Genomic DNA, 143,674 nt, shown 5'->3' with positions numbered 1-143,674 from the left:
CTCTTCGACCCCATTGCCTATGCTCTCATTAGCCCATCTATCCTCCAATAGCTGTTTATATCTTACCCTAACTTCCTCCTCTTTTAGTTTATAAACCTTCACCTCTCTCTTCCCTGATGCTTCTATTCTCCTTGTATCCCATCTACCTTTTACTCTCAGTGTAGCTACAACTAGAAAGTGATCTGATATATCTGTGGCCCCTCTATAAACATGTACATCCTGAAGTCTACTCAACAGTCTTTTATCTACCAATACATAATCCAACAAACTACTGTCATTTCGCCCTACATCATATCTTGTATACTTATTTATCCTCTTTTTCTTAAAATATGTATTACCTATAACTAAACCCCTTTCTATACAAAGTTCAATCAAAGGGCTCCCATTATCATTTACACCTGGCACCCCAAACTTACCTACCACACCCTCTCTAAAAGTTTCTCCTACTTTAGCATTCAGGTCCCCTACCACAATTACTCTCTCACTTGGTTCAAAGGCTCCTATACATTCACTTAACATCTCCCAAAATCTCTCTCTCTCCTCTGCATTCCTCTCTTCTCCAGGTGCATACACACTTATTATGACCCACTTCTCGCATGCAACCTTTACTTTAATCCACATAATTCTTGAATTTACACATTCATATTCTCTTTTCTCCTTCCATAACTGATCATTTAACATTACTGCTACCCCTTCCTTTGCTCTAACTCTCTCAGATACTCCAGATTTAATCCCATTTATTTCCCCCCACTGAAACTCTCCTACCCCCTTCAGCTTTGTTTCGCTTAGGGCCAGGACATCCAACTTCTTTTCATTCATAACATCAGCAATCATCTGTTTCTTGTCATCCGCACTACATCCACGCACATTTAAGCATCCCAGTTTTATAAAGTTTTTCTTCTTCTCTTTTTTAGTAAATGTATACAGGAGAAGGGGTTACTAGCCCATTGCTCCCGGCATTTTAGTCGCCTCATACGACACGCAAGGCTTACGGAGGAAAGATTCTTTTCCACTTCCCCATGGACAATAGAAGAAATAAAAAAGAACAAGAGCTATTTAGAAAAAGGAGAAAAACCTAGATGTATGTATATATATATATGCATGTGCATGTCTGTGAAGTGTGACCAAAGTGTAAGTAGGAGTAGCAAGATATCCCTGTTATCTAGCGTGTTTATGAGACAGAAAAAGAAACCATATAAGAATATATATATATATATTATATATATATATATATAGTATATATATATATATATATATATATATATATATATATATATATATTATACGGTATATATACAGCACACATTGACAATAAATCAAATAGTCTGTCTGTACATTCTGATCTGTAACTGAGGTAGTGGTGGTGGTGGTTTATTGGTCAGGAAACAGCACAGTGTATTCTGACACAGGTCTTAATCAGGTGGTGATGACCTGTTACCTGGTCAGGCATTCTATGCTGCACTCCAGCTACGTTTAACACTCCTGGAGTATACCTGGATAGTTTCGGAGATCAACGCCCCCGCGGCCCGGCCTGTGACCAGGCTTCACGGTGGATCAGGGCCTGATCAACCAGGCTGTTACTGTTGGCGGCACGCAACCCGATGTACGAACCACAGCCCGGCTGGTCAGGTACTGACTTTAGGTGCCTGTCCAGTGCGTGCTTGAAGACAGCCAAGAGCCTACTGGTAATCCCCCCTATGTATACTGGGAGGCGGATGAACAGTCTTGGGCCCCTCACACTTAGTGTTGTCTCTTATCGTGCTAGTGACACTCTTGGTTTTAACTGGGGAAATATTGCATCGTCTGCCGAGTCTTTTGCTTTCATAGAGTAATTTTCGTGAGCAAGTTTGGTACTAATCCCTCTTGAATTTTCCAAGTGTATATAATCATGTATCTCCATGAAAAGAAGGATCACTACATGATACTGAATCCTAAGATGACGATGATACCTTTACTAGCTAGTATCCCTCAATCCAACTGAGGAAGAAATATACAACAGAGTATACAAATTATATATATATATATATATATATATATATATATATATATATATATATATATATAAATATATATATATATATATATATATATATATATATATAATATATATATATATATATATATATATATATATATAATATATATATATATAATATATATATATATATATACATACATACATACATACATACACACACACACAAAACAACCACTGTGAAAGAACAGAAATTCCAAGCGCTTTCGTGACTACTCACATTATCAAGGAACAATAAAAGTAACGAGAGTAGTCACGAAAGCGCTTGGAATGTCTCTATTTTTTCACAGTGGTTTTTTGCATATTCTGAAATCACCTGTTTACTGTGATCTTATTGCATATATATATATATATATATATATATATATATATATATATATATATATATATATATATATATATATATATATATATATATATATATATATATATATTGCAGAACAAGTCACATGGGATGTAATTCTTTAGCACTCTCGTGCGTCGTCAGGAACTATGCAATGTTGTAAGACAACAGGAGAAATTCTGAGGCAAGGCAGAAGGTGTACACACACGACAAACTGGTGGTCCCGCATGTAATCGGCCATGAGTTACATAGGAAAATAAATCAATCAATAAGCTTGATGATGATACTGCGGGTGTGTGAAGTGAGGCAGGCGGGGAGTGCCAGATGATACCTCATTACCAGGGACCTCATGACGAGAAGAGGAAGTCTAATAATGAGTACAATGATAGCAAAGTGAAGCGTGGGTGTCTCATATAGGGATGAGGGGGGCATCATGTGTGGTGGGGCGGGCGCAGCAGGTGGTGGGGCGGGCGCAGCAGGTGGGTGGGTGGGTGGGTGGGTGGGGATATGCAGAAAAGTGTGAAAGGGTGGAGGTAGCAACGTATAGGAAGGAGAGGGGACAAGGGATTGTGCGAGGAAGGAGGTAGTAATTTGTAGGAAGGAAGAGGTAACAAGTTGTGAGCGGGAAGAGATGGAGAGGTGCGAGAGGGAGGAGGTGGAGAGGTGCGAGAGGGAGGAGGTGGAGAGGTGCGAGAGGGAGGAGGTGGAGAGGTGCGAGAGGGAGGAGGTGGTGAGGTGAGAGAGGGAGGAGGTGGAGAGGTGAGAGAGGGAGGAGGTGGAGAGGTGTGAGAGGGGAGGAGGTGGAGAGGTGTGAGAGGGGAGGAGGTGGAGAGGTGTGAGAGGGGAGGAGGTGGAGAGGTGTGAGAGGGGAGGAGGTGGAGAGGTGTGAGAGGGGAGGAGGTGAAGAGGTGTGAGAGGGGAGGAGGTGGAGAGGTGTGAGAGGGGAGGAGGTGAAGAGGTGTGAGAGGGGAGGAGGTGGAGAGTTGTGAGAGGGGAGGAGGTGTTGAGGTGTGAGAGGGGAGGAGGTGTGAGAGGGGAGGAGGTGAAGAGGTGTGAGAGGGGAGGAGGTGAAGAGGTGTGAGAGGGAAGGAGGTGGAGAGGTGTGAGAGGGAAGGAGGTGGAGAGGTGTGAGAGGGAAGGAGGTGGAGAGGTGTGAGAGGGAAGGAGGTGGAGAGGTGTGAGAGGGAAGGAGGTGGAGAGGTGTGAGAGGGAAGGAGGTGGAGAGGTGTGAGAGGGAAGGAGGTGGAGAGGTGTGAGAGGGAAGGAGGTGGAGAGGTGTGAGAGGGAGGAAGTGGAGAGGCGTGAGAGGGAGGAGGTGGAGAGGCGTGAGAGGGAGGAGGTGGAGAGGCGTGAGAGGGAGGTGGAGAGGTGTGAGAGGGAGGAGGTGGAGAGGGAAGAGGTGTGGGAGGGAAGAGGTGGAGAGGGAAGAGGTGTGGGAGGGAAGAGGTGGAGAGGGAAGAGGTGTGGGAGGGAAGAGGTGGAGAGGTGTGAGAGGGAGGAGGTGGTGAGGTGCGAGAGGAGGGAGGTGGTGAGGTGCGAGAGGGAGGAGGTGGTGAGGTGCGAGAGGGAGGAGGTGGTGAGGTGCAAGAGGGAGGTGGTGAGGTGCGAGAGGGAGGAGGTGGTGAGGTGCGAGAGGGAGGAGGTGGTGAGGTGCGAGAGGGAGGAGGTGGTGAGGTGCGAGAGGGAGGAGGTGGTGAGGTGCGAGAGGGAGGAGGTGGTGAGGTGTGAGAGGGAGGAGGTGGTGAGGTGTGAGAGGGAGGAGGTGGTGAGGTGTGAGAGGGAGGAGGTGGTGAGGTGTGAGAGGGAGGAGGTGGTGAGGTGTGAGAGGGAGGTGGTGGTGAGGTGTGAGAAGGAGGTGGTGGTGAGGTGTGAGAGGGAGGTGGTGGTGAGGTGTGAGGAGGTGGTGGTGAGGTGTGAGGGGGAGGTGGTGGTGAGGTGTGAGAGGGAGGTGGTGGAGAGGTGTGAGAGGGAGGTGGTGGTGAGGTGTGAGAGGGAGGTGGTGGTGAGGTGTGAGAGGGAGGTGGTGGTGAGGTGTGAGAGGGAGGTGGTGGTGAGGTGTGAGAGGGAGGTGGTGGTGAGGTGTGAGAGGGAGGTGGTGGTGAGGTGTGAGAGGGAGGTGGTGGTGAGGTGTGAGAGGGAGGTGGTGGTGAGGTGTGAGAGGGAGGTGGTGGTGAGGTGTGAGAAGGAGGTGGTGGTGAGGTGTGAGAGGGAGGTGGTGGTGAGGTGTGAGAGGGAGGTGGTGGTGAGGTGTGAGAGGGAGGTGGTGGTGAGGTGTGAGAGGGAGGTGGTGGTGAGGTGTGAGAGGGAGGTGGTGGTGAGGTGTGAGAGGGAGGTGGTGGTGAGGTGTGAGAGGGAGGTGGTGGTGAGGTGTGAGAGGGAGGTGGTGGTGAGGTGTGAGAGGAAGGTGGTGGTGAGGTGTGAGAGGGAGGTGGTGGTGAGGTGTGAGAGGGAGGTACCAGCAAGGAAGTGTGTGAGGGGTAAACAGTACACCATTCACTCTCACCTCAACCCTAGGGAGTTAAGGAACAATGAAGGGAAGAGTTGGGGAGAGACGAAGGTATTGTGTTAAGTTTCAAGCCTATCGACTGGTCGAGGTTCAATAAGGTTGCAAGTCACCTTCATACTAACATCAAGAATACTTAAATACTAGAAACAATTGCGACAGTAAAACTCTCATTGTATATATATACAGTGAAACTGTTGTTTATGCCTCAGAGTATTCAACGCATGTCACTGAGAGGTGTTTATGTCGTTGCTTTTTACGAAGACTCTGTGATCCTGGCTTATAAAGCAACGATAGTTTTGCCAGAAACAGCAAGAGTGTAAATTTATTGTTGCAATAACTCATGTAATCAGTCGAAACACTAATTCGACACATCCACCACCTGCCTATTATAACAAAGAAGCGCTAAACCTACAAGGGTCATACAGCACAGCAGGGCAGGGAAGGGTGCAGGGGTATTGGGTAGCCAGAGGGAGAGGGATGATTATTAGGTCATGGAGTGCAGCGGGGCAGTGGATAGTGCAGGGGTAGAGGGTAGAAAGAGATTGAGGTATAAAGGGCTGTGAGGAGTGCTAGCGGCATCATTATCAGAGTTTGTGCAGTAAATCAGTTGCTGTCAAAAAGTCAACGAGAGTCTGGATTATAGGAGGGTCCATCAGCAAAAAGGGAAGGTAAAGTAAGGGCAGTAGAGCAGTGACGACGTTGGAGGTAAATTCTGCGTGCTCGTTGATAGAGTGGACACTCCAACAGAATATGGCTAACAGAAACTGGAACCTGACAATTCTCACAGAGTAGAACAGGGCACCTCTCCATGAGATACCCGTGAGTAAGACGAGTGTGACCGATACGAAGATGGGAGAGAGCAGTGTCCCAACTTCGACACTGATGACAAGAAGACGGCCAGAAACCTATACTACTTGGTTTAAAGAATGCAATTTGTTATGTAGTAGATCAGACCAAAGTTGTTGGCCAACGGGTGCGAAGGTGGATAGCAATTACAGCAAAACAGTCTGTGAATGGAACACCTCTATATGAAACTGGGAGGTCATGTACTGCTGACCGCTTGTTCATTTCTCTGTATGTCAACATGACCGGGAACCCAACAAAAAACTATCTGTGTTTGCCAGAGATACGGCGTAACCAAAGTTGGATACGAAGAACCAGGAGATGAGGTTTATCAGTTTTTTTTTATAGCCTGTAAAGCACTAAAGGAGTCTGAATCGACCACAAATGGTGACACAGGCATAGATGCAATACAGATAAGTGCTACGAGAATGGCATACAATTCAGCCACAAAAATGCTAGCCGAGGATAATAAATGCCCTTGCACGACGCTGTCCGGAAACACTGCTGCTAATCTGACGCCGTCAGAAGACTTGGGTCCATCGGTGTACACTGCAATGGCATGAGAATGAGATCGGATGTGATTAAGAAAAAGAGAGCGAGAAGCCACCATAGGCAGTTGGGCTCTCGCGCAAGGCAGTGGGAAAGAACAGACACGAACCGTCGGAACTTCACAAGGGGGTAAGGAAAAGTGAGATGCTACATGAACATAGAAAGATGGTAACCGATGAGAAGACAAGAGCGAATGTAGGCAAAGAGAAAAGGGACGGAGTAAACAGGGGAGACGAACAAATAAAGAACGTCTACTAACATCAATGACTATCCTATATATGGCAGGATTGCGGAGGTCATGAGAGCGAACATAATAGCGAAGGCAATGACCATCACGACGATCGGTCAAGGATGGAATATTCGCCTCTGCAGAGGCTCTCAACCGGTGAAGAGCAAAAAGCACCGAAGCATAAACGCAATCCCTGGTGATGGATGGAATTAAGACTAGAAAGAGTTGCAGGAGAGGCCGCTGAATTTATCTGGTCGCCATAACCGAGTTTCGATAAAATTAGGGTTGAATGTAGTCGAAGGAGAGTTCTACGATCAGCCCCCCATGAAAAATGAGCGCGAGTTTTAAGGAGGTTCAACCGGCTATGACAAGTTGCCTTCTGAGAGGTAATGTGATGTTCTCAGGATAACCGACCATCAAACAGAAGGCCGTATCACGTTCTGGGATACGTGAGCCATATATATATATAGGTACAATGGATGATCAGAGACGACAGAACGTCTAGTGAAAGTAATTTGGCGAGTTTTAGAACTAAAAAAACTAAACCATGAATAGTGGCCCAATTGGAAACACGGTTGACCACATGCTGCCTGGAGTCTAGTCCGGGGATCAACTCCCCCACGGCCCGGTCCATGACCAGGCCTCCCGGTGGATCAGGGCCTGATCAACCAGGCTGTTACTGCTGGCCACATGCAATCCAACGTATGAACCACAGCCCGACTGATCCGGCACCGTCTTTAAGTATCTGTCCGCTCCCTCTTGAAGACAACCAGGGGTCTACTGGTAATGCCCCTTATTGCTGGTGGGAGGCTGGTGAAGTCTTGGGCTCCGGACATTTACTGCGTTTTCTCTTAGTGTACCAGTGACTCCCCTACTTTTCACTGGGGGTATGTTGCATCGCCTGCCAAGTCTTTTGCTTTCGTATGGGGTAATTTCTGTGTGCATATTAGGGACCAGTCCCTCCAGAATCATCCAGGTGAAGATTATGATATCTCTCTCTCGCCTGCGCTCCAGTGAGTACAAGTGCTTCCAGGCGTTCCCAGTAGTTAAGGTGTTTGATGGAACTTATACGTGCAGTAAAGGTTCTCTGTACATTCTCTAGATCTGCAGTTTCACCTGCCCTGAATGGAGATGTTAATGTACAGCAATATTCCAGCCTAGAGAGAACAAGTGATTTAAAAAGGATCATCACTGAGTTAGCATCTCTTGCCTTGAATGTTCTCATTATCCATCATATCAGTTTCCTCGCAGATGTGATAGTGGCATTGTTGTGGTCCTTGAAGGTGAGGTCTTCGGACATTACCACACCCAGGTCCTTCACATTACTTTTCCGCTTTACTGTGTGATTAAAGTTAGTAGTATACTCAGTCCTAGTTATTATTTCCTCCAGTTTTCCATAACGGAGTAGTTGGAATTTGTCTTCATTGAATATCATATTGTTCTCTGTTGCTGGAGAGAAACGGCAACGTGGTGGCAGTTAGCGTCTGCACAAGCTATAGCAAAGTCATCAACATAGTGATGACCAAATATTGGATGGAAAAATAGATGCCAAATCATTTATAGCAAGGAGAAAAAAAGTGTTGTGCTCAGAACACATTCCTGGGGAACACCTTCAGCTTGGAAAAAGTCCGGGACCACCTGGATATCTATAAGGTGGAGACATATCAACAAGTGGTGTTATCTCCACAATGAAAATATGCAAGTGTTGCTGCACACGTGTCTTATTCATCTACTTAATAGTTCTGTATACATCAGAAAATAAATTTATCTGGACCCATGATAAACAAAAACATATCAATGCGTACGAGAAAAAAATCGTCGAAATAATTACTTAGCGCTCCAGATAGACTCCAGGGCAGCCGGGCTTGTTTCACGGACTCTGGGTAAAGAGGTGGTGGTGTGCCCTGTGGAGGCAGAGATTTCACTCGTAGAGTGGAGAGGGCAAGGTGGCACTCAACATTCCAGCACTAGCAGTCATCAAGAGGCAACCCTCAACCCACTATCACCAACGAAATCATTCACCACCACTGCCTCTACTGGCGGAGTACATCATGATTTTATTTGATCGGACAATTAACGGGAAAGTGTGACCACAGCCCTGGTGAGAGGAATGTCACATAAAACCATCCAGTCCTCCGTCTACTGTTTACCCAACACAAGCAACATCAGCAGTATAATCAGGAGCAAGCGCTATACCTGCAAGAGTTATACACCGCCTGAGGGATGGGAGATAATCAGGGAAGGCAGTTATAAAGCTTTGAATCAAGAGCCCTTAAAAAGCTTGCTGGCTTCCGTTTCTCCCCCTACCCTCTCTCTCTCTCTGGCCTAGGAACTATTAAAAAACATGAGGAAAGGTAACAGTAAAGTGTATAACCGATTCGCAATAGAAGCTTTTAGGATTTACTTATCTTTCATTATTAGTTAAAAAAAAAAACAGTAACCCTGCCAGAGTGCAAAACGTTTAACAGGCTTTCATTACACACTCACTCGTATGACAGGAGGGTAGTTACTCCTTGAATGATAGCCGTCTACCAGCCTACTATCTGTATGCATCACACTCATGCAACAGAAAGGTAGTCTCTCTCTCTATGGCTGCAGTCTACAAACCTACAAAACACCACGATAACAAACCGTGTAATACATCAAGCAAGGTGTGTATCAACACTATATATAAAAAACCGACATGATACAAATAACATTACCTGCCATGGAGTCCTGGTATGAGGTCTGGGGACGAACTCTTGCAAATATTATGAATACTTTCACTCTTGCAGTACTCAATGTCTCAGAGCAGTGTCAACACAAACACTTTCAATACTATGTATGACAAGTCCCTGGAGGCCGCACATCAGTTAAGTCGCTCGACAAGTATTAAGAATATATAATTAGATGAGCACAGTAGCGGGTGAGCATACTACCAGGTGAATACACTGCTAGGCGAGTACACTACTAGGCGAGTACACACAAGTGAGATGCAATAGCCACATGAGCAGCAGCAAAGCGTCCGTCACCCACCCACCCACTACACAACACAGACCAGCCCTACATTACCACTACCACAAGACCTTCCCTCCCCCATCCTCCACCAACTCGTCCTCCCTCTCACCACCACCACTGCTGGCATTTTTCTGTAGTATCTACTATGGGATAACGGATCTTTAATTACTATAATAACCCTTTAATTAGACTTTGATCATAATTATCCATTTAAGTAATGTATTAATTAAGGTCCCCGCGAGATCCGAGAAAGGCATTCCATGTTGCATAAGCCCAGCCTTCTCTGCCTCATCGTCACCGATGGAAATAATTCACGGCAACTATAACATTTTAACACAAAAATATATAAACTTGACAATGTGAGAAATCACAAAAGCGCTTGGAAGTCACTATTATTTTCACAGTGGTTGTTCTCTGTGTGTGTGTGTGTGTGTGTGTGTGTGTGTGTGTGTGTGTGTGTGTGTGTGTGTGTGTGTGTGTGTGTGTATATATAAGTACATATGTATATGTGTGTGCATATATAAGTGCATGTGTATGCACTCATGTGTATGTAGGTAGGTATGTACACTTGTACTCATTTGCGGTTGCAGGGGTCGAGTCACAGCTGCTGCATATGTGTGTAAGTTTGTGCATATGCATAGTATATGTGCTTATGTATACATGTACATATGTATACGTGTGCACAAGTATACATGTGAATCTACAAAACTGTAGCAAGGCAGTCACTTAGCGAGCACTTCACTTGAGTGTCAGTTGTGACGGACACTCAACATTAATATTGATAAAAATTAATATGCATGTTCATTTTCCAGGATACTTGATACCTGAAGGATGTTTTCGAAGGTCAACGCCCCTGTGGCTCAATCTCAGACCCGGCCTCCTGGTATATTAAGGTCTGATCAACCGGGTTGTAACTGCTGGCCACATGAGGTCCAACAAATGAAGCACAACCCAGCTTATCAGGAACTGATCTGAGGAACTTACAAAGTTCTCTCTTGAAAACAACTAAGAGATCTTTTAGTAATCCCCATTATATATAATGTAAGGCTGTTGAAAGTCTTGGGCCCCCTTACACTTACTGTATTATGTTGTAGTGCACTCGTAGAACCCATGCTTTTAATTAGGCATGTTTTGTATCGTCTGCCATAGGAAGTGATTTGTGTGAACAAATTTGGGGCTAGTCCCTCAAGGATTTCCCAGGTGTAAATTATTTCAATATTTTTCCATGAAAAGGTACATAATAAACGACAGCAATGTAAAAAAAAAATATTATAAATTCTGCCAGATATATATGTTGTAGGTTTTAGATAAAATGTTAAGGTTTCCTGAAAGGCTAGAGGAAACTGAATATAAATTTAAATGGTGTAGGTTTGAAATACCAGGAGTATATGTGGAGGGGGTTTTGAAGATCAATGCCCCAGTGCCCCTGTCTGTGACCAAGCCTCCTGGTGGATCAGGGTTTGATCAACCAGGCTGTTACTGCTGGCCACATGCAGACCGACATACAAACCACAACCCAGCTGATAGTTACTGACTTTAGGTGCCTGTCCAGCACCTTCTTGAAGACATCCACGGGTCCACTGGTAATCCCTCTTATATATGTTGGGAGGCAGATGAAGTCTTTGGCTCATGACACTGTTTTGTCTTTTAGCGTACTTGTGGCACCCCCAATTTTCACTGGAAGGGGTGGGGGATGCTGCATCTCCTGCAAAGTCTTTTGCTTTCATAGGGAGTGATTTTCGTGTGCAAATTTGGGACTAGTCCCTCTAGGATTTTCCAAGTGTATATTATCATGTATCTTTCTCGCCTGCATTCCAGGGAATACAAATCAAGGGCCTTCAACCGTTCCCAGTAGTTTAGGTGCTTTATGTGTGCCGTGAAAGTTCTCTGTACAGTGGGCCCTCAGATATCGGCCGTTCCTGTTATCGGCCAACTCGGACATCAGCCGGTTTTTCGGCTCCCGGAGATCAGCCGTTATTTCGGTGATCAGCCGTTTCGGATGCGCCCGTCCGCCGGCTGGGGCCGCTTGCGCATCAGTCTGGCTGCGTCTCTTAGTGTGTGAGGAAGCTTCTGCTCATACAGCCAAACATTTCACTTGTTTTCCATTTTTTTTTTATTTTTTTTTTACAGTGCAACTACGAAATAAGTAATCATGGCTCCAGAGAAAGTTTGTAGTAAAGTTCCTGTGGTAAAGAAAGTGAGAAATACCATGGAATTTAAGCATGAAGTGGTTGATAAGTATGAGAGTGGTATGCAGGTGCTGGAACTTGCTAGGATGTACGGGAAAAACAAATCTACCATTACATCCATCCTGGCAAAGAAAGAACAGATCAAGGACGCTAATGTTGCGAAAGGAGTAACTTTTATAACGAAACAAAGGTCACCAATAATGGAAGATATGGAAAAGTTGTTGTTATTGTGGATTAAGGAAAAAGAATTAGTGGGAGACAGTGTTGTGGAATCTGTTATTTGTGAGAAGGCAAGGCTGTTACATGAGGATCTTCTACAAAAAACTCCTGGAACAAGTGCCACTGGTAGTAAATTTAGGGCCAACAAAGGGTGGTTTGAGAGATTTAAGAAGCATATTGGCATACACAGTGTTGTAAGGCATGGAGAGGCTGCAAATTCTGACAAAAAAGCGGCTGAAAAGAACATACAGGAGTTCAAAAACTATGTAAAGGCTGAAGGATTCGAACCCCAACAAGTGTTCAATTGTGACGAAACAGGCCTGTTTTGGAAGAAAATGTCAAACAGGACCTACATCACGCAAGAGGAAAAGGCACTGCCAGGACACAAGCCTATGAAAGACAGGCTTACTCTTTTGTTGTGTGCTAATGCTAGTGGGGATTTTAAAGTGAAGCCTTTACTGGTGTATCACTCAGAAAATCCCAGTGTGTTCAAGAAAAGCAATGTCGTCAAGAATAGATTGTGTGTGATGTGGAAAGCTAATCAAATGGCATGGGTCACAAGGCAAATTTTCAGAGTGGGTTAATGATGTGTTTGGCCCAAGTGTGAAAAAATACCTCCTGGAAAAAAAATTGCCACTCAAGTGCCTCCTGGGACTGGACAATGCTCCTGCACATTCTTCAGACTTGGAAGACGAAGTGTTTAGGGACTTCAATTTCATCACAGTGAAGTTCTTGCCCCCTAACACCACTCCTCTTCTCTAACCCATGGACCACCAGGTCATTTCTAACTTCAAAAAACTCTACACGAAAGCAGTGTTTGAAAAGTGCTTTGAAGTGACCTCTGACACTCAGTTGACCCTAAGAGAGTTCTGGAAAGATCACTTCACTATCCTCAATTGCATAAGCTTTATAGGTAAGGCTTGGGAGAGAGTGACTTCCAGGACTTTGAACTCTGCTTGGAGAAAATTGTGGCCAGGTTGTGTCCAAGAGAGGGATTTTGAAGGGTTTGAGGCTGACCCTGACTCTGCCGACCCTGTGGATTCTTTTGTGGCACTGGGCAAGTCCCTGGGGTTGGAGGTGAGTGGCGAGGATGTGGAAGAGTTGGTGGAGGACCACAGGGAAGTGCTAACCACTGAAGAGCTGCAAGAGCTTCAACTCGAACAGCAACAGACTGCGGCTGAGGAACTTGTTTCAGAGGAGGAAGAGAGTGAAGGAGAAGCCTTCTTCAGAGATTAAAGAGGTGTGTGCAATGTGTACTAGGGTGCAAGCTTTTGTAGAGAAACACCACCCTGACCAAGCTGAAACAAACCATATCTGCAACATGTTCAATGACTAAAACCCTGTCCCACTTCAGGGAAATCTTTAAAAGATGTCAGAAACAGACCTCTATGGACATATTTGGTGTGTGACAGGGATCCAGTGACTAAAGCTGGTCCTAGTGGTTTTAAAAGACAAAGAAGGAAGTAACCCCAGAGAAGGCTTTGCTACCAAGTCTTTATGGAGGGGGATTCCCCTATCCAACAACAACAAACTCCTACCCTCTTTCCTCCTCCCTATTTTCCAGAAGCCAGCATTAGCCTTCAATAAAGGTATGTAATACTTAAATAATTGTTAAAAAAATTATTTTTTGTGAATATGTATTTTTGTCTGGAGCGGATTAACTGCATTTCCATTAATTAATTCTTATGGGAAATATTATTTCAGTTTTTGGTCATTTCGGTCTTAGGCCGAGCTTCTGAAACAGATTACGGCCAATAACTGAGGGTCCACTGTACATTCTCCAGGTCTGCAGATTCGCCTGCCTTGAAAAGGGCCAGTAATGTACAGCTGTATTCCAGCCTAGAGAGAATACAATTTGAAGATAATCATCATGGGTTTGACATCCCTAGTTTTCAAGGTTCTTATTATCCATCCTATCATTTTCTTGGCAGATGTGATAAAAACATTCTTGTGATCTTTGAAAGTGAGATTCTCTGACATTATCACTCCCAGGTCTTTCATATTAGTTTCTCACTCTATTGCGTGGTTGGAGTTTATTTTATACTCCGATATTATTTTAATTTCTTTGAGTTTTCCACATCGGAGTAACTGAAATTTCTCTTCATTGAATTTCATGTTGTTTTAAAGGTCTGTTAATTTTTCAACTCTATAGTCAAATTTCTTTTTGATCCAAAAGAGCATTACACAAAAAAAACTTAATAAAACTACTATAGCAAATATATAATTCTCCCTCTAAGTATGACATACTACTGCTCTAAGTTTGAAGGAAACCAGAAGAAGCATTCTCCAAGCATTTTACAAGCTTTTTAGTTTCTGAATATTTATATGTATTAGGGATGTGTCAAAACGTCAGTATCGACGGGTATTGGTGAAAAAACAGCAGATACTTTTTAAAATGCTAATATTACACTGATGCTTAAAATTAACATTAACACTACCTCACAATTGTGAGGTAGCGTGTTACACTACTGAGTACACTCAACCATGTGCACATGCGCACACACACAGCCACAAACACACACACACAAACAAGGCAAGGAGCTGTGACTTCACTGCAACCACAACTAAGTGAGTACACAAACTAGTGACAAGTGTCATTGACAACCAGTAACTAACACTATTAACCTTCTTGTGATATTTAATACCGAATGTGCAATAACCATTCCCATCTACAGTGAACATAGTCCTTATAATTTTAAAAATAAAAAATATATGAAAAGTACCAGTATCAGCCAAAAATTGGGTATTGGTAAGGCAAAATGTTTGGTATTATCCCATTCCTAATACATATACATATGGGATAATTTGCCCCTACACAATTTAAAGCTATTCAGCAGCATCTTTCTTATCACATAAATAAGCTTTAAAGGTTTGAAGCCAATCAGAAGAGGCAGTCTCCAGCTACTGCACGATTCCAATAAGCCCAAGTTTCTTCAAGTTGTATAATAGTATGCAGTAGGACTGTATCTGCAGATTCGAGTATCCGCAGCTTACCGTGGCTGGAAAATAACCCTTAATTTTGCTTCATAATCGCCTCGAGGTGCAAGAATAATGATGGTTTCTGTTCTTCAAAGATGTGAAGTGCTTCCTATCAATGAAAGTGTTAATTCTCCACTAATTGTGCATAATTTATCAATTAAACTTAATCATAGGTATGTATGTAATCGAAAAACAACATATATGGGGGTTCACTACTATCCACTGTTTTGGTATCCATGGCAGGTCCTTGGAACATGTCCCCCATGAATACAGGGGTCCTACTGTATTGGCAATTTTGCCTCTAAACAAACTGAACTTATCGGGCACTATCCTGTTTGTCCCACTGGGGATCTTCATTGACTTACGTAAAGCTTTTGATACAGTTGACCATGACTTGCTCCACGTAAAATTGTCACACTATGGTATTAGAGAGCACTCCCTCAACTACCTCAAGTCATACCTCAGCAACAGAAGCCAATATGTGTACGCAAATGGGGCAAGCTCTTCCGCTCAACCAATTACAGTTGGTGTCCCACAGGGAAGTGTCCTTGGCCCTCTTCTCTTTCTCCTATACATAAATGACCTGCCAAATGCTTCGCAATTACTCAAACCCACACTTCTTGCAGATGACACTACATATGTCTTCTCTCACCCGAGCCCAGTCACGCTAGCCAATACTGTAAACCACCGAATTACAGAAAATATCTACCTGGATGAGGACTAACAAACTTACACTAAATATTGACAAAACCTACTTCATTCAGTTTGGAAACAGAGCTACAGATGTACCTCTTAACATAACGATAAACAGATCACCTATCACAAAGCTAACAGAGGGAAAATTCTTAGGAATCCACCTAGATAATACTCAAATTTCATACACATATACAACAAATTTCTAAGAAAATCTCCAAGACTGTAGGCATACTATCGAAGATACGGTGCTATGTTCCACAGTCAGCCCTCCTGGCCCTTTATCACTCTCTTATTTACCCCTATCTCACCTATGGAATTTGTGTATGGGGCTCAACAACAATTAACCATCTCAGACCACTAATTACCCAACAAAAGGCTGCAGTTAGAATGATAACAAATTCTCACTACAGGCAGCACACTCCACCAATATTCAAAACACTCAACCTACTCACCATACAAAACATCCATACTTATTACTGCACCTATTACATACATAGAACACTTAACTCTGATATTAACCCTCCCCTCAAACATCTCCTTGCCAACCTCAACAGAACACATGACCATAACACAAGGCACAGATCACTCTTTGATGTTCCTCGTGTCCATCTCACGCTATGCAAAAATTCAATGCACATAAAAGGCCCTAAAATCTGGAATTCATTACCTGTAAATATAAAAGAAACACTACCTGTTTATAAATTCAAGTCTCTTCTCAAAGATCACTTACTCACTCAAAACCAAATAAATATTGAATAACTGAACCTTATAAATTGTATATCCTAAATGTTACTCGCAATTATATCACACAAATGTTAAACCCAGGACCCAATCTAACTTTGTTATTTTTTTAAATACACTACCTAACAGAATACTCCATTCGACTGAATGTACAGCAAAGCATGCAACCATATGACCTGTCTTTGTAATACTCATTTGTGCTTTATAGTTATCTGTTTACAATAATGTTTTATCACTGATTTCATCATTGCTTAGTTAATCTTAAGTTAATTTTAAGCCAGCCCGTAATGCTATGCATATAAGTGGCTTTGGCATGCTGCTCTTACCTGTATTTTTTTGTACCTCTGTATGTATGCTAAAATTACTAAATAAATAAATAAATAAGATCCATCAGCCATTAACCCTTTCAGGGTCCGTCCCGTAGATCTACGGCTTTACGGTGAGTGTCCAAACCGTAGATCTACGCCATGAGCTCAGCTCACTCTGATAAACTGTGAGTGGTACATTTGGGCCTAGATATGAGAGAATACATCTATGTGGTATGTGTGCACCACATAAAACAGATCCTGCAGCACACTGTGTATAATGAGAGAAAAAAAATGAAATCATGATTTTTCGATTAAAACAGCAACTTTGCAGTGTTTTTTCGTATGTTTTTTATAGTTGTATTTGCGATTTCTTGGTCTCATTTGATAGAATGGAAGACATATTACAGAAATAGAGATGATTTTGATTGGTTTTAGCACTGGAAATGGCTTGAAACTGAGCTCAAAGTAGCAGAAATGTTAAATTTTTGCCGATATTCAAGAGTAAACAAACGACCTCACACGTCTAATACACGTCAGCTGGTGGGTCTAATATACATTCACAAATATGGTGATGATATTTATACAATTATTACAGTATTGCATAACAGTAAATCTTCTATTTTTTGGTGTGAATAAAAATTCATTATGTGAATAAAAAATAAAAATGGAATTTATTTGTAAAGCCTCAAAACATAACTAATGAACAGAGGAAATGTTAGTTTAGTGCCAGGAATGCCTACATTGTTTATTCTGGACCCTATTTTGAAATTGGAATATTTTGAACTTTGTGTTAAATTGGCCAAATTAACAATTTCCGATCACTTTATTTTGTAGTTGAAACAGTTGACTTGGCGATTTCTTGTGCTCAATCGATAGAATAGAAGTAATACTAGTGAAATAGCTAAGAATTTGGTTGATTGGAATAATGTAATTGGCCTAAAATGGGAGTCAAAGTCGGCAAAATCGCCGATTCGTAAATATCGCTGACACATCAAAATTCGCGAGAGCATAATTTCGTCAATTTTCCACCAAATTTCGTACTTTTTGTTTTATTACCTTCACAAAAAGATTCTCTACGATTTCATAAGAAAAAATAACAAATTTTTTTTTTTTAAATTCTTGGACACTGGTGCGTGACTCCAGATTTGGGCCTTGGACCCTGAAAGGGTTAAAGAATGAAGCTCTTCAAAACAGGTGTACTCATGTATCTACGTTCACATGCATAGTGCTCCAAAAGTAGATCTATGTTTTTTTTTACATATTTTCAAATAAAAAAAAAAAAAAAAAAAAAAAAAAATGTAGATCAAAGTTTTTTTACACTTTTTCAAATGTTAAAATAAAGATCTACTTTTTTTACATACTTTCAAATGTTGGAAAAATGTAGATCTACGTTTGGACAGTTTAACCCTTTGACTGTTTCAGGCCCCTTTCTGAAACTGTCATTCTATGTCGCTCAATTTTTGAAAAAAAAAAAAATTATTTTTTATGAAATGATAGAGAATCTTTTCCCGATGGTAATGACACCAAAAGTTCGAAATTTGGTAGAAAACTCATGGAATTATGCTCCCGCAAAGTTAGCGGTCTCGGCGACACATGCGTATCGGCGATTTCGCCGACTTCGAGCCCTGTTTTCAGCCAATTCCATTGTTCCAGTTGACTAAACTCATAGCTATTTCTTTAGAACTCCATTTTATCTATCAGCCGAGTACAAGAAACCTCCCATTTACTAATTTGGACTACCCAATATGGTGGTCAGAAATTGGCAATTTGGCCAATTTCACACAAACTAAAAAAGATGCCAATTTCAAAATAGGGTCCAGAATAAACAAGGTAGACATTCGCGGCACTAAAATAACATATGCTCTGTTCATTAGTCACATCTCTAGGGCCCCTCTTATATTATTATTGCTTTCTATTTTGATTTTTTATTCATACAAAAAAATACAAAATTTACTGTTATGCAGACTACTGCATTATTGTAAAAATTGTATAAATAATATCAGTGCACTAGTGAAAGAATATTAGACTCCCCAGTTGACGTGTATTGGACGTGTGGTGTGATTTATTTACTCCTGAACATTGGTAAAAATCGAACATTTCATCTCTATTTCTGTAATATGTTTTCCATTTTATCACCTAAGACCATGAAAATGCGAATACAACGATAAATACTATAAGAAAATACACCTCAAAGTCGGCGTTTTATTCCAAAAAAACTATCAGTTTTTTTTTTCTCATTACGCAATGTGTGCTGCAGGATTTTTTTTATGTGGTGCACACTGACCACACAGACCCATTCTCTCACATGTGGGCCTACCAGCTTTCTCCCACTTGATTTGAAGCCGCTAGAATTATTGAGTATATATACGTCAGAAACATTGGCTCGTAAGACGTATTTATACGCCGAAAACAGTCAAAGGGTTAAGGGTTAAGTGAGCAATAGAGCTAGGACTAAAAAAAATCATATCCAGTACACACATTATTTACCTTAAAATATTTTTGTCCTCAGCTTATAGTGAGTGGTGAATAACATTTATTGTAAAAAATCTGAATAAATGAAGAATGGGTATAAATGAAAACTGCTGCATTAGCGAAATGCTGTACAGCAAAGCACTGTAAAGCAGGGCTCACCTGTATATTTAATATGATGTAACAGGAAAAAATTCCTTATTTTACACAAAAATTAGCAAACAGGTACCTACACACTTCAATAACCCTCTCTGCCTTCTTCTGGGTAGGATAAAAGTGTTAAATATTTGAAGTGAATCGGAAAAGGCTTCTCTTCAAGTTGTGAAACTCATGCCAAGAATCTTGGAGTATGCAGCATAATATTAATTAGAGGGCACCTATGATCAATATTATATATACCAACAGTTGCATAAACCTTGCCCTTGTTACAGTACACTAGCGCTGAAGATTAAAAGCTGATCAGAGGAGATATTCTAAATTTATCAGTTAAAAAAATGAAACTTCGGTGGGAAAAAATTCGGGCAGACGCTTCAGGACTTCAGGGCACCCATCACGGATATCTAATATATGATGATAATGACTCATTTAATAAGACAATTATAATTACTCATTTGATATTAAATGAGTCATTACTGTCATATCAGATTAGTCATTATAACTGTCTTATTAAATGGGTAAGTATCATCTCATAAGACAACTATAATGACTCATTTGATAAGAAGATAATGGCATTTAATAAGACAATCATAATGACTCATTTGAGAAGACAGATAATGACCCATTTCATAAGTTTCACGATAATGACACCTTCAATAAAGAAAGGCATTAAAAGAATCAACAAATCTTAATTATGAAGCAAATCAATTATCAATTAATATGCAATGACTTACCTTAGCTGGATACAAATACAATACTATTTATATATACACACAAAAATAATTTGTTAATAAATATATTCTTACATTGCTTATTATTATGATAAAAATACTTTAATAAAATTTGTATTACCTGTAAATCTTATGCAAATTTACATACCTACAAGAACAGTTTGCAACATATTTCATACTTGCATTTGAATTTCAGTTTGATCAGCAAGATAAAACTGAACAAAAATTTGTATAATTTCCCCTTTCAAGCTGAGGCAGCTTTCTCTTGGAGAGCCGAGTTCCATGCTAATATTTTCCAGTGATTAAAAACATCATTAATCACCAGCTGGATGCAAACCTTATTATATTTGGGCATGATGCATACTGCCATTTGTGAAATGCATAAATATAAAACTGCAAATCAAACATAGCTAACTTACCAGCTCTGGCACTTGCATATGTCCCTGTAAAAAATGGGATATAGCAATGAGTTTAAGCAAGACATGCAGACACACTACAAGGCCAGCCAGCCTTCATATACACACACCTCGTGCAGGTTAATACTGCTCACTACAAAGCATCAATGTACTGCTTATACAAATCAAAAGTTTAGCTAAAAATAAGTGCATATAACCATAATGAAAATGCTTCCATCAGATTTTATTTATAATTGTTTTCATGAAGATACATTCAAAAATTTATTACCATTATTTACTGTATTATATATACTATAGTACTGTATATTCAATCATTACTCCAAATTAGTAAATATTCAATGAATAAAGAAGTGTGTTTTAACCCATAAACTGTGCACAATGAGAAACACTCCTAATGAGAGGTATCAACCAATTACTGTTAAGTTATTTTGTCATTGTTAGTTAACACTGAATTTCATGCAGAGAGCATAAGTGCACTTGTATGTTGTATGACCTGTAGAAGGAACTCAGTATGTTTTTGAACATTCTCAATGGCTGCTATTATTGTCTTTGTAAGACAATAATAATTTTAACCAAAAGCATCACTCACTACTGTTTGATATAATTTTATATAATCACACCATTTTTTATACCCTTAAATCATTGTTTCTGCCAGGATGTACTTCCCAGGGGTTTCCAGACATACTTCTGCTAATTTTATTTGTTTTATTTACACACAAATTGTTGTACTCACAACATGTTTTACAAATGATCCCTGGCATCACTATTACTGCTCTCTGGAATTCTAGTAAACAATGTTGCCAAGACTCATGTAGTGTAACTGTAGAGTAGCAATGCATCTGGCAAGACTCAAGGAGTGTAACTGTATAGTAGCAATGCCTCTGACAAAACTCGTGGAGTGTAACTGAAGAGTAACCATGCTTCTGGCAAAACTCGTGGAGTGTAACTGTCTCTTCCCAAAAAGTATCATCCTCTGACCATGATACTCACTTAGTTACCAAGTTTCCACCCACTTATTTATTAACCAACCTTCCTGTTTGGGACATAAATTATAGAGATATTTTATTAGTTATAAATTTAGTCGCATAAGGAAAATTTGGAGTCTTCACCCAGAAAATATATCATGCTCAATTTGAACCCACTAAAATTTATTAGTAATGTACATTACATGTCATGCTCAGTCCCCCATGCAGAAACGTGTAGCACAGTTTAAGGGATAAGAAATGTTGTGTTTTTCGACACTTCAGACCTGTACACGACCTTTAGAAGAACTGAGAGAGATCAGAAATAGGGTATAATACATCTCAAACTATAATGATTATAAACCATACACAGGATAAACCGAATCGCATCTTAACTTTCCAAAGAAGAAAACTGCAAACTAATTATGATTTGACTGATCAATAAAAATTTACAAAAAATTTATGTATCAGAAAATACTACACCTATATACATATTAATCCCTTCCAATAAAATTTGCTTAGCAATATAAATTATAATTCAAATATAAATAGTAACTTAATTAGCCACTGTCAAAGTTACTACAAAGATTAACATTATCATCTAGCTAGGTCATCTGATGATCATAAATAAATTTTACAGCTTAACAAAAACATTTAAGATATTTTACTGACCACAAAGCTATAACAAAGTTGCAATTACACGTATATACAACTTTTCCATTTGCAGCTCCCTAAACTCAATAAGCAAATTATGATGTCCAATGAAGCAGGATAAATCAGTAATCACGAGCACTAAACACATACTTCACTAAGTATTTGCATTAAAATATGTGTATTCTACATGTGAGCCCCATTCAACATGCATGCTATCAGCCTCATACAATGTTCCTCTGACTGTAAGCAGCATTGTGGCACAAATGGTATATACATAATTTTACTTATTCCTGCCAAGAGTATCTTTTGTAAGCAATGTACAGTATGTTGTAATTATTAATTTTCAACAAACAAATTTTTTAATACAGTGGACCCTCGGTATTCGTGATTAATCAGTTCCAGAGTCTGACGAAACTCGAAAATGGCAAAAACCAAAATAACATTTCCCATGAGAAATAATGTAAATTCAATCAATCCATTCCAGACACCCAAAAGTATTAACAAAAAATAAATTTTTTAGAGATTAAATGTAGATTTACAAACAGAAAAAATGACAAATAAATATAAAGCACTAATAAAATGGATAAATGAACATTTAACATCACACTTACCTTTACTGAAGACTCTTGGTGTATGGAAGATGGGGAGGAGGGAAGAGGGAGAAGTTACTATTGTTAGGAAGGGGAATCACCCGCCATAAGGACTTCAGGTACCAAGTCCTTATCGAGGGTTACTTCCCTTCTTTGTTTTTTACTGGTACTAGGACCAGCTTGAGTTACTGGACCCCTGTCGCACAAAAAATTTTTCCAGAGAGCTCTGTTTCTGGCTTCTCTTTAAGATTTGCCTAAAATGAGACAAGGCATTGTCATTGAACATGATGCAGACATGGCCTGCAACAGCTTTGTTAGGGTGATATTTCTCCACAAAAATTTGCAACTCACTCCACTTTGCACACATGTCCTTAATCACTGAAAAAGGCACCTTCCCTCTCTCTTCCTCCTTATCTGAAGCAATTTCCTCAGCTGTGGTCTGTTGCTGTTCCAGATGAAGGTCTTGCAGCTCTTCAGTGGATACCTCTTCACTGTGGTCATCCACCAACTCTTCCACATCCTGGCCACTCACATCCAACCCCATGGACTTCCCCAAAGCCACAATAGATTCCTTAACAGGCATAGGGTTGTCAGGTGCGTGTGTGCGTGTGGGGGGGGGGGGGGGTGAAGTACCCAGGCTGGTGCATGGGGAAGTACCCTGGCTGGTTTGAGGGGAAGTACCCTGGCTGGTTTGTGGAGAAGTACCCTGGCTGGTGTGTGGGGAAGTACCCTGTCTCGTGTGTTGAAAGTACCCTGGCTGGTGTGTGTGGGGGAAGTACCCTGGCTGGTGTGTGTGTGGGGGAAGTACCCTGGCTGGTGTGTGTGTGGGGGAAGTACCCTGGCTGGTGTGTGTGTGGGGGAAGTACCCTGGCTGGTGTGTGTGAGGGAAATACCCTGGCTGGTGTGTGTGAGGGAAGTACCCTGGCTGGTGTGTGTGGGGCAAGTACCCTGGCTGGTGTGTTCTTTCTTGAATTCTATCGTGTGTCTTGCCTTCTTTATCAAAGGGCTGGCACTAGGAGCTTTCTTTGGGCCCATGGTGGCTTATTTAGCAGTCACATACAATAAACAAGTGCAAAAAAACAATGGATTATTACGAACTGTTTCATATGACCTCGCAGGGTAATCTTCATTCGCCGAGAAACAATGCCACACTGACTCAGAATGCGTGTGTGGGAGGCTTTGTGTGCACGCAGCACTCGAACATGTTCAGTACGACTGACAAAACCCAATGGGATTAACGAAAACAGAGACGATAGTTTGACGGAAAAAGTCGGCAATAACTGAATATGATGAAATCAGAGGGTAACGAAAATGGAGGGTCTACTGTACAATGTAGGTTACGAGAATGAAATACTAATTGTCAGACAATGTTCAATAAAATGTAAATGTAGTTCCTTTTATGATTACAGTATTGTACAGTACTAAGCCTGCTAGTGTGCATTGTGGGAAGACCATCACCTCATATGTATATTGTGATTCCATGCTCTTACAGATGTGTGTGTGTGTAATGTGCATAGTGTAAGGGACCATCTGCTAATTGATATGTATATTATGAACCAACCCAGCTGCCAACTTAAACAGCAATCGTAGATATACCAATGCTCTGAGGTTTAATACTACAATATTTCTTGTGCTGCCAGGCATAAGCCGTTTGTTCTTTTATTTCATTGCTGCCAGTTAATTATGTGTAACTATAGGGTGCAGGTAATAAATACTGACTTACTCTAACCTAACAAGGTACAGTACTATATAGATAAATTTTTCATAATACAGTAGGCTAGATCTGGCAGAAATGAATGAGTGGCAATTCACCAGAAACTGAGTGCTCTAATTGGAGGACAGGTTGAGTGAAGTCATACTCTCATAGGCCCTTTGTGTGTGTTTATGGTATAAGGGACTGTCAACCAAGAGTTGTGCATAGCTCTCATAAGTCAAAGTCTGTGTGTATGGCATACTATTTACTTATTTGTAACTGCCTGCAACTTTGGTATTTAATCAGTCAAATAATTTGTTCTAAATTTCTGAACTCAATTAGAATATGTAAAGAAATCCAAATACTGCACTGTCTTATCAGACCACAGTCTTCAGATATCTTTACTTTTTAATGTCCACATAAATAATTAAATTAATCAGTGAACACTCACATCTCAAGATTTTGTGGAAGCAAGCTGTGAAAATCTCATCCAGACCATCCCATATACTGCACTAATGCTAAGCAAACATGCATTTTGTAAATTAGCCACTTTATTCTGTTTCACTGATTTTCATGAGTTCTCAATGGCAGTCACTCAAGCATGGTTTTAGCTACTACCCAACGTATACAGAGATTTTTTATATACAGTATGAAAGTAAACTGTCTCCCAGCAATGTTTCTACAATGTGGTTAGGATTTTTTTTTACATGAAAGTACAATTCTGTACTAAATCTAACAACTCACCTACTGGCATCGAAAGCATTAAGAGTATATAAAACAGCTAAAATAAAATCATGTCTACAAAGTTGTTAGCAACCAATGTCCAAACTACCTTCAAATTTTAAAACGGTTTGGCATCAATATCAACAGATTACATAGAGATGTGAATATAACTTTGTAATACCCACTCCATGCAGCTAGGTTTCAAAAATATTTTTAGTCCATCAGTGGTAGCAAGTGTACAGTAGGCTCCCCATACAACAGACCAAGTCTGCTATATTGAGATTTTGTCTGTTAACAGTAGCATGTATGTCTGTTACGTTCTCCAAACAATGACCACGTTCATTGAATCAAGTATTTTGATAAAATTTTTTTATTAAATTGACATGTCTAAATGAGATTAGGGACCCTGATAGCTTTAAATCCTTTTAAGCAATGCACTGGAGGCTAGTGGCTTTTTTTTTGTGCTTAACAATATTTTATTACATGTAAACTACATTTTATATACTGCACACAGAAATAAAATTTGTTTTAATTGAAGACACATCCATCAACAAGTCATCATAATATGACACTTTTGTATACAGTAACCTATGATATATAAACATTTTAAATTTTTTAATACAAATTACTTGTATGGTATATACGTACAGTGGTAACTCGAATTACGAACTTAATTCGTCCAGAAGGCTGTTCGAGTGCTGTTCCCTAATGAATTTGTTCCCATAAGGAATAATGTAAATTAGATTAGTCCGTTTCAGACCCCCAAAAATACACTTACAAAAGCACATACAAAAATACACTTACAAAAGCACTTACAAAAAATACTTACATAATTATTCGAGTTGGGAGCTGTTTGAAACTCGACGTACCACTGTACAATATTACTTTACAGTACTGGGTCATTATGTACTTTTTTCCCATGGACAAAAAGCCATTAATTATAAAAACCATGCTATTTATTCTATGAAAAAAATAGTTATTTGTTGTGCAAATTATTTATTTAGGTAATAATAGGCAAAATAAGGATATCATTTACATATTATGTAACTTTTTTATTAGTGGGTTGTGCATTGGTGACAAGTTACATTTTGGACAAATAAGAAAGCAGCTTTATTATGATAAGTAAATTTAATATCATAATCCAACTAAACCTAACCTAACCTAAATCAGCCATAAAATTCTCACTTAGGTTAGGCTGGGTAACATCTGGTTACATTATATATATATAAAATGTCTTTTCTCATAGAAACCAAGTATAAAAAGCTTCACTGCACAACATACTTAATACTAGAGAAGTTACATAATAAAAACACACCAAGGTGCAAAGTGCATATTGACTCAGCACAGTAATACCTTTGTACATGGTGTACCTTTACTAAATGAGCTAAACTAGAAACTTCTTTATGACACCACAAATACAAATTCAATGGTGCTATATATAAAACAATAAAAAAAAGTCACATATGACTGTACAACATCTCCTTCAAAGACTATCAATGGTAGGATTGCTGGTGTCTTTTTTCTGTATCATAAACACATGGGATAACAGGTACATCTTGCTACTTCTACTTACACCTATATCACACTACACATGCATGTACACACATATTTACACACCCATCTAGGTTTTCTTCTATTTTTTAATAGGTCTTGTTCATCTTTATCTCCTCTTATCTCCTGAAGTTTACCTGGAGAGAGTTCCGGGGGTCAACGCCCCCGCGGCCCGGTCTGTGACCAGGCCTCCTGTGGATCAGAGCCTGATCAACCAGGCTGTTACTGCTCGCTGCACGCAACCCAACGTACGAGCCACAGGTGTTTGTCCAGTGCCTGCTTGAAGACAGCCAGGGGTCTATTGGTAATCCCCCTTATGTATGCTAGGAGGCAGTTGAACAGTCTCGGGCCCCTGACACTTACTGTATCATCTCTTAATGTGCTAGTGACACCCCTGCTTTTCATTGGGGGGATGTTGCATCATCTGCAGAGTCTTTTGCTTTCGTTGTGAGTGATTTTCGTGTGCAAGTTCGGTACTAGTCCCTCTAGGATTTTCCAGGTGTATATAATCATGTATCTCTCCCACCTGCATTCCAGGGAGTACAGGTTCAGGAAATCCAAGCGTTCCCAGTAACTGAGGTGTTTTATCTCCGTTATGCGCACCGTGAAGGCTCTCTGTACATTAGGTCAGCAATTTCACCTGCCTTGAAAGGTGCTGTTAGTGTGCAGCAATATTCCAGCCTAGATAGAACAAGCGACCTGAAGAGTGTCATCATGGGCTTAGCATCCCTAGTTTTGAAGGTTCTCATTATCCATCCTGTCATTTTTCTAGCAGATGTGATTGATACAATGTTATGGTCCTTGAAGGCGAGATCCTCCGACATGATCACTCCACGGGGAAGTGGAAAATGTGGAAAAGAATTCTTCGTACGTCAGTCATTCGTGTTGTAAGAGGTGACTAAAATGCTGGAAGCAAGGGACTAGTAACCCCATCTCTTGTATAAATTACTAAATTTAAACAAAAACTCTCCTTTTTCTTTTTAAGGTCACCCTGCCTCGGTGGGTTACAGCCGGGTCGTTGGAAAAAAAAAAAAAGTCGTGGAAAGCACTAAATGTGCATGGGTTATAAAGCACCTAGAAAATGGGTAGTAATTTGGATAAAAAAAAAAAGGAAGGGTAATTCCAATCCCTTTCAAAAGCCTGAAAGGCCAAAGTTAAGTAAGTTTATTTAGGTACAGGTACACATAAGTACAATTATCATACATTGTTTAACATGTGTAAATTACCTAGGATAACCCAGAAAAGTCAGACAAAGTTAAGCCCAAGCCCATGTGGGTCATTCAGCAGTTTGTTAAACAAGTTTATTCAGGTACAGGTACACATAAATACAGTTACATAAATTATCATACATAGCAGCATGTGTGTAGATTACCTAGGAAAACCCTAAAAAGTCAAAGTGACTTATTTCCATTGTAATTAACAATACCTGGAGTATACCTGGAGAGTGTTTCGGGGGTCAACACCCCCACGGCCTGGTCTGTAACTAGGCCTTGTGGTGAATCAGGGCCTGATCAACCAGGCTGTTACTGCTGGCCGCACGTAACCCAACGTACAAACCACAGCCTGGCTGGTCAGGTACTGACTTTAGGTGCTTGTCCAGCAATGTGGGCAATAATCTAGTGAATAATCAAGTAAGTGTAATCGACTGAGAAGATTATCTGGATTGTTAATCCAAAAAAGTTAATAATCCAGTAAGTTTATTTAGAAACAGGTACACTGTACAATTATATGGTGTAAATTACCTAGGATGACCCCCAAAAAAGTCAGTGACTTATTTCCATTGGGGACCTTGAAGTATAACCTAGGAAACTTAATAGTATGGATTATTGCCACTGGGGTAATTTTATGTATGCTCTTTCCCCAGGATGTGACCCACAAGTCCACTAATTCTTAAGAGAGTATCTATGTACTGTCAGGTAACCTGGGCAGCAAATGTGAGTAATTTGCCCAATGTGGTGTACATAATGAGGTTTGCATTAATATTCAAGTTTCTTTTATAAAATCATACCCAGTGCACTATGTTTACTACAAATAAATTTCTTGTATAATGTAAAAAAAAAAAAAATCTTAAATCAACACCGTGAGTGAAGGTGTTCACGGCCTCTTAACACACCTGCACTTAACACCAAATCATACCCCAATTACAGACTAGAATTACATTCCCCTATTGCAATGCAACATTTAAGTTGTCAAGAAGTTCCCGCTGGAAAGATAAGATAAGGTTTGCAAGGTATATAGGAGTTGTGAGGCCTGGGCAGTAGATTAAAGATAAGCTCTCACAACAGCAACCTGCCAATTGGTGCTCACCTTCCTGTCACAACCCGGCCACACACACACACACAATCACTCTCTCAGCTGCGATATTCCTCTCTGGGAGGCATCAGTAGGTAGGGGGTGACACGTTACACGCCAGCACATACCTGGTTTGCTCATATTGGGCCAAATTTTTGGGTTTCGCCGCCAACGATCGAAACCACTTGTTTTGTTGGGAGGACGAGTGAGCCGGGCCTTGCGCACGCCGCCCTCCACCCACTACTGTGTAGTAAATCATTCACACTTAACACACAACACTGGGCTTTATAAGTGTTATAACATATTAATTATACTTACTTGGTTATACTCTGTTTTGCTCATCTAACTGTACTCGCCTAGATATGGCTGTGGGGGGTCGAGTCTCGTTTTCTGGCCATCTTTCTTACTCTCCAGCGGTTACTATTCCTTGGCCTCATGGGCTTCATTATACCTACTCTTTAAGCTGTGTGATAGATATGTACCCCGAGAGGAGTGACCTCGCAGTGTATATACATCACAAACAAGGCATTATATAATAACAAATGTATAAATGAGACTTGTTCTGTGTTGGGTACTTTATTAAGGAATTCGTCCACCACAGGCTTCATCATATTAATACAGATATACAAAGTGGGTAATATATAGTACCATGGAGGTCAGTTGGGTGCACATTATGACTAATGACATCACCTGATGGCTTTGTCCTAATGACCTATAACACTGGTCTGCATTTGGAATGTTTTTATTTTTTATTTTTATTCATGGTTGCGATCTTACATATTCTTGGTCTGCTGATTGTAAATATCTAAACCATTTTGCTCTATCACGTAAGGATTTTGAATAAAATACAAATTAATGATAATAAATGTGAATTTTTAATAAATTGTTAATTTATTAAAATTACACAAGTAATCATGGAAAAGCATATTCTGTTAGTTTTAAGACCATATGAATTCCAAATCAACATGAATCAAATGATTTTATTAAAAAAAAATTGCTCCTAATGGTTAGTCTATATCCTGAATCAAAAGAAGCAGGACCGCTTTGATTTTCACTTGTGCTGTGCATTGACACCATTACGTTTCAGTGACAGCAGTAATCCGCCATCATGTTGACATTCCATTTGCCCTGGTATCGAGTTTCCATGATGCAAATATCCTGATGGAACCGCTCTTCTTATTCCTCACTCTAGTCCCTGCAAATGTTGGGAAAATAGTCAAGATGTGGGTGCAAAAAGTGCATCTTCACACTCATTCTAGAGCCAAGTTGTTGGAAACTTGAAATCAGGTCTTGGATCATTTTTTCTTACTGGGGAGCACCTGTTTCCCAGGAAGTTGTGGACAATCTACTTGAATGAAAACCAGACATACACCTCGACACCTGCTAATGCTTCATCAAACTGCTTGTCCTTCATCAATTCCCGAATCTAATGTCCAGCAAAGATTCCTGCCTTTAGCTTGTCGTCATTTATACGAGGAAACTTTGACTCCAGGTACTTGAAAGCAGTTCCATTCTTGTTCAAGGCCTTCACAAAATTTTTCATAAGCCCTAATTTGATGTGGAGTGGTGGCAGAAGAATTTTATTGGGGTCAACTAGTGGCACAGTTTTCACGTTGTGATTTCCAGGTAAGAAGCTGGTTTTGGTGGCCAGTCTTTTTGTTCATATTGCTGGCTGTCTGCCCTGCTATAGCAAAGACACAGAAAACAGGGATACTTGGTGTATCCGCACTGAAGACAGAGTAGGAGAGCAATAACTTTTAAATCACCACAAATGAGAAAAGTGTGATTCTGATACTTGATTGCAGATATTAGAGTCTTCATATTTGCGCAAGTTTCTGACATTTGGACACTATGGTCAACTGGCACAGATGTAGCTGTGTTGCCATTGTAGAAAAGTAAAGCCTTTAAACTTCTTTTAGAAGAATCAGTGAAGAGTCTCCATTCATCTGCTTAGTATGACATCCCTATGTGTTCAATTTGGCCAGAAATATTTATATAGAAAACTAAAGATTCCTCTTTGTCAAAGAACTGAGCGAATTCCGCTTCACGATAACGGTACCAAGCGAATGTTGTTCCAGGAGCTAGAAGCTTGTGTTCCTTTAATCTAGAGCAAGTAACTGCGCACTTTCTTTTGGAAGGTCTCTCACCAAGTCATTGAGCTCAACTTGGTTGAAGGGTTTGGGATCGTCATTTGTTGGTGGTTCATAGTGTACTTCCATCTCCTTAGAATCACTGGTATCAGACTCTGATGAAATTTGCCATGTCTCAGGTGGCACAGGTACAGGAATATCTTCAGAGTGTGGAACAGGCCTTATTGCTGAAGGAATATTTGGGTATATTATGCGATCTTTAGCCTTTTAGTTGAATCCAGCTACTTTAGTCAAACAAAAGTAGCAGTCATCTGCTCCAGCCATACCATTGGTACTCCAAAGGGCATACATTTAAGTTTTCCAACCGACCACATTTGGAGCTTACTGATGCAACTCTTGCAGGCGTTGTGTGGTGCAAATGGTTTGTCCTGGTCTTCAAGTTTTCAGCCATAATAAGCAAAGTAGCAGTGCTTCTATAAAGGAGTAATGTTGCTCTAGGAATCTGAAGGGGTGAATTGCCCGCAAACATAGCAAAATATGTCTGTTGAATTTATGCAGCCTCTAGACATATTAATAATCTGAAAATAATAAAAAAATATATTAGATTTAACATTTAAATTAATATAGGGTAAGCATTTTAATTGGCAATATACCACTTTCTCATTTACTTATGTTATACGAAAAAAGAAAAGTAACGTTTCCGTATAACTTGACAATCTGATATGATAGAGATGAATAAAACACAATGAATCACTATTTTCCATATATATACCGAAAAAGATACCATAGAGTTAGTTTAATATGTTTATTACGCACCCCATACCCATCCTGTGGGCGGTAGTCAAAAGATTACAGAGGTACATAATTGGTCCAGGGACTGGACTCCAAAGTTTTGATAGCTGAGCAAGTTACAGAGGTAATGAACTCACAATTTACAAAGGTAATGAACTCCAGGTAGGTCTGGTCACAATCATGAAGTTACAAAGGTATTTACAGATTACAGAGGTACGTAATGGGTCCAGGGACTGGGCCCCCAAAGTTTTGATAGCTGAACTAGGTACAAAGGTAATGAACTCACAAGTTACAAAAGTAATGAATCCTGTAAGAATGGTTACTTACGTTTATACATGGCTACAATCATGAACAAATTATAGTACGTAATGAGCAATTCACACTTCCACACCCGGTCACAACTGTAATGAGTTATTGGTGCAAATACTGACTGTTGAGTCACACACACACACACACACACACACACACACACACACACACACACACACACACACACACACACACACACACACACTCACACACACACACACACACAGGAAGCAGAGAGGGAGAGGACCTAGAAGCGATCAGTGAAGAGGCGGGGCCAGGAGCTGAGTCTCGACCCCTGCAACCACAATTAGGTCAGTACACACACACACACACACACACACACACACACACACACACACACATACACAAACTCATACACACACACACACACAAACAAACACACACTCATACACACTCATACACACACACAAACACACACACTCATACACAAACTGACACACACACACACACACACACACACACACACACACACACACACACACACACACACACACACACACACACACAAACACACACACACACACACACACACACACACACACACAGTGTGCTAGGGGATGGAAGAAATATAGAAGGCAAAGGACCCAGGAGAATAAGGAGACCAGTCGTAGAGCCAGAAACGAATATGCACAGATAAGAAGGGAGGCCCAAAGACAATATGAAAATAACAGCAGCGAAAACCAAATCTGACCCAAAACTGTTGTACAGCCACATCAGGAGGAAAACAACAGTCAAGGACCAGGTAATCAGGCTAAGGAAGGAAGGAGGAGAGTCAACAAGAAATGGCCGTGAAGTATGTGAAGAACTCAACAAGAGATTCAAAGAAGTGTTCACAGAGGAGACAGAACGGACTCCAGAAAGACGGAGAGGTGGGGCACACCACCAAGTGCTGGACACAGTGCACACCACCGAGGAAGAAGTGAAGAGGCTTCTGAGTGAGCTAGATACCTCAAAGGCAATGGGGCCAGATAACATCTCCCCATGGGTATTGAGAGAGGGAGCAGAGGTGCTATGTGTACCCCTAACAACAATATTCAATACATCTATCGAAACAGGGAGATTGCCTGAGGCATGGAAGACAGCAAATGTAGTCCCAATCTTTAAAAAAGGAGACAGACATGAAGCATTAAACTACAGACCAGTGTCACTGACATGTATAGTATGCAAAATCATGGAGAAGATTATCAGGAGAAGAGTGGTGGAACACCTAGAAAGGAACGATCTCATCAACAGCAGCCAACATGGTTTCAGGGACGGGAAATCCTGTGTCACAAACCTACTGGAGTTCTATGACATGGTGACAGCAGTAAGACAAGAGAGAGAGGGGTGGGTGGATTGCATTTTCTTGGACTGTAAGAAGGCGTTTGACACAGTTCCACACAAGAGATTGGTGCAAAAACTGGAGGACCAAGCAGGGATAACAGGGAAGGCACTACAATGGATCAGGGAATACTTGTCAGGAAGACAGCAGCGAGTCATGGTACGTGGCGAGGTGTCAGAGTGGGCACCTGTGACCAGCGGGGTCCCGCAGGGGTCAGTCCTAGGACCAGTGCTGTTTCTGGTATTTGTGAACGACATGACAGAAGGAATAGACTCTGAGGTGTCCCTGTTTGCAGATGACGTGAAGTTGATGAGAAGAATTCACTCGATCGAAGACCAGGCAGAACTACAAAGGGATCTGGACAGGCTGCAGACCTGGTCCAGCAATTGGCTCCTGGAGTTCAATCCCACCAAGTGCAAAGTCATGAAGATTGGGGAAGGGCAAAGAAGACCGCAGACAAAGTACAGTCTAGGGGGCCAGAGACTACAAACCTCACTCAAGGAAAAAGATCTTGGGGTGAGTATAACACCAGGCACATCTCCTGAAGCGCACATCAACCAAATAACTGCTGCAGCATATGGGCGCCTGGCAAACCTCAGAACAGCATTCCGACATCTTAATAAGGAATCATTCAGGACCCTGTACACCGTGTACGTTAGGCCCATATTGGAGTATGCGGCACCAGTTTGGAACCCACACCTAGCCAAGCACGTGAAGAAACTAGAGAAAGTGCAAAGGTTTGCAACAAGACTAGTCCCAGAGCTAAGAGGTATGTCCTACGAGGAGAGGTTAAGGGAAATCAACCTGACGACACTGGAGGACAGGAGAGATAGGGGGACATGATAACGACATACAAAATACTGAGAGGAATTGACAAGGTGGACAAAGACAGGATGTTCCAGAGATTGGACACAGTAACAAGGGGACACAGTTGGAAGCTGAAGACACAGATGAATCACAGGGATGTTAGGAAGTATTTCTTCAGCCACAGAGTAGTCAGTAAGTGGAATAGTTTGGGAAGCGATGTAGTGGAGGCAGGATCCATACATAGCTTTAAGCAGAGGTATGATAAAGCTCACGGCTCAGGGAGAGTGACCTAGTAGCGATCAGTGAAGAGGCGGGGCCAGGAGCTCGGACTCGACCCCCGCAACCTCAACTAGGTGAGTACAACTAGGTGAGTACACACACACACACACACACACACACACATGGCTACAACATCGTTCAGGACCCTGTACACCGTGTATGTTAGGCCTATATTGGAGTATACGGCACCAGTTTGGAACCCACACCTAGCCAAGCACGTAAAGAAACTAGAGAAAGTGCAAAGGTTTGCACAAGACTAGTCCCAGAGCTAAGAGGTATGTCCTATGAGGAGAGGTTAAGGGAAATCAACCTGACGACACTGGAGGACAGGAGAGATAGGGGGGACATGATAACGACATACAAAATACTGAGAGGAATTGACAAGGTGGACAAAGACAAGATGTTCCAGAGATGGGACACAGCAACAAGGGGACACAGTTGGAAGTTGAAGACACAGATGAATCACAGGGATGTTAGGAAGTATTTCTTCAGCCACAGAGTAGTCAGGAAGTGGAATAGTTTGGGAAGCAATGTAGTGGAGGCAGGATCCATACATAGCTTTAAGCTCATGGTTCAGGGAGAGTGACCTAGTAGCGACCAGTGAAGAGGCAGGGCCAGGAGCTTGGAATCGACCCCTGCAACCTCAACTAGGTGAGTACACACACACAGGAAGACTGGGGAAGAAGGCTAGATGAGCTTGCAAGGAAGATGGAGGAGAGGTTAGTAGCAGAGTGCAGACGGTGGGAGCAACATGCCACAGTAGCAGAAGTCAAGATACAGAGATTAGAAGAGGAGCTGAGAAATCTGAAACAGCCTAGAGATAAAGATAATACAGAAGTAGCATCAGCAATGTTTACATCAGACACAGACAAAGGGTTTGAAGGGAGCATGGAAGCTAAACTGTATGCAGAGGTCCTGTCAAACCCACACAGGGCCAAAACAAAGACAGGGAGCACACTAGGACAGCATGAGAGGTTGGAAGACATTGAAGGAACTAGGACATGTGCAGGGACCTTACCAGACACTTGTGGGGGCCAGGAACAGGTGAGCAGGAAGAACAAACCAATGAGCATAGGGGCCACAGCTAGGGAAGGGATTGAAGGACGGAACACTCCACAGGAAGGATCTAAAACACCTCAGAGGATGCAATGGGAGTCACAGTGGGAGGAGGAAAGGGAGAGATCAGGTTTTGTCTATGGGCTAGACGAAGCTGAAGGGGAAACTTATGATGAAAGAAAACAGGAGGAGAAAAAAGTGATTGAAGGTATCATGAAGGTGATAGGCGAGGGAGACATGACCCAGGTGGCAAATTTTCGGAGAATCAAGTGGTTCACAAAGAGAAGGAAACAGCCTCTCAAAGTAATTTTCAAGGCAGAATCAACTCGAACCATGATCCTGCAGGAGAAAGCACGGCTGAGAGGCAAACAGGAGTTCAAGAGTGTGTACCTCGATCGAGACAGAACACAGGAGGAAAGGACGATACTGAAAGAGAGTGCAAAAACGAAAGGAGGAATGGGAGGAAATGACAAAGAAGAGCAGAATAACCCAGGCACAGGTGGAAGGGCAAGCACACTCCCCAGACACACCTGCAGAAGGACTCCAACCACGACACTCCCAAGGCAACTGAACAATCTAAACCAACCATCACACACCGATCCCTCTGTTCCCACTCCCCGCACCACGAACCCTACCCCTACAGCAACCCCATATGGGAGCTCTTCCTCCACCTCCACTGCAACCCCCCACAGGCCCCCACCAGGGTTCCTGCTCTCCCAACCCCAGTATTCCCCCAGGACCACAGTTACAGTATTAGAACAGAAGTTGAAGGTTTGGTACACAAATGCGGATGGATTAGCGAATAAATATGAGGAGCGGCCAGAAAGAATCAATGAGAAGTCCCCAGACATCATAGCAGTTACAGAAACAAAACTCATGGAGACAATAACAGATGCAATCTTCCCACCAGGATACCAGATCATGACCATAGAGTCAATAAAAAAAATTATGCAGACCAATCAGTTAAGCCAAATCTTTGGATATATTGAAGCATCCGTGTTCTGCACAACTATATTGTCAAAACAGATAATGGCTAATTCTAGACAGCTGGAGTTATATAAATCTTCTTCCTTCATAATATGTCTAGCATCATTCCCCTTCATCAAACAGTTGTGGCTCATCTTTTGAATGTCACAAGTCTTATCAAAACTGTCAGCACAACATGTGTATATAACACAGGTGTATATGTCTCTACGTGTCTCTTCCAAATGTATTTCCGAGCATCCACCACATGGTATTATATAACTTCAGCTTTTTTTAAGCTAGATATGTATGTTTCTTGCTAGTTAAGTCTAATAGCTGTTGGTAGTAGTGGCTACTCTAAGACTAATAATATATTTAGTACCCAGAAAGGTACTAAATATATTATTAGCTACCTTATTGTTAAATTACAAATATTTCAATAATAATAACAATAATAATAATAATAATAATAATAATAATAATAATAATAATAATGTAATTTTTAGCACTTAGCCTATATGTGTCATACAGCGTTGTGGGTAGGGATGTGGGAGGGCAAGAATGAAGATTAGGGGTTAATAGAGGTGTGGATTACTGTGAATATACAACTGAAATCATGGTTGGTGTATGAGATTAGGTTCCAATAATACATTAAAGACATAGTCTGTGTCAAAAGTGGGACCTTCAGTGAGATCAGTTAGAGCAATTGTGTACGGACGGATGTAGACTTCCTGAGTGAATTCTTCCAGATATTTGTTAAGCTTGAGGGTACTGATGATCTTCAGAGCACAACGTCTACAGTCATTAATTAAATGAGAGGAAGAAGTGTAGTTTAGAGAAGGCCAAATGAGTGTAGTCATATTCCTCCTGAAGGTGTTCAGGGCTACATATTCTGTAGGCCCTCAGATAGAATCTGATGACAACTCCGTATTTTGCCTTGTTATGGTCCATGTGGAATTGCATTAAACCATCCTCATTAGCTAGTTTCTGTTATACTTTGAAAGACAGTTAAATATACATAGGAGCACAAAGAGTAAGGAAAATTTGTCTTCACATTACTCTTCAAGAATGAATTTAATGGAAGGCTCGACCGAGTTGGGTCTTGGGTATAGGTCAGTTATTTAAGCATCCTGGGTGCTATGAGAATATCATATATATGCCTCAGCAAGGTATGGTCATGGACCGGGCCACGGGGGAGTTGACCCCCGGAACACCCTCCAGGTATACTCCTCCATGTATGTTACATTGTTGAGAATGAAAGGTATGAATTAAGCTGCTCCCAGATACTCCGTGTACAGGTTAGCTAGTACTGCACTAATGGGGGACCCCTTTTCCATGCCAAAACTTTGCCTGTACAGAGTTATCATAAGAAAAACTATTAAAATTAAATAAAAAATCCCTGATGAAGAGATGAAGATCAAAGTCATCATTGATTTCCCTATGAAAAAATTCAGTGGCCTGGTATTTGGGTACATTTGTAAAATAAAAAGCAACATCAAATTTGCTAATTTCTTGTTTCTTGCATTGATATGTTTAACACGGTTGAAATAAGTTTTAAATATGCGTTGCTGATCGTCCAGTTTCTATAAATGTTTGGCTGGAGATGTACTCTTCTAGTTGTACTCACCTAGTTGTGGCTGCAGGGGTCGATTCATAGCTCCTGGCCCCGCCTCTTCACTGGCCGCTACTGGGTCACTCTCCCTGAACCATGAGCTTTATCATACCTCTGCTTAAAGCTATGTATGGATCCTGCCTCCACTACATCGCTTCCCAAACTATTCCACTTCCTGACTACTCTGTGACTGAAGAAATACTTCCTAACATCCTTGTGATTCATCTGTGTCTTCAACTTCCAACTGTCCCCTTGTTGCTGTGTCCCATCTCTGGAACATTCTCTGTCCACCTTGTCAATTCCTCTCACTATTTTATATGTCGTTATCATGTCCCCCCTATCTCTCCTGTCTTCCAGTGTCGTCAGGTCGATTTCCCTTAACCTCTCCTCGTAGGACATACCTCTTAGCTCTGGGACTAGTCTTGTTGCAAACCTTTGCACTTTCTCTGGTTTCTTTACGTACTTGGCTAGATGTGGGTTCCAAACTGGTGCCGAATACTCCAATATGGGCCTAACGTACACGGTGTACAGGGTCCTGAACGATTCCTTATTAAGATGGCGGATTGTAGTTCTTAGGTTTGCTAGGCGCCCGTATGCTGCAGCAGTTAATTGGTTGATGTGCGCTTCAGTTGTGCCTGGTGTTATACTCACCCCAAGATCTTTTTCCTTGAGTGAGATTTGTAGTCTCTAGCCCTCTAGACTGTACTCCGTTCTCCGTTCTCCGTTCTCCGTTCTCTGTTCTCCGTTCTCCGTCTCCTGTTCTCCGTCACCGCTGACTGTACTCCGTCTGCTAATGCCATATGTGATGGGCTTAAATGGGGTGTTGATTCTGTGGGTCTTGGGAAGATCATACATACATGTTGGTCTTGGGTTACTGAGAGTAAGACAGAGGAGCTTATTAACCTTGAAAACACCTCATCCGGTCTGCTTCAGAGGTGAGAACTACCCACACGATGTAAGGTAAATGGACACATACAACTAATGTGACATTTTATTGTGGCAACGTTTCGCTCTCCAGAAGCTTTGTCACAATAAAATATTGTATTAGTTGCATCCGTGACCTTTTACCAAACATTTTGTCGGGAGTTCTACATTATTGTTACTTACACGATGGGTGTGTGATAATTATCACCCATACGATGGGTGTGGGGTGACACCACCCAAAGGATGGATATAAGTGGCGGTAGCAGCATGTGTGATATTGGTGGTGGTCGATGGCAGATGGTGATGATGGTAGTGGTGGTAGATGGTGGTGGTAATGAGATTTGTTGTGATGGTGGTAGTGAGGTTGGTTGTGAAGGTGGTGGTGGTAGAAATGGTGGTACTGTTGTTACAGAGAGTGGTGACTGTGTCTGACCAAAAAAACACAGGTGTGAGACATCATCATCATGGGGATGCCTGGTAGCAACACAGGGAGGCGACACAGCGAGGTGTGACAGGGAGGTGACACAGCGAGGTGGGACAGGGAGGTGACACAGGGAGATGACAAAGAAAGGGAGGTGGGAGATGACAGAGACGCAGGGAGAATGACATACGGACACAAGGTGGAGACATAGTGAGGCAAGGAGGCACTGTACTATCAATAGGACAGAGGGAGGCCGGTGGGAAGGCTGTGGATGGAGACCTTAGATGGTAAGATAGAGGGAGGTGGCTCATGATAGGATGAAGGTGGGCCATGGTAGGATGGAGGTGGGCCATGGTAGGATGGAGATGGGTCATAATAGGATGGAGATGTGCCATGGTTGGATGAAGGTGGGCCATGGTTGGGTGGAAAGGGGCCATGGTTGGATGGAGGTGTGCCGTGGTAGGATTGAAGGGGGAAGGGGGGATAGCACAGCCACCTACGCATGCGCACTCAGATCGGTGAACATTGGAGCTACGAGTGTTCATCTTAACTATAACACCTGTGTACTGATGATGAATTGTGGCAGTGTGGCTCAAATGGTAGTGTCAAACAGTGTGTGTCGCCTAGTGCTCACCTAAACTGGTAGACACAACCACGAGTCTGACTGGCACCAGAGCCAATCTGATACTAGTGTCGAAGCTGCATGGAGCTGAGTGTGACACCAGTGCCAAAATCAAAAGACCGAGCTTCACAGCACCAAAAGTACATGACTGAGTGGGGCTCCACGTCCTTGGTGACACCAATGCCAGTATATACTAAGTAGGAACATTGTAAAGTTAAACTGGTCAAGACTGCAGTACCTATAATTAATTGGTGTAGCTGCTTCATAATTAGTTTGTTGATCCTTTTAATATTTCCTCTTGGAGTCAAGTAAGGAGTTCGCTCCAGATCCTTCCATATCTCTGGCTTATTTGGGTGTTCGGCCTGCGTCTGTAACCATTTGTCAAACCGCCTATGACAAGCTGCCTTGCCCCTATCTATTTTGTCAATGCTCCTGTGTTTTTTTTATGTAGTGATTGTATATGCGTTGTTTCTTTTCTCTTCCATAAGAATAGTGCATTGCAGGAGGCCTACTAGCTCATGCTATCCAGGTCCATGGCGAGGTGAGGTTCCTAGAGGTTTTCCTCGTGGTTTATTCTAGTTGCAAACCTCTCGACTGTCTCTAGTTTTCTTATATGAGTAGTTATGTGTGGGTTTCACACTGGTGCTGCATTCTCCGTGATTGACCTGACGTACATAGTGTACAGTTTTGGGCAGCTCATTCCAGCATATGCCAGTGATATGCAAAAGCTGCATACTTTAATTTGACAGGATTTTTTATGTTTTAATTCTCCTTCACTCATGAGGTATTTCTTGTTCGTTTCATATATTAGCTTTCTTTACATTTAACACTTTGACGCCGGTGTTCTTCGCTCGTATTGTTTTTATCAAATTTACTTCATCAGTAAACAGTGGCATTAAGTGTAATTCTTCTGGCCGGTGGAGTACTTGATTAAATCAAGAGGATTATGAGTCCTAGTACTAATCCTTGCGAACTCGACATTTTATGACCAAATTGGTACGTCTGTTATTATTATTGTTGAGTAGTTTACGCAACCTTTGTTAAATTAATTATAACTCCAGCATCAGGACAGTGGTAAACTGCGTGTAAAACAAGTTTTAATAAGTTGTTAGACTTAGTACGGTGTCGGTCTCAAACTGAGTGGCAATTGTTTCAAAATTCGAATTTAGACCTAGTCCTAAACTAGTATACACTCAGTACTGTAGTGGTATTGCACTAGTCCTAGAATTAGTGCGACATCATCCCTAGAAAGTAGGTAGCATTAGTATTAGAACGAGTGTGGTATTACCTATATACTGATCGGGGCCCGACAATGTAGAGTCAATTGTGTAACGAGGATAATGCGTACGTGGCAGCAATACCATATGAATTAAGTATTATACCGACACCATTTCTAAACTTATTTTGGCGTCAGTCTTATACAAAGCGTGGTACCATTTCTAAATTAATTATAGCACTAGTGTCATACAAAATGTGGCAAGAATTCTGGAACGAGAATGGCACCATTCTCCGGCTAGACTGTATGTCATCTATAGTAGACTGAGAATGGCACCAGTCCTAAATCTGAGTGTGGCATACACACGAACACATAAAATGAGCTTCAAAATCATATACACAAATGATGATAGATAAAAAAAAATCAGGAAAGTAAATGAAATATTAGAGAAAGGATCGCCAGATATAACCAGAATCACGACCCAAGTTGACCAGTAGGGTAATGGATGGCATTTTCCTAAGAGAGTGCTACACTTTGAGTCAAATAGGGAAAATTAGAAGGGAAGAGACATGGCAATAGTTAGCAGGAGACACTGCAGTTGGTAAAAGACATGTGCAACAGTTAGGTACCTTTATTTAGAAACTTTGCACTTGATGTGTAGGCGAAACGTTTCGAATAAAGGTACCTAACTGTTGCCCATGTCTCTTACTTACCAACCTGTCGGTATTATATGCCACTTTAATATTTACATTGCAGTTATAAAGAATTAGAAATCTTCTACTGGGAAGAATTTATAAACCGCACATGTAAACTATAATATATGGATGTTCATAATGAAAACATAACAGTAACAACAGTACTAAAGTACTTAATGAGATAACCACACTAGGGACTACCACTTACCTGTCACCACCACACCACCACACTAGGGACTACCACTTACCTGTCACCACCACACCACCACACTAGGGACTACCACTTACCTGTCACCACCACACCACCACACTAGGGACTACCACTTACCTGTCACCACCACACCACCACACTAGGGACTACCACTTACCTGTCACCACCACACCACCACACTAGGGACTACCACTTACCTGTCACCACCACACCACCACACTAGGGACTACCACTTACCTGTCACCACCACACCACCACACTAGGGACTACCACTTACCTGTCACCACCACACCACCACACTAGGGACTACCACTTACCTGTCACCACCACACCACCACACTAGGGACTACCACTTACCTGTCACCACCACACCACCACACTAGGGACTACCACTTACCTGTCACCACCACACCACCACACTAGGGACTACCACTTACCTGTCACCACCACACCACCACACTAGGGACTACCACTTACCTGTCACCACCACACCACCACACTAGGGACTACCACTTACCTGTCACCACCACACCACCACACTAGGGACTACCACTTACCTGTCACCATCACACCACCACACCAGTACACCACCACCACCACACTAGGGACTACCACTTACCTGTCACCATCACACCATCACATCATCACACTAGGGACTACCACTTACCTGTCACCACCACACCACCACACCACCACACCACCACACTAGGGACTACCACTTACCTGTCACCACCACACCACCACACCACCACACTAGGGACTACCACTTACCTGTCACCACCACACCACCACACTAGGGACTACCACTTACCTGTCACCACCACACCACCACACCAGTACACCACCACACCAGTACACCACCACACCACCACACCACCACACCACCACACTAGGGACTACCACTTACCTGTCACCACCACACCACCACACCACCACACCACCACACCAGTACACCACCACACCACCACACCACCACACCATCACACCACCACACCACAACACCACCACACCATCACACCACCACACCACCACACCACCACACCATCACACCACCACACCACCACATCACTACACCACCACACCACCACACCACCACACCACCACACCATCACACCACCACACCACCACACCACCACACCATCACACCACCACACCACCACACCATCACACCACCACACCACCACTCTACCACAGCACCACACCACCACACCACTCCACCACCACTCCACCACACCATCACTCCATCATTCCACCGCTCCACTACTCCACCACACCACCACACTATCACTCCACCACACCACCACACCACCACACCACCACACCACCACACCATCACACAATCACACCACCACACCACCACACCACCACACCACCACACCACCACACCATCACACCACCACACCACCACACCACCAAACCATCACACCACCACACCATCACACCACCACACCACCACACCATCACACCACCACACCACCACACCACCACACCACCACACCATCACACCATCACACCACCACACCACCACACCACCACACCACCACACCATCACACCATCACACAATCACACCACCACACCACCACACCACCACACCATCACACCATCACACCACCACACCACCACACCATCACACCACCACACCACCACACCATCACACCACCACACCATCACACCACCACACCATCACACCACCACACCACCACACCATCACACCACACCATCAAACCACCACACCACCACACCATCACACCACCACACCACCACACCACCACACCATCACACCACCACACCACCACACCACCACACCATCACACCACCACACCACCACACCATCACACCACCACACCACCACACCACCACACCATCACACCACCACACAACCACACCACCACACCATCACACCACCACACCACCACACCATCACACCACCACACCATCACACCACCACACCACCACACCACCACACCACCACACCAACACACCATCACACCACCACACCACCACACCAGCACACCATCACACCATCCCACCACCACACCATCACACCATCACACCATCACACCACCACACCATCACACCACCACACCATCACACCACCACACCACCACACCACCACACCATCACACCACCACACCACCACACCACCACACCACCACACCACCACACCATCACACCACCACACCACCACACCATCACACCACCACACCACCACACCATCACACCATCACACCACCACACCACCACACCATCACACCATCACACCACCACACCACCACACCACCACACCATCACACCACCACACCACCACACCACCACACCATCACACCACCACACCACCACACCACCACACCATCGCACCACCACACCATCACACCACCACACCACCACACCATCACACCATCACACCACCACACCATCACACCACCACACCACCACACCACCACACCATCACACCACCACACCACCACACCACCACACCACCACACCACCACACCATCACACCACCACACCACCACACCATCACACCACCACACCACCACACCATCACACCATCACACCACCACACCACCACACCATCACACCATCACACCACCACACCACCACACCACCACACCATCACACCACCACACCACCACACCACCACACCATCACACCACCACACCACCACACCACCACACCATCGCACCACCACACCATCACACCACCACACCACCACACCACCACACCATCACACCACCACACAACCACACCACCACACCATCACACCACCACACCACCACACCATCACACCACCACACCATCACACCACCACACCACCACACCACCACACCACCACACCAACACACCATCACACCACCACACCACCACACCAGCACACCATCACACCATCCCACCACCACACCATCACACCATCACACCATCACACCACCACACCATCACACCACCACACCATCACACCACCACACCACCACACCACCACACCATCACACCACCACACCACCACACCACCACACCACCACACCACCACACCACCACACCATCACACCACCACACCACCACACCATCACACCACCACACCACCACACCATCACACCATCACACCACCACACCACCACACCATCACACCATCACACCACCACACCACCACACCACCACACCATCACACCACCACACCACCACACCACCACACCATCACACCACCACACCACCACACCACCACACCATCGCACCACCACACCATCACACCACCACACCACCACACCATCACACCATCACACCATCACACCACCACACCACCACACCATCACACCATCACACCACCACACCATCACACCACCACACCATCACACCATCACACCACCACACCACCACACCATCACACCATCACACCATCACACCATCACACCACCACACCATCACACCATCACACCACCACACCACACACCATCACACCATCACACCATCACACCACCACACCATCACACCATCACACCATCACACCACCACACCATCACACCATCACACCACCACACCACCACACCATCACACCATCACACCACCACACCATCACACCATCACACCATCACACCACCACACCATCACACCACCACACCACCACACCACCACACCATCACACCACCACAAAATCACACCACCACACCATCACACCATCACACCATCACACCACCACACCACCACACCACCACACCAAAACACCATCACACCATCACACCATCACACCATCACACCACCACACCACCACACCATCACACCACCACACCACCACACCACCACACCATCACACCACCACACCATCACACCACCACACCACCACACCATCACACCATCACACCATCACACCACCACACCATCACACCATCACACCATCACACAATCACACCACCACACCACCACACCATCACACCATCACACCACCACACCATCACACCATCACACCACCACACCATCACACCATCACACCACCACACCACCACACCACCACACCATCACACCACCACACCATCACACCATCACACCATCACACCACCACACCATCACACCATCACACCACCACACCATCACACAACCACACCATCACACCATCACACCACCACACCACCACACCACCACACCATCACACCATCACACCACCACACCATCACACCATCACACCATCACACCACCACACCACCACACCAACACACCACCACACCATCACACCATCACACCACCACACCACCACACCATCACACCACCACACCACCACACCATCACACCATCACACCACCACACCACCACACCATCACACCATCACACCACCACACCACCACACCATCACACCATCACACCACCACACCATCACACCACCACACCATCACACCACCACACCATCACACCATCACACCATCACACCACCACACCATCACACCATCACACCACCACACCACCACACCATCACACCATCACACCACCACACCATCACACCACCACACCACCACACCATCACAAAACCACACCATCACACCACCACACCATCACACCATCACACCACCACACCATCACACCATCACACCACCACACCATCACACCACCACACCCTCACACTATCACACCATCACACCATCACACCATCACACCACCACACCACCACACCATCACACCACCACACCATCACACCATCACACCACCACACCACCACACCATCACACCATCACTCCACCACACCATCACACCATCACACCATCACACCACCACACCATCACACCACCACACCACCACACCATCACACCATCACACCATCACACCATCACACCACCACACCATCACACCATCACACCACCACACCATCACACCACCACACCATCACACCATCACACCATCACACCATCACACCACCACACCATCACACCATCACACCATCACACCATCACACCACCACACCATCACACCATCACACCATCACACCACCACACCACCACACCATCACACCACCACACCATCACACCACCACACCACCACACCATCACACCACCACACCAACACACCATCACACCATCACACCACCACACCATCACACCACACCATCACACCACCACACCATCACACCATCACACCACCACACCATCACACCACCACACCATCACACCATCACACCATCACACCATCACACCACCACACCATCACACCATCACACCATCACACCATCACACCACCACACCATCACACCACCACACCATCACACCATCACACCATCACACCACCACACCACCACACCATCACACCATCACACCATCACACCATCACACCACCACACCATCACACCATCACACCACCACACCATCACACCACACCACCACACCACCACACCACCACACCATCACACCACCACACCATCACACCACCACACCATCACACAATCACACCATCACACCACCACGTCATCACACCATCACACCACCACACCATCACACCATCACACCATCACACCATCACACCATCACACCACCACACCATCACACCATCACACCACCACACCATCACACCATCACACCACCACACCACACCACCACACCATCACTCCATCACACCACCACACCATCACACCATCACACAACCACACCATCACACCATCACACCACCACACCATCACACCATCACACCATCACACCACCACACCATCACACCACCACACCATCACACCATCACACCATCACACCACCACACCACCACACCATCACACCACCACACCATCACACCACCACACCATCACACCACCACACCATCACACCACCACACCACCACACCATCACACCATCACACCATCACACCACCACACCACCACACCATCACACCATCACACCACCACACCATCACACCATCACACCACCACACCATCACACCACCACACCACCACACCATCACACCACCACACCACCACACCATCACACCATCACACCATCACACCATCACACCATCACACCACCACACCATCACACCACCACACCATCACACCATCACACCACCACACCATCACACCACCACACCATCACACCATCACACCACCACACCATCACACCATCACACCACCACACCATCACACCACCACACCATCTCACCATCACACCACCACACCATCACACCATCACACCACCACACCATCACACCACCACACCACCACACCACCACACCAACACACCATCACACCACCACACCATCACACCACCACACCATCACACCACCACACCATCACACCACCACACCATAACACCATCACACCATCACACCAACACACCATCACACCATCACACCACCACACCATCGCACCATCGCACCATCACACCACCACACCATCACACCATCACACCACCACACCACCACCATCACACCATCACACCATCACACCACCACACCACCACACCATCGCACCATCACACCATCACACCACCACACCACCACACCACCACACCATCACACCACCACACCATCACACCATCACACCACCACACAACCACACCACCACACCATCACACCATCACACCACCACACCACCACACCATCACACCACACCATCACACCATCACACCACCACACCATCACACCATCACACCATCACACCACCACACCATCACACCACCACACAATCACACCATCGCACCATCACACCACCACACCACCACACCATCACACCACCACACCATCACACCATCACACCATCACACCACCACACCATCACACAACCACACCATCACACCATCACACCACCACACCATCACACCATCACACCACCACACCATCACACCACCACACCATCACACCATCACACCATCACACCATCACACCACCACACCATCACACCATCACACCATCACACCATCACACCATCACACCACCACACCATCACACCACCACACCACCACACCATCACACCACCACACCACCACACCATCACACCATCACACCACCACACCATCACACCATCACACCATCACACCACCACATCATCACACCATCACACCACCACACCATCACACCATCACACCATCACACAACCACACCATCACACCACCACACCATCACGCCATCACACCACCACACCATCACACCACCACACCATCACACCATCACACTACCACACCATCACACCATCACACCACCACACCATCACACCATCACACCACCACACCACCACACCATCACACCACCACACCATCACACCACCACACCATCACACCACCACACCATCACACCACCACACCATCACACCACCACACCATCACACCACCACACCATCACACCACCACACCATCACACCATCACACCACCACACCATCACACCACCACACCACCACACCATCACACCATCACACCACCACACCATCACACCATCACACCATCACACCATCACACCACCACACCACCACACCACCACACCATCACACCATCACACCACCACACCATCACACCACCACACCATCACACCATCACACCATCACACCACCACACCACCACACCATCACACCACCACACCATCACACCATCACACCACCACACCATCACACCATCACACCACCACACCATCACACCATCACACCAACACACCACCACACCACCACACCATCACACCACCACACCACCACACCATCACACCATCACACCACCACACCATCACACCACCACACCATCACACCATCACATCACCACACCATCACACCATCACACCACCACACCACCACACCATCACACCATCACACCACCACACCATCACACCACCACACCATCACACCACCACAACATCACACCATCACACCACTACACCATCACACCATCACACCACCACACCATCACACCATCACACCACCACACCATCACACCACCACTCCATCACACCACCACACCATCACACCATCACACCACCACACCATCACACCATCACACCACCACACCATCACACCACCACACCATCACACCACCACACCATCACACCATCACACCACCACACCATCACACCACCACACCACCACACCATCACACCATCACACCACCACACCATCACACCATCACACTACCACACCATCACACCATCACACCACCACACCATCACACCATCACACCATCACACCACAACACCATCACACCATCACACCATCACACCACCACACCATCACACAACCACACCATCACACCATCACACCACCACACCATCACACCATCACACCATCACACCACCACACCATCACACCATCACACCATCACACCACCACACCATCACACCATCACACCACCACACCACCACACCACCACACCATCACACCACCACACCATCACACCACCACACCATCACACCACACCATCACACCATCACACCACCACACCACCACACCACCACACCATCACACCACCACACCATCACACCATCACACCATCACACCATCACACCGCCACACCACCACATCACACCACCACACCACCACACCATCACACCACCACACCATCACACCACCACACCATCACACCACCACACCTTCACACCACCACACCATCACACCACCACACCACCACACCATCACACCACCACACCACCACACCATCACACCACCACACCATCACACCACCACAATATCACACCACCACACCATCACACCACCACACCACACCATCACACCATCACACCACCACACCACCACACCATCACACCATCACACCGTCACACCGTCACACCACCACTCCACCACTCCACCACACCACCACTCCACCACTCCACCACACCACCACACCACCACTCCACCACTCCACCACACCACCACTCCATCACTCCACCACACCACCACACCATCACTTTACCACACCACCACACCACCACTCCATCACTCCACCACACCATCACACCACCACACCACCACACCACCACACCATCACACCACCACACCACCACACCATCACACCACCACACCATCACACCACCACACCACCACACCACCACACCATCACACCCCACACCATCACACCACCACACCACCACACCATCACACCATCACACCATCACACCACCACACCATCAGACCACCACACCATCACACCACCACACCACCACACCACCACACCATCACACCAGCACACCATCACACCACCACACCATCACACCACCACACCACCACACCATCACACCACCATACCACCACACCACACCACACCATCACACCATCACACCACCACACCATCACACCACCACATCATCACACCATCACACCACCACACCACCACACCATCACACCACCACACCATCACACCACCACACCTTCACACCATCACACCATCACACCACCACACCACCACACCACCACACCATCACACCACCACACCAACACACCATCACACCACCACACCACCACACCATCACACCACCACACCATCACACCACCACATCATCACACCACCACACCACCACACCATCACACCACCACACCACACCATCACACCATCACACCACCACACCATCACACCACCACACCACCACACCACCACACCATCACACTACCACACCATCACACCACCACACCATCACACCACCACAGCACCACACCACCACACCATCACACTACCACACCATCACACCACCACACCATCACACCATCACACCACCACACCATCATACCACCACACCATCACACCACCACACCTTCACACCATCACACCATCACACCACCACACCATCATACCACCACACCATCACACCACCACACCTTCACACCTTCACACCATCACACCATCACACTACCACACCATCACACCACCACACCATCACACCACCACCCCACCACACCACCACACCATCACACTACCACACCATCACACCACCACACCATCACACCACCACACCACCACACCATCACACCATCACACCACCACACCACCACACCATCACAGCACCACACCATCACACCACTACACCATCACACCACACCACCACACCACCACACCATCACCACCACACCATCACACCACCAAACCACCACACCATCACACCACCACACCATCACACCACCACACCATCACACCACACCACCACACCACCACACCATCACACCATCACACCATCACACCACCACACCACCACACCACCACACCATCACACCACCACACCACCACACCATCACACCATCACACCATCACACCACCACACCATCACACCACCACACCATCACACCATCACACCATCACACCACCACACCATCACACCATCACACCACCACACCATCATACCACCACACCACCACACCTTCACACCACCACACCATCACACCATCACACCACCACACCACCACACCACCACACCATCACACCATCACACCACCACACCACCACACCACCACACCATCACACTACCACACCATCACACCACCACACCATCACACCACACCACCACACCACCACACCATCACACCATCACACCATCACACCACCACACCATCACACCACCACACCATCACACCATCACACCACCACACCATCACACCACCACACCATCACACCACCACAGCACCACAGCACCACACCATCACACTACCACACCATCACACCACCACACCATCACACCATCACACCACCACACCATCATACCACCACACCATCACACCACCACACCTTCACACCATCACACCACCACACAATCTTACCACCACACCATCACACCACCACACCTTCACACTTTCACACCATCACACCATCACACTAGCACACCATCACACCACCACACCATCACACCACCACACCACCACACCACCACACCATCACACTACCACACCATCACACCACCACACCATCACACCACCACACCACCACACCATCACACCATCACACCACCACACCACCACACCATCACAGCACCACACCATCACACCACTACACCATCACACCACACCACCACACCACCACACCATCACACCACACCATCACCACCACACCATCACACCACCAAACCACCACACCATCACACCACCACACCATCACACCACCACACCATCACACCACACCACCACACCACCACACCATCACACCATCACACCATCACACCATCACACCACCACACCACCACACCACCACACCATCACACCACCACACCATCACACCATCACACCATCACACCACCACACCATCACACCACCACACCATCACACCATCACACCATCACACCACCACACCATCACACCATCACACCACCACACCATCATACCACCACACCACCACACCTTCACACCACCACACCATCACACCACCACACCACCACACCACCACACCATCACACCATCACACCACCACACCACCACACCACCACACCATCACACTACCACACCATCACACCACCACACCATCACACCACACCACCACACCACCACACCATCACACCATCACACCACCACACCATCACACCACCACACCATCACACCATCACACCACCACACCATCACACCACCACACCACCACACCACCACACCACCACACCTTCACACCATCACACCATCACACCATCACACTACCACACCACCACACCATCACACCATCACACCACCACACCACCACACCACCACACCTTCACACCATCACACCACCACACCATCACACCACCACACCTTCACACCATCACACCATCACACTACCACACCACCACACCATCACACCATCACACCATCACACCATCACACCATCACACCACCACACCACCACACCTTCACACCATCACACCACCACACTACCACACCACCACACCATCACACCACCACACCACCACACCACCACACCTTCACACCATCACACCATCACACCATCACACTACCACACCACCACACCATCACACCATCACACCATCACACCATCACACCACCACACCACCACACCACCACACCTTCACACCATCACACCACCACACTACCAGACCACCACACCATCACTCCACCACACCACCACACCTTCACACCATCACACCATCACACCATCACACTACCACACCACCACACCATCACACCATCACACCACCACACTACCACACCACCACACCATCACACCACCACACCACCACACCACCACACCTTCACACCATCACACCATCACACCATCACACTACCACACCACCACACCATCACACCATCACACCACCACACCATCACACCATCACACCACCACACCATCATACCACCACACCATCACACCACCACACCATCACACCACCACACCATCACACCACCACACCATCATACCACCACACCATCATACCACCACACCACCACACCATCACACCATCACACCACCACACCACCCCACCATCACACCATCACACCATCACACCATCACACCATCACCCTCATATATTACAAGCGACGATCATCATCCCTACCACCTGCTACCACAGCCACATACTACCTCAACAGCCACAACTATAACTTACACACTTATCCCCATCACTACAACTATCAAAATTATCACCACTATCATGACCATCACCACCCAATGACTATCACTGCCACAACCACCCCAACAACCATCACCACCACAACCATCACCACCACAACCATCACTACCACAACCAACACTACCACAACCATCACTACCACAACCATCACTACCACAACCAACACTACCACAACCATCACTACCACAACCAACACTACCACAACCATCACTACCACAACCATCACTACCACAACCAACACTACCACAACCATCACTACCACAACCATCACTACCACAACCATCACTACCACAACCATCACCACCACAGCCATCACCACCACAACCATCACCACCACAACCACCACAACAACCATCACCACAACCAACAACACAACCATCAACACCACCACAACAACACCACAAATAACCACCAACACTACCGTCACCACCAAACACCACAACCATCACCGCCACCACCAAACACTACAGTCATCACCATCACCAAACAGCACAATCATCACCATCACCGCCACCACCAAACACTACAGTCATCACCATCACCAAACAGCACAATCATCACCATCACCGCCACCACCAAACACTACAGTCATCACCATCACCAAACAGCAGAATCATCACCATCACCGCCACCACCAAACACTACAGTCATCACTATCACCAAACAGCACAATCATCACCATCACCGCCACCACCAAACACTATAATCATCACCATCATCGCCACCACCAAACACTATAATCATCACCATCATCGCCACCACCAAACAGCACAATCATCACCATCACCGCCACCACCAAACACTATAATCATCACCATCATCGCCACCACCAAACAGCACAATCACCACCATCACCGCCACCACCAAACACTACAATCATCACCATCACCACCACCACCAAACACTACAATCATCACCATCACCGCCACCACCAAACACCACAATCATCACCATCACCGCCACCACCAAACACCACAATCATCACCATCATCGCCACCACCAAACACTACAGTCATCGCCACCACCAAACACTACAATCATCACCATCACCGCCACCACCAAACACTACAATCATCACCATCATCGCCACCACCAAACAGCACAATCATCACCATCACCGCCACCACCAAACACTACAATCATCACCATCATCGCCACCACCAAACACTACAATCATCACCATCATCGCCACCACCAAACACTACAATCATCACCATCACCGCCACCACCAAACACTACAATCATCACCATCACCGCCACCACCAAACACTACAATCATCACCATCACCGCCACCACCAAACACTACAATCATCACAATCATCGCCACCACCAAACACTACAATCATCGCCACCACCAAACACCACAATCATCACCATCATCGCCACCACCAAACACTACAATCATCACCATCACCGCCACCACCAAACACTACAATCATCACCATCACCGCCACCACCAAACACTACAATCATCACCATCACCGCCACCACCAAACACCACAATCATCACCATCACCGCCACCACCAAACACCACAATCATCACCATCATCGCCACCACCAAACACTACAGTCATCGCCACCACCAAACACTACAATCATCACCATCACCGCCACCACCAAACACTACAATCATCACCATCATCGCCACCACCAAACAGCACAATCATCACCATCACCGCCACCACCAAACACTACAATCATCACCATCATCGCCACCACCAAACACTACAATCATCACCATCATCGCCACCACCAAACACTACAATCATCACCATCACCGCCACCACCAAACACTACAATCATCACCATCACGGCCACCACCAAACACTACAATCATCATCATCACCGCCACCACCAAACACTACAATCATCACAATCATCGCCACCACCAAACACTACAATCATCGCCACCACCAAACACCACAATCATCACCATCATCGCCACCACCAAACACTACAATCATCACCATCACCGCCACCACCAAACACTACAATCATCACCATCAACTCCACCACCAAACACTACAATCATCACCATCACCGCCACCACCAAACACCACAATCATCACCATCACCGCCACCACCAAACACTACAATCATCACCATCATCGCCACCACCAAACACTACAATCATCACCATCACCAAACAGCACAATCATCACCATCACCGCCACCACCAAACACTACAGTCATCACCATCACCAAACAGCAGAATCATCACCATCACCGCCACCACCAAACACTACAGTCATCACCATCACCAAACAGCACAATCATCACCATCACCGCCACCACCAAACACTATAATCATCACCATCATCGCCACCACCAAACACTATAATCATCACCATCATCGCCACCACCAAACAGCACAATCATCACCATCACCGCCACCACCAAACACTACAATCATCACAATCATCGCCACCACCAAACACTACAATCATCGCCACCACCAAACACCACAATCATCACCATCATCGCCACCACCAAACACTACAATCATCACCATCACCGCCACCACCAAACACTACAATCATCACCATCACCGCCACCACCAAACACTACAATCATCACCATCACCGCCACCACCAAACACCACAATCATCACCATCACCGCCACCACCAAACACTACAATCATCACCATCATCGCCACCACCAAACACTACAATCATCACCATCATCGCCACCACCAAACACTACAATCATCACCATCATCACCACCACCAAACACTACAATCATCGCCACCACCAAACACTACAATCATCGCCATCACCGCCACCACCAAACACCACAATCATCACCATCACCGCCACCACCAAACACTACAATCATCGCCATCACCGCCACCACCAAACACTACAATCATCGCCATCACCGCCACCACCAAACACCACAATCATCACCATCACCGCCACCACCAAACACCACAATCATCACCATCACCGCCACCACCAAACACCACAATCATCACCATCATCGCCACCACCAAACACTACAATCATCGCCATCACCGCCACCACCAAACACCACAATCATCACCATCATCGCCACCACCAAACACTACAATCATCACCATCATCGCCACCACCAAACACTACAATCATCACCATCATCGCCACCACCAAACACTACAATCATCACCATCACCGCCACCACCAAACACTACAATCATCGCCATCATCGCCACCACCAAACACTACAATCATCACCATCATCGCCACCACCAAACACTACAATCATCACCATCATCGCCACCACCAAACACTACAATCATCACCATCACCGCCACCACCAAACACTACAATCATCACCATCACCGCCACCACCAAACACTACAGTCATCGCCACCACCAAACACTACAATCATCGCCACCACCAAACACTACAATCATCGCCACCACCAAACACTACAATCATCGCCACCACCAAACACTACAATCATCGCCACCACCAAACACTACAATCATTGCCACCACCAAACACTACAATCATCGCCATCATCGCCACCACCAAACACTACAATCATCGCCACCACCAAACACTACAATCATCGCCACCACCAAACACTACAATCATTGCCACCACCAAACACTACAATCATCGCCATCACCGCCACCACCAAACACTACAATCATCGCCATCACCGCCACCACCAAACACTACAATCATTGCCACCACCAAACACTACAATCATCGCCATCACCGCCACCACCAAACACTACAATCATCACCATCACCGCCACCACCAAACACTACAGTCATCGCCACCACCAAACACCACAATCATCACCATCATCGGCACCACCAAACACTACAATCATCGCCACCACCAAACACTACAATCATCGCCATCACCGCCACCACCAAACACTACAATCATTGCCACCACCAAACACTACAATCATCGCCATCACCGCCACCACCAAACACTACAATCATCGCCATCACCGCCACCACCAAACACTACAATCATCACCGTCACAGCCACCACCAACACCTGTCTCTAATCGTTGATCTCTCAGGTGTTTCCTCAGATGTTTTTATCAAACTCGATGATATCAGAAAACTCAAGATAAAAGCTAATAGTCACATAAATATATTTTTAGAACCTTCGCGCGTCTTTTCATCCAGTCTCCATAATATTTACATTTTCAAATAAGCTTTTTAACACATTTTTAGACTCCCTCATGATTCAAAGTTCTCCCACTGACCCTCTCATAGTTTAGTTTAATATATTTATTATCCACCTCATGTCCATCCTGTGAGCGCTAGTCAAAACATTACAGAGGTACATAATGGGTCCAGGGACTGGACCGCAAAGTTTTGGTAGCTGAACAAGTTACAGTGGTAATGAATTATTTGCATATTTATATCTGGTCACAATCGTAACGAGATATATATGCAGACATTAATTTGGTCACACATATGCCATTCTCCCCAGACCATAGTTTTAGAAAAGAAGTTGAAGGTTTGGTATACGAACGTGATGAAATAACGAATAAATGTGGGGAATGGTACGAAAGAATCAAGGAAACATCCGCAGACATCATAGCAGCTACAGAAACAAAACTCACTGGGACGATAACAGATGCAATCTTCCCACCCGGATATCAGATCCTGAGGAAAGATAGAAGGAGCAGAGGGGGAGGAGGGGTTGCACTGCTCATTAAAAGCCGATGGGTATTTGAGGAAATGGAAGGAATGAACGAGATTGGAGAAAGAGATTACATAGTAAGTACAGTTCATTCTGGGGGATGTAAGGTAGTCATTGCAGTGATGTATAACCCACCACAAAACTGCAGGAGACCTATAGAGGATTATGAAGAGAGCAACAGAGCAATGCTGGACAAACTAGTTGAGGTGGCCAGAAGAGCTCACTCGAGAAGAGCAAAGTTACTGATTATGGGCAATTTCAACCACAGGGAGATTGGGAAAACCAGGAACCACAAGGGGAGGAGGGGGTCCCGAAACATGGAGAGCCAAGATGATGGATGTAGTACTGGGAAACCTCATGCATCAACATGTTAAGGACACTACCAGAGAGAGAGGGGAGGATAAACCAGCAAGACTGGACCTCGTGTTCACCTCGAGTAGCTCAGACAGTAAGGACATCACATATGAAAGGCCCCTTGGAACTAGTGATCATGTGGTGAAAGCATAAGTACATAATTGGTGACCTGTACATGGCTTGAGTGGTGACCTGTACATAGCTCAGTGGTGACCTGTACATAGCTCAGTGGTGACCTGTACATAGCTCAGTGGTGACCTGTACATAGCTCAGTGAGGATGTGTCTAGTGCACTCCTTGTGCACTGAACTGAGGGTAACAAAGCTTGAGATATGGTGATTGACAGAGGTAAACAAGAGGATTCGTAGTAGTCCTCCTGTTGTGAGTTCTCAGGTCAAGAAGGGAACCTGGGCAGTGGCAGGACAGCATGGAATGAAGCTGAAGATCAAGCAGACAAATGGAGAGGTAGTAACAAAGAAGAAAGATACTGCTGTGGATACTATTGTGGAAACATGGAACACATTCTCCATGATACCCGATGAATGTAAGTTAACTACTTAGAACATCATGATGAAAGATGCCAAGGAAGAGGAAGGTGAGTCGACTTCCTTTGAAACCCCCAACAAAGACCATCAAGATCATTACAAACTCCGCCAGCGAAGGTAAGAACATTGTTTTAGTTGGGGACAGTCAGGTGAAATTTATGGATAGGGCTCTTTGTGTTAAGGACGGGAAGAGGAGGCAGAGGGTATGCTTTCCTGGGGCTGGGATGGGGGATATTGTTAGTCATCTGGACGATATCATGAAGGGTAATGGGAGCAATCCTATTATCTGTCTCAGTGCGGAAGGCAAGGATGTTGGCAGACGTAGAAGTGAAGACCTGATTAGCAGGTATAGGACAGCAATAGAGATAATTAAGAAGAAGGGTGGGAATCCTGTGATATGTGGCATTTTGCCCAGGGGAGGAGTTGGAAATGAATGTCTGTCCAGGGCAATTGGCATCAATTGCTGGCTGGACAAATACTGTAAGGAAAATGCAGTAACATTCATAGAAACCTGGGACCTCTTCGGTGGCAAAAATGACATGTATGCCAGGGATGGGGCTCACTTATCTAGGTTTGGGGTGGGAGCACTGGCCAACACAGTGGAGGGAGTTGTTAGGTTTTTAAACTAGAAATAGTGATATGAGTTTTGTGGAAAATCATTGTATTCTGAGTGTAGTGATAGTGTGAGTTTTAAGGAAACCAGTTATAGGCAGAATAAGGTAGAGTTATTGGTGAATATACTAAAGCCAGTGGCATTAGGTGACAAGGAGAGTAACAGGCATAGTGGAGGAACAGAAATCAGCAGGAAGAGAAAATAGAAGGGAGGGTTTCTGAAAATATATTATAGCAATAGTCTTAGTGAAAGAAATAAGATGGACGAATTGAGATTAGTTGCAAGTGCGGGTAACACTGATGTTTTTGCCATAATTGAGATGTGGTTTAATATGAAAAATAGAGACATGCCTGCTGAATGTCACATTCAGAGTTTTAAATTGTTCCAAGTAGACAGAAGTATTGGGAAAGGGGGTGGGGTGGCACTCTATGTCTGTGATCATTTAAATTGTTGCATAAAAACGGGTATAAAATCTGAAACACATACTGAGTGTGTTTGGGTAGAATTCTCAGAGGGGCACGAAAAATTTATTTTAGGCATGATATACTGTCCCACAAACTTGAATAGAGACCAAGGAAGACTACTGTGGGAGGAAATTGTTAGGGCCACAAGGTACGATAATGTTGTAATTCCAGGGGACTTTAACTTTAGTCAGATTGAAATTTTTTGACTGGGAATTTAGAATCTAACGACTTTTTAGAAGTAGTTAAAGATTGTTTTTTGAAGCAGTCTGTGACAGAACCTACAAAGGGAAATAACCTGCTTGACTTGGTTCTGGCAAATAAGGAATCCCTTGTTAATAATTTAGAAATTTCAGAGAAACTTGGCACAAGCGACCACAAATCAATTACCTTTAGCATTGAATGGAAGTATGATAGTAGGGATAACTCAGTAACAGTCCCAGATTTTCGCTTAGCAGATTACAATGGGCTTAGAGCACACTTACCATCTGTTGACTGGTGTAACGAAGAGAGCTATCAATATGAGTTTTCTAAACGCTATACATGCTGCCCAAAGAACGTTTATCCCATATAAAGAAATTAGATCGAATAGAAATGACTCAAAATGGATGAAAAATAGGCTCAAATATCTTTTAGGGGAGAAGAAAAGAATTTATAGGTGCATAAAAAGAGGTGAGGGTCATCTTATGAATCAATATGTTGACATTAAGAGTTGCTAGGGATTCAAAAAACTAATCCAAAAGGTTTTTTTCAGGTTTATAGTTTAAAGCCCTAACAGCTCCCTCCACTGCATTTGTCAGTGCTCCCACCCCAGACCTAGATAAGTGAACCCCATCCCTGGCATACATGTCATTTCTGCCATAGAGGAGGTCCCAGTTGTTAATGAATGTTACAGCATTTTCCTTACAGTATTTGTCCAGCCAGCAATTGGCACCAATTGCCCTGGACAATCATTCATTTCAAACTCTTCTCCTTGGCAAAATACCACATATGACAGGGTTCCCACCTTTCTTCCTAATTATGTCTATTGCTGATGTATACCTGCTAATCAGGTCCTCACTCCTACATCTGCCAACATCGTTGCCTTCAGCACTGAGACAGATACTAGGATTGCTCCCATTACCTCTCATGATGTCGTCCAGATGGCTAACACTATCCTTCATCCCAGCCCCAGGAAAACACACCCTCTGCCTCCTATTTCTATCCCTAAGACAAAAAGCCCTATCCATAATCTTAATCTGACTGTCCCCAACTAAAACAATGTTCTTACCTCGACTGGCGGTGTGAATGACGTTCTCGTTGGTCTTAGTAGAGATGGTCTTTGCTTGGATGTCTTCACTGGCTGGCTTCACTGTGTCGTTAACAATTGTCTTTGTTGGAAGATCATGGGTGGTCAACTCATATTCGTCTGGTAGAACAGAAAAGGAGTTTGAAGTTACCACAGCAGTCTCTTCTTCATCGTTTCTACCTCTCCATCCCTCTTCTTGATCTTCAATTTCGTTCCATGCTGTCTGGCCACTGCCCAGGTTCCCTTCTTGACCTGAGGATTCACAACAGGAGGACTACTACGAATCCTCTTGTTTTCCTCTGTCAATCGCCGTATCTCAGGCTTCATTACCCTCAATTCCTCTTTAAGCTGCTGGTAAAATTGCTCAATGGAGGGCATCTTGGCTTAGTCCACAGGAAAACACGAGACAGGTCCTCACTGAGCTAAGTACAGATCACCACTTGGCTAAGTACAGGTCACCATTGAGCTAAGTACAGGTCACCACTGGGCTAAGTACAGGTCACCACTGGGCTAAGTACAGAAGGCACAGGACCCAGGAAAATATAGAGATTAGTTGAAGAGCCAGAAACAAGTATGCACAGATAAGGAGGGAGGCCCAGCAATAGTACGAAAACAGCATAGCATCGAAAATCAAGTCTGATCCGAAGCTGTTGTATAGCCACATCAGGAGGAAGACAACAGTCAATGACCAGGTAGTCAGGCTGAGGAAGGAAGGTGGGGGAGCTCACAAGAAACGACCAAGAAGTATGTGAGGAGCTCAACACGAGATTTAGGAGACAGACAGTACAGAGGGGGTACACCAACAAGTGTTGGATGAAATATACACAACCGAGAATAAGGTGAAGAAGCTGCCAAGTGACCTTCATGCCTCAAAGGCGGTGGGACCGGACATCTCTCCGTGGGTTGTTAGAGAGGGAGCAAAGACACTGTGTGTGCCACTAACCACAATTTTCAACACATCTCTTGAAATTGAGCAACTACCTAAGGTATGGAAGATGGCAAATGTAGTCCCCATTTTTAAGAAAGGAGACTGAAACGTGACACTAAACAATAGACCAGTGTCACTGACTTGTATGGTATGCCAAGTCATGGAGATGATTATCAGGAGGAGAATGGTGGAGCACCTGGAACGAAACAAGATTATAAATGACAACCAGCACGGATTCAGGGAAGGCAAATCCTGTGTCACAAACCTACTGGAGTTTTATGACAAGGTAACAGAAGTAAGACACGAAAGAGAGGGGTGGTTTGATTGCATTTTCTTGGACTGCAAGAAGGCCTTCAACACAGTTCCTCACAAGAGATAAGTGCAGAAGATAGCAGATCAGGAACGTATAACAGGAAGGATACTGCAATGGATCAGAGAATACCTGACAGGGAGACAACGAGTCATAGTACGGGATGAGGTATCACAGTGGGTGCCTGTGATGAGCAGGGTCCCACAGGCGTCAGTCCTAGGACCAGTGCTATTTTTGGTATATGTGAATGACATGATGGAAGGGATAAACTCAGAAGTATCCCTGTTCGTAGACGATGTGAAGTTAATGAGGAGAATTAAATCAGAGGAGGATCAGGCAGGACTACAAAGAGACCTGGACAGGCTGGACCCGTGGTCCAGCAACTGGCTCCTTGAATTTAACCCTGCCAAATGCAAAGTCATGAAGATTGCGCAAGGGCAAAGAAGACCACAGACAGAGTATAGGCTAGGTGGCCAAAGACTGCAAACCTCACTCAAGGAGAAAGATCTCGGGGTGAATATAATACCGAGCACGTTTCCGGAAGCACGCATCAACCAGATAACTGCTACAGCATATGGGGGCCTGGCAAACCTCAGAATAGCGTTCCGATACCTCAGTAAGGAATCATTCAAAACTCTGTACAGCATGTACGTCAGGCCCATACTGGAGTATGCAGTACCAGTTTGGAACTCACACCTGGTCAAGCATACCAAGAAATTAGAGAAAGTGCAAAGGTTCGCAAGAAGGCTTGCTCCAGAGCTAAGGGGAATGTCCTACGAAGAAAGGTTAAGGAAAATCGGCCTGACGACACTGGAGAATAGGAGGGTTAGGGGAGACATGATAACGACATACGAAATACTACGAGGAATAGATAAGGTGGAGAGAGACAGGATGTTCAAGAGATGGGACACAGAAACAAGGGGGTCACAACTGGAAGTTGAAGACTCAGATGAGCCAAAGGAATGATAGGAAGTATTTCTTCAGTCATAGAGTTGTCAGAAAGTTGAAAAGTCTGGCAAGTGATGTAGTGGAGGCAGGAACCATGCATAGTTTTAAGACGAGGTATGATAAAGCTCATGGAGCAGGGAGAGACAGGACCTAGTAGCGGTCAGTAAAGAGGGGGGGTCAGGAGCTGAGTCAATGCCCCTGCAACCACAAATAGGTGAGTGCACACACCCTTATGTACACAGGTGTAGATATGGCGTGTACACCCTGATGTAATGCGATAACCACTTAGGAACGAGCAAAAAGACAGTAGAAAATAAATTAATATATTTCCTTCATCAAAGAATAAGGTGTATTCACATATATAGCCTCTGTACAGTATTCACAGCTATGTACAATGAGGTAAATGCAAGCATAATACACGGTCAAACTGTAGCATACACGGTCAAACTGTAGCGACCAGCAGGGAGTGTAACATACGCAGAATAAAATAAAATGTAACACTCTTAGGATGGCACACACAAAGTGGTAATACTTTATTTACAGTGAACAAAGACAGGATATTTTTCCACAATCTTTTATCCACTGTGGATAAAACACTTCTACATTTCTTGAACATTTCTGAATGAGTTTATATATATATATATATATATATATATATATATATATATATATATATATATATATATATATATATATATATATATATATATATATATATAGAGAGAGAGAGAGAGAGAGAGAGAGAGAGAGAGAGAAAGATAAAAAAAACTAATGTAAAAGACCTGGGAGTGATCATGTCGGAAGAACTCACCTTCAAGGACCATAACATTGTATCAATCCCAGCTGCTAGAAAAATGACATGATGGATAATGAGAACCTTCAAAACGAGGGATGCCAAGCCCATGATGACACTCTTCAGGTCACTTGTTCTATCTAGGCTGGAATATTGCGACACACTAACAGCACCTTTCAAGGCAGGTGAAATTGCTGACCTAGAAAATGTACAGAGAACCTTCACGGCGCGCATAACGGAGATAAAACACCTCAATTACTGGGAGCACTTGAGGTTCCTGAACCTGTATTCCCTGGAACGCAGGCAGGAGAGATACATGATTATATACACCTGGAAAATCCTAGAGGGACTAGTACCGAACTTACACACGAAAATTACTCCCCATGAACGCAAAAGACTCGGTAGACGATGCAACATCCTCGCAATGAAAAGCAGGGGTGTCACTAGCACGATAAGAGACAATACAATAAGTGTGATGGGCCCAAAATTGTTCAACTACTGCTGCATAATGTTCAGTTTCATGAATACTTTCTTACTTGAGTAATTCGGTTACCTTTCAACTGTGTTAAGCAAGAGTCAGCCTGTTAACATCTATGTTCCTTGCCATCGCATCTAGTGGGTCTAGCGCCTAGTTAAAATTGTAATAGTAACAATTTGCAATCATTATACTTCTAGTTATACATTGTGTAAATTGTTTTAGACTATTTGATCAACTGGATTGTAGTGTTTAACTTCTGATACACCAATTTAATGACTGCAGACACGCACTGACACATAATAAACACATTAAAACGCTGGTAACTCCAGAAGCTGGGCCTAGTGTGTGACCTTGAGAAGTTGAGTGTGTTTATTATGACCAGCGGTGTACCACTCTCACCTATATTTACATCAACAAAAGTGTATTCTAAGTGATAAAGTGTACACTTGGTGTACTTGGTAACACTCTTGTCATACATAGTAACGCGTGTGTAAGCGAGATTGTTTAGGTACTGGTTCATCTATCTACAGCTGCACACTTATGCTTGCATACATGTATAACATAGTAATGTGTGAGTTACCCAGGATGGACCAAGAAAGTCAACCAGAGTGATTTATCTCATTGTCATTGTAACATTACCTTCTTTTTTTTTTTTTTTTTTTTTTTTTTTTTTATTTTTTTTTAGTAATTCTGTTTACAATCTATGGTTGGGGTAAGAGGTTGTCTTCAGCGTTCATTGTGATGTCTGCTATATTATTATTTCAGTAAGGTACATTAGGTGGCAGTAGCCTGAACTATCTCAAGTGGAATTTATCATTTGAACCTCATGTTTAATGTGATGTATGTCAGAATTCTAATTTTATGCTCAATATTACCTACTTTCTCTCTCTCTCTCTCTGTTCATCTTTGTAATTTGTGATATGGTGTAAGACCTCGCCTGTACCATCCATTATATCATTATATGTACCATATTATTAACACACATACAAGAGGTCTCTGAGTGTTTTTGGTGGGGTGTGTGTCGTATTGAGTGGTGGTGGTCTGGGTTGAGTATGGTTGGAGGTGTTCATTGAACTTGAGCACTTGTGTCTTGTGATCTATTTTGGACTTCTGACTTTGTAGTGAATATTTGCTCTTGCATAAGCTATAAGGGAAAGATAAGCGAGGAATTCTTGTTGTGAGTCTTACACCAGATATCATCACTGGCAAACATGGCAACTGTCATAGAGGAACCTATTTCTGCAGGTGATGGAAATGATGATAGCTTCCAGACCTTTAAAAGTAAACAAAAGAGAAAAAGTGAGAAAGGGCTAGAGCGTCGACGTAGTCAGACTCACTTGACTCGTACACAATGTGATACTAAACGTCCTTGGTGCACAGAGGCTGCAAGAAGTCTTTCTTCAAAGGAAGAATGTGTTAAGCTGAACTTCCCTGACAACACCCTGCTGCCTGCTAAGTGTGCATGGCTAATGGAAGCTGTAAACAAGCATCCTAACTCAAGGATCCAATTTAGGAAAAACACACACAACTTTGTGTTTGTAGAACAGAATAAAGAGCTGATCAATGATCTACTTAGTACACCTTATGGGGATATTAAGCTGCTCCGACCTCAATCAGACACTCATCACTTTAAAAAATGGGTCAGTATCATAATCTTTGGATACCCTCTCTGCATGGACCCATCCCATCTGACTCTAAGTGAGCATATCATCAAGCCTAAAAGACTTAAAGGAAAATCCCAAATTATTGCCAGTTGGGTGGGTCCTGTGCCCCTCCCCCGGAATATCTGGGTGCATGGTTTACGTTTCCTAAACATCGAAGTGTACCTACCCCCTAAACGTAGGTGTTACAAATGCCAGCACTATGGCCATGTTGCAGTAGACTGTGGAATACTACATTCTTGGTGTGGTAAGTGTGCTGGGAAACATTCCACTAGAGAATGCACAGTAGGCCCTGACAGCCAAAAATTTAAGTGTATTAACTGTAAAGAAGTTGGGGTTACAGTTTCCCACAAGGACTGCAGTCAGAACCCAAACAACCTTCGAGGTAAACCTGATAACAGTCCTTTAATGGTAACTGAGGATGGGGCCATCCAGTCTACCACAGCCAGATCTGAGACTGAACCTCTGCAAAGTGTGCAAGAACCCCACCTCACTGCAAACAATTCTGGTGATACCAGAATGCCATCACACACACCAGCTGTGGAGGAGCTAGCCATCCCTGCTAGCACATATGGAACTACTGGTCTGCCACTACAGATACCTATGGCTACACCTGAATATGGGGATGAGTTTGTCATTTCTCCCAATACACACAACTACAACAGTCAGACGGACACCACACAGGTAACCTCCCTGGAAATTGGAGATGAGTCAGATGCACAGGACCTACCTGCAATGAATGATGAAACAGAGAACACTAATGTAACCATGGTACCTGTTAAGGTGATAGGTGTTAAAGAAAGCACTAACCCAGAAGTGCCATCCTCCGGAGAGGCATTGGATTCGCCTGACCTTCCTCATATTATAAGAAATTTCCAGAAAAAAAATTGAGCATCTTGAACAGATCCTGACAAGTTTAATAAATATATGTAATCAGGATGATGCTCTTGAGCATGGTGATGATGTCAAAAGTGCAGCAATCTCCGTTCAGCTTCCAGCAATTTGTGAGAAAGAAGCCCATAACTCTTGCCTTCAAAAATTGCCTTATAACTGGCTGCCAAAATGCCGAAAAATGCTTAAAAATAAAGGTCCTGAAGATAAAGACGTACAAACTATGCTATTTGCTCTTAAGTATCTGCACACTGCAGTCAAAGTATAATAGTTTTACCATCTTATGAGCAAGAGATTGCAATAACTCACTACAATGGATACATTACAAATCTTTTCATGGAACATTGCTTCCATCAGGAAGCGGTTGCCTGACTTACATCATATTAGTGCAACCAAGAATATTGATGTCATCTGTTTGCAGGAATGTAGATTGAAAGATGGAGCACCTCCACCAAACTTGCCTGGATATGCAGCTTATAACCTAAGGTCAACCAACTGTTGTGTGATGTATGTCAGAAAGAACTTGCCACATTCACTCCTTTCCTTGCAGAGTCGAGTTAACATGCAGTATCATGGTGTCAAAGTATATGCAGGCGATTTTTCCATAAACATTTTTAATCTCTATGCCCCAGCGAACCAGCTTCGACCTGATGCTTTACCAGATCGCATCAATAGTGAACCTACCATCATTCTTGGAGATTTTAATGCCAGACATAAGAATATTGGTGGGTCTATTACAAACACCAATGGAACTAAACTAGTGAGATTGCTGAATGAGCATGATAATGTTCGAATTGTGGGCACTACTGAGCCTACTCACATATATGGTGGCATACTAGATCTGTCTTGGATTTAATACATCATATACGATGCATGACTCTGTCATAGTTGATGATCTTCTATCTGATCACTTCCCAAGACTAACAACTGTCAATCTTGATCACATCTCCAGCAATCAAGGAGCTAAATACAGAAGGAGGAAACTTATTCTCAAACCAGAACACAGAGACAACTTTATTAACCACTTGGATCAATGGTATAAGAATTACGAGCCCAGTGGCACACAAAAATTTAATGATGATTTAATTACCACTATTGAGAGTGTTCTCACAGATCAAGTGGGCAGGGATAGGAAACAAAGACCCTCCACTATAAATAACAATAAAAACCAATGTAAATACTATAATGATCCACAGCTGCGCAATCTAACACATGCAGCTAGGAGGATTGGTAAAGCATACCGTGAATGTAGAACCCCAGACCTGCTCAGAACGTTCCAAGCTGCACTAACAAATGCAAGGAATAGAAAGGAAGAACTTAGGCAACAGGAATGGGAACAGTTTGTTAGTGGATTAAATAGGTCCACCCCTTTGAGTTTGGCTTGGAAAGGTATAAATAAAATAACCAGGAAAAAGACTGGCAATGTTGCTCATCCCTTTCCTCTTGAAAAAGCAAATGACCTCATAAATGACTGGTCCAAAACATCCAGGCATGAAAGCCTTCCATCTCATATTAGAAAAAATTTAGAGAGTACTTCTGAAGAAATGTTGAAACTGATTAATTTTATGAGCCAAAATATTGATGAGAGTGATTGCATCTTTACCGAGTATGAATTAGATAATGCATTAACCAAAGGTCGATCAACTGCTCCTGGAGAGGATGGTATAACCTATGATATTCTCAGAACTCTAAGGCACGTGCCTGATAACCCTTTGTTGGCACTGTATAATCTCAGTTACATTGAGGGCGTTCTTCCTACTTCCTGGACCAATAGTCTCATTGTGCCTATCCCTAAGCCCCAACAGCCTGATACATTTAGGCCGATCTCCTTAACTAGTTGTCTTTGCGAAACTTTTGAAAGAATGATGCTTAACAGATTGTACTACAGAATCAGACATCAACTTTCCCCCTACCTCTATGGGTTCATGAAAGGTAAAAGTGTGCAGAACTGTATTTCCACCTTTCTCACTGCACACACCTCTACTAGTTTTACCACTTTTCTTGATCTAAAATCTGCATTTGATATTGCAAACAGAACCGTTATACTACATGAACTAGCCAAAATGAATATTGGTGGTAGCTTACTCTGCTGGATAATAGGATACCTGTCAAATAGAGTATCCTCTGTCCTTTACCAAGGCTTCAGAAGTGATTCTAAAGAAATGTCTTTAGGTACACCGCAGGGAGGAGTTCTTAGTCCCATGCTATTTAATATTCTGATTAATGCTCTCCTAAATGCTCTACCTGCCTCACCTAAACATACAGCTATAAGCTATGCTGATGATATCATGATCCATACAACAGGGCATAAGAAGATGAATACCATTCTTAATGAAGTTCAAGCAATTTGTAATCGACTAGGCCTCATAATATCTTCCTCTAAAACAAAGATATTAACAAGCAAACGACATCCCCCACCCATCTATTTGCAGGGTGAAATCATTAGCTACGTTAAAACTTACAGATATCTTGGTGTAGATGTACCCTTTAACAAATTCACTATACCACAACTAAACAAGAAATGTAAAGCTAGGCTAAATGCTCTCAAAGCTGTTGCTGGCTACAATCCCAACTATGGTGCTAATGTGAGAATCGTGAGAATGATGTACATAGCCTATGTTAGGTCCTTAATTGATTATGCTGCTCCCATGCTGATATTAGCTAGAGAAAGTTCCCTCCGACCCTTGGAGTTAATGCAAAATGAAGCTCTCAGGACTATTCTTGGCTGTCCCAGATCTACAAAAGTTCTTAACATGAGGAAGGAGCTTGGTATTTCTAGTATCAGTGATAGGATTGTTGAAATTAACACTGTACTCGGTATTAGAATGTTGAGAAACGAACCAGACACTGTCACAGTGAATCTTACCAAGTGTCTAGAGGTAAATACACACATATCTAAATGGATTGTGAAAACGTGCAATTGCATTAAGTTTTATAACCTGCATGAACTGTATCACTGTAGGCAACAAGAGCATTTCACCCCTCCATGGAAGATGTGTTCATTTAATATCACATACCTACAAGTCCCTCCCAAGAAGCTCATTGCTAGTAATCCCTTCCTTAAATCTCTTGTTAGAGCAACTGCTCAAGAAGAAATTTTTCGCCTAGCTGGTAGTAATAAGTTATCACAAGTTATATACACTGATGGATCTAAACAGGAGTCTTCTGGCAGGGCTGCATCTGCTCTTGTTGCCACCTCCCTAGTTAAGAACGATAATAAATTTGTTGAGTTAGGCATAAGAATTAACAACTGGGCGTCTACACTGCAAACTGAATTGTTTGCAATCCTAATGGCGCTAAAGCTAACCTATGACACTGAGCTTGACTCTATCATCATTACTGATTCTATGTCATCAATGAAGGCTCTTGGCTCATATAATGACTCCAACAACATGCTCATTGGGGAAGCCAGGTATAGATACTCAAAAATTAGGGACAAAGGAATTAATGTACAATTGCTATGGATCCCATCACACATTGGATTACTTCTTCATGATAAAGTTGATATGTTAGCCAAGAAGAGTATCCAGAAGGAGAACGTAGAATATAACTTTGGTATAACTGTGTCTAGCATTAGGAATAATATTAGGAGAGAAGTAAATAATGAAGATGATTGTTATAGGAATGCAGTTAGAAGCCTGAGTAGATCTATAACCCACTATGATAACATGAACGTAGATAAGTATGTTTATGGAGCAACTTGCAATGTGAACAGACTGACTGATGTTGTAGTGGCCAGGCTTAGGCTTGGTTACAAGTACTTCTGGCAGTTTGGGAGACACACAGATGATGATCAAACTAAATGTAAATTATGTGATCAGGCATATGGTCACTCTCTTGAACACTATGTGCTTAATTGTCCACTTATTGAGGAATACAGAGACAGACAGTATAATAACCTATGTGACATGTCAAGATATCTTATTAATGAAAATAAGATACCAGATATACTAAGCAAATTTCCTAAATTTGCTTGTAACAGATAAGTGAACTATAGATATGTAGATATAAATCCATATGTATTCCTGTTAACCCTTTGGGGCCTAGTTCCTAGGCCTTTTGTGTATCCACATGCTCTCGCGCTACCGTCCACAGGATGGATATGGGGTGCACAATAAACTAGCCACTTCGGTGGCAAAATCTAAAATCTACACATTGCTGCTGCTATGTATGATAATTCTATGTAACTGTATTTGTGTATACCTGAATAAACTTACTTACTTACTTACTAAAGTTTACACTGCATTAAAAATAAGCGCCAAACCCGTAATGGTCATCCAGTACTTAAGATAACAGACAAATTTTGTTGCCTAAAGCTATAATTCTCTCTAACACAAATTGATTTTTCATAGAAAACTTTAAAGGGTCGACTAAACAGGAATGTAATACTTTTTTCTTACTCCTGGTTGATTCATTAATTCGGTTTAAAGCTTATTGATATATGCGGATCATTAAAATTGCTTGTTACCTGTTCACTACCAATCAATAGTATTTTACTTCAAATAAGGGCATATTTTTTCATTAAAGTTCGCTCTATGTGCGTGTACTCGCCTAGTTGTGGTTGCAAGAGGTCGATTCACAGCTCCTGACCCCGCTTCTTCACTGGTCGCTACTAGGTCACTCTGCTCCATGAGCTTTATCATACCTCTTAAACCTATGTATGGATCCTGCCTCCACTACATCACTTCCCAGACTATTTGTATGTAAGTTCATTCAGGTATACACAAATACATACATTATCATACATCCAGCATATGTGTAGGGAACCTAGGATAACCCCAAAAAATCAGACAGTGACTTATTTCCATTGGGTTCCTTCCTGACAATTCTGTGACTGAAGAAATACTTCTTAGCATCCCTGTGATTCATCTGAATCTCCAAATTCCAATTGTGACCCTTGTTGCTGTGTCCCATCTCTGGAACATTCTGTCTCTGTCCACCTTGTCAATTTCTTTCAGTATTTTATATGTCGTTATCATATCCCCCCTATCTCTCCTGTCCTCCAGCGTCGTCAGGTCTATTTCCCTTAACCTCTCCTCGTAGGACATACCCCGTAGCTCCGGGACTTGCCTTGTTGCAAACCTTTGCACTTTCTCTAATTTCCTTACACGCTTGGCTAGGTGTGGGTTCTAAACTGGTGCTGCATACTCCAATATAAGCCTGATGTACACGGTGTACAGGGTCCTGAACGACTCCTTATTAAGATGTCATAATGCTATTCTTAGGTTTGCTAGGCGCTCATATGCTGCAGCAGTTATTTGGTTGATGTGCGCCTCAGGAGATATGCCTGGTATTATACTCACCTCAAGATCCTTTTCCTTGAGTGAGGTTTGTAGTCTCTGGCCCCCTAGACTGTACTCCGTCTGCGGTTTACCTGGAGTTTACCTGGAGAGAGTTCCGGGGGTCAACGCCCCCGCGGCCCGGTCTGTGACCAGGCCTCCTGGTGGATCAGAGCCTGATCAACCAGGCTGTTGCTGCTGGCTGCACGCAAACCAACGTACGAGCCACAGCCCGGCTGATCCGGAACTGACTTTAGGTGCTTGTCCAGTGCCAGCTTGAAGACTGCCAGGGGTCTGTTGGTAATCCCCCTTATGTGTGCTGGGAGGCAGCGGTCTTCTTTGCCCTTTCCCCAATCTTCATGACTCTGCACTTGGTGGGGTTGAACTCCAGGAGCCAGTTTCTGGATCAGGCCTGCAATCTGTCCAGATCCCTTTGTAGTTCTGCCTGGTCCTCCTCCGACTGAATTCTTCTCATCAACTTCACATCATCTGCAAACAGGGACACTTCTGAGTCTATTCCGTCATGTCGTTCACATATACCAGAAACAGCACCGGTCCTAGGACTGACCCCTATGTGTGTGTGTGTGTGTGTGTATACGCACTCTTAACAGAGTACTGCATAAGTTGATAATGCAACTGAATATAAGCGTTGAGGATATGAAGGGAATCAGAAGAGGCATATCAGAAGTATCATAAGCAAACTAATATGCAAATTTCTTCCCTAAAAAATGACAATTAGGCCATTCACAGCCTGTGAAAATTATTATTATGATTATGATTATTATTATTATTATTATTATTATTATTATTATTATTATTATTATTATTATTATTATTATTATATGAGCATATCACCTGCAGGAGACTTACAGGGTATTACCTGAATTATTACCTGCAAGTAATTTGGGTGAGGTATGTAGGACCTAGTCACAGTAGGTTGCAGAACCGTAACTCTCTTGAATACCCACTTCCTCACCACTCACAAAAAGCTAGACCTGACATTAAATTAATAATTATAATATTAACACCAGCTACTCTGGTAATTAAAGTTATGTGGACTATATAGGATTTTGGTTTACTTGCCAAGTACACAAAATATTCATATTAACACTTACCATTTAATTACTGTAGATGGATCACACCACAACACCTGCCTAACAAGGACAACAAACTGGCCAGCTAGTGATCTAAATGCAAGGACAAATGGTGTACTTCACTGTGAGTGATGTCCGCATCCCTCATCTTGCGCCATCCACTCGTAATTCTTGAGGTTCCGCAAATTTTCTGTTCCAATTCTTCAGAAGGGAACATTAACACGGGTTCCTATTACAAATCCAGGCCGAAACAACTCAATTTTGCCTTCGAGAACGCCTGATTGCATTGCACAATTAAAAGACCAGTGTTCACATTAAACTCAATATGGCGTCTCCTCCCCAGTTGTTCTACACCCCCTCACGCCAAATTTCTCGAAAGGGTCAAATCAGCATCATATTTTATTACACAATTATTGTATTCAAATTTACCCGTGCTGAATTTAGGAAAATTCAAAATTTTCCACACAGCCTAAATCTAATTGGAACTTTTCAGATAAGAAAGAGAACAGTCCCCTAATATACACAATCATATTAGGCCTGAAACAGCTTAGAAACTGCATTATTAATTTATCAGCATGGAAGAGTTGAAGTTAATGCATCATCAATAATATAATGAAGACAATAAGAAGCACCACTCGGTGATTGCAGACTCCAGAGCTCGGGGACTGGATCTAGCGAGCTCAATACACAAATAACCTGGCACCTAAATTACCTGACCAGCAGGGCTTTGGTTCGTACGTTGGGTTGCGTGCGGGCAACAGTAACAGCTTGGTTGATCAGGCCCTGATCCACCACGAGACCTGGTCACAAACCGGGCAGCGGGGGCGTTGGTCCCCGAAAGCTTCCCCAGGTATACACAGAAGAGGGGAGCTTACGACGACGTTTCGGTCTGACCTGGACCATTTGTGTAAAGACCCCCATGGAAATAAGTCACTGTGTGACTTTTTTGGGTTATCCCAGGTTCTCTACACATATGCTGCTATGTATGGTAGTCTATGTAACTGTATTTGTGTATAACTAAATAAACTTACTTATTGTTCTAGTCGCAGTACTGTGCGTTTTTGTTGTTGAGTTTGATCAAGCTAGCATGACCGCGGTAAGTGGCATGGAAACAGATAAGTACACGTGTATGAATACACACTTGTGAACCAACATGTAATAATAGATTTTAACTTTGCAGAAGTGATTCGGGTGAGAGTCGAGACATGAGTGTGAGGAAAATTACAACTACAGCCTACAACACTACAAACCTCACCACCATAATCTCCAATGCCGCTGTCTCCAACGCCACTTCTTCCAACACTACAGTCTCCAACACTACAGTCTCCAACACTACAGTCTCCAACACTACAGTCTCCAACACTTCCCAACACCACGATGTATACAGGAAAGGTACACAGGATCTCAAAGACATAGTTTTATCCAGTAAAAGTAGAGACGCAAATAATAGAAAAAACTATTTGCATAATGATGACAACAAAGATTTACAATGTGAAGACCACACAGGAAGTATTAAAACAGTTCCTGTACAGAGTGAAGATGAAAAAGCAGAGACAGATAAAAGTATTTCCTGTAGCATGGACGAGCTGGATCAGGTGAGCTTCAGTTTTTGTATTTATTGGATTTCAGTTATAATCCCTTTATGAAGAATTAGACACATGTGCAACATCTGGGTAACTTTATTTGTAGAAGTTTCACGAGGCGAAACGTCTACAAATAAAGACTCCCAGATGCTGCACATGTGTCAAATTCGTCATCTTGTCGGTATTATATATTATTCATGTACATAATCTCTTTATGTATTTTTGTAATCATTTTACTAACTTTCAATATATGGGTATAGGGTGCATAATAAGACTACTAAATCTTACCTACTATACGTCAACTGTTGTCAGTTGTTGTGGCTGGTACAGTTAATTTATCATAACAATTTTTCCAGCATTTTATTCAAGCAAGCCTTCACAACTAACACCTTCCACATCTTTATACGCTTTTCAAGTGATATTTGATTACATTTTTTTATTATATGTTCCTATACAAATATTTTCATCTCGGTGGCTGCTATGTATGATATTATTCTACTTTGTGTTCTATTTACCTCAGTTTCATTCACTGTCATTTTAGCCTAATCCTTGAGAGCTAAAAGTACCTGTCACACGTGCAGCAATAATAATAATTCTGTTTATGTGAAAACTGTTATGGTGATACTGACAAGATGTGGAAAAAGACATTTTTGTACAGTTCAGGACATTTATTAGAGGAATCTTTTCCTCTATTAAATGTCCTGATTTATGCTTCTGCGTTTTGTGAGTAACACTTGTGTTCGGACATGTCCCTGGTGTCAGTACTGGGAGAGAGTCTTGCCTGCGTCTGCCACCCCACAAGAGACAGTCAACTGGCTCACAGCAAACGGCTTCCGGCAACACGTCGACACCTTCAAGAGCTTCACAGGTACAGACATGCTCAATTTCTCTTCCTCGGATTTTGTGGATATCTGCGGCCAGACTGACGGTGCCGAGATCTTCAACACTCTCAACCCTCGGTAAGTCTGAGCTAGACAGCCTCTACCTTGTATGAGTATTATTACTGTTAAGTATAGGACGATACCATAATTTTTGCCGATAGCAATACATTTGCACATTCCTGATTATAATTATAGGAAGTAATAATAATAATAATGTAAAGCTAAGCGCTAAACCTAACATTCAACGCAATAACTGTTGGATTCTCGAATGATAAGACAGACACTATACTCTTACAGCCAATTTGCCAGTAAAGGCAGGTGTGCGTGTGCGTGTGTGTGTGTGTTAGTTACGAGTTTGTCCTAGTCACATGTCGATTAGACACTAGGCCTGTTGTATATGCGTGCTTGTATATGTGTGTGTGTACTCACCTAGTTGAGGTTGCAGGGGTCGAGTCCAAGCTCCTGGCCCCGCCTCTTCACTGATCGCTACTAGGTCACTCTCCCTCTCTGCTTCCTGAGCTTTGTCATACCTCTTCTTAAAACTATGTATGGTTCCTGCCTCCACTACTTCACTTGCTAGGCTATTCCACTTCCTGACGACTCTATGGCTGAAGAAATACTTCTTAACGCCCCTGTGACACGTCTGAGTCTTCAGCTTCCAGTTGTGGCCCCTTGTTTCTGTGTCCCCTCTCTGGAACATCCTATCTCTGTCCACCTTGTCTATTCCCCGCAGTATCTTGTATGTCATTATCATGTCTCCCCTGACCCTTCTGTCCTCCCGTGTCGTCAGTCCGATATCCCTCAACCTTTCCTCGTACGACATTTCCCTGAGCTCTGGGACTAGCCTTGTTGCGAACCTTTGTACTTTCTCTAACTTCTTGACGTGCTTGACCAGGTGTGGGTTCCAGACTGGTGCTGCATACTCCGGTATGGGCCTAACATACACAGTGTACAGTGTCTTGAACGATTCCTTGTTAAAGTATCGGAACGTTATTCTCAGGTTTGCCAGGCGCCCGTATGCTGCAGCAGTTATTTGGTTGATGTGCGCCTCGGGTGACGTGCTCGGTGTTATGGTCACCCCAAGGTCTTTCTCCCCGAGTGAGGGCTGTAGTCTTTGTCCACCTAGCCTATACTCTGTCTGCAGTCTTCTTTGCCCCTCTCCAATCTTCATGACTTTGCATTTGGCAGGACTGAATTCGAGAAGCCAGTTTCTGGACCACATGTCCAGCCTGTCCAGGTCTCTTTGCAGTCCTGCCTCATCCTCATCCGATTTAATTCTTCTCATCAACTTCACATCATCTGCGAATAGGGACACTTCAGAGTCTATTCCTTCCATCATGTCATTCGCATATTTCAAAAATAGCACTGGTCCTAGAACTGACCCCTGTGGGACCCCGCTCGTCACAGGCGCCCAGTGTGATACCTCTTCACGTACCATGACTCGTTGCTGCCTCCCTGTCAGGTATTCCCTGATCCATTGCAGTGCCCTCCATGTTATATGCGCCTGATCCTCCAGCTTCTGCACTAGTCTCTTGTGGGGAACTGTGTCGAAGGCCTTCCTGCAGTCTAGGAAAACGCAATCAACCCACCCCTCTCTCTCGTGTCTTCTGTTAACTTGTCATAAAACTCCAGGAGGTTTGTGACACAGGATTTGCCTTCCATGAACCCATGCTGGTTTTCATTTACAATCTTGTTCCGTTCCAGGTGTTCCACCACTCTCCTCCTGATAATCTTCTCCATGACTTTGCACACAATACATGTCAGAGACACAGGTCTGTAGTTTAGTGCCTCATTTCTGTTTCCTTTCTTAAATATGGGGACTACATTTGCTGTCTTCCATTTCTCAGGTAGTTGCCCAGTTTCAAGGGATGTGTTGAAGATTGTGGTTAGGGGCACGCACAGCATCTCTGCTCCTTCTCCAAGGACCCATGGGGAGATGTCACTTAGCAGCTTCTGCACCTTCTCCTCGGTTGTTCGTATGCCATCCAACACTTGTTGGTATATTCCCTCTTGATGTTCCCTTCTGTGGTCTTCCCACAGCCCTTCCTGTCTCTACTGTAAAAACTTCCTTAAATCTCCTGTTTAGCTCCTCACATACCTCTTGATCATTTCTTGTGAGTTCTCCACCTTCTGTCCTCAATCTGATCACCTGGTCTTTGACTGTTGTCTTCCTCCTGATGTGGCTATACAACAGTTTCGGGTCAGTCTTGATTTTCGATGCTATGTCATTTTCATACTGTCGCTGGGCCTCCCTCCTTACCTGTGCATACTCGTTCCTGGCTCTGCAGCTGATCTCCCTATTTTCGTGTGTACTCTGCCTTCTCTACTTTTTCCATTCTCTATTGCACTTTGTTTTTGCCTCCTTACACCGCCGGGTAAACCAGGGGCTCGTTCTGGTCTTCCCATTGTTTCTGTTGCCCTTAGGAATAAACCTTTCCACTGCCTCCTTGCATTTTGTTGTTACATATTCCATCATTTCGTTTACTGGCTTTCCTGCCAGTTCTCTGTCCCACGGAACCTCCTGCAGGAAGTTCCTCAACCCTATGTAGTCCCCTCTTTTATAGTCTGGCTTTTCCCATTCAACTCTTGTTACTCTCTCCACTTGCAACTCTACTATGTATTCAAAGCACAGAACCACGTGGTCGCTAGCTAGTGTGTGTGTGTGTGTGTTAGTTACCATTCTGTCCTAGGCACATATCGATTCGACACTAGGACTGCTGTATATGCGCGCGTGCGTGCGTGCGTGCGTGCGTGCGTGCGTGCGTGCGTGTGTGTGTGTGTGCGTGTGCATGTGTGTACTCACCTATTTGTGGTTGCAGGGGTCGAGTCTTAGCTCCTGGCCCCGCCTCTTCACCGGTTGCTACTGGGCCCTCTCTCTCCCAACTCCATGAGCTTTATCAAACCTCGTCTTAAAACTGTGTATGGTTCCTGCCTCCACTACGTCATTTTCTAGGCTATTCCACTGCCTGACAACTCTATGACTGAAGAAATACTTCCTAATATCTCTCTGACTCATTTGTGTCTTCAACTTCCAATTGTGGCCTCTTGTTTCTGTGTCCCCTCCCTGGAACATCCTGTCTATTTCCACCTTGTCTATTCCACGCAGAATTTTATATGTCGTTATCATGTCTCCCCTGACCCTCCTGTCCTCCAGTGTCGTCAGGCCGATTTCCCTTAATCTTTCTTCATAGGACATTCCCCTTAGCTCTGGAACTAACCTTGTCGCAAACCTTTGTACTTTCTCTAGTTTCTTGACGTGCTTTATCAAGTGCGGGTTCCAAACAGGTGCTGCATACTCCAGTATGGGCCTGACATACACGGTGTACAGTGTCTTGAACGATTCCTTACTAAGGTATCGGAATGCTGTTCTCAGGTTTGCCAGGCGCCCATATGCTGCAGCAGTTATCTGATTTATGTGTGCTTCCGGAGACATGCTCGGTGTTATACTCACCCCAAGATCTTTCTCCTTGAGCGAGGTTTGCAGTCTTTGGCCACCTAGCCTATACTCTGTGGTCTTCTGTGCCCTTCCCGTATCTTCATGACTTTGCATTTGGCAGGATTAAATTCGAGAAGCCATTTGCTGGACCAGGTGTCCAGTCTGTCCAGGTTTCTTTGAAGTCCTGCCTGGTCCTCATCTGATTTAATTCTCCTCATTAACTTCACATCATCTGCAAACAGGGACACTTCTGAGTCTAACCCTTCCATCATGTTCACATATACCAAAAATAGCACTGGTCCTAGGACCGACCCCTGTGGGACCCCGCTCGTCACAGGTGCCCACTGTGATACATCATTACGTACCATGACTCGTTGTTGCCTCCCTGTCAGGTATTCTCTGATCCATTGCAGTGCCCTTCCTGTTATATGCGCCTGATGCTCTAGCTTCTGCACTAATCTCTTGTGAGGAACTGTGTCAAAGGCCTTCTTGCAGTCCAAGGAGATGCAATCAACCCACCCCTCTCTCTCGAGTCTTACTTCTGTTATTTTATCATAAAACTCCAGAAGGTTTGTGACACAGGATTTGCCTTCCATGAATCCGTGCTGGTTGGCATTTATACTCTTGTTCCGTTCCAGGTGCTCCACCACTCTCCTCCTGATAATCTTCTCCATAACTTTGCATACTATACACGTCAATGACACAGGTCTATAGTTTAGTGCCTCTTTTCTGTCTCCTTTTTTAAAAATGGGAACTACATTTGCCGTCTTCCATACCTCAGGTAGTTGCCCAGTTTCCAGGGACGTGTTGAAGATTGTGGTAAGTGTCATGCACAACATATCTGCTCCCTCTCTAAGGATCCACGGGGAGATGTTGTCCAGTCCCATTGCCTTTGAGGTATCGATGTCCCTTAGCAGTTTCTTCACCTCCTCCTCATTTGTATGTATGTTGTCCAACACTTGTTGGTGTATTCCTTGCTGGTGTCCCCATCTGGTCTGTCCCCCCAGAGTCCTTCCTGTCTCTACTGTAAATACTTCCTTAAATCTCGTGTTGAGCTCCTCACATACCTCTTGATCGTTTCTTGTGAATTCTCCACCTTCTTTCCTCAGCCTTATCACCTGGTCCTTGACTGTTGTCTTCCTTCTAATGTGGCTATACAGCAGTTTCGGGTCAGATTTGAGTTTCGATGCTATGTCGTGGATTTCTGCCCGAAATGCCTAGCCATGCTAGGCATTCTAGTAGTACACTCTGTAATCATTATTTAACTACATGTAAACCACACAACAACCAAATTCTGTAAATTCAACATTGTAATCTTTATGGAGAATAAACTTTGAATTTGAATTTGAATTTGAATTTATCTGTGCATACTCGTTTCTGGCTCTTCTACTAATCTCCTTGTTTTCCTGGGTCCTATGCCTCCTGTACCTTTTCCATTCTCTATTGCACTTAGTTTTTGCCTCCCTACACCTTCGGGTGTCTTCCTATTATTTCTGTTTCCCTTGGGAACAAACCTTTCCTCTGCCTCCTTGCACTTTGTTGCCACATATTCCATCATCTCGTTTACTGATTTTCCTACCATTTCTCTGTCCCACTGAACCTCCTGCAGGAAGTTTCTCATACCTGTGTAGTCCCCCCTTTTATAGTTTGGCCTGTCCCCTTCAGTTCCTGTTACCTTCTCCACTTGTAACTCTACTATATAATCAAAACTCAGAACCACGTGATCGCTAGCTCCAAGGGGCCTCTCGTAAGTGATGTCCTCAATGTCTGAACTGCTCAGGGTGAACACAAGATATAGTCTTTCTGGCTCATCCTCCCCTCTCTCTCTGGTTGTGTCCCTGACATGTTGATGCATGAGGTTTTCAAGTACCACATCCATCATCTTGGCTCTCCATGTTTTGGGACCCCCATGTGGCTCCAGGTTTTCCCAGTCGATCTCCCTTTTGGTGGGAGATTCTGTGGGGTGTGTTTGCCCTTCCTCCTGTGTCTGGGTCCTGCTCATTTTCGTCATTGCCTCTCGTTCCTCCTTGCGTCTCTGTACCCTCTCTTTCAGTGTAGTCCTTTCTTCTTGTGTTCTGTCGCGGTCGAGGTATACTCTCTGGTACCCCTGTTTGTCCCTCAGTCTTGCTTTCTCTTGCAGAATCCTGGTTCGAACTGATTCTTCCTTGAAAATTACTTTGACAGGCCGTATCCTTCCACTTGCAAACCACCCAATTCTCTGAAAATTTGTCACCTGGGTCATATCGCCCTCACCTATTGTTTTCATGATGCCTTCAATCATTTTTTTCTCCTCCTGTTTTATTTCTTCGAAGTTGTCCCCCCTTGGCTTCTTGGAGCCCGTACACAAAAACTGACCTCGCCCTTTCCTCCTCCCACTGAGTCTCCTTCTGCTTCCTCTGAGGCATTTTATTTCCTTCCATTGACATGTTCTTGCTTTCAGTCCCTGTCATATCTGAAACTTCTATTCTCAGTGAACTGTCTTTCATGACCAGCTGTCCCTTGCTACTGCAGTTGGCTGTTAGAATCTCTGCATATAGCATACCTTCATTGTCTTCGGACCTGTCATTTGATCTTAGTGTGCTCCTCGTCTTTTCCCTGGCCCCACATGGGTCTGATAGGGCCTTCGCGTACGGCATGTCTCCTTTGTTGCTTACCGTCCCCTTGTCTGCGCCTGACATTGAATTTCCTGATGTCACATCTGAATTGTCATTTGTCTCTCTAATCTGTTTCAGGCTTTGCAGTTTCTCTTCTAAGCACTGTATCCTAGCTTCTGCTGCTAAGACCTGTACTTCCCACTTCCTGCACTCTTCAGCTATCCTCTCCTCCATTTTCTTACCAAGCTCTACTATCTTCCTTCCTCACTCTTCCTCCCTTTTTTGGAGCTCTAACTCCCAGTCTTTCCTCCCTGGTTCGTCCACCAGATCTCTGGTTTTCCGTGTGTGTGTGTGTGTGTGTGTTAGTTACCATTTTGTCCTGGGCACATGTCGATTAGACACTAGGCCTGTTGTATATGCGTGCTTGTATATATATGTGTGTGTGTGTGTGTGTGTACTCACCTAGTTGAGGTTGCAGGGGTCGAGTCCAAGCTCCTGGCCCCGCCTCTTCACTGGTCGCTACTAAGTCACTCCCCCTGAACCGTGAGCTTTATCATACCTCTGCTTAAAGCTATGTATGGATCCTGCCTCCATTACATCGCTTCCCAAACTATTCCACTTCCTGACTACTATGTGGCTGAAGAAATACTTCCTAACATCCCTGTGATTCATCTGTGTCTTCAACTTCCAACTGTGTCCCCTTGTTGCTGTGTCCCATCTCTGAAACATCCTGTCTTTGTTCATCTTGTCAATTCCTCTCAGTATTTTGTGTGTGTGTGTGTGTGTGTGTGTGTGTACTTACCTATTTGTGGTTGCAAGGGTCGAGTCACAACTCCTGGTCCCGCCTCTTCGCTGGTCGCTACCAGTGAGCTTTATCGTATCTCTTCTTGTGTGTGTACTCACTTATTTGTGATTACAGGGGTCGATTTACAGCTCCCGGCCCCGCCTTTTTGCTGGTCGCTACTAGTGTGTGTAGCTGTATTTGTTGCGACAACCCTCAAGGGTTGTTGCTGGAGAGGGGCTCTTGATCTAAAGAATTGTATCTGTTCTCCAGTTTCTTGACCCGAGCCTGAATGCCTTCCATTGCCCCTTCCTCACAGAAGCTGTATAATCCCAACCGACTTAACGCTCCCCCCATTATGATAAGAATTTGTTGCGGCAATTTTTTTTTTATATTTGCTGTTTGTAGATTGCAGTTATGGACCACTAATATTAACACAGTGTTCTCTAGTTGTGCCTATGATGCCTTTGCTTTCCGCTAAGTATATTGTGCCTCCTCCTCCTATATTTCTCACTCCATGAAGTTGTGATGACAATGTGCTTATTGGGAATATATCCATCAAGTTTCTTCCATGTATATATCAAATACAGTATCTCTCTTCTTCAGTCTAGAGAGAGTACATTCCATGAGCTTTAAAGTGTCCCTGGTAGTGTTTATTTTCAATGGATTTTCATTTATATTATGGCAATAAACTATCTCTGTACATTTTCTAGCACTGACATCTTTCTTGCCTTTAAAGGTATTTCGTCTTTCAACAAACCGGCCGTATCCCACCGAGGCAGGGTGGCCCACCGAGGCAGGGTGGCCCACCGAGGCAGGGTGGCCCACCGAGGCAGGGTGGCCCTCCGAGGTAGGGTGGCCCAAACGACAAAAACCAAAGTTTCTCCTTTTAAATTTAGTAATATATACAGGAGAAGGGGGTTACTAGCCCCTTGCTCCTGGCATTTTAGTCGCCTCTTACGACACGCATGGCTTACGGAGGAAGAATTCTGTTATTATAATAATCATAACTAAGCGCTAAACCCATAAGGGTCATATTAAAGGTGCTATGAGCACATTACTAAACCTACACGAATCATAGTGCCTGGGAATAGGAGATAATCAGATTCGATCTAAAGAATAGGAGAATAAGTCCAGTTCCTTGGATCATGAGCTCACTGTCTGACGCTTGTAATATTTTATCACAATCTATATTCGGATCTATATTTTACTCTTAGGTTAGGTTAGGTAAGGTTTGTCAGGGAACAGGACAAATGTTTCCTGACGCGAGTCTTTGTCCATGATGACCCACAGCTGGAGCTTTGGGTCATCTAACCGAGGTCTTCCGCTGGCTTATCCCCTTTAAAAATTATGGTTATGATTACATCACAACCATATGACAAATCAGAGTCGAGAACAACAACTTAGACGAGATGGGTCCCACACAGATGACAGCAAGGAAATGAGTAAGCTACTCAAGTCCCAATATGTCTCGGTCTTTAGCGAGCCGCTAACCAGACTGAGAGTAGAAGACCTAAATGAATTTGTTTATGGGCGAGACACAGAATTTGATAGACTCAAACCTATCTGATATTACCCTGACTGCAAATGACTTCGAAAAGGCGATAAATGACATGCCCATGCACTCTGCCCCAGGCCCAGACTCATGGAACTCCGTGTTCATCAAGAACTACAAGAAGCCCCTATCATGTGCTTTCAACATCCTATGGAGAGGGAGCAGTGACACAGGTCGTCCCACAGCTGCTAAAAACAACAGACATAGCCCCACTCCACAAAGGGAGAAGTAAAGCAATAGCAAAGAACTACAGACTGATAGCGCTAACATCCCACATCATAAAAATCTTTAAAAGGGTTCTAAGAAGCAAGATCACCACCCATCTAGGGACCCATCAGTTACACAACCCAGGGCAACATGGGTTTAGAGCAGGTCGTTCCTGCCTGTCCTAATTACTGGACCACTATGACAAAGTCCTGGATGCACTAGAGGACAAACAAAATGCAGATGTAGTATACACAGACTTTGCAAAAGCCTTTGACAAGTGTAACCATAGTGTAATAGCGTGATAAAGGAATAACAGGAAAAGTTGGTAGATGGATTTATAATTTCCTAACAAAGAGAACACAAAGAGTAGTAGTAAACAGGTAAAGTCTGAGGCGGCTACAGTGAAAAGCTCTGTTCCACAAGGCACAGTACTCACTCCCATCCTGTTCATCATCATCATATCTGACATAGACAGGGATGTAAGCCACAGCACCGTGTCTTCCTTAGCAGATGACACCCGAATCTGCATGACAGCGTCCTCTATTGAAGACACTGCAAGACTCCAGGCGGGCATCAACCAAATCTTTAAATGGGCTGTAGAAAACAATATGAAGTTCATTGATGAGAAATTTCAATTACTTACTCTGATATGGAAAACGTGAGGAAGTTAAAACTGTATTGAAGTATAAAACAAATTCCAACTACACAAAAATAGAGCAAAAAAATAATGTAAAAGACCTGGAAGTGATAATGTCAGAGGATCTTACCTTCAAAGATCACAACATTGTATCAATCACATCTGCTAGAAAAATGACAGGATGGATAATGAAAACCTTCAAAACTAGGGATGCCAAGCCCATGATGACACTCTTCAGGTCGCTTGTTCTATCTAGGCTGGAATATTGCTGCACTCTAACAGCACCTTTCAAGGCAGGTGAAATTGCTGATCTAGAAAATGTAGAAAACCTTCACGGCGCGCATAACTGCAATAAGACAACACAATTACTGGGAACGCTTAAGTTCCTCAATCTATACTCCCTAGAATGCAGGCAGGAGAGATACATGATTATATACACTTGGAAAATCCTAGAGGGATTAGTACCAAACTTGCGCACGAAAATCACTCCCTATGAAAGCAAAAGACTCAGCAGATGATGCAACATCCCCCAATGAAAAGCAGGGGTGCCACTAACACGATAAGAGACAACAATAAGTGTCAGGGGCCCGAGACTATTCAACTGCCTCTCAGCTTACATAAGGGGGATTACCAATAGGCCCCTGGCTGTCTTCAAGAAGGCACTGGGCAGGCACCTAAAGTCAATACCTGACCAGCCGGGCTGTGGTTCATACGTCGAGTTGTGCTTGGCCAACAGTAACAGCCTGGCTGATCAGGCCCTGATCCACCATGATGCCTGGTTACAGACTGGGCCGTGGGGGCGTTGACCCCAGAAGCTCTCTCCAGGTATTACATAATAAATTCCATCTACCATACAATTTGCTCAATTTATCCAAGTTTTTCTGTAGGGGTTTACATTAATTTTCACAATGTATTTTGCATCGCTAAAAATCATTCAAATTGTGAATTATTATGTGAGCAAATTGTCTGCAGGAGATTTACAGGGTACTATCTGAATTATTACCTGCACGTAATACCTACATGTAATACCTACCTCCTAATACCTACATGTAATACCTACCTCCTAATACCTACATGTAATACCTACCTCCTAATACCTACATGTAATACCTACCTCCTAATACCTACATGTAATACCTACCTCCTAATACCTACGTGTAATACCTACCTCCTAATACCTACATGTAATACCTACCTCCTAATACCAACATGTAATACCTACCTCCTAATACCTACATGTAATACCTACCTCCTAATACCTACATGTAATACCTACCTCCTATTACCAACATGTAATACCTACCTCCTAATACCTACATGTAATACCTACCTCCTAATACCTACATGTAATACCTACCTCCTAATACCTACATGTAATACCTACCTCCTAATACTTACATGTAATACCTACCTCCTAATACCTACATGTAATACCTACCTCCTAATACCTACATGTAATACCTACCTCCTATTACCAACATGTAATACCTACCTCCTAATACCTACATGTAATACCTACCTCCTAATACCTACATGTAATACCTACCTCCTAATACCTACATGTAATACCTACCTCCTAATACTTACATGTAATACCTACCTCCTAATACCTACATGTAATACCTACCTCCTAATACCTACATGTAATACCTACCTCCTAATACCTACGTGTAATACCTACCTCCTAATACCTACATGTAATACCTACCTCCTAATACCTACATGTAATACCTACCTCCTAATACCTACATGTAATACCTACCTCCTAATACCTACGTGTAATACCTACCTCCTAATACCTACATGTAATACCTACCTCCTATTACCAACATGTAATACCTACCTCCTAATACCTACATGTAATACCTACCTCCTAATACCTACATGTAATACCCACCTCCTATTACCAACATGTAATACCTACCTCCTAATACCTACATGTAATACCTACCTCCTAATACCTACATGTAATACCTACCTCCTAATACCTACATGTAATACCTACCTCCTAATACCTACATGTAATACCTACCTCCTAATACCTACATGTAATACCTACCTCCTAATACCTACATGTAATACCTACCTCCTAATACCTACATGTAATACCTACCTCCTAATACCTACATGTAATACCTACCTCCTAATACCTACATGTAATACCTACCTCCTAATACCTACATGTAATACCTACCTCCTAATACCTACATGTAATACCTACCTCCTAATACCTACATGTAATACCTACCTCCTAATACCTACATGTAATACCTACCTCCTAATACCTACATGTAATACCTACCTCCTAATACCTACATGTAATACCTACCTCCTAATACCTACATGTAATACCTACCTCCTAATACCTACATGTAATACCTACCTCCTAATACCTACATATAATACCTACCTCCTAATACCTACATGTAATACCCACCTCCTATTACCAACATGTAATACCTACCTCCTAATACCTACATGTAATACCTACCTCCTAATACCTACATGTAATACCTACCTCCTAATACCTACATGTAATACCTACCTCCTAATACCTACATGTAATACCTACCTCCTAATACCTACATGTAATACCTACCTCCTAATACCTACATGTAATACCTACCTCCTAATACCTACATGTAATACCTACCTCCTAATACCTACATGTAATACCTACCTCCTAATACCTACATGTAATATCTACCTCCTAATACCTACATGTAATACCCACCTCCTATTACCAACATGTAATACCTACCTCCTAATACCTACATGTAATACCTACCTCCTAATACCTACATGTAATACCTACCTCCTAATACCTACATGTAATACCTACCTCCTAATACCTACATGTAATACCTACCTCCTAATACCTACATGTAATACCTACCTCCTAATACCTACATGTAATACCTACCTCCTAATACCTACCTCCCCCAGCTTACCAAACCTCTGGTTAAAGAACTTTGGACTTCTCACCCCGTGGGTGGTGTTCACTTTGTCATGACATTTTTTGGGTTACCCTAGGTAATTTACGCTGTGTATAATAACTGTATTTATGTGTACCTGTGGCTAAATAAACTTATTTACCTGTTCCGAACAGGCTGAGCATGCAGGTGAAGATCTATGTACGTCTAAGCTCCCAGCACACCCACTACTACGCTGTTTACCTCCGTCAACGAACTGCTGAAGAGTTGGCCAAGAAAGTCTTACGTCTGATGGGTATCCCTTCAGGTCTTAATTACCGTCTCTACCTTCACCACCACCCTAGCACACCTGCACTTCTTACAAACCAGGTTAGTGTTGCTAATTTAGTAGTCGCTGAAAGTCATCTAACGAATGGAAATAAGTCACTTTTTGGGTTATCCTAGGTAATTTACACATATGTTACTGTGTATGATAATTTGTGTAACTGTATTCATGTGTACCTGTGCCTGAATAAACTTGCTTATGTCGTGCCGATAAGCCGAACCGGAGAGTTTGGCCAATTCGACACGGGTGTTCTCTGCCTAATTAGCAGAATGAAAATTTTGTCTGCTGTAAGTCAGCGGAAACCAATCTGAACATAACGAAAAAAAAATGTCATTGGTGTTAAGTAATATTAAATAAATTTAAACTGACTTATGCTATACATAGCAGAATTTAACTAAAAGAAAATTGCGTTAGTTTTAAGTTAGGTTAGACGAGGTTTTTAAGTTAGGTTTGGTAGAAAAATAAAATATTTTATATCATTGCCAATGAAAAACATATCTATCACTATATTTTTTCTGGAAAAGTCTATTCATTAGGGTTTATATATATATATATATATATATATATATATATATATATATATATATATATATATATATATATATATATATATATATATATATATAGAATTGGAGCTGCTTTCCCCTCCTTGAATAATGTCTAAGTATGTGCAATAAAGCTAATAGATTACTAGGATTTATTTCAAGAAGTGTAAGCACCTCCCACTTCCCAGGTGTAGTATGACCTATACGCGGTTATCTCTTACTTGTGAATATAAAATTAATATATAATACCTGGAGGGTGCTTTGGGGGTCAACGCCCCCGCGGCCCGGTGTGTGACCAGGCCTCGTGGTGGATCAGGGTCTAATTAACCAGGCCGTTACTGCTGGCCGCACGTAAACCAACGTACGAATCACAGCCTGGTTGGTCAGGTACTGACCAGCCAGGCTATCCAACTCCCTCATAAAGACAGCCAGGGAGTCTCTGTTGGTAATCCCCCTTATATATGCTGGGAGACAGATGAACAGTCTTGGGCCCCTGACACTGCGTTGTCTCTTAGCGTATTCATGGCGCCTCTGCTTTTAACTGGGGGGGGGGGGGGGGATGTTGCACCGCCTGCAGTCTTCTGCTATCCAAATTGTTCTCGCATTAAATTATTCAGTTTTTCTAACAATCTAACATAGGAAATTTACAGCATTTTGGATCAACACAAATTCTGTGTTAGTGCTGAGTAAAGGCGTCAGGTGTCAATATTTAAATAAAATATATCATAGCATCAGTAAACACTAGGCTATAATTTTATTACTAAACTTGTTTTGATCAGTGAAAATAGTTGAAATTTAGTCCTGGGAAAACCTTGACAGCTGGTTATCATTTAGTCATTTGATGCAACTGTCTATCGACAATACGAGGGTCATTGACTGGATTTATAAGTCTTGTGGAAAATACTGTATATATTTTCCAGAAATTCAGTATTTATATGTAAATAGATGGCCATACTGTATTTAATAATATTTATGTCATAGAAAACGGAAAGCCTGCGGCTGGGCAGGGGACTCGCCATCTTGGTTTTGAATTTGTATTAGAAACGGTGAGTGGGGAAGAATTTTTCGTGCTCTAGAGGTTAAAATTGTGCTGACACCTCTCAAATAGGAGGCGAAATTGGTGGATATGCATTCCTGCATAACTTGAGATATCAGGCGACTGGACAAGACAGCTCCAGGAACCTCAGATAAGCTCTCTAGATTTGTGTGTAATTCTGGCCAGCATTATTTTCATAGATTTAGTTAAGAGTGAGGTTTTCTGAGTATGATACACATTAATCTCCAGTCAAATTGGTGAGTAATATTAAGATATATTTTCCTTCTGTTATGTAATTGTGTATATATAACCGTTTATTTTTAATATAGTCCACAAATTTATATATTTACCAACATTCCTGGTGTATGTATATTTCATTTAATTAATAGGTCCAGAGCAACTTGTGGATATGACAGTGGTAGGTATCGAAGGGGGACATTTTTTGCGACCTAGGTGTCCCAAATTCCTACTTGTCTAACTGATAAATAATAATTCTTTGTTCATTTACTGTTATGTATATAATGATACATTCAGCTAAATGCAATTTTCCACAAGTCTATCGACTACAATAGGGTCACTGATTGGATTTATAGGTCTATTGACTACACTAGGGTCATTGATTGGTTGATAGGATTTATAAGTCTATCAACTACACTTATGGTCATTTATTAATATCTGCACGTGAACTTTTCCCCACCAGACAAGCATACTTTAATCCTTAAAATAGGGATCTGAATAATGGGTGCATATACATAAATATAGGGATCTAATTATTATAATCGAAGGAAGCGCTAAACCCGTAGGATTATACAGCGCCTGTGGGAGGGGGGATGTGAAAGGTATTCAGGCTTAATTCAGGGAACTGGAGCACAGATCCAATTCCCTAGATCAAGAGCCCCTCACCAATGTCAAGGAACCTCCCTTGAGGGGCATAGAGATCTAAGTAAACTCTGTAAGCATATAAACAGTCAGGGCCAGATTAAGAAGTCTCCGGGCCCTAGGCTATTCAGATTGGCGGGGCCCCTTTGAGTTACGGGTAAGCGAAGCGACCCCTTCCAGCTTGGGGGTGGGGGGGGGGTCGGTGTGAGCCTGTTTAAGGCCCAATTAAATACATTCTGGCTATTTAGATTAAATTTAATAGGGAAAGTACATCAAGACAACCAAAACCATTTACCAACAGCCATTATAACTATCTTGTTAAATCATGCATTTTAAAGAGAATAAACTCAAGACAGCATAGTATTACTAGATTAGGCTATTAAAGTAGTGACATCATGTACCTATTATATTCAGCATAATCACTACAGCACTATTATTCCCTTAATAAATCACTGACCATTATTGTTATCATTGCATCATGCATAAGACTATCAAATCATATAAACTCAAGAAAGTAAAGAATTGTTTATATTCACAGGCACTTCTTAAATAAACTTTTTTCTGGATTTCATATTGGCAAAATCATCAATTATATTCTGAAAATCAATATTTCTTGTATATAACAATGGTTATAAATGACCATAATTTTTAAAGGGGTGGACCGGTAAGCCAGCGGAAGGCCTCGGTCAGATGACCAAAAGCTCCAAAGGCGGGTCATCATCTGACTAAGACCCGCGTCAGGAAACATTTGTCCTGTTTCCTGACGAACCTTACCTAACCTAACCTAACCAATATTTCTTGTTAGATCAGACTCAATGGTCAACAAGGCTAGGTTACACAATTTGTCTTGGCTCATTGTTGAACGGAGCTGGTTTTTCACTCTTTTCAAAACAGAAAATGAACGTTCTCCTTCACAGTTAGTAGCTGGAAGTGTTAGGTAAAGGTGATACACTATGTCAACATTAGGGAAGGTTTCTGAGATACCTGCATTTCTTAAATGTTTCAAAGCAGCTGAGGGCGCACATTTTTCAGGTGGAGTTTTAATCTGATTCATATGCCCAGAAAAATGAACTATTTCTTAAACAAATGTGTCCTGAACATCTGCTGAAAGGTGTTGTTGCAACTTTAATGCAGCTTCTCTCAATTCTGCATCTGGCATAGTAGTAATTTTGAACAGAAATCCAAACTTGTCATTGAGATTCTGGTAGATTTCTTTTCTTTTCACCAATTCTGTAATCAGTGAATCCAGAATGACGAAGTATGTAGCTGTCTTACATTTCTGCCTTGGTAGCAACACAATTTCATTGTTTGGCTCTTCAAAATTGCGTTTCCTCTTCCTTGACCGCTGATGATCAGCCCCGTAACTGTAGTCTTTCACCAGCAGTTTAGCTTTCTCTTCAAACATTTCAAAAGCTTCATCCCTTAACATTTAGAGGCGAAAACAAACATTTATCCATACACATCAATGTCTATCAACAACACTTCAGTTAATTTGTCACAGTACAAGTCTAGATAACGTGTAATTACTACAGAAAATTGGAGAGGAATCTCCCATACTCACCCATTAGCGGGAAAACACAGCTGTTCTGATGTAAACAAAGGCGTGTTGAGTGTTGCCATCTATGGTTAGGTTTATTTATTTTTATTTTATTTTATTTCATTATTTATTTTTGTTTTGATTAATTTTTAAAAATCAATTTTACTCTCTAAACACTTGAACTTTTTAGGTAGGGACCCCTTTGCACTTGCACCATGTGCACAGTCTTGGATGAGCCCCTGAACCCCTTGGACCGCGGGGCCCCCAAATGCGCGGAGCCCTAGGCAAATGCCTAGTTTGCCTATGTGGGAATCCGGCCCTGTATACAGTCAATGCTGAGAGACATCCCATGGGAATTGTTTTAACTTTTTAAATATTACAGGAAATCTATTTCTTGCATACTTGATAACTTTTATCATTAATTCACTGTAAGGAAATTTAACACCATCTTAGGTGTTACAAACAGAACTGCAAAATTTATAACCGGCCCAGAAGGCTACTTCGACTTTTTTGGGTTATCTTATGTAACTTACACTATGTATAATAATTGCACTTATGTGTATCTGCGCCTAAATAAACTTACATATAAAAGCCCATATTTGTGGGTTAGTTACTATTATCAGTAGTAGGTTACGAAAGGATTCTATCTAGGGAAAATCTAGAGATCTTAGCTGAGCTGATGATGTTAAAGTCTGCTGATGCTGCGTGGATCACACACCAGCTGGTATATTATCAACCGTAATGATCAGACGATATCTGGGGCAAATCATGATACATTTCTGTGCGCAGTCATGCACACAAGCATGTTATGACGTCACTATCATGACCAAACGCCTATAATGGCATTAGTTATGACATCAACACCTGTTACTGCGTTTTTCACAACACCAGCCAGTGTTACTGTCATGACATCTATCATAGCATCAGTCACATCACCACCACATGCCAGTGTTACTGTTATGACATTAGTACTTGTCATAGCATGTCATAACACAAATACCTGCCACGGTATTACCATCATAACATTAGCACCTGTCATAGCGTCACTCATAACACGTCATGGTGTTGTTTCCTACACTAGTATTTTTGTCTTATCTTCTTACATGTTCTATATTTTATAAATTTAATAAATCTGTAGGAAGCCAAAATTTACATTATTGTCATTATACATAATTTAAAACAATTGGTGATATTTCGATGATTACATGATATTTCATGATTACATGATATATCGATGATTACATATACTGGCGGTATATGTAATTGTTACCAGGTGTGGTGAAACAAGTATAGAATGTCATGAGAAATGTGCTTCTTATGGCAGAAATTTCTTTCATTTACCTCAGTATAAGTAACAAAGATTTTAAAACAACATATCATACCAGCGGAACTTAACTGAGAGTTTTTTAAGCGATTTTATAATGTACTGTTTGTACCACACCGGCCATCTCCCACCAAGGTATCATGCCCGAAACAAATACTTTTTCCTTCATTCAAAAGTTGTCCTACCAGAAGAGTACAAACATCACAATTCAAATGACTCTGACTAACATCCCCACTCTTCAGTGTGTAGGCACTGTACTTCTCACCTCCAGGACTCAAGTCTTGCTAACCGGTTCCCATAAATCCCTTCATAGATATTATCTTGCTCACACCCCAGCACCACCTCAAACCATAAAAACCAGTGGCCTCCACTCTGATTTACCATGTTCACATAAGCCTGATAAATGCATAAGCCACTAGTGTTCAAACCCTCTTATCTCCCTCCCCAAGCCTTCCTGGGATGACTGCTACTCTGCCTTCCTTCCACCCCAGATTTACACACTCTAAATCATCCTATCTTCTCTATCCTCGCAAAATGCCTAAACCACCTGAAAAAGTCATCCTCTGCCTTCTGAATTATATCTTTCATAACACCATGCTGTCTTCTAATCTCTGTGCTCTGAATTTTCTACATAATATTCACACCACATGACATCTCTACTACCTTTAGCCTTCTCACTAGTCTTAAAAATCATGCCTCACACCCACATGAAAGTGTTGATGCCACTTATGGAAAATTTTCAAGGGGTGATTACCTGTATGTACCTCAACATTATATACATACAAGTAATCTCATTGGGAGACAACCGTATTGTTTACCGTAGTCACCCCGTGTAGACATGTGAGAAAACTTAACCACCCCTGGTCACGGCAGGTGGTCCCTTCGACCTCACAATCTTATCCATATCTATCCGAGACCAGTATGGATTGGATAGCACCCACAAGTACGGTGCTACTAATTAATTGTGGACTGTATAGATTATATTAGTGTAACTGAATGAAGGGGGGGGGTAGGTTACACATGGATATATCCATCAAGGAAAAACACTTGTACATAATCTCTCCACTTACCAGATATTCTCTGGTGGTCACTTGATGTAGCTGGATCACTCATAACCTATCCAATTACAACATACCTAACTGGCCAGTATCAGTCTGCTATAACTAGAAGGGTTACTTAACTGTGGGTGATTGATACTCATTTCCTCCATTCACCATCTCATTTCGATGTCCTGCTACACCGACACGGTTGTCAGGTAAGACACATATGCAACAGTTAGGTATCTTTATTGTGAAACGTTTCGCCTACACAGTAGGCTTCTTCAGTCAACTACAGAAAAGTTGATAGAAGCAGAAGATACTTGAAGACGATGTAATCAGTCCATCACCCTTAAAGTTTTGAGGTGGTCAGTCCCTCAGTCTGGAGAAGAGCATTGTTCCATAGTATGAAACAATATGGGTCCATATGGGTCCATATTGTTTCATACTATGGAACAATGCTCTTCTCCAGACTGAGGGACTGACCACCTCAAAACTTTAAGGGTGATGGACTGATTACATCGTCTTCAAGTATCTTCTGCTTCTATCAACTTTTCTGTACTTGACTGAAGAAGCCTACTGTGTAGGCGAAACGTTTCACAATAAAGATACCTAACTGTTGCATATGTGTCTTACCTGACAACCTGTCGGTATTTTATACCATTTTAATGTTCACCGACACGGTTCTCATTCCAGCAGGACGAGGTATCCGTTGGTTTGTCCCGGTTTAGAAGTCGTGACTCAATGAACTTCATTATCCTCGTCCCGGGAACGAGGTCTAACGTGTTCACTCGGAGCAAGGCGACTTATTTCACTTCACGCATTCTCTTAACTTAGTGTTATTATCATTAATTACATTACAATTCACAAGACGATTTAATGTCTCATAATTATTATACACATTAGAGATCACTCCATTAAGATCTGAGACCGATGAGTGATGATTAAACCAAGGGTAATTTTCCCCGGGACACAGTCCATGGTGATGCGCCAGTCACCCGGTCCTACCCTTATTCACTCATTTTACCACTTTATTACTGTGGTCCCATAAATCACGTTCCCTCACTCTCCACCAGGAATAAGTAAGTTTATTCAGGTATACACAAATACAGTTACATAGAATTATCATACATAGCAGCATATGTGTAGAGAACCTAGGATAACCCAAAAAAGTCAGACAGAGTGACTTATTTCCATTGGGGTCCTTTTACCTTATTATTATAATATAAAGGTTATAATATTTTCTTATTATTCTATAATGAAGATAACATCTTATTATCATACTAAAAAGACTATCTACTACACGAGGGTCATTAAGACTATCTACAATACGAGGGTCATTACTAGGAATAAGGTAAAATTTACACGTATGTTAGATAAAAAATAGAAAATCATTCCCCTCCCGTTCTGTAGCTACATTCATCAGACACCTTTTGGCACTCTTCTTAAACTGGTTCATGCTATGACTAGCTTTGACATGGAGTGCAGCAATATTCCAGCCTAGATAGAACAAGTGACCTGAAGAGTGTCATCATGGGCTTGGCCTCCCTAGTTTTGAGAACCTTCAAAACTAGGGAGGCCAAGCCCATGATGACACTCTTCAGGTCACTTGTTCTATCTAGGCTGGAATATTGCTGCACTCTAACAGCACCTTTCAAGGCAGGTGAAATTGCCGACCTAGAAAATGTACAGAGAACTTTCACGGCCCGCATAACGGAGATAAAACACCTCAATTACTGGGAGCGCTTGAGGTTTCTAAACCTGTATTCCCTGGAACGCAGGAGGGAGAGATACATGATTATATACACCTGGAAAATCCTAGAGGGACTAGTACCGAACTTGCACACGAAAATCACTCACTACGAAAGCAAAAGACTTGGCAGACGATGCACCATCCCCCCAATGAAAAGCAGGGGTGTCACTAGCACGTTAAGAGACCATACAATAAGTGTCAGGGGCCCGAGACTGTTCAACTGCCTCCCAGCATACATAAGGGGGATTACCAACAGACCCCTGGCAGTCTTCAAGCTGGCACTGGACAATCACCTAAAGTCAGTTCCTGATCAGCCGGGCTGTGGCTCGTACGTTGGTTTGCGTGCAGCCAGCAGCAACAGCCTGGTTGATCAGGGGCTGATCCACCAGGAGGCCTGGTCACAGACCGGGCCGCGGGGGCGTTGACCCCCGAAACTCTCTCCAGGTAAACTCCAGGTGCGGGTAGTCTGTTCCATTCCTTTATTGCTGTACAATAAAAGGTGTTTGAAGCCTGGCCAATGACTGTGGATACTACAAAGTTGTGCTCTCTCCCCCTAGTGCGATGATTGCTATGGTTCCCAACCTTGACAAAATTGACAGCAAGATATTCTGGACACTGTTTGTGAGCAATTTTATAAACATGATTTAGCTTCAGTTGTTTTACTCTGTCTTCAACATTCAGCATATCCAACTGCTGTAATTCATCCTGGCCTACATGTTCTCTTGGTCTCAGCCCCAGGATGAATCTTACGATTTTGTTCTGGGTGATTTGCAGTCTATCTTTCAGTTTTTTTGTCAAGGCAGAGTACCATGAAGAGCATGCGTAATCCATATGGCATTGTATAAGGGCTAGACATAGGGTCCTGCGAGCCTCAGTAGGTAGACACTGTGCTTGTCTATACAGGAACTTCAGTCTGGCATTCGCTTTCTTTACTACACTGTTCCCTATCAATTCTCCTGACATGCATGGGTCAAAGGAAATTCCCAAATATTTTACTGATGATACCAAAGTGATGGGCTCCCCATTACATTGAACATTAAAGTTATTTACCCTTCTCAGTTTATGTTTCGTGCCAAAGAGAATGGCTTCAGTTTTCCCTAGGTGTAATGATAGTTTGTTGTCTACTAACCATTTGCTGCAGGACTCCAGTTCCAGTGTTAAAACATTAGCAATATCTTGTGGGTCTTTACCTGACACTAACAGAGCACTGTCATCTGCATACAGTAGGAGTTTGCACTTGACACTGATAGGCATATCATTGACATAACATAAGAATAATAAGGGACCCAGAATACTACCTTGGGGAACTCCACATGTTATCGGCAGGGGTTCTGATTCTGTTTTGTTGATTTTGACTATTTGTCTCCTGTTGCTAAGGTAGGACTTAAACCAGTCTACAGAACCTATACCGATAGCTTGAAGTTTATTACATAATATACTGTGGTTGACAGTATCGAAGGCCTTTTGCAGGTCTAAGGTTACCATACCTATGAGGTTCCCCTTTGACATTTCAGTTCTCAGGTAATCCATCAGATTAATAAGGGAGGTGTGGGTTGAGTAGGATCTTCTAAAGCCCGATTGATAGCTATGGAGAATGTTGTTGTCATTAAGGTACTTAACTACTTGAGAATACACCGCCCTCTAGAATTTTAGATATTATACTGAGTATACTAACAGGCCTATAGTTGCTTACATCAGACCTACTATTTTTCTTGAAGATAGGAGTAACTCTGGCCTCCTTGAACCCCTCCGGTACGGTATTAGTGGTGATTGATAGATTTATTATGTGAGCAATAGGGATTGACAGTTCAGAAGCACCATCTTTTAGGAACTTAGACGGGATGTTATCAGGGCCTGTGCTCTTAGTTGGGTTTAACCTGCTTAGTTCTTTTTGAATAAAGTCATGAGATACACTTACTAGTTGACAACTGTTTGGGGTTACCCCTTTATTGGTATAGTATGTTTGAAACTTATCAGAGTCTGTGTTGAGGGTATTTGATGCAGCTGGTAGTTTACTTACTAGTGTTGATGCAACAGATGTGTAGTATGAATTAAAGCAATTTGCCACCTTAGATGTTTCATGGCATACCTCATTATCGATAGTGAGTACTATGTTAGACCTATCTACTGGCTTATGGCTATACCCCAACTGTTTTAGTTGTTGCCAGAGCTTTCTGGGGTTATGCTTATATTTTTCAATTTTTGAGCAGTAGTGCTTTGCCTAGTAGAAGAAATATAAATATAATTATGGCAGCCTGTACCCCCCTAATGCTTGCCATTTTCACTCTTCGCTCTTTTACTCATATACAATAATATTTATTTCTCTTTTCCAGTCCCTAGTACACTCAGTATCTGCTTTAGCAATCACACTGAATTACTAGTAAAATTTCCTCTTCAAAACCCTCTTCACTGCTCACTTTTCCCTTAACTTCACAAAACCCTTACAGTTAACCCCTTATTACACACTCCCCTTCCCATCTCACTTCACAGTCTGGCTTCCTCAATTAACTTCTAACTCCTTTCCATTCTGGTAGATCAGAAAGGTTTAATCCATGGTTTTATCCTTCCAAATCCCCCTCACTTCCATTTATCGGGGGTTGTGTGGTGTTGTCTCCTGACCTGTTCTGCTGACTCAGCCATTTTTAAAACACTGAGGGGAGTAACGCCACCTACAACCTGACTTTCCTTGAGTTTATAGATATATTTGGCGTTTTCTGCTATGATTCTCTCACTGTACACTGGTCAGCTGAATATAGGTCAGCTACTAAAACATTAACCTTGACTGTTTAACTATTCACAGTTACGACACTTCCTATTATGAAATGAGGCCTATATTAATCCTTAGGCCGCCGTGAATGCCAATTTCCTGGTTCCATGCTTTCCCAGCCTCCTCACTATATTCAAAACACTCCCGCCTCCCCCATGGCCCTAGTCGACCTCTCCCCCCGCACATCCGCGCATGCACAAAGGGAACTCTTGGTTCTATCCTATTGTCAAATATATTTTTGACTCATATCGACACATTAAACACCTATTAGGCACTATAGTTTCGGAAAATTAAAAATTTTCCACACCACTATACTCTAGTACATTTTCCCTTTTGCTTCCACAAATAAACTTTTTCTTTCCACAGAAGCCATAATATTTCATTCACCTTTTCCACTCGTATATTCCAAGGTTTACCTCATCTTTTATAGACCCATCTGCTAACATGTCCCCTCCCAAACATCTGAATACATTCACTTCCTCTATATGCCTTCTCTTCCATCTGATTTCCAGCCATTCACTGCCTAGACTTTTTGTTATTCTCCTTGCCTTGTTCCTTTCTTTTTGTTTTTCTTTAATTTACTTCCTTTACATATGCTCCCAAATTCCTCGAACAAACTTTGCAATTTCTTTTCATCAGCAAAGAGCAGCTATCATAACTCCCACCTCATATTAAATTTTCATTATCTTTTAAAGCTGTCCCACACCTCTGACCTTCCAACAGTTAATTATATCTTCCACTAACTCCTTAAGTTCATTTGGTTTAACTTCTGTCTTTACCATTGATTCTTCTCCTTGCACTCCATCTTCCTATTATTATTATAATCAAAAAGAAGTGCTAAGCCACAAGGGCTATACAGCGCTGCAGGGTAGGGAAGGAAGCGAGGGTATTGGATGGCAGAAGGGAGGAGGGATGATCAGTGGTTACAGAAAACAGCGGGGCAGGGGATAGTACGGGGGTAGAGGGTAGCAAGAGATTGAAGTAGAAAGGGCTGAAGGTATCGGAATTTGTGAAGTAAGTCAGTTGTTGTCAAAAAGTCAATGAGAGAGTCTGGATGAAAGGTGGGTCCATCAGCGAGAAGGGAAGGTAAAGAGAGAGCAGCAGAGCGAAGACGACGACGGAGGTAAATTCTGCGTGCTCGTTGATAAAGTGGGCAGTCCAACAGAATGTGGCTGACTGATAATGGAACTTGGCAATTCTCACAGAGAAGAGCAGGGCGCCTCTCCATGAGATATCCATGAGTAAGACGAGTATGGCCAATGCAAAGACGGGAGAGAGTAGTCTCCCAGCCTCGACACTGGTGATAAGAAGACGGCCAGTAACCTATACTCGGTTTAATAGATTGAAGTTTGTTGCCAAGCATAGTAGACCAACGTTGTTGCCAACGGGTGTGAAGTTGGGAAGATATTGCAGCAAAATAGTCCGTAAATGGAATACCTCTACATGAAACTGGTAGGTCATGTACTGCTGACCGCGCAGCAGTGTCTGCCTGTTCATTGCCCTGTACGTCAACATGACCAGGGACCCAACAAAAAACAATATCTTTATGCTTGGTAAAGATGCGGCGTAGCCAAAGTTGGATACGGAGGACTAAGGGGTGAGGTGTATAAAATTTTTGTATAGCCTGTAAAGCACTAAGGGAGTCTGAGACAACCACAAATGATGACACAGGCATAGATGCAATACGGATAAGTGCTGTAAGGATAGCAACCAATTCAGCAGTAAAAATACTAGCCGAAGATAGTATATGCCCTTGTATGACGCTGTCCGGAAACAGTGCTGCAAATCCTAAGCCGTCAGAAGACTTAGAGCCATCTGTGTACACAGCAATGGCATGAGAATGAGAGTGAAAGTGGTCAAGAAAAAGAGAGCGGGAAGTGACCATAGACAGTTGGGCTTTCGAGCAAGGGAGAGAGAAAGAACAGACTCAAACAGCTGGAACTTCCCAGGGGGGTAGGGAAAAGTGAGATGCTACATGTACATAGAAAGGTGGTAATTGAAGAGAAGACAAGAGCGAATGAAGGCGAAGAGAGAAGGGACAGAGTAAACAGGGGCGGCGAACAAATAAAGAATGTCTACTAATATTAGTGACCATTCTATAAATGGAAGGATTGCGGAGATCATGAGAGCGTACATAGTAGCGAAGGCAATGGGCATCATGGCGATCGGATAAGGATGGAACGTTTGCTTCTGCATAGAGGCTCTCGACAGAGGAAGAGCGAAAAGCACCAAGGCATAAACGTAATCCTTGGTGATGAATGGGGTTAAGGCTAGAGAGAGTAGCAGGAGATGCCGCTGAATAGATCTGGTCACCATAATCAAGTTTCGATAAAATAAGGGTGGAATGTAGGCGAAGGAGGGTTCGACGATCAGCTCCCCATGAAAGATGAGCAAGGGTTTTAAGAAGGTTCAGCCGGCTGTGACAAGTTGCCTTCAGAGAGGTAATGTGAGGTTTCCAGGATAACCTACGATCAAAGAGGAGGCCAAGAAACTTGACTGTATCACGTTCAGGGATACGGGAGCCATAGAGGTACAAAGGATGATCGGAGATGACAGAGCGTCTAGTGAAAGTAATTTGGTGGGTTTTAGTGCTGGAAAATTTAAACCCACGTGTGGTGGCCCAATTGGAAACACGGTCGACTGCATGCTGCAGAGAAACTGTAATAAGGTGACAGCGCCTGCAGAGGCAATAAGCGAAGTCATCAACATAGAGTGATGACCAAATATTTGATGGAAGACTAGAGGCCAAATCATTAATAGCAAGGAGAAAAAGTGTTGTGCTCAGAACACATCCCTGGGGGACACCTTCAGCTTGGATAAAGTCCGGGGAGAGCACATTATTAACCCGAACACGGAAATGCCTGTCAGTTAAAAAGTTCTTAAGGAAGGATGGTAGATTGCCTCGAAGGCCTAAGGAGTGGGCTTGGGCTAAAGTATTATACCTCCAAGTTGTGTCATATGCCTTCTCAAGGTCAAAAAATATGGCAATAACTGAGTGGTTATTCGCAAAGGCATTACGAACATACGTATCCAAGCATAGTAAGGGGTCTATGGTAGAACGTCCCTTACGAAAGCCATATTGACGAGTGGAGAGACTGTTGTGTCTCTAAATACCACACTAAACGTCTATTTACTAGGCGTTCCATCACTTTGCAAACTGCACTGGTAAGAGCAATGGGACGATAGTGGGAGGTTTCATGTCTCGTAGTGCCTGGTTTGCGGAAAGGGAGAACAATGGCAGAGGTGATGGTGGAGACATAATCTCGCCAGCAAGTGCGTTTAGCATCACGGATGACTCGGCGAGTGATCGCACGCTTCTGCTTAAAATCAAAAAGTCTCTCTGTGGTTCTATTGTGCCATTACCTGCCCCATGCAGCGTGTTTCAAATGTACTGCACGAGCACAAGCAGGAGACCACCAAGGCACACATTTCTGAGAATGCCTGCCCGAAGTTTGGGGTATAGAATGAGAAGCTGCGGTGAAAACGGAGGACGAGAAGAGGTGTAAAAGCTCATCGATGGAGGACGAAGAAGGAACCTCTCTAAAAACAGTTAGGTGTGAGTAAAGGTTCCAATTTGCCTGATCAAATTGCCAGTGTGGGATGCGAAGAGGTGGTGAATATGAAGGGGAAGTAAGAATGATTGGGAAATGATCGCTGTCATGTAAGTTCGGAAGAACAGACCAAGTGAAGTCTAATGCGGCGGAGGAAGAGCAGACAGAGATTGATGCAAGAGAGAGTGTGAGTCCAAGGATCAAAATGGGTGCGAGTACCTGTATTTAAAACATAGAGGGGGTGGGTGGCAAGAAAAGCCTCTAACTGAATGCCACGGGAATCACAGTGAGACCCCCCAGAGGAAATGGTGGGCATTAAAATCACCAAGTAACAGAATCGGTGGTGGTAATGACGAAACAAGAAAGGCAATATCTGGAATAGATAATGCCCGAGAAGGAGAGAGATATAAAGAACAGAGCGTATACCACCTATGCAAGTGGATATGGGCTGCTGTGTAATGCAGCGAAGTACGAACAAATAGCTGATGGTACGGAATATCAGTGCATAGAAGAAGGGCACTTTCATTAAAGGTCCCATCAGGAAAAGGATCTGAAGAATACAATAAATTATAGCCTAAGATGGGAGAGATAACAGCAGAGTGTAATTTTGGTTCCTGTAAGCAAACACCAACAGGGGAAAACTGGGAGAGTAACATCTGAAGCTCACCCCGATTACCCCTGAGGCCGCGTATATTCCACTGTAAATAGGCCATGATTGGAAATGATAAAGATACCTGAAATCCGCAGGTAAGGGTTCCTACGGACTAGAGGGGTTAGAAAAGTCCACATGCGGAGGCAGTGGAAAACGTTCAAGCAGCGAAGGAACGGTGCGCTGTAAAGAAAGGAGTTGCGCAGATGGAGTAGAGAAGAGATAAGGAGCGGTGGGTGGATCAGTGTCCATTGATGGTTTGGTCTCTTCAATATATTCAGAGATTGCTTCAAGTGTTTCGGAATTCAGAGACGTCGTATGGGAGACAATATTGGAAACGGTAGGGGGAGGATGAGTAAAGATTGGAACTGTAATGGACTGTACCAAGGTAGGGGGGGGGGGGCGAAAGGGTGGAGGTCACTGGAGAAGCATGGAAGGGGACAGAAGAGGCAGAAACCTGGGAGGTGGCAGAAGAGGAAGAAACTTGGGAGGGAACAGGGAAGGAAGGTACAGTACGAGGAGGAGGGTGAACCTCTACACTTGTAACAGAGCCAGTGAGAGGGGAAGAACCAGGTACAGAGACAGGGAAGGGAAAATGAGGAGGTGGAAGATGGGTAGGTGTTAACGGACCTTTTTTTGACTTTTGAGAAGTAGAGGGACGATTGGGAGGAGGTGTCATACAAGATCTCGTCGCTACTGAGGCTTGTGAGAGAGAACACGAAGAAGCGAGATCAGACTGAGACGTTGAAGTAGGGACGTCTGAGCCGAGGACAGCAAAAGAATTAGCTACAGGAGTGACTATGGGAGAGGTAACCACAGAGGTGGGTGCAGAAGATGGGATACCAGAAGTAGGGGGACATTTTGAAACACGGGAATAAGAAACACGAGGTAGTCCCCCTTGGAGGCGGAGATGAGAAACTGCCATGGCATAAGGGAGACCTTCTGCCTCTTTGAGGTAATGGATTTCCCGCTCGTTTAAGTAGACTTGACAACGGCGAGAGTACGAAGGGTGAGCCTCATGACAATTAAGGCAAGAGGGAGGTCGATTGCAAGATGTATTAGAATGGTCATCGGCACCACAGACTGGGCATTCGGCGATAGATCTGCAATATTTCGCTGGATGGCCAAATCACCAGCAATTTCTACACTGTTGCGGTGTAGGGATCACCTTTCGAACTTGTAACCGATATCCTGCTACATAAACTGAGGATGGGAGTTCACGGCTGTCAAAAGTTAAACGAGCCACATTGCTAGGGTATCGTCTCCGCCCGCAGGCAGGAAGAACGTAAGTGTCTACCTTGAGGATTGGGAGATCTTGGAGTTCCAGCTGTTCAAGAATGTCAGTGCCACATGTCTGGAAATTTTGTTGAACTATGGTATGGGGCAGAATGACGGTACCACTACAAGAATTGAGGGAATGATGCTTTTCAATAGTTACAGGAACAGTATCGATATGGGAAAGACGAGAAAGCTCATGAGCCTGGGTAGCATTCTGTATGGTGACGATGCGTGTACCGCTCATAAGAGCATGAAAAGAAATATCTTTACCAACATGGCGTAGGAGTGCCTTGCCAATACTGTGGTCAGAAAGATAGGCAGTAGAGGAAGTCGGTCGTAAAGTGAAGAATTTAGTCCATTGTGCAGTCTGAAACTGAGAGTGGAAAGGTAGTGAAGGACGTGTCGATCTTTTCTGAGAAGAACGAGGTGGAGAAGTATCATCAGCAGGTAATTGTCATTGGCGTTTAGGCATGGGACCAGAGTTGGCCCGACGTGGAACGGGCCGGCGATTCGAAAATTGCCACACCGTAGAGGGAGAAGCCGGAAGCATAGTCAAAGGAGAGCGAAGGTCAGATAAATCGAAGGAGTCAGTCGAGGCCTCAGTACCTGAAGCGGGTGAGGAAACAGCACCAGCAAGAGGTACAGAGGCATGAGGAGTGTCCGAAGAGTGGTCCAAAGACGAGGCGGGGTCAGAACGGGGTGCGGTATAAAGAAGGGGCCCTGGGGTAGCAGGTTCATGGACTAGGGCTGCCATGGTTAGGTTACTTCTTTCTTTTTGTTTTTAAGAAAAAAAAAAAAAGAAAGAAAAGAAAATAAAAATAAAAAAAAAAAATAAAAAAAAGGGGGGACCGGGGAGGGATAGTTCCTAGGAGGAATGAAAGGGCCAGAAATCTCCCTCTGCGCCCAAGAGGACCTCAGCACCGCAAGTAGCGCAGATGCAGCATGGAACCCATGCCATACCCTACCCATCATGCCAGTAAACCGGCAATCCGGGATAGCACCCTCACATCTGCCGAGCTACCTCGGTGGACAAAAGAGAGGGTGGCCGGAAATCCGCCACAAAGCATACCTCCTTCGGCCACCACCCCCGGAATCCGAAAGGTGGCTTCCAGAGATACACCCGTCGCCCGAGAGACACCCAAAGCCACCCTCCGGGATACCGGAGAGGGATCAGGACATCCCCAGGCAATCCAGATTCCACGGCAAACTACGCCACCACCAAGAACCTCAACGGAATAGGATGGACCCCGGTACCCTTTCCCCTACCTAGGAACTAGCGTGCCTGTGGGAAAAAAAAAAAAAAAACAAAGGCCAAAAAAGGAAGGGCAAAAGGGAGGGGTGGGGAGGAGGAGGAGGAAAGGAAAAAGGGGAGGATGGGATAGGGAACGGGGGATTAGGGGGTAATTAGGTTCGGTCTGAGGAAGTACACCGACAGGTCTAATTCCCCAGACCAAAAGCCTCTTCACCACGCCAAGGAGCCCCCCTTGAAGAGGCATCTTCCTATTAGCTACCACTAAATAATCTGACATATCAATCTCACCTTTATAGACATGCACATCCAGAAGTCTACCCATCAGAATTTTAGCTAGTTATACTGTCCAGCAAACTACTATCACTGTGCACTATATCATATTTCATATACACTACCTACTTATTCTGTTTTCTTAAAATATGTGGTATTATCTGTTACCAAACTGTTTCATACAAAATTCATTTAGCATTTAGGTTGATTATTATTATAATAATCAAGGGGAGAAGCACTCAACCCGTAGGATTATACAGTGCACATGGGGGGATGGAAGGTATTCAGGCTCAATTCAGGGAACCAGAGCACAGATCCAATTCCCTAGATTAAGAGCCCCTCACCAGCGTCAAGGAACTCCCCTCGAGGGGTAGGATTATACAGCGCCTGTGGAGGGGATGGAAGGTATTCAGGCTGAATTCAGGGAACTGGAGCACAGATCTAATTCCCTAGATCAAGAGCCCTTCACCAGCATCAAGGAACCTTCCTTGAGGGGCATTTAGATTGATACTGTATTTGGATGTTAGGTTACTGTTGCAAGTCACATTCTGGGGAAGAAGACAAAGGCCCTCAACAGAAATAAATCATGCTTCTTGGTTCACTAGGGCTATCATGCATTACTTACATTTTTAATTAGGGGTTAATAATATAATAATCATAACTGAGTGCTAAACCTACAAGGGTTAATGAGGGGGAAGCACTAAACCTGTAGGGATCATAGAGCCTGAGGAATGGTTATGAAGCATCTGAGGCTTTTAATTCAAAATCTTCTTTCGCCAAGTGTATCACTGTGCACACACACACATACTCTCCATATTATTACTTGTGTCTACATGAATTCCACAGGAGTGAAGGATATAAACGTTCAAAATAACCAGCAGTTACTCTTCCAAACAGTTCCCCTCAAGGCAGGTTCCTCGATGCCAGTGAAGGGGTTCTTGATTCAAGGAATTGGACATGTCCTCCCTTGGACTGAACCAGATTGCTTCCCATCTCCAAAACACATGACTCCTAGGGGTTTAGTGTTGACCCCTAAATATGATGATAATTCCAAACAGCTTAGTACTGACATGACTACATATACAAAAGTCCTAATTTTATTTAATCTATTTTACAGACAGTAAGAAATTTGGCTGAAGAGACGATTTTGTCAGTGAAGGTGCAGCATAATATTGACAACTTGACGATTACTTTTGTTCAAGGTCAAGAACTTTGAAAGTCTCATTTGATCTTCCTGTTATCACTTCTCTAATTAAAAGGATGAGTAAGTGATGGATCTGGACCTCTATTGATTTCTGCTGGATAATTACAAACATATTCAGTAACTGCTAGATCTGCTTACTAACAGGATCACTGCTGGATCTTTGTATATTAGGCCAGGTTACATAAGTTTGATTAGTTTTATCAACTTCTTTGCACAAATTACAGTAAAATAGTGTTATAGAAGCAATAAATCATGTTGTATGCAGACTACCTACTTCTATAATTGAACCTGCACAATTTTTGCTTAGCCTGTGTTATAATACTGTATAGAATTATTATCATTATTATATTTATAATGATGTGTTAAACCCATAATATTCATACAGCTCAAGGATGTGTTAAACCCATATATCACACAGCTCAAGGATGGATGTGTTAAACCCATAATAGTCATACTACTCAAGGATGTGTTCAATGCATAAATCATACAGGTCAAGGATGTATTAAACCCATAACAATCATACAGCTCCTGAGTAATGGCAGGCACTAAGGTTTGATCTGAAGAAGTGGAAATTATTATTATTATAATCACAGGGAAGCGCTAAACCCATAGGGTTATACAGCGGTTCTGTTATTACTGTGCATTAGACAATATTTCATGCTTACTACTGTTTTCACTAAACGAAGTCTTCTCTATTACTGTAAATATACTCGTTCAAACAAATAACCCACCCTATGCCATGCCCTTTCTGTCACTGTTGCCAAATGACAGGCAGCTCACATATTAATTTACTCTTCTTTTCTTTTAACATGCTGATCGTCTCTCACCAAGGCAAGGTGACCCAAAAAAGAAACACTTTTACCATCATTCACACTATCACTTGCCAGAGGTAACTCTCAATTCCTGGTTAACATGGATCCAATATTATGCAGTATCCTCCTTCAGTCAGAAATTCTGTACATGAAATATACATTTGCCATATGCTGTCAAAACTGTTTGCTAAGCATACTGAAAATTCATATTATGCAGAATTAAGTGCTAATGCCTGATTTATCTTAGGACAGCTCTCATGAGCCTAGAACACATCTATTGCATAAAATGAGGGACACTGTATTCACATGAAGAGAGCCTGTGATACTTTACAGTGCTTTATTAAATATTCAAAGTAACAACTTAGTCAAATATACTGTAAATATATGGTATATTATAGGTAATATTCTCAGGATTAACATATTACTGTGTTGTATACTAACTTGTACTAATATACAGATAAAGCTAATTCTAATAATACTAATACATTGGATTATCTATATGACATTTGTGGGTTTAACACTCAGTTTTGACTGACTGTATTAGAGTATATACATGTATATGGAAAGGTGTGTATCTTTCACTGTATATAAAGCAAGAGTTTAATCCCTAATTCTGGGATTAATGTAGAGGTGAGTCATGGTCTTAATGACTCACATTCAGGTGACAGGTTTCAAGACTATGAAACTGACTTAATAATAAGTAGTGTACACTCTCTGCATTCACAAAACATACTCCTCATTCTGAGCATACAGTATCTGCAGAACATAAACTTTAGAAACCTGTTGAATGTGCAAATATATATTGCACTGAATTATTATTATTATAATCACAGAGAAGTGCTAAACCCATAGGATTATACAGCGCATGTGGGGGGGGGCGATGGAAGGTATTCAGGCTCAATTCAAGGAACCGGAGCACAGATCCAATGCCCAAGATCAAGAGCCCCTCATCAGCATCAAGGAACCTACCTTGAGGGGATATTGCACTAAAAAAAAAAAAAATATACTCAGACTTTTAGAATGTTAGCAGTGCTTAATAATCCACATGGGTTTGGCACTTTGTGATTATAATATTAAAAATCTAGAAATGCTACTTAAAAGAATCTTAGGATAGGTTAGGTCAGGTCTTAGTCATATGACGACCCACTGCTGGAGCTTTTGGTCATCTGACTGAGTCCTTTTCCTGGGTTACCAGTCCACCCCTTTAAAAATTAGGGTTATATATTAAAAGAATATTGTGTAGAGTGAGGATTAAGCTACTGGTGTGAAATTTGTTGATGCTATACAATGATGTTCTATAATGACAGTCCTCTTCAAGGGGGGCTCCTTGGCGTGGTGAAGAGGCTCTTGGTCTGAGGAATTAGCCCTGTCGGTCTTCTTCCTCAGACCGAACCTAATTACCCCCCATTCTCCCCTCCCCTATCCCATCCTCCCCATCCTCCCCTTTTTCCATTCCTCCTCCTCCTCCTCACCCCTCCCTTTTGCCCTTCCTCTTTTTAGCCTTCGTGATTTCTCCCACAGGCGCGCTAGTTCCTAGGTAGGGGAAAGGACACCGGGGTCGATCCCATTCCGTTGAGGTTTCTTGGCGGTGGCGTAGTTTGCCGTGGAATCTGGATTGCCTAGGGATGTCCCGATCCCTCTCCGGTATCCCGGAGTAGCTTTGGGTGTCTTTTGGGCGACGGGTGTATCTCTGGAAGCCACCTTTCGGATTCCGGGGGTGGTGGCTGAAGGAGGTATGCTTTGTGGCGGATATCCGGCCGCCCTCTCTTTTGTCCACCGAGGTAGCTCGGCAGATGTGAGGTTGCTATCCCGGATTGCTGGTTTACTGGCATGAAGGGTAGGGTATGGCACGGGTTCCATGCTGCATCTGCGCTACTAGCGGTGTCGAGTCCTCTTGGGCGCGGAGGGAGATTTCCGGCCCTTTCATTCCTCCTGGGAACTATTCCTCCCCGCTCCCCCCTTTTTTTATTCTTTTTTTTGTTTTTATTTTCTTTTCTTCTTTCTTTTTTTTTCTTAAAAACAAAAAGCAAAGGAGTAACCTAACCATGGCAGCCCTAGTCCATGAAACCACTACCCCCGGGCCCCTTCTTGATACCGCACCCCATTCTGACCCTGCCTTGTGTTTAGACCACTCTTCGGACACTCCTGATGCCCCTGTACCTCTTGCTGGTGCTGTTTCCTCACCCGCTTCAGGTACCGGGGCTTCGACTGACTCCTTCGATTTGTCTGAACTCCGCTCTCCTTTGACTATGCTTCCGGCTTCTCCCTCTACGGTACGGCAATTTTCGAATCGCCCACCCATTTCATGCCGGACCAACTCCGGTCCTACTCCTAAACGCCAACGTCAATCTCCTGATGATGCTCCGTCGTTACCTTCCCATTCTACTCGGAAACGACCGACACGTCAAGCACTCCCTCTCCACGCTCAATTTCGGACCACACAATGGACTAAATTCTTTACTTTAAGACCAACTTCTTCTTCTGCCTACCTTTCTGACCATAGTATTGCCAAAGCGCTCCTGCGTCATGTTGGCAGAGATATTTCATTTCACGCTCTCAAGAGCGGTACGCGCATCGTCACTGTCCAGAATGCTACCCAAGCTCATGATCTTTCTCTCCTTTCGAATATCGATACTACTCCTATCACTATTGAAAAACATCTTTCTCTCAATTCTTGTAGTGGTACTGTCATTCTGCCCCATACCATAGTCCAACAGAATTTCCAGTCATGTGGCAATGACATTTTTGAACAGCTGGAACTCCAGGATCTCCCAATCCTCAAAGTAGACACTTATGTCCTTCCTGCCCGGGGGCGGAGACGTTACCCTTGCAATGTGGCTCGTTTAACTTTTGACAGCCGAGAACTCCCGTCCTCTGTATATGTCGCGGGACATCGGTTACAAGTTCGAAAGGTGATACCTACACCGCAACAATGTAGAAATTGCTGGCGTTTTGGTCACCCAGCGAAATATTGCAGATCTATGGCCGAATGCCCAGTCTGTGGTGCCGACAACCATTCTAATACATCTTGCAGTCAACCTCCATCTTGCCTTAATTGTAATGAAGCTCACCCTTCGTACTCCCGCCGTTGCCAGGTCTACTTAAATGAACGTGAAATCCGTTGCCTCAAAGAGGCAGAAGGTCTCCCTTATGCTATGGCAGTTACTCATCTCCGCCTCCAAGGGAGACTACCCCGTGTTTCTTATTCTCGTGTTTCCAAACATCCCCCCACTTCTGGGGTCCCATCTTCTGCAGCCTCCTCTGTTGTTACCCCTCCCATAGCCATTACGGCATCTAATCCTTTTGCTGTCCTTGGCTCTGACGTCCCGACTACAACTCAGTCTGTTCTCGCATCTTCGCGTCCTTCCTCACAAGCCCCAGTATCGACAAGACCTCGTACGACACCTAATACCAATCGCCCCTCTACTCAGAAGTCCAAAAAATCCACATTGCTCAAATCTTCTTTGCCCCTTCCTTCCCTTCTTCCACCTCCACACGTTACCTTTCCAGTCTCTGTACCTAGTTCTTCCCCTCTCTCTGGCTCTATTACAAGTGTGGAGATTCACCCTCCTCCTCGTACTATGCCTTCCACCCCCGTCCCCTCCCAAGTTTCTCCCTCTTCTGTCACCTCCCAGGTTTCTACCTCTTCTGTCCCCCCCCACACTTCATCTCCAGTCCCTTACACTTTTCCCTCCCCCTCTACTTTGGTACAGTCCATTACTGTCCCAATCTTTACTCACCCTCCTCCTCCTATCTCCAATATGGTTTCCCATACATCTTTGAATTCAGAAACACTTGAAGCCATTTCAGAATATATTGCAGAGACTAAACCTTCAATGGACACTGATTCACTTCCTGTTCCTTCTCTTCCCTCTCCTCCATCTTCACAACCCCATTCTTCGCAACGCTCCGTTCCTTCGCTACTTGAACATCTTCCAATGCCACCACACGTTGACTTTTCTAACCCCTCTAGTCCGTAGGTGCCTTTACCTACAGATTCCTGATATTTTCTTCATCGCCAATCATGGCCTATTTACAGTGGAATATCCGCGGCCTCAGGGGTAATCGGGGTGAGCTTCAGATGTTGCTTTCCAGGTTTTCCCCTGTTGGTGCTTGCTTACAAGAACCAAAATTACACTCGGCTGTTTTCCAACCTATCTCAGGCTATAATTTATTGTATTCTTCGGATCCTTTCTCAGATGGGACCTTTAATGAAAGTGCCCTTCTTCTACGCAATGATATTCCGTACTGTCAACTATTTGTCCATACCTCGCTGCATTACACTGCAGCCCGTATCCACTTGAATAAGTGGTTTACAATATGTTCTTTATATCTCTCTCCTTCTCGAGCATTTTCTATCCCAGACTTTGCCTTTCTTGTTTCATCCTTACCACCACCACTTCTGTTACTTGGTGATTTTAATGCCCACCATTTCCTCTGGGGGGGGTCTCATTGTGACTCACGTGGCATTCAGTTGGAGGCTTTTCTTGCCTCTCACCCCCTCCATGTTTTAAATACGGGTACTCCCACCCATTTTGATCCTCGTACTCATACTCTCTCTTGCATCGATCTATCAGTCTGCTCTTCCTCCACTGCACTAGACTTCACCTGGTCTGTTCTACCAGACTTACATGACAGCGATCATTTTCCGATCATTCTTACTTCTCCTTCCTATTCACCACCTTCCCGTAGCCCTCGCTGGCAATTTGATCGGGCAAATTGGGATCTTTACTCACACCTCACTGCTTTTAGTGAGGTTCCTTCTTCATCCTCCATTGATGAGCTCCTACACATCTTCTCGACATCAGTTTATACCGCAGCTTCTCATTCTATACCCCAAACCTCAGGCAGGCATTCTCAGAAGTGCGTGCCTTGGTGGTCTCCTGCTTGTGCTCGTGCAGTACGTTTGAAACGTGCTGCATGGGGCAGGTACCGGTACAATAGAACCGCTGAGAGACTTGTTGATTTTAAGCAGAAGCGTGCGATCGCTCGCCGTGTCATCCGTGAAGCTAAACGCACTTGTTGGCGAGACTATGTTTCCACCATCACCTCTGCTTCTTCTATGAGTGCAGTCTGGAAAAAAGTGAGGAAATTGAGTGGTAAATACTCTCCTGACCCGGCTCCTGTTCTACGGGTCACTGGTGTTGATATAGCAAACCCTCTCGACGTTGCCATTGAACTTGGCACACATCTGGTCCGTATTTCCCGAGGGCTCCATCTATGCCCCTCGTTTCTTTCCTCAAAGTCTGCCAGAGAGTTAGTACCCTTGGACTTTTCTTCTCTCGGAGAAGAACAGTATAATGTGCCTTTTACACTTCAAGAACTGGAGGCAACGCTCTCAGCTTGCCGATCATCGGCAGCTGGGCCTGATGACATTCATATTCGTATGTTACAACATTTACATCGGTCAGCCCTTGTAGTCCTCTTACACCTCTTCAATCTTATTTGGGCACAAGGAGTTCTTCCCCAGCTGTGGAAATCTGCCATTGTTCTCCCTTTCCGCAAACCGGGTACTACAGGACATGATGCCTCCCACTATCGCCCCATCGCTCTTACAAGTGCAGTTTGCAAAGTGATGGAACGCCTCGTAAATCGACGTTTAATGTGGTATTTAGAGACTCACAACAGTCTCTCCGCTAGTCAATATGGCTTTCGTAAGGGTCGTTCTACCATAGACCCCTTACTACGCTTGGATACGTATGTTCGTAATGCCTTTGCGAATAATCACTCAGTTATTGCCATATTTTTTGACCTTGAGAAGGCATATGACACAACTTGGAGGTATAATATTTTGGCCCAGGCCCATTCCTTAGGCCTCCGAGGCAATCTACCATCCTTCCTTAAGAACTTTTTAACTGACAGACATTTCCGTGTTCGAGTCAATAATGTTCTTTCCCCGGACTTCGTCCAAGCTGAAGATGTCCCTCAGGGATGTGTTCTAAGCACAACACTTTTTCTCCTTGCTATAAATGATTTGGCCTCTGTTCTTCCACCCAATATTTGGTCATCACTCTATGTTGATGACTTCGCTATTGCTTGTGCAGGCGCTGACTGTCACCTTATTGCAGTTTCTCTCCAGCATGCGGTCGACCGTGTTTCCACTTGGGCCACCACACATGGGTTTAAATTTTCAAGTACCAAAACTCACCAAATTACTTTCACTAGACGCTCTGTTATCTCCGATCATCCTTTGTATCTCTATGGCTCCCGTATCCCCGAACGTGATACAGTCAGGTTTCTAGGCCTTCTCTTTGACCGTCGGTTAACCTGGAAACCTCACATTACCTCTCTGAAGGCAACTTGTCACAGCCGGCTAAACCTTCTTAAAACCCTTGCTCATCTTTCCTGGGGAGCTGATCGTCGAACTCTGCTTCGCCTACATTCAGCCCTCGTTTTATCGAAACTCGATTATGGTGACCAGATTTATTCCGCGGCCTCTCCTGCTACTCTCTCTAGCCTTAACTCTATCCATCACCAAGGCTTACGTTTGTGCCTTGGTGCTTTTCGCTCTTCCCCTGTTGAGAGCCTCTATACAGAAGCAAATGTTCCATCCTTGTCTGATCGCCGTGATGCCCATTGCCTTCGTTACTATGTACGCTCTCACGATCTACACAATCCTTCCATTTATAGAATGGTCACCGATATTAGTAGACATTCTTTATTCGTTCGCCGCCCCTGTTTGCTCCGTCCCTTTTCTCTTCGCCTACTTTCACTCTTGTCTTCCCTTCAGTTACCACCTTTATATGTTCATGTAGCATCTCACTTTTCCCTACCCCCCTGGGAAGTTCCAGCTGTTCGGGTCTGTTCTTTCTCACTCCCTTGCTCGAAAGCTCAACTGCCTACGGTGGCTTCCCGCTCTCTTTTTCTTGATCACTTCCACTCTCATTCTCATGCCACCGCTGTGTACACAGATGGCTCTAAGTCTTCAGACGGCGTCGGATTCGCAGCAGTGTTTCCGGACAGCGTCGTACGAGGGCATTTACTATCTTCAGCTAGCATTTTTACTGCTGAACTGTATGCCATTCTTGCAGCACTTATTCGTATCGCATCTATGCCTGTGTCATCATTTGTAGTAGTCTCAGACTCCCTTAGTGCTCTACAGGCTATACGAAAATTTGATACATCTCATCCCCTAGTTCTCCGTATCCAACTTTGGCTACGCCGTATCTCTACCAAACATAAAGATATTGTTTTTTGTTGGGTCCCTGGTCATGTCGACGTACAGGGCAATGAACAGGCAGACACTGCTGCGCGGTCAGCAGTATATGACCTACCAATTTCCTATCGAGGTGTTCCATTTCTGGACTATTTTGCTGCAATAGCTACCCACCTTCGCACCCGTTGGCAACAACGTTGGTCAACTCTGCTCGGTAACAAACTTCATTCTATTAAACCGAGCATAGGTTACTGGCCGTCTTCTTGTCATCAGTGCCGAGGTTGGGAGACCACTCTCTCCCGCCTTCGCATTGGCCACACTCGTCTTACTCATGGGTATCTCATGGAGAGGCACCCTGTTCCTCTCTGTGAGCAGTGTCAAGTTCCAGTATCGATTAGCCACATTCTGTTAGACTGCCCTCTCTATCAACGAGCACGCAGAATTTACCTCCAACGTCGTCTTCGTTCTCCTACTCTCTCTTTACCTTCCCTTCTTGCTGATGGACCCTCCTTTAATCCTGACTCTCTCATTGACTTCTTGACAACGACTGATTTACTCCACAAACTCTGATGATACTTTTCGCACTCCCCTCAGCCCTTTCTGGTTCAGTCTCTTGCTGCCCTTTACCCTTTCACCATCCACTGCCCCGCTGTTATCCGTAACCTGTTGCTCATCCATCTCCCTTTTGCCACCTGATGCCCTCGCTTCCTTCCTGCCCTGCAGCGCTGTATAGTCCTTGTGGCTTAGCGCTTCTTTTTGATTATAATAATAATAATAATATAATGACAGTATCTTGGAATTAAAATATGAACTCTCATTATACCACTATAAACTGAACACATTAGCTCAGATTGTACCACAAGGCAAACTGCACTTGTACCACAAATGGGTTAGAGCTTTTCTGAGAATATAATAATAATGTGATCACCACAGTGTGATCCACTACCTTGTTAATTCTGCCCACTAATGCCATGGCATTGGATGTGTAAACGTTTTCCTTTCAACTTGTAATCATGTCTGGTGATATCACCAGATCCTAACCAATAAATACCAACCTAGTTTATGATACTGCCAGATCCTAACTAATAAATACTTACCTAGTTTGTGATTATTACCAAATCCTAACCAATAAATACCAATCTACATAGTTTGTGATATTGCCAGATCCTAACCAATAAATATCAATCTAGTTTGTAATAATGCCAGATCAGGACCAATTACAAAACTTGATTCATTCTTTAAATCTCCAAAAGCTTGAACACTTTTAACTGAGAAATCAGCAAATAGATGGTATAGCCCATCTGTACTGGATTAAACTACAAGGTGAGAGAGAATGTTTTTAGGTTAAATAGATGTACTCAACTGTTTCCTTTGTGTTGAATAATGGTGAAAGTGTTACTTTTTTTTTTTTTGGGGGGGGGGGGGGCCCCTGCTTCGGTGGGAGGCAGTGGGCATGTTGAAAAAAAAAATACGGCATACCATTAACACAACATTCTCTGACAGGATATAAAACTATGAACAGGAAATGCTGAGGAATATTAATCCAGGATCACCTATAAAAAAAAGGTTTGTAATGTGGCTTGTTTCCAGTGTATGTTATTTAGCACTATCAGGTGCTAAAGCAGGAGCTAAATAAGGTGCCACAGTGATATCTAATTTTAGTTTAGTGTATTATACTCAGCACATCATAATTTTTTTGCTTTACATAATAGTCTCAACCCATATATTCATCTTGTTAGTAGTTACATATACGTAATTACTTTCCATTTCAATAATTACAATAGCCTGGTCACAGACTGGGCCGCGGGGGCGTTGACCCCCGAAACTCTCTCCAGGTCTCCAGGTAAGCTTTATTCTTTATTTATCTATTATTAATACTACATATGTACTTACATTTTCCAACATAAGTAAATTGCCTCAAGACACGGGTAAGATCTCTTTTTGACTACATGATGAGTCATTGGTAAATAACTTTATTTCAGCATTAAGTGACACTGACTGGTGGAGAGAGCTAACAGACAGCCACGATATTGATGTCAAAAATTTAAAAAAAAAAAAAAAACTCTATAACAGGAATTGGCCAATTAAAACGAAGCAGATCACAGCAAAGAGACTAAACAGCCCATGGCTTACAAATACAGTGGACCCTCGAATAACGATATTAATTGGTACCCGAGAACGGATATCGTTAGTCAAGTTTTTTTAGCGTTAGTCGAGGCAAAATGTTAGCGTTAAAATGTATCGCTAGTTGGATTTAACGTTAGATGATGCCATCGTTGGTCGAGGGTCCACTGTAGTAGCTTCAAATCCACTGATAAAAAACATCTATATGAAAAACAGATTAGGCTGGGTCTAATAACAAAAGAACATACAAAACAATACACATCAATACTTACTAATCTAATACGGAAGTTTAAACAACTGTACGTATTCTTCAATCAGATTTAATAAAATAAATGGAGATATGAAAAAGACCTGGAAAACTCTCTCTGAAATTTTAGCCTCTAGCAAACTGTTCAGATGAACCTCTTATCCGGCCTACAGACATTGCCAACAAACTTAATGTCTTCTTCTCTACTATAGGATCAAAACTAACTAGCAAAATCCCAAACGCAAATACTCAGGCGAAAGACTACCTCACTGGAAATTACCTGAATACTCTATATCTAGCTCCTACATATCCTACTGAAGTCTCACCCATCATTAAACCATGTAAAAACAAGGCATGAGACATAAATAACTTGCCACCACTCATGTACAAAAAAGCAGCTCATGTCCTGTCCTCCATTACTGCAACTCTGTTTAACAAATCTGTGGAAGCTTCAACCTTCCCATCCATACTCAAGATAGCAAGGGTTACCCCGATCCTCAAAGGAGGCGATTCAACTGAATTGAATAACTATAGACCTACATCAAACTTGCCCTTACTATCTAAAATCTTTGAAAAAATAATACACAAGCGAATTTACTCCAACCTAATATCTCACAACATATTTAACCCCTCCCAGTTTAGGTTTAGGCTGAAAAAAGTACAAATAATGCAATTATACAAATGCTTGAACTGCTATAAGCAGCACTCAAAAAACATGTACATATATCCTCTGGGGCTCTTCATAGACCTATGGAAAGCATATGATACAGTGGATGACAATCTCTTGCACCTTAAACTAGAACATTACAGGGTCAGAGGACAGTCCCTTTAATACCTAAAATCTTATCTTACCAATAGACACCAGTATATCTACACAAATGGCATTACCTCAACTAGTCAGCCTGTGGTTGTTGGAGTGCCACAGGGTAGTGTCCTTGGCTCAAAACTCTTTCTCACTGATATCAATGACCTCCCCAATGCATCTAAACTCCTTAAACCAGTTAGTTCTATTCGCAGATGACACTACTTAGATCTACTCTCACTCAAACCCAACTATGCTTACAGACACTGTTAATGATGAGCTACTAAAAATATCTACGTGGATGGCAACCAACAAACTCTCTCAATATAGATAAAGCCTACTTCACGCTGCTTGGAAACAGAGCTTTAAATGTCCAACTTAACATATCGATTAATGGTTCCCCCATTACAAGACACACTGAGGGCAAATTTTTAAGTCTTCACCTTGACTGCAACCTTAAATTTCAGACCCACATCCAACATATATCCAAGAAAGTATCCAAAACAGTAGGCATCCTTTCCAAGATACGGTAGTATGTACTTGAAACGGCATGACTTACACTATACCACTCTCTAATGTACCCTTACCTCAGCTGCTGTGCAGATTATCAACTCCCGCACCAGATAACACACCCCACCACTCTTCAATAGCTTGAACTTACTTAATATACAAAATATACACTCATATTATTGTGCCTACTATATATGCAGAACATTAAAATCCAATATAAACCCTCCACTCAAACTTCTCCTTGATAGCTACAACAGAACACACAGGCATAACACTCTTCAACATACCTCATGTCCATCTCGCCCTGTACAAAAATGCAATGCACATAAAGGGCCCTAAGATCTGGAATTCATTGCCTGAGCCAGCAAAAGGTCCCCTGTCTGCAAATCAATTTAGGGTTATACTTAAAAATCATCTCATCTCCCAAAACTAACCATATCAACACTATGCTAAATCATTCAACCAGTTTGAAACGACTCAAAATATCCCAAAAATTATGACCTTAATTAATTTAAAACAATACATACTTAAAATTGTATTGTTGTATCATTATAAACTGTACTAATTGTAAAATGTTATTTGTTTTGTACTACCTCTACTATAAATCTTATTAGTTATAAAAAAATATGGCTACCTCACTTTAATAATAAGGTAAAATAATGAATAATTAAAATTTACCACTCTATAACCTATGTCTAGTTTTTAGTAGTCTGTAAGTATTAGGATTAGTCTGCCTGAAATGCCCTGGCATGCTAGTGGCTTTCTTTGTATGTAACAACACTTTATAAAATATAAATCACACATTGTAACCTTTGCAAAGAAATAAAATTTGCTTGTTTGTTTCATTGTGGGTTGTCCTCCACCAGCCACCTATAGCAGTCAACCACCACCTAAGGAGTTTTTATTTGCTGCCAGATGAACAGATGCAGGTGTATGGAGACTTGCCAGTACATGTTGGTTCTCCCAGGAATCAAACTTGAATACTTTTGGTTGTCTACAATGATGATGGACTTTACATAACCCATTCTGAATGAAAATAATAACATATACAGGCAGCCCTCCACATTCGCGAGCTTCGAACATTTGCGAATGTCCAGCCGCCCAATCATAACATGTAGTATATACACTATGTTACGATGTTTTCATGTGTTTTATGATTGTTCGCAGTTCAAGAGGTTAAGGAAGTAGTATTGTTAGGCTAAGTAAATGCTATTACTCAAGATTCGTTAGGTTCTTGATCCCCCTAACCCCTCACAAATGTGGAGGGCCGCCTGTAATTAATGCTGTAAATTTTGCACAATAAACCTAAATTTAATTGAGTTGGAATTAACAGACTCAGGAAGTATGATATAGAATCTGCTAGGTCAAACGATTCCAACAGCATTAATTAGAGGAAACTTTGTTAGATCTGAGCCGTAGGGGCATGACTTGAGGTCGTCCCCACCAACTGGGAATTGTGTGGCGGCTGCTGCCTTCTACTGCTGACTGACCACATGAGGAACTCTCCACCAGTAGCCTCTTGAAGGGACTGATGACTCTTGCAGAGTTTGTTGGCCTCGAGTCAGTACTAATACCTTTCACATCGTCTAAAGTTACTCGAGAATAATCATTGGTACTACTGCTTTCAGAATCACCTTTCACAGCTTCTGAATTTTTTTCCAAAGAATGCTGAGTATTTATCTCTTCCAAGACTTCTTGTGAAACTTCTGGGGATCCTCGCAAAGGATCCTTAAGACTTTCTGCATCTTTATTAAAAAAATCCGAAGTGGTTTGTACAGAATCTCGTGAGTTACAATTTCCTGAAGCGCTCTTCAGATACTTAGCAGCACCTTGTCTGGAACACTGTAGCTTACTCATGTCACTATTTGGTGTTGATGCATCTAAATCTAAGTGGTCTCTTGTATCATCTTTTTCAGTTACGTTATTTTCAGCAATGAACTTACCTATATCACAGATCCTCAATTTTCCCTTTCTGGCAGTGCTGGTCTCTGGTGTTGAGAGTGATAGTGATGGTGCAAGATTCTGAAATACCGATGTGGAGTGATGGTGGGGGGAAAGTGAGGTATTCCCATCAGGCTCAGAGACACAGGAAGAATGAGAGTTAAATATATCTTGGTGTTTTGTGACAGGCTGAACATTAAGGAAAGGTTGGCTACTTTGAGCAAGCTGAGTATCTGGCAAGTTGAAGACTGATTTAATATTTAGTGAAGATTTGATGTCAGGGGAAGGTTGCAAACTCAAGGAAGATTGCCCAGTTGAGTCAGGTGTGTTGTTGAGATCAGAGGAAGTGTTTGGGTTAGTCTGATAATCAGGAGGACGGTCTTGGGGTGGCTTAGCTTGAGCACAGTGATTACTTGCCCTCTTGCAACTATCTTGGTTCACTGATGAATTATTTTCTATCAATGTAGTGGAATTTTTCTTTGTATGCTGAGAAACTAAGTCTATCTTTAAAGGGTCACGAGAGATGGCAGGTGTTGAGGGTGAAGCAGTAGGTGGTTCTCCTGAGGAAGGCTGTGACTGTCCATCATTGGTTCCACTCTGTATATTCTCACACCTGTGATTCTTGAGAGAGACTTTGTGTGTGTATGCAATACCACATAAGGTGCAGTGGAAGGGCTTTTCACCAGTGTGAAGTCTCATGTGCACCTGAACATGATCCTGTCGGTTAAAACCTCGGCCACAGACACTACACTTGAAAGGTTTCTCCCCAGTGTGAATGCGGATATGGGATAAATACCTGTGACGTCGGTTTTTAGGAAAGATTTTTTTGCATATTTCACATTTGTATTCTTTGGCAGGCTGCTTCTGGCTGTGGGCATTGTAAGTGTGATCAGCATGGCCTGGGGTATTGGTGGCAGCTTTCTCACTCTCCCGCAGGTGTTGTCGTTGGATGTGTTCCCTCACCTTGTTGATCAGCTGCTTGACTGCCTGTGGGTTCTTACAAATACCACCACTGTTCTTGGTTATATTCTCTAGTGCTGTCCAAGCAGGTCCGCTGAAGGGCAGTGACCTCAACACTCCTGGGGAAAATGTTGGTCCTGGCAGTCTGTCCTCTGCCAAGCTGTCTTCCAGATTTATGTCCAGCTGGCCTGAGTCCTCCTGAGACAACGGACCGTTCACATCTTCCTGTCCAGACCCACAATCAGTTTCTATAACAGGATTCAACATGGAAATTTCTCTATCAGAGGTCTCTGATGATAAGGAATTAATATGAAAATTTCTTACTGATAAAGGATCATGCTCAGAATTACCTGTTAATAAGGAATCAGTATGGAAGTTCCCGGATGATAATGGATCATGGGAAGAATATTGTGAAGATAATGAATCATGATCAGATATTTCTGATGAATAGTTGAGATGAGAAATTCCTGACAATGAGGTACTGAAATGACAGATTTTAGAAGATGGGAGATCATCATCATATTTCTCTAAAGACACAGTATCAGTCTGGAGATTCCTCGATTCTACACACTGAGACTCCGAGTGACAAGTGTGGCCAGTAACTTGGCTGGTGCAGGTTGAAGGATGCCACTGAGGATTGGAAGGCATCATGGGCTCAGTCTTGATGCAAGTTTGAATAGAGGACAAAGGTGCAGTGCCAATAAATGCGCCTACCGCTGCTCCTTCCATGGGGGTACTCTGCCAAGGCAAAAAAAATGAGCAAGGAATCTAAAGCACTTGAAGGTTAATATGAAAAATAAAGGAAGTTTAAAATTACAACAGAATTTTATCAGTCGAGACTTATTTTTCACCTTAACACTGTATAAAAAAGAACATTAAGTTAATAGTTGGGGACAGTTGGATGATTTACCCTAGGAAGAGGGAGATATGTCAAAATGAAGGAGAAATATTAAAAATTATTATTTTATTTACAAGATGAAAACAATACAATACAAATATGAGATAATGAGCAAGGTTGCAATGACAGGTACCTCCTCTGGGTGACAGTTGCACAGGAATTTCTTGCTAGTTATCTCATTCAAGTTCAGTAATGAAAGTGAAAGTGTTTCATCAGAAGGTCTGTAAACAAGAGCTTCTGTAAGATATATTGAAGACATTTTTAAAGTACATAGTGGATTTTTTTTTATTTTTTCCAGAACCTCACTCATTACTGTTTCTCATTCTGATGTCTCATCCCTTACTGTTAGCATCTGCCTTTCAGGTATTCCTTCATCTACTGGATAACCTTACCTCTTATTTTTGCTCATTATATAAAGTTTGTGGATTAGTGGAAGTACTCTGTCCAAATGCTTTCTTGCAGTCCATCAAGATGTAGTCTATCCATTCTTACTGAGTTTATGCTTTAAGTGAATGTAATATTAATAATAATAAACTCTGTTATGCTTTACTTGTATGACTTCATCAAAAAGTTCTTTTTAGTTTACATGTCTGTTTCTCTTCTCACACTTCTCTGTTTTGTGTCATCCTCCATTTTCTGCAGTTTTCCATGCTGTGGTGTCATTTTATTTCACCATTCTACATCTCTGGCAAAATTATGGACTCTCTGGTCTTCCCATTACCACTCTGTGTTTGGGCATGATGGTGATTTTTCATCAAGAAACAGCACAGTACACAAATAACCCACACACAGGAGACAGAAAAGCTTATGGCGACATTTTGGACCATCTTGAACTATTCACAAGTCACATTGTGATATGTGAATGGTCCAAGATAGACCATCATAAGCTTTTCATTCTCCTATGTGCAGGTTATTTGTGTATTGTTCCAGTCACAGTACTGCGCCTTTTTGTTCTTAAGAACAGTGTTCCCTGAAACAGATCTTGATCACATTATGACCCATTAATTGGTTAGGCATCAGCTGACTTACCAGAGCTACAATTCATACCTCATCCAAAAAATAATAACAACATAGTTTTGTATCCTCAGATGATCATACCCTCATGGGTTAACTCTCTTATAAAACTCCTCTATAAAGTGAAATTTTTCTTTTCAAATGCAATTGAAAAAAGTGCATCAAAAATTTAAAAACATGTGAAAAGGCGTTCATAGTGCGAGCCAGTCAATTCTGGATGTGCTCATACAATCGCATTTGTAAACACATCACATTACAGACTAGCTTTATAAGATGTTACTGTATCTATTTTTTTTTTTTTTTTGGCATGAATGTGTCCTCTGCCTCTTGGCACTTCCTGTTTGTTATTTAAGGTAAATAAAATCCTCAGTCATTAGCTCCTGGAAGCACAGTTTATTTGTCTCTTTCAGAAATGTTGATTACAAATGATGATTCACATGACTGCCTCTCCCCCTACCTTTCCCCCCCCTTTTCCCTCCCTCTAACCTTCCTCTCCCATTAACCCATGTAACCCATGCTTCCTATAGTCAAAAGGTTTTACAGAAGTGTCAGGTATTATGATATACGAAGGGCTAATCAAATTCTTATGTTATATAAAGCTCTTAGATCTTGAAGAGTTCCTAGGTCTTTATAATGTTCCAATAGTATTTTTAGGTCTTACAGTGTACTAGGGTTTTAAAATGTTCTCAAGTTTTATGGTATACAGTGTCCTCACTTAATGTCATCAATGGGCTCTTGGAAACTGCGAACTTTCAGCGAAATATATAACAAAATCAATTTTTACCATAGGCTAATTGATATAAACATCAGGGTTGCACAGTCAGTGCACCTTAAGCACTCATTGAACAGGGTTAAATCAAGGAATAAATGTTTGCAAAGCAAAAACTGTAAGGAGCACCTTTTACCACCACGCAGTTCAAAAACGAACATGCCAACTCCACATAGTGGCCCCAGCCAGGAATCAATTTTTTTTTTCTCAACAATGTTATAATGAAATGACAAACGAAATGACACTGAGTGAGAACTTACTGTACTTAGGTCTTTTAGTGTTGTCAGGTCTTATTCAGTTTGCAGATCTTAAAGATTTTCAGGTTCTTAATTAGACTTATTAAACAAGTTTTTAAGTTTAAACCTTCTGAGATCTTGAAGTCCACAAGTGTTGAAGTCTACAAGTGTTGAAGTCTTCAAATTTTCAGAGCCTCTGGTCATACATTTTTTTGGGTTTCAGTCTCAGACCTCAAGTTGGGGACCTTCAAGCAAAGGCCCTTCAAGATGGTGACCTTCAAGCAGAGGCCCTTCAAGACAGTGACCTTCAATATGGTGACCTTCAAGATGAGGATCATCAAATTTGAGACGATCAAGTTGAAGACTATAGCTAGGGGACCATGAAGTTGTGGATTATGCACCACTAGAGCCTTAAACCATGATGGGACCAAAGTTGGCAGGCATTCAGGTCCACTTTAAGTCTCATAAGTAGAGGACCAAGAAGACTGAAAGTAACACCTAAAGCAGACACTTCACAACACAATCAGCATCAACACCAGCCAACATTAACATTACCTAACAACAAACACTGCCTTTTCCTCCCACTAATTTATGTTGCAGTTTATGAACTGAAGTATCGGCATGCCTCTGGAAAGACAGTGATGGAGTGAGTGATGATGAAAGTGTTTCTTCTCTTTCGGGTCACCCTGCCTGGGTGGAAATGGCTGATGTGTTAAAAAAATATTATATCACCATTTCCATAAATTCTTCAGCAATTCCTTGCTCTTGCTGGTACAAGGAAGGAGCTGTGGCCTGGTAATGGTCAGGCTATCTAGCTTTATCCTCCATCAGTCCATATTACTACCCTTTCCCTTCTTTCATCCATCTATCCAGGCCTCCATCACTCGTGCCTTCCTAGCATCTATGAAATGCCTAGCGGTAAGACTTATCATGTTCATGAAGATGAAGAGAGAACTTCCTGTTGTGATGTCCACTTAGGCTTGCAACACAAGGCCAGAAATTTAAATGTCCTGAGCAACACAAACAATGCTACCAGTTGAGTAACCAGTCAAACTGGGAGGGCTAATTAAGACTAGAATGATGAGCTGAAATGGAATGATTTACAGTATGCAGACGGTATACTCTGCTGGAATGACCTCAAAAGAAATGACTTGTTAAATTGGAATGATCTACTTGACTGGGATGACAAACTCAGCTGAAATGACTCAATTAACTGGAATAATATGATTTCCAGGATGATTTACTCCACCAGAATGACTTATTAGCTTCTTGCTTGGAATGCATAACTGGAATGACCTACTGACAACACTGACTCTCAATTAAAACAACCTATTCTACTGGAATTTTGCTGCTGGAATGCTTCATTGCTAGTGATAGACTTATCAGCATGGAAAGACTTACAGGTTTCCCTCAACATTCTCATTTTCCACTTTCGTGAGCTTCGAACATTCGCAAATTCCCAGCCGCCCAATCATATTCAAAATACGTATGTTATTTCATATCTTAGGAATTGTGGCCATGGCAGAGATCTAATATGACATAATAAACAATATTAATAACATAGAAACATGACATATAAATGAATAAAATACGTCATTATGTCACGAGTGTTGCTGTGTTTTGTTGCTGGGTGTATAAGGGCCACTGAGACATAAGCCATACATAGTGGTGGTGGAGGCGGCATCAGAGGCGGTGGAGGCGGCATCAGAGGCAGTAGAGACTAGAGACATTATTATTATAATCAAGGGGGAAGCACTAAACCCGTCAGATTATACAGCGCCTGAGGGGGGGGGGGATGTGGAAGGTATTCAGGTTTAATTCAGGGAACTGGAGAACAGATCCAATTCCCTAGATCAAGAGCCCCTCACCAGCATCAAGGAACCTTTCTTGAGGAGAGACTAGAGACCAGAGACAGCGGTGTTGTCAGTTGCCCTGTATAACTCCAACAACACTGGAGGAGTTAGGTTTGTGTTGTCCTTTTTCTATGGATTAATCGCTTAACTTACTTGCTACACTGTTAATGCTACACTTTATCGCTGGCTGGCACTATAACCTTTATCAGCTTATGCTGCTTTAGTATCGTACATATCACAGAATCACTGAATCGCTGAAAAAGGCACATTCTCCCCTCTTACTTCCTCCTCCACTTTGGTACTCTGCTACAAGTTCTTTCTTGAATTCTATAATTTTTCTCACCTTCTTTACCAAAGGGCTGGCACTAGTACAATATTTTATGATGTTTTCATGTGTTTTATGATTGCTCATGGTTCTACAAGTTAAAGAAGCAGTACTGTATTTCCCTCCAATATATTGGGGCACCAAACTTTCATGATTTTTCAACATTTGTGAGGTTCTTGATCCCCTAACCCTTGCAAATGTTGAGGGAGACCTGTATTCAACTGGAATTGCCAGAGTATACTGAAAACTTAAAATGAACTAACACAATCCTCTCGTCACTGCTGTTAGTGTTGTGAACACTGCTGCTGGTGTTGTGAACACTGTGCTGGTGTTCACAGTCAGACTTCTGGAGATCATGAGAGCCTGACTGTCCTAAGAGATAAGGTGAAGGATGCAGCTGTACCTGTTACAAGGTTACATGTGATAGGTGGCATTGTTCCTAGTGCCCCAGTGATATCAGGTCACCCAGTCCAAGAGCTGACTGGTTGTGGTGTCCAGTTTAAGTACAATGATTGAAGAATAGGTGTATGGTTGTATTTTTTCTGGGAGTTTGAAGTAGAGGTTGTGTTGGTGAGGGAAGTGTAGGGAGGGTCAGGGCGAGAGGCGGGTCCCTACAGTAGTTGAGCAGGACGCGCTCTTCTAGTTCACGCGTCACAGACACCTGCTAGGTACACAAAATAGACTCTCGAACACACATGCACACACACACACACACACACACCTGGCCAGAACACATGCAACAGCTGCTAAATGTGGCAGCATCGATATTTATCTTCCGTACAATAATACAAATTAAGTTTATATAGTGGGCTTTGGGGCCCAAGATGCACCTGCTAGACTGCAGGTTCCCAGGACTGAAATCCCACCTGGTGGGCTACAGGTCTTTCAGATTCAGGAACCCCCTGGTGGGATATAGGTCCTTCAGACTCAGAACCACCTGGTGGGCTACAGGTCCTTCAGATTCAGGAACCACCTGGTGAGCTACAGGCCCTTGAGACCCATGACCCACCCAGTGAGATACAGGTTGCTGTTACTTAGGATCCACCTGGTGGGATGCAGGTCCTTGAGACCCATGACCCACCCAGTGAGATACAGGCTCCTGTTACTTAGGCCCCACCCGGTGGGATGCAGGTCCTTGAGACCCATGACCTACCCAGTGAGCTACAGGTCACTGTTACTTAAGACCCACCTGGTGGGCTGCAGGTCCTGCTGATGCAGCTCTGCCATCTGCAGTGGGATTTAGTGCTACACTTGTTGTTTACACATAGTGTGAACTTAAGGGCTGAGGAACTTGTGTAACAACCAGTGTTAAGTCGTATAAACAATGCTTAAGTACCAAGGCAGCGTGAGTGTGTGGTGTAGCGGTGAGGAACACTTCTCACAACATATTCTAGGCCTACCTCAGGCCTATTACAGCTCTCACTCGGGTCTTGTTGAGGTGGGGAACACTACTCATAACTCATCCTAGGCCTACCTCAGGCCTATTACATCTTTCACTCTGGGCTTGCTGGGGTGGGGAGCACTTCTAATGACATGTTAGGCCTATATTAGGCCTACTGCATCTCTCACTCAGATCTTGCCAGGGTGGGAAACACTTCTCACAACTCATCCTAGGCCTACTTCAGGCCTATTGCATCTTTCACTCGGGTTTTGCCAGGGTGGGGAATACTTCTCACATCCTAGGCCTACCTCAGGCCTACTGCATCTCTCACTCGGGTCTTGCCAGGGTGGGGGAACACTTTTTGCTATATATCCTAGGCCTACCTTAGACCTATTGCATCTTTCAGGTCTTGTTGGGGTGGGGAACACTTCTCATGACACATCCTAGACTTACATCAGGCCTACTGCATCTCTCACCTGGGTTTAACAACTGATACACCTCTTCCAGCAGCACTCACGCCTGTTCTAAGCTTCTCTCGACTAACCCTTGATTCCCACTCCATCAAACATTAACAAAATAATACAGTAAACACATAAATAATGAGGGAAGCCGCAGCCTCGGTGCACTATACACATGTGACACCAACATTTCTGACACCCCATCAATAACTAAGAAGAGGTAACTTTGCTTGGTGTTTCAGTCTGCTCTGCACCATTATCAATTCAGAAATTATTGAAAAAGTTGAACTCATAAGACTGACATGCAAGGAGTAGTGGGAGGGGGTGATAAGAGCTGGTATATAATACTGACACCATTGGAAATAAGTCACTGTCTCTGACTTTTTTTTTTGGGTTATCCTAGGTAATCTACACATATGTTACTATGTATGATAAATTGTGTAACTGTATTTATGTATAACTGTACCTAAATAAACCTACTTACACTTGTAAAAGAAGACACATACAGTGTTAGGTTATTTATTGAGGAATCATTTTTCCCCCAAATGGCTTCTTCAGAATTAAAGAAGACATTTGTGGCAAAATGTTTCCCCCATAAAATATCCTAACACTGCACATGTGTCTTGTTTAACAGAACAAGGGGAAGGGGGTGTTTTTTTTTCTTTTTCTTGTTGAGGTTTCACTTGAGAATGGTCCTGGATAGACTGGAAAACCTCATCCAAAATTTCCTCCCCAAAGTGTGGGTTATTAGCATGAACTGTTTCAGCCATGGTATTGTGGCTTATTCTTCACTGTTGACAGTAATGTTGGAGGCTGCCATAGGTTCCATCATCAATAATGTTAATAAATAGTGTGTGTGGGGAGTCACCTCTGGCCTGGGCTAGGGGCTGCGACCCCACCTCTGGCCTGCACCAGGGGCTGCAACCCCCACACAGTGTGGTTGGTCACCTCTGGCCTGTACCGGGGGCTCTGACACCCCACACACAGTGCGGTTGGTCACTTCTGGCCTGTGTCGGGGGCTGCAACCCCCACACACTAAAACTGAGATCCGTGACTTAGAAAGCGTGCAATCTGAAAGACTTAAACTTAACGGGTGCAACTGAGATGGGTGCGACTATACATAGATATTGCGGGCAGGTGAGGCTACGACACTCCTGCTACCTTATGCAGGTGACCTTCCTTTGCCTTTCTCTACATAGGTGACCTTCCTTCCTTCACCTTCCTCTACACAGGTGACTTTCCTTCACCTGTCTCCACACAAGTGACCTTCCTTCCTTCCTTGACCTTCCTCCACAGGTAACCATCCTTCACCCATCGCCATACAGGTGGCCTTCATCTGCCTCTCACAAGTAACCCAGTGTGTGTGTTAACTGCCAGACAGGTCAGTAGCCTCACCCAGTGCACAAGGAGAACCTTCAAGGAAGGGAAGGGGGCAGGGGATTCCCACCTCCTCCTTGCACTTACATAACCAAATATACTGTACACAAAATAATAGCTATACCAGTAAAAGTAAAACATAACATATAACAACCTGACTCAAAATATTCTAAATGCTGCATTAACATAAGACAAAAAAAATATATTAAGACAATCTGTTGGTGTGTTTGGTGGCCAACTGCATAGGGTGTCTGCGACAAGGGCATTATGGGTAGGAGTAGGGGAATTCTGGACAGATGTAGGGCCATTATGAAAATGGGTAGAGGCAGGAGGGGCAGAAAGCAGGGAAAGAATGTAAAATGACAATCATTTAAATATGGACAAAAGCATGACGTACACAAATCTCAGAGAAAAAGTTAAGTTAAAACAAGTGTGATTATGAGGTATGTCTCTGAGACAACAATCATCAGCTTCATCTATCACTTATATACAGTGGACCCCCGGTTCACGTTATTAATCCGTTCCTGAGAGCTCATTGTAAAGCAAAATTATCGGAAAGCGAATCAATTTTCCCCATAAGAAATAATGGAAATCAAATTAATCCGTGCAAGACACCCAAAAGTATGAAAAAAAAAAAACTTTTACCACATGAAATATTAAGTTTAATGCAATAGAATAATTACAATAACAATAATAACAATAGAATAATTGACACTTACCTTTAATGAAGATCTGGTGATGATTGATGGGATGGGAGGAGGGTAGAGTGTCGAAGTTTTTAATGTTTAGAAGGGGAATCACTGTTTTGTAATCACAGTTACACCTTTTGCAAGAACAGCTTCCTTGATTGCCATTTTCCTGCTCACTATAGTAGAGATGGTTGATTGGGATTTACTATACAACTTGGCCAGGTCCGACACATGCATTCCACTTTCATACTTTGCAATTATCTCTTTCTTCATTTCAATAGTCATTAGCACCCTTGGTCTCGATGGGTTGGCACTAGAAGCTTTCTTGGGGCCCATGGTGACTTATTTTGCAGAAACAAGCACCAAAAACTGATAATATGGATAATATGGAATGTACCGAATGTATCCTTAGATGCGCGCACACTGGCTGGCTTGTAAACACTGGCACACATGGGGCAGTTCAGGCCACACGTGGACACGTCTCGTACGAATCGTATCGCATACCGGGTTTTGTAACGGGAACCGAGGCAAATTTTTTGCGATATAATGCTTCGGATACCGGATTTATCGGATACCGATGACTTCGTGAATCGGGGGTCCACTGTATTTGTAATTTATGGGGAAGAATCCACAATATGAACTATGACAGATATGATGTGAACTGTGTTCTCAGGTTAGGGACCAACCTCAGGTTCATGACTGAGATTCAGTCCTTTGTTTGATGTCAGTATAATACTAACAGCATTGAATAAAAAATGATAAGGGGTGAAGGGACAGGCTAAGGGGCCAAAATTTTGGGCCAAGAGGGTCTACATTACCTAAGGCACAAGGGACAGATTAGGGAGGCCTACATTACTCATGCCCCAAGTGAAGGGCCAAGGAAGCCCTAAATTACCCACTTGTTGAGATTCACAAGACATCGAACCCCCCTGCCCAACCCGTGTCCCACAACTGGTAACAGACAACGCTGGGGCACTGAGGACCACTGGCTGGTGGACAACAAATGGCAAGAAAATGGTGACAGGTGATTAAGGCTAATTCAAATCAGTCATTTAAATATTTAGAAGTGAGACCAAGACCTAGAGCTCATCCTCTAACTCAAATAGGTAATTACAAATAAGTGACGAGAAAAAACTGGAGATGACACTCTGGGGAAGAAACTAAAGGGGAAAAGACTGCATGAGCGGCTTAAGCAATAACATACAGGTATAACTATTATTATTATTACACTGATGGGTAATGCTAAACCCGTAAGGTTCAAGCAGCTCCTAGGGAATGAGATACTCAGGTTCAATGCAAGGAAAGGAAGGGAAGCTCCAATTCCTTGTATCAAAAGCCCTTCACCAGCATCTAGGCACCTCCCATGAAGCAACAACATAGAAACATAGTTCATATTACACAAAGTCGAGACTAAGGGCACAAAAATATACAATGTCCCATAGAAAAATAAGCAAATTAGACAATATGAAAGGAAGATAAAGCAATGAAGTAAATAATATAAACAGGAGGAGGAAAGTAAGCAGGTTTTAGCCAGAACATAAGTAGGGTATTTGTGGGAGGTAAGTTTACCTGGATGGTTGGCAAGACAACGGGACTCAGAGGTGGCGAGGAAGCAAACACAGCTAGGCCAGGGGTCCTAAACCTCACCTTGCCTCGCTCAAAATACTTTCCTCTGTCAAAACCTAGATGTACAAAGGTTCCTGCCCAAGTTTGTCTTAAGTCTTGGGTGGTGAGACCTTTGTTTTGACTAGTATTGACTGTACTGGGTGCCAAGGAGGGCAGATTGAAGGGAACACAAAGTCCAGTAGTGGTCAAATTGGTGGGGACACAAGTGTGATGCCCTCTTATGCCGCAGACACCATGCAGATACGTACTGGATAACTCAACCGAAATTATTATATAGCTTCAGTAGACCAGGTCTCAAGCCTCATGATGTGAGCTTTAACCTGAGGTCAAGCAGGTCATGGTAGTGGGGTCAACAGATATCTAAACACTCCTGGAGCCTCACTCTTTCAGCAAGACTCAAGAACAAGGTACAAAATAAACTATTTAAAAATGTATAAAACAGAAAATAATGTAAATAATGGTGCAGACTTATAAACTAATTAAAGATTCTCCTATCACAGTTTGTGTTGTAGAAAAGGAAATCAATAAATATACAGATTATATAATACATACAAAAAAAAAAACATTTCATTACTCAAAAAAACCCTAATACGTGTCAGATGTGAGTAGGTGGCCGACTCCACGAGACTCAGGATCCTCCACATTGTAAGTACACAAACTTTGGTAAAGTCTTTGGGCCAGCAACGTCCAGTGCAATGTGTAGCATTGCAACGCAAGTACATAACACTGACTCAATTCATTTGGTATCATTCTCGGCATGATTGTTTTTAATAATTACACCTATGACTGGTTTGAACTCAATGGGTTAGTGATTAATGGAACGTTAGTGGTTAAAGGTTAGTCATACAGGGGACTTTGGTAGCATTTTAACCTGTACTCTCTTTGGACTTGATGAAATGCTGGATAGAGCAGCACTTATTCTACTTGTGTTAATGTCATGCTGCGATGAGGAAGCCTCCAGCCTCAGCTAGGTGGTGGGGGGCAGGAGGGGGAGGCTGTGTGGGGAGCAGGTTAGGGCTGGGGAGGATGAAGCGTAAGTGGGGTCGTTTTGCACCCCTCCTCCCCAGGCCACGACCGCGCCCTCACGCCAAAGTAGTGGCAGAAGTATTGATGATGAGGGAGATATCACCTTCTTCAGAGTGGTGAGGATGTGAGGCCACTATGTGCTCTTTGAGGCGGTACTTGCGGTTGAAGCCCTTCTGGCAGATGGGGCACTTGAAGCTGTTGGGTGCTGTATGTAGCCTCTCATGTCGTCGGCAGGTGCCCGTCTGCGTGAACCGCTTGCCACAGTAGCGACAAGGGTAGGTCAGCTTGTCCCTGGCCAACCCTAGCAGGTCCTCACTGAAGCAGCCAGCCTGCAACCACCGCCACAGTCACCACCTCTGCCCGCACGCCACTCCTACTACCCACTTCACACGCCTACCTACTCCACACCTACCTACTCCTTAAACCTCTACATGACATGCTCACACTATTCACTCATAACCAGTTCTGGCTTGAGGAGACCATATTACTATATTTAATAGTCATAACAAAGGCATGAACTGCTTGCAAATTTTACTATGCTTCATAAGCTAGGCTCTGTGTGAAAACTTATTTTACCTACTTCTAATAAAAATTAGGTCTAGTTTTATCCATCCCAAATTTACTACAATTAGTGATAAACTTCTAACAAGCTTGTATTCATTGTTCCCAGGTGTGTCTGTCAATAACAATGCCAACAATACTACTGTGATTCAGCTCACTATACAGGCCAGCACCATTTGCTACACTGCAATCTGCCACTGAGGCTTAACTGTAATTATCCCTAATTCTCAGTAAGTGATCACAAAGCTTGAAAAGGTCACAGAAAGAGCGAATAACAGAAACCTAGGAAAATCCATTACCTCAGTCATGTTCTACTGTGAAGCATTTACAATGATAACATCATGAGCAGCACAGGCAATGCTCATAAACAGGAGTGGCATTCAAGACACCACCCTTCCCAAAGGAGACATTCTCTTATTTTCTTAGAGTGCTACAAAGGTCTCTCCGGCTCCTAGCATCTCCTACATCTCTTACAGTGGCATACTCAGCCTATGATACCTTTATTAAGTGTCCTTACTTCCTCGTTCTCTTCTTCACATAACGAACAATCAGTAAGTTTGATAATGCCTACACTAAATCTTAATGTTATGGTGTACAACTGTACTATCTGTACAAATCACTACTGTCTGCAAACATCAGCAATGGGTGAACACCACCACTAGATGTGTACAACAATATTATCTGTGTACATCACTGCTGTGTACGTATATCACTCAGGTCATCTACTGCATCACACCTGGACACAATCCTATAAGTGTAAATTTTCTTAAACCAGCTCTTAACTATTTCACGATTCACAGTTACTACCCGAGTTTTGTTCTTACTGGCTCTAGCATCACCCAAGTCTTATTCTGTCTTTAATATCACCTGAGTCTTGCTTTAACTGTAACATCCCCTGAGTCTTGCTGTCTCTAACATCCCCCGAGTCTTGTTCTAACTGGCTCTACATCACTAACATTGTAATTCATATTAACTTTATGCAAATTGCAGTAGTCATAATCAGAGACTAGCTACCTGGCTAATTAATACTTAGGAGATTGAATAACCAGCTAAAGAATAACTTGTCATCGACTAACTTGGCGTGCGGGCAAAATTGTTAGTTAGGCCAGACTAGCACTACAACATTACAAGTTTGGCAAGGATTACATTGTTAGCTTCAAGGTTACATTTGTTATTATCAGTTAGTTATTTTATGATTACATTCTTTATGCTAAAATGAGAAAATGTAATTGATGAGGACAAGCAAAACTCAGCCAAGTATCAATAGGGAATTAATACGTTAAGATTTGTACGTTACTGGTTGTGGAAACATTATAGGAACTAGTATATGCTTAAATGAGCAAACAATTGCTACAATATTATGGTAACTGGAACCTCCACCCATGCAGCAGGCAACTGGCAAATCAGATTATTTTTATCAATACTAGACTCATGCACATAACACCTAGTTGGCAACTCTACTCCAAGTAGATATAGATGTGTGTGTGTGTGTGTGTACTCACCTAATTGTGGTTGCAAGGGGTCGATTCATGGCTCCTGGCCCTTGTGTGTGTGTGTGTGTACTCACCTATTTGTGGTTGCAGGGGTCGACTCGCAGCTCTTGCCCCGTGTGTGTGTGTGTGTGTGTGTGTGTGTACTCACCTAGTTGAGGTTGCAGGGGTCGAGTCCAAGCTCCTGGCCCCGCCTCTTCACTGGTCGCTACTAGGTCACTCTCCCTGAACCATGAGCTTTATCGTACCTCTGCTTAAAGCTATGTATGGATCCTGACTCCACTACATCGCTTCCCAAACTATTCCACTTCCTGACTACTCTGTGGCTGAAAAAATACTTCCTAACATCCCTTTGATTCATCTGTGTCTTCAGCTTCCAACTGTGTCCCCGTGTTGCTGTGTCCAGTCTCTGGAACATCCTGTCTTTGTCCACCTTGTCAATTCCTCTCAGTATTTTGTAAGTCGTTATCATGTCCCCCCTATCTCTCCTGTCCTCCAGTGTCGTCAGGTTGATTTCCCTTAACCTCTCCTCATAGGACATACCTCTTAACTCTGGGACTAGTCTTGTTGCAAACCTTTGCACTTTCTCTAGTTTCTTTACATGCTTGGCTAGGTGTGGGTTCCAAACTGGTGCCGCATACTCTAATATGGGCCTAACGTACACGGTGTACAGGGTCCTGAACGATTCCTTATTAAGATGTCAGAATGCTGTTCTGAGGTTTGCTAGGCGCCCATATGCTGCGGCAGTTATTTGGTTGATGTGCGCTTCAGGAGATGTGCCTGGTGTTATACTCACCCCAAGATCTTTTTCCTTGAGTGATGTTTGTAGTCTCTGGCCCCTTAGACTGTACTCCGTCTGCGGTCTTCTTTGCCCTTCCCCAATCCTCATGACTTTGCACTTGGTGGGATTGAACTCCAGGAGCCAGTTGCTGGACCAGGTCTGCAGCCTGTCCAGATTCCTTTGTAGTTCTGCCTGGTCTTCGATCGAATGAACTCTTCTCATCAACGTCATCTGCAAACAGGGACACCTCGGAGTTTATTCCTTCCGTCATGTCGTTCACAAATACCAGAAACAGCACTGGTCCTAGGACTGACCCCTGTGGGACCCCGCTGGTCACAGGTGCCCACTCTGACACCTCGCCACGTACCATTACTCGCTGCTGTCTTCCTGACAAGTATTCCCTGATCCATTGCAGTGCCTTCCCTGTTATCCCTGCTTGGTCCTCCAGTTTTTGCGCTAATCTCTTGTGTGGTACTGTGTCAAAAGCCTTCTTGCAGTCCTAGAAAATGCAATCCACCCACCCCTCTCTCTCTTGTCTTACTGCTGTCACCATGTCATAGAACTCCAGTAGGTTTGTGACACAGGATTTCCCATCTCTGAAACCATGTTGGCTGCTGGTGATGAGATCATTCCCTTCTAGATGTTCCACCATTCTTCTCCTGACAATCTTTTCCATGATTTTGCATGCTATACATGTCAGTGACACTGGTCTGTAGTTTAGTGCTTCATGTCTGTCTCCTTTTTTAAGGATTGGGACCACATTTGCTGTCTTCCATGCCTCAGGCAATCTCCCTGTTTCGATAGATGTATTGAATATTGTTGTTAGGGGTACACATAGCGCCTCTGCTCCCTCTCTCAGGACCCATGGAGAGATGTTATCTGGCCCCATTGCCTTTGAGGTATCTAGCTCACTCAGAAGCCTCTTCACTTCTTCCTCGGTTGTGTGTACTGTGTCCAGCACATGGTGGTGTACCCCACCTCTCCGTCTTTCTGGAGCCCCTTCTGTGTGTGTGTGTGTGTGTGTGTGTGTGTGTGTGTGTGTGTGTGTGTGTGTGTGTGTGTACTCACCTAGTTGTACTCACCTAGTTGAGGTTGCGGGGGTCGAGTCCGAGCTCCTGGCCCCGCCTCTTCACTGATCGCTACTAGGTCACTCTCCCTGAGCCGTGAGCTTTATCGTACCTCTGCTTAAAGCTATGTATGGATCCTGCCTCCACTACATCGTGTGTGTGTGTGTGTGTGTGTACTCACCTAGTTGAGGTTGCGAGGGTCGAGTCCGAGCTCCTGTGTGTGTGTGTTTGTGTGTGTGTGTGTGTGTGTGTGTGTGTGTGTGTGTGTGTGTGTGTGTGTGTGTGTGTGTGTGTGTGTGTGTGTGTGTGTGCGTAAGAATAAGTGCACTTTTCTTTACTCTTTAAATGAAGGATATAACAAACCAGTTCCAATACATCATAGCATCCAAAAAATTTATTAACCATTCACAGTTTATTTTCAAACCTCTGAACGATCATAAAACTTCTCCTTTTCCTAAAATAAAAAAAAAGAGACAGACAACTTAGACAGGGTGAGGGTGAAGCAGTGACATTGAAGGCTGTGGTCACATCCCCGTGTCACAAGTCGCACGTGCTGCTGCAGTGTTAGCTTACAACACCCTCAACTAGTACAACCTTAACAATCTAGGTTGCACAACAAGTTTTTTTTTTTTTACTGTGACAACGTTTTGCTCTGTAGAGAACTTTATCAAATCACTAAACTGATAAAGCTCTACACAAAGAGGAAACTGTGTCCCGATAAACCTTGTTCCGCAACCTGTTATTAATTCAGTACAGTCGTATCTAAGAAAGAAATGTGATATGTTCCTTTATGACATTCCTGACCACCCAACTACTGATGCCTACTTTGAACAGTGTGTAGCCAGCACCCACAAAAGTCTGAGTGACCAGGTATGGCCTGGAACCGGGAGGGAGGGTGATGATCCGAGGAATAAGCAGGTACACAGGAGGTAAACACTCAACATTAGGGTTCGATACGGTGTAAGTTGTCAAGAAGCCCTATAAACCGACAAGACCACACATTAGACACAACCCCCAGCATACCAGTTCAAGCTAGGCCTACTGCCACCACCTTCAAACAACCTCCTGCCTACCACCACAAGACTCCACCCTGGTTGAGTCTGCAGTCTGTCGTGTATACGACAATGGAGGTACTATAGTGAGACTTACCATGGACGACTCGTCGTTGTCGCCCACGCCAGAGGCTGGGTCATCGCTGAACGAGTTGTTGTCATCAAGGGGGTCCTCCTCTTCCACCTTGACGTCGTGGGAGGGGGTGGAGTTGCCGGAGGTGACGGTGGCTGCTAGTCCCCCCACGCTGGACACCAGGTACACCGGATGAGGCGAGTCCCCACTGATGTATCCCTCCTGAAACACAGGGCACAGTTAGATTACACACAACACCCTTCTACCCAGCCTAAAACAATTACAATGCACACAGTACCTCTTACCCAGGCTGGAACACAGTTACATTCCACACAGTACCTCCCACCTTCCCTCATCCAACACACAGTCCTCCCCAACACTCACTGCTGGAGTGCTTACTTCATACACCTCAGTAATAGCGCTACAATTGACTTGAGACACATGAAAAAAGAAGAAAAGAAAAAAAGACAAGGAAAATCAAGATGAGATTAAGCAAATGTAGATGACTATTAGCACTGATCATGTGCTGTGTTAGTCATGTGCTGTGTTAGTCATGTGCTGTGTTGGTCATGTGCTGTGTTGGTCATGTGCTGTGTTAGTCATGTGCTGTGTTAGTCATGTGCTGTGTTGGTCATGTGCTGTGTTGGTCATGTGCTGTGTTAGTCATGTGCTGTGTTAGTCATGTGCTGTGTTAGTCATGTGCTGTGTTAGTCATGTGCTGTGTTAGTCATGTGCTGTGTTGGTCATGTGCTGTGTTAGTCATGTGCTGTGTTAGTCATGTGCTGTGTTAGTCATGTGCTGTGTTGGTCATGTGCTGTGTTGGTCATGTGCTGTGTTAGTCATGCGCTGTGTTAGTCATGTGCTGTGTTAGTCATGTGCTGTGTTGGTCATGTGCTGTGTTAGTCATGTGCTGTGTTAGTCATGTGCTGTGTTAGTCATGTGCTGTGTTAGTCATGTGCTGTGTTAGTCATGTGCTGTGTTGGTCATGTGCTGTGTTGGTCATGTGCTGTGTTGGTCATGTGCTGTGTTAGTCATGTGCTGTGTTAGTCATGTGCTGTGTTGGTCATGTGTTGAGTTGGTCATGTGCTGTGTTAGTCATGTGCTGTGTTGGTCATGTGCTGTGTTAGTCATGTGCTGTGTTAGTCATGTGCTGTGTTAGTCATGTGCTGTGTTAGTCATGTGCTGCGTTGGTCATGTGCTGTGTTAGTCATGTGCTGTGTTAGTCATGTGCTGTGTTAGTCATGTGCTGTGTTAGTCATGTGCTGCGTTGGTCATGTGCTGTGTTGGTCATGTGCTGTGTTGGTCATGTGCTGTGTTAGTCATGTGCTGTGTTAGTCATGTGCTGTGTTCATCATGTGCTGTGTTAGTCATGTGCTGTGTTAGTCATGTGCTGTGTTAGTCATGTGCTGTGTTAGCCATGTGCTGCGTTGGTCATGTGCTGTGTTAGTCATGTGCTGTGTTAGTCATGTGCTGTGTTAGTCATGTGCTGTGTTCATCATGTGCTGTGTTAGTCATGTGCTGTGTTAGTCATGTGCTGTGTTAGTCATGTGCTGTGTTCATCATGTGCTGTGTTAGTCATGTGCTGTGTTAGTCATGTGCTGTGTTAGTCATGGGTTGTGTTAGTCATGTGCTGTGTTGGTCATGTGCTGTGTTAGACATGTGCTGTGTTAGTCATGGGCTGTGTTAGTCATGGGCTGTGTTAGTCATGTGCTGTGTTGGTCATGTGCTGTGTTAGTCATGTGCTGTGTTAGTCATGTGCTGTGTTAGTCATGTGCTGTGTTAGTCATGTGTTGTGTTGGTAATGTGCTGTGTTAGTCATGTGCTGTGTTCATCATGTGCTGTGTTAGTCATGTGCTGTGTTAGTCATGTGCTGTGTTAGTCATGGGCTGTGTTAGTCATGTGCTGTGTTAGTCATGTGGTGTGTTAGTCATGGGCTGTGTTAGTCATGTGCTGTGTTGGTCATGTGCTGTGTTAGTCATGTGCTGTGTTAGTCATGTGCTGTGTTCATCATGTGCTGTGTTAGTCATGTGCTGTGTTGGTCATGTGCTGTGTTAGTCATGTGCTGTGTTAGTCATGTGCTGTGTTAGTCATGTGCTGTGTTAGTCATGTGTTGTGTTGGTCATGTGCTGTGTTAGTCATGTGCTGTGTTAGTCATGTGCTGTGTTGGTCATGTGCTGTGTTGGTCATGTGCTGTGTTGGTCATGTGCTGTGTTAGTCATGTGCTGTGTTGGTCATGTGCTGTGTTAGTCATGTGCTGTGTTAGTCATGTGCTGTGTTCATCATGTGCTGTGTTAGTCATGTGCTGTGTTAGTCATGTGCTGTGTTAGTCATGTGCTGTGTTGGTCATGTGCTGTGTTGGTCATGTGCTGTGTTAGTCATGTGCTGTGTTCATCATGTGCTGTGTTAGTCATGTGCTGTGTTGGTCATGTGTTGTGTTCATCATGTGCTGTGTTAGTCATGTGCTGTGTTGGTCATGTGCTGTGTTAGTCATGTGCTGTGTTTATCATGTGCTGTGTTAGTCATGTGCTGTGTTGGTCATGTGCTGTGTTGGTCATGTGCTGTGTTAGTCATGTGCTGTGTTGGTCATGTGCTGTGTTGGTCATGTGCTGTGTTCATCATGTGCTGTGTTGGTCATGTGCTGTGTTCATCATGTGCCGTGTTCATCATGTGCTGTGTTGGTCATGTGCTGTGTTCATCATGTGCTGTGTTCATCATGTGCTGTGTTGGTCATGTGCTGTGTTGGTCATGTGCTGTGTTGGTCATGTGCTGTGTTGGTCATGTGCTGTGTTGGTCATGTGCTGTGTTGGTCATGTGCTGTGTTGGTCATGTGCTGTGTTGGTCATGTGCAGTGTTGGTCATGTGCTGTGTTCATCATGTGCTGTGTTCATCATGTGCAGTGTTGGTCATGTGCTGTGTTCATCATGTGCTGTGTTCATCATGTGCAGTGTTGGTCATGTGCTGTGTTGGTCATGTGCTGTGTTCATCATGTGCAGTGTTAGTCATGTGCTGTGTTCATCATGTGCAGTGTTGGTCATGTGCTGTGTTGGTCATGTGCTGTGTTCATCATGTGCAGTGTTAGTCATGTGCTGTGTTCATCATGTGCTGTGTTCATCATGTGCAGTGTTGGTCATGTGCTGTGTTGGTCATGTGCTGTGTTAGTCATGTGCTGTGTTAGTCATGTGCTGTGTTCATCATGTGCAGTGTTAGTCATGTGCTGTGTTCATCATGTGCTGTGTTCATCATGTGCAGTGTTGGTCATGTGCTGTGTTGGTCATGTGCTGTGTTAGTCATGTGCTGTGTTAGTCATGTGCTGTGTTCATCATGTGCTGTGTTGGTCATGTGCTGTGTTAGTCATGTGCTGTGTTAGTCATGTGCTGTGTTGGTCATGTGCTGTGTTAGTCATGTGCTGTGTTCATCATGTGCAGTGTTGGTCATGTGCTGTGTTGGTCATGTGC

At 43.5% G+C, this 143,674-nt stretch overlaps 3 protein-coding genes across 9 annotated transcripts in view; 1 reads left to right on the top strand and 2 right to left on the bottom strand.

Annotated features, from left to right (window-relative positions):
- pnut (septin 7-like protein pnut) overlaps nucleotides 1-20,433 on the bottom strand; it is a 294,459-nt gene extending 274,026 nt beyond the window's left edge. Inside the window, exon 1 of one of the 2 annotated variants that reach the window (XM_053785935.2) lies at nucleotides 20,410-20,433. In XM_053785935.2, coding sequence (XP_053641910.1) covers nucleotides 20,410-20,427 — 18 coding nt within the window. In that variant the 5' untranslated portion in view covers nucleotides 20,428-20,433. Of the gene's footprint in view, nucleotides 1-9,207; nucleotides 9,519-20,409 lie in introns of those variants that run through there. The other variant, XM_053785937.2, reaches the window with a different exon arrangement.
- Nucleotides 20,434-39,596: 19,163 nt separating this feature from the next.
- LOC128695391 (uncharacterized) lies at nucleotides 39,597-109,518 on the top strand. Of its 3 annotated transcripts, none has more exons than XM_053785953.2 (6): nucleotides 39,597-40,228; nucleotides 76,158-76,572; nucleotides 77,323-77,519; nucleotides 84,992-85,102; nucleotides 89,761-89,953; nucleotides 108,905-109,518. In XM_053785953.2, the coding sequence occupies exons 1-6, from the start codon at nucleotides 40,170-40,172 to the stop codon at nucleotides 109,001-109,003; spliced, it is 1,074 nt and encodes a 357-aa protein (XP_053641928.1). In that variant the 5' UTR covers nucleotides 39,597-40,169; the 3' UTR covers nucleotides 109,004-109,518. The 3 variants fall into 3 exon arrangements, with proteins under 3 accessions (XP_053641928.1, XP_053641927.1, XP_053641929.1); XM_053785952.2 differs by having other exon boundaries at nucleotides 39,597-40,285; XM_053785954.2 differs by lacking the exon at nucleotides 84,992-85,102 and having other exon boundaries at nucleotides 39,599-40,285.
- An 8,225-nt stretch (nucleotides 109,519-117,743) lies between these two features.
- Nucleotides 117,744-143,674, bottom strand: part of LOC128695384 (protein abrupt) — a 145,659-nt gene continuing 119,728 nt past the window's right edge. For 3 of the 4 annotated variants that reach the window (XM_053785931.2, XM_053785930.2, XM_053785932.2), the window contains 2 exons: nucleotides 140,244-140,441; nucleotides 117,744-124,281 (listed from right to left, as the gene is read on the bottom strand). In XM_053785931.2, the coding sequence (XP_053641906.1) occupies nucleotides 122,026-124,281; nucleotides 140,244-140,441 (2,454 nt within the window). In that variant the 3' untranslated portion in view covers nucleotides 117,744-122,025. Of the gene's footprint in view, nucleotides 124,282-125,825; nucleotides 135,525-140,243; nucleotides 140,442-143,674 lie in introns of those variants that run through there. The other variant, XM_053785933.2, reaches the window with a different exon arrangement.

The sequence above is a fragment of the Cherax quadricarinatus genome, chromosome 50, assembly GCF_038502225.1.
Source record: "Cherax quadricarinatus isolate ZL_2023a chromosome 50, ASM3850222v1, whole genome shotgun sequence".
Taxonomy (NCBI): domain Eukaryota; kingdom Metazoa; phylum Arthropoda; class Malacostraca; order Decapoda; family Parastacidae; genus Cherax; species Cherax quadricarinatus.
This window is presented reverse-complemented; position numbering and strand designations above follow the sequence as displayed.

What these genes read in the sequence shown, in the direction of transcription:
- LOC128695391 (XM_053785952.2), top strand. Translation starts at nt 40,170, where the DNA reads ATGGAGCTGAGTGTGACACCAGTGCCAAAATCAAAAGACCGAGCTTCA. An exon ending in CCAATGCCAGTATATACTAA is followed by an intron (nt 40,286 to 76,157) that starts GTAGGAACATTG and finishes TTAACTTTGCAG; the next exon opens with AAGTGATTCGGGTGAGAGTC. An exon ending in TTCAACACTCTCAACCCTCG is followed by an intron (nt 77,520 to 84,991) that starts GTAAGTCTGAGC and finishes TTGCCTTTAAAG; the next exon opens with GTATTTCGTCTTTCAACAAA.